This window comes from Procambarus clarkii, chromosome 5 (genome assembly GCF_040958095.1).
Source record: "Procambarus clarkii isolate CNS0578487 chromosome 5, FALCON_Pclarkii_2.0, whole genome shotgun sequence".
In the NCBI taxonomy this organism is placed as follows: domain Eukaryota; kingdom Metazoa; phylum Arthropoda; class Malacostraca; order Decapoda; family Cambaridae; genus Procambarus; species Procambarus clarkii.
This window is the reverse complement of record NC_091154.1, coordinates 6,587,570-6,705,069: the sequence shown is the minus strand read 5'-3', so window position 1 is coordinate 6,705,069 and position 117,500 is coordinate 6,587,570. Positions and strand designations below refer to the sequence as shown.

Genomic DNA, 117,500 nt, shown 5'->3' with positions numbered 1-117,500 from the left:
TTAACACAAGGGGCACACACACTAGGGGACACAGGTGGAAACTGAGTGCCCAAATGAGCCACAGAGATATTAGAAAGAACTTTTTTAGTGTCAGAGTGGTTGGCAAATGGAATGCATTAGGAAGTGATGTGGTGGAGTCTGACTCCATACACAGTTTCAAGTGTAGATATGATAGAGCCCAATAGGCTCAGGAACCTGTACACCTGTTGATTGACAGTTGAGAGGCGGGACCAAAGAGCCAGAGCTCAACCCCCGCAAGCACAACTAGGTGAGTACAACTAGGTGAGTACATGCACACACACACACACACACACACACACACACACACATGGTCAGTTCGGTCAGACAGCCGCAGAGGTCAGAAGGGTCTGGGAAGCTCTCGCGTAGCTAGTGAATTGGGGGGAATAATCAGTGTATATGCGTATATGAGTGTATATGAGTGATTGAATAACTAGTAAGCTCACTCAAACCACAAGAAAGTGAAGAAAAAGAGTAGAAACAGCACCACTGAAAATAAGTGTTGAGTGCATCGTGGTATTGTGAAATTGTGGAGCTGAAATTGTGGAGCCGGAGTGACCTCACCACTAGGGACCTCACCAGCTGTGACGCGGGATGCAGGGACCTCACATCTTGACCAGCCGCGTGGAGTACTTTCTCGCCTGTTTGTGCTGCAGATTGTGCAAGGTATTGAGGAGCGCCTTTTTGGCTAGGTTGTTACTGCAATGACAAGATCAGGAAGGAGTTCAAGGTCAATCACCAGCAGGGATGAGGAGGAGGACAGATTTATAGACAAATTAATAGGGAAATTTGTAGAGAGAAGGAGCGATTGGATGGAGGATCTAATCCAAGGGATTAAAAGTGAGTTATTTCAGCAAATACAGGATGGGGTAGAGAGGCAGAAACAAGAACTTATGCACTATATTCAGGAAGAGATTAGGAAGGGAAGAGAGGACTGGGAGAGGGAATGTGCTCGGATCACAAACGAATTGGGAAGGATTAACAGCATGGCTAAGGACAGAGGATTAGTGGGGGATGGGTTAGTGACTGCGGTTGGGATGAAGAATCCCCAGGGGACAGGCTACCAGCATGACAATGAATTACTGAGGAGACAGTCTATTATAATACATGGATTATTTGAATCTGGGGCACCAACAAGACAAGAGAGAATAGAGACGGAAAAATATGAATTGCATGAGATATTGAGATGTATTGGAGCAGGAATGGCTGAACACGAGGTGGATATCAGCTGTTGGACCTTACAATTGTACCAAGAATAGACCTGTTCTGGTGCAATTCTCCAATGAGGAGGCTGTGGAGTACATAATGAGGAACAAGCATTTACTCAGAGGAAGTGAAACCCATTACAATGTGTTTATAGAGAGGTTTATGACGAAAGATGAGCATATAGCCCACAAGAATAGATGGCAAGCATGACACCGAACTAGCCTCTCAGGTAGTCTCACCTCCCAGGTCACCTCCCAGGTCACCTCCCAGGCCACCTCCCAGGTCACCTCCCAGGTCGCATCCTCCCCAACTCAGCCCTCCTATACCTCCCCCCTGCCTCAGCCCCCCAAAACCCCCCTGCTTCATCCCCCCAAAACCCCCCTGCCCCTTCCACATTTGCACCTCCCCAATGATTCCCCTGCCCCTGCTACATCACACCTGTCAACGACCCCAGTGGGTCAAGCCATGCCCTCCCCAAACCCACCTTCCCATCCCCCCCTTCCCTACTACCCCTTCCTACTCCCCTGCCCCTTCTACCTCATTGCCTTCAATCCCGTCTACTCCATCCCAGCTTCCACTGCACCCCTCTTACACTCACCCCCAAACCCCACCCAACCCTCACCCCTCCTATGCACCTCCAGCCCACATTTAACCCCCTCACCTTGTGACCCCTTAACACCTTCCCCCATCTCCCTCTTCCCCTCTTCTACCCCAAAACCCCCCACCTACCCCTTATTCCCCCCTAACTAATACACCCTCTCTTCTACTCCCAGCACCCATGCTCCATTCTCATCTCAGCCCTCTGCCCACAATATCCCTCTCCCCCCCAACCTCTCAACCTCTATTTGACTCTCAGTCTCACTCTATTTCTCAACTCCCCTATGCTTTTCAGACCCATTATGCCCTTCCTACCCCCCCCTAGATGCCCAGACCCCATTCGCCTACCAGGCACTCCCAGACACCCCCCTAGCACCCCCCCATTCTCCCCCACAGCCCCCACTCGCCCCCCAGACATCCCCCAGTTCCCCCCAGACCCCCGGTGAAAGGGGGAACTCTGACACCCGAGTTTCCAAGAAGAGTCTCAAGGTTTGGTACACCAATGCTGATGGGGTAGCCAATAAAGCAGAAGAGATAAAAGAAAGAGTTAGTGAGGCAGACCCAGACATAGTGGCAATAGTGGAAACTAAAATAAATGGCATGATCTCGGATGCAATCTTTCCAGAGGGGTACCAGGTGATAAGAAAAGAAAGGACACAGAGACAGGGAGGAGGAGTGGCACTCCTAATAAAGCGGAAATGGAAGTTTGATGAGCTGGAAAATCCGGGTACCAATGAAAGCACGAGCTTCATACATGGAACTCTGACAGTGGATGGGAAGATGATTGTAATCTTGATACTCTACAATCCCTCACCAAACAGTAGAAGGCCCAGGCAGGAGTACGAGGACAGCAACAAGACATGTATAGATGAACTGCAGAGGGCAGCAACTATAGCACATAGAATGAGAGCGAAGCTGCTGGTCATGGGGGACCTAAATCACGGAGAGATAGATTGGGAAACGAGGAATCCCCATGGCGGGGAGGAGACCTGGGGGAGCGAAGCTGGTAGACGTTATTGACAGGAATTTCCTAACACAGCATGTGAAGGAAGATACTAGGGAAAGAGGAGGGGATACGCCCAGCCTATTAGATCTCATTTTCCCCCAGAATGTAGAAGACATCGAGCAGTTGGAACATGAAATACCACTAGGAGCCAGTGACCATTGTGTCCTAGTCTTTGACTACATGATGGAGCTTAAAATTGTGACCAAAGGACAAGAGGTCCGGGAAAGGAGACTTGATTACAGAAAAGGGGACTACAGAAGGATAAGGGACTACCTGGGAGAAGTGCAGTGGAAGGAAGAACTTAGAGGAAAAACAGTGCAAAGTATGATGAACCAAGTCATATTGAAATGCAAGGAGGCTGAAGAGAGATTTATTCCAACAATAAAGGAAAAAAGCAGGAGTGAATATAATAACCCATGGTTTAATAGACAGTGTCAGGAAGCAAAGGCGAGAAGCAGGAGGGAGTGGAGGAAGTACAGAAGACAAAGGACAGAGGACAACAGGATTAGATGTAACAGAGCTAGGAATGATTACATTAACATAAGACGAGTGTCGGAAAGAAATTATGAGAATGATATTGCAGTCAAAGCGAAAAAGCAACCTAAACTACTACATAGCCATATAAGAAGGAAGATGTCGGTAAATGACCAAGTGACAAGACTGAGGAAAACAGAAGGGGCATATACAGAAAGCGACAAGGAAATCTGCGAGGTACTGAATGCAAAATTCCATGGAGTGCTCACAACCGAGCCTGAGCAGCTCCCATTGTTAGAAGCGATTACCCTAGATGTAAGACTATCAGATATAGAGGTGACAGCAGAGGAGGTAATGAAACAGTTGACAACACTGGATGCAAATAAAGCTGTTGGACCAGACAAAGTATCACCGTGGATACTTAAAGAGGCAGCGCAGGCTCTCAGCGTGCCTCTGGCAATGATCTTTAATTGCCCAGTTGCTGGAAGGAGGCAAATGTCGTACAGATCTTCAAGAAAGGTGATAGGGAGGAGGCACTTAACTACAGACCCGTATCACTGACAAGCATCCCCTGCAAAATACTTGAAAGAATAATTAGGCTAAGACTTGTTGAGCACCTGGAGAGCATTGGGTTTGTAAACAAGCACCAACATGGGTTCTGGACAGGGAAATCATGCCTAACAAACCTTTTAGAATTCTATGATAAAGTAACAAGGATAAGGCAGGACAGAGAATGCTGGGCAGACTGCATATTTCTTGACTGCCAAAAGGCCTTTGATACAGTACCGCACATGAGACTGCTATACAAACTTGAGAGGCAGGCAGGAGTAAGCGGAAAGGCCCTAGTATGGGTGAAGAACTACCTAACAGGAAGGAGCCAGAGGGTAATGGTAAGGGGCGAGAAGTCGGACTGGCGAACAGTAACAAGTGGAGTACCTCAAGGATCGGTGCTGGGACCAATCCTCTTTCTAATTTACGTAAATGATATGTTTACAGGAGTGGAATCATACATGTCAATGTTTGTGGATGACGCAAAATTAATGAGAAGAGTTGTGACAGACGAGGATTGTAGGATCCTCCAAGAGGACTTAAACAGGTTGCAGAGATGGTCAGGGAAATAGCTACTGGAGTTTAACACCAGTAAATGTAAAGTTATGGAAATGGGATCAGGTGATAGGAGACCAAAGGGACAGTACACAATGAAGGGGAACAGCCTACCTGTAACGATTCGAGAAAGAGACCTGGGAGTGGATGTGACACCTAATCTAACTCCTGAGGCACATATAAATAGGATAACGACAGCAGCGTACTCTACACTGGCGAAAATTAGAACTTCATTCAGAAACCTAAATGAGGAGGCTTTTATGGCGCTTTACACTGCCTACGTGAGACCCGTCTTAGAGTATGCCGCGCCATCATGGAGTCCCCACCTGAAGAAACACATAAAGAAACTGGAGAAGGTCCAAAGGTTTGCGTCGAGGCTTGTCCCAGAGTTACGAGGGATGGGATATGAAGAGCGTCTGCAGGAACTGAACCTTACGACACTAGAGAAAAGAAGGGAGAGAGGAGATATGATAGGGACATATAAAATACTCAGAGGAATTGACAAAGTGGAAATAGATGAAATGTTCACACATAATAATAACAGAACGAGGGGACATGGGTGGAAACTGGAAACTCAGATGAGTCACAGAGATGTTAGGAAGTTTTCTTTTAGCGTGAGAGTAGTGGAAAAATGGAATGCACTTGGGGAACAGGTTGTGGAAGCAAATACTATTCATACTTTTAAAACTAGGTATGATAGGGAAATGGGACAGGAGTCATTGCTGTAAACAACCGATTGCTGGAAAGGCGGGATCCAAGAGTCAATGCTCGATCCTGCAAGCACAAATAGGTGAGTACACACACACACACACACAGAGGGATCTGACAAGGGAAGAGAGAAAGCAGGCAGCAGACGCGAGGAAGGCGCGCAGGGAGAGAGAAAGGAATCGGGGAGCCACAACCCCGATCCCTACAATCCCAGAGGGAAATGGGGAACCCTCCTCAAATAGTGCACTAGCCACAGGGAGTGCGGCACCACCCCCACATTCTACCCAACAGATAACCTACCTGCCCCAACCCCTGTCAGCCCCCCCACTAAGTACCCACCTAAGGCACCTTCCCCCCACCCACCCCTCTCCTCCCACTCACCCCCCTCCTCCCACTCCCCCCTCCCCCCAGGACCTCCCTTCTCCCCCATCCCCCAAGCCCTCCCTTCTCCCACATGCCCTCCCGTCTCTCCCACCCACAAGCCCTCCGTTCTCCCCCGCCCCCCTAAGCCCCCCACTCTCCCCCACCCCACCTAAGCCTTCCCCTCTCTACCACACCCCAAAACCCTTCCCTCTTCCTCACCCACCTCAGCCTTCCCTTTCCCCCACACCCCCCAAGCCCTCCCCCCTTTACTGCCCCCAAAACCCCCCTTCTCCCCCATCCCCCCAAACCTCCTCCTCTCACCCCCCTCAACCCTCCCCCTTTCACCCCCCCCCAACCCTCCCCCTCTCACCAATCCCCTCCAACCCTCCCCCTCTCACCCACTCCCCCTACCCTCCCCCTCCCCCCCACCCCCCAAGCCCTTCCTCCTCCACCAGTCCCTCCGTACCAGATCCTCCCAGCTCCTGCTCACCCCAGACCCCACAGGTCCCTCCCAGAGGAGAAGCAGAAGAGAGTCAGTTTCAGGGCGATAGATGGGATCACTAGCAAGGCAAGTGAACTAAGGGAAAGAGCACAAGAAGTAAACCCAGATGTAATCGGACTCACTGAAACAAAACTCTCTGGAATCATAACGAATGTCGTGTTTCCCCAGGAGTACACAGTAATAAGGAAAGAGAGGGAAGGTAGGGGAGGAGGCGGAGTGGCCCTACTCATGAGAAAGGAATGGAGTTTTAAGGAGATGGCCATCCCGGGCTGTGAGGAGTTCAGAGACTACATAGCAGGCACCATAACAATGGGAGGACCAAGAATAGTAGTAGCAGTAATATACAACCCTCCACCAAATGACAGGAGACCCAGTCAAGAGTACGAAAACAACAACATGGCAGTTAACACTATAATTGAGAGGGCAGCCTCTGCTGCCTGTAGAAATAGATCCCACCTGCTCATCATGGGGGACTTCAATCACGGAAGGATTGATTGGGAGAACAAGGAACCGCATGGAGGCGAGGATACATGGAGAGCCAAACTACTGGAGGTGGTGACTAGAAACTTCTTAACCCAGCATGTCAGAGAACTCACAAGGATGAGAGGAAATGACGAACCAGCGAGACTCGACCTGGTATTCATCCTGAACGACTCTGACATAAGAGAAATCGGTTTTGAGGCCCCAATAGGAATGTGCGACCACAGTGTACTGGTGTTTGAGTACCTGATTGAAGAAGGGTTATTGAACTCGAGGAGGGATACTGAAACCAAAAGGTTAGCATACCGAAAGGGAAACTATGAGGAGATAAGAAAATTCCTAACAGATATAGCATGGGAAACAGAGCTCAGGGAAAAGACGGCCCAAGATATGATGGACTACATCACGCAAAAATGCAAGGACGCAGCAAACAAGTTTGTTCCAGCCCAAAAGGAAAACAGTGAAATGAAGATGAGAAACCCATGGTTTAACAAGAGATGTACGCTAGCTAAACAGCAAAGTAAAAGGGCATGGAGAAACTATAGGAATATCAGGATACTGGAGAGCAGAGAAAGATACCAGAATGCCAGGAATGAATATGTCAGGATGAGAAGAGAGGCAGAAAGACAATACGAAAATGACATCGCAAGCAAGGCAAAGACTCAGCCTAAATTGTTGCATAGCCACATCAGGAGAAAAACAACAGTAAAGGAACAGGTTATGAAATTAAGGATAGGGGCGGAAGGATTCACTACAAATGACAAGGAAGTGTGTTAGAAACTGAATAAGAAATTCCAAGAGGTCTTCACTTTAGAGCAAGGAGAAATCCCAGAGATAAGAGAGGGAATAGCTAACCAGGAACCACTGGAAGAGTTTGAGATTACCAGTGGGGAAGTAAGGAAGTGTTTACTAGAGTTGGATGTGACAAAGGCTATAGGCCCAGTTGGAATTTCCCCTTGGATACTAAAGGAAGGAGCAGAAGAACTGTGCCTCCCACTCTCCATAGTGTATAACAAATCACTGGCAACAGGGGAACTGCCAGAAATTTGGAAAGCAGCTAACGTAGTCCCGATATACAAGAAAGGGGATAGACAGGAGGCACTGAATTACAGGCCAGTGTCCCTAACCTGCATACCATGCAAGCTGATGGAGAAGATTGTGCGAAGAAAGCTAGTGGAACATCTGGAGCGAAAGAACTTTGTAACACAGCATCAACATGGATTCAGGGATGGCAGGTCCTGCCTCACAGGGTTACTTGAATTCTACGACCAGGCAACAAAAATAAGGCAAGAAAGAGAAGGGTGGGCAGACTGCATATTTTTGGATTGTCAGAAAGCCTTTGATACAGTGCCACACAAGAGGCTAGTGAAAAAGCTGGAGATGCAGGCTGGAGTGAAAGGGAAGGTACTCCGTTGGATAAAGGAGTACCTAAGCAACAGGAGACAACGAGTCAGTGTGAGGGGTGAGGTCTCAGATTGGCGAGACGTTACGAGTGGAGTCCCGCAGGGGGTCAGTCCTTGGACCTATACTGTTTCTGATATATGTAAATGATCTCCCAGAGGGTATAGAATCGTTTCTCTCAATGTTTGCCGATGATGCAAAAATTATGAGGAGGATTGAAACTGAGGACGATAGTAAGAGGCTACAAGATGACCTAGACAGACTAAGTGAATGGTTCAAGAAATGGCTGTTGAAGTTCAACCCGAGTAAATGCAAAGTAATGAAACTAGGCAGTGGAAATAGGAGGCCAGACACAGGATACAGAATAGGAGATGAAGTACTTAATGAAACGAACAGAGAGAAAGATCTAGGAGTTGATATCACACCAAACCTGTCTCCTGAAGCCCACATAAAAAGAATAACGTCTGCGGCATATGCGAGGCTGGCTAACATCAGAACAGCGTTCAGGATCCTGTGTAAGGAATCATTCAGAATCTTGTACACCACATATGTAAGACCAATCCTGGAATATGCGGCCCCAGCATGGAGCCCGTACCTTGTCAAGCACAAGACGAAGCTGGAAAAAGTCCAAAGGTATGCCACTAGATTAGTCCCAGAACTAAGAGGCATGAGTTACGAGGAAAGGCTGCGGGTAATGCACCTTACAACACTGGAAGACAGAAGAGTAAGGGGAGACATGATCACAACCTACAAAATCCTCAGAGGAATCGACCGGGTAAACAAGGATAAACTATTCAACACTGGTGGGACGCGAACAAGGGGACACAGGTGGAAACTGAGTACCCACATGAGCCACAGAGACGTTAGAAGGAATTTTTTCAGTGTCAGAGTAGTTAACAAAGGGAATGCATTAGGCAGTAATGTGGTGGAGGCTGACTCCATACACAGTTTTAAATGTAGATATGATAGAGCCCAGTAGGCTCAGGAATCTGTACACCAGTTGATTGACAGTTGAGAGGCGGGACCAAAGAGCCAAAGCTCAACCCCCGCAAGCACAACTAGGTTAGTACACACACACACACACACACATCGCTAGGATGCACCATATATCAGCTGTCTAACTCCCAGGTACATATTTACTGCTAGGTGAACAGGCGCATTAAGGTGAAAGAAATTGCCGCAATGGTTTCTTTCTCTGCCGGGGATCGAACCCGAGCCCTTAGGACTATGACCCCAGAGTGCAGTCCACTCAGCCGCGAGACTCCGCCCCTGAATGTGTGTGTGTACTCACCTAGTTGTACTCACCCAGTTGTGGTTGCGAAGGTTAAGCTCTGGCTCTTTAGGCCCGCCTCTCAACTGTCAATCAACTGGTGTACAGATTCCTGAGCCTACTGGGCTCTATCATATCTACATTTGAAACTGTGTATGGAGTCAGCCTCCACCACATTACTGTCTAATGCATTCCCTTTGTTAACTACTCTGACACTGAAAAAATTCTTTCTAATGTCTCTGTGGATCATCTGGGTACTAAGTTTCCACCTGTGTCCCCTTGTTCGTGTCCCACCCGTGCTAAAGAGTTTGTCTTTGTCCACCCTGTTAATTCCCCTGAGAATTTTGTAGGTGGTTATCATGTCTCCCCTTACTCTTCTGTTTTCCAGGGATGGTAGGTTCAGCTCCCTTAGCCTTTCCTCGTAGCTCATTCCTCTCGGTTCCGGGACCAGTCTGGTGGCATTCCTCTGAATCTTCTCTAACTTCGTCTTGTGTTTAACTAGGTATGGACTCCAGGCTGGAGCTGCATTCTCCAGAATTGGTCTTACATAAGTGGTAAACAGGGTCCTGAACGATTCCTTACACAAGTTTCTAAAGGCAGTTCTTATATTGGCCAGTCTAGCATATGCCGCTGATGATATCCTTTTGATGTGGGCCTCTGGGGACAGGTTCGGTGTGATATCGACCCCCAGATCTTTCTCTCTATTTGACTCTTGCAGGATTTCACCTCCCAGATGATACCTTGTGTTCAGCCTCCTGCTCCCTGCGCCTAATTTCATTACTTTACACTTTCTTGAGTTGATCTTTAGCAGCCATTTTCTAGACCATTCCTCCAGTTTGTCCAGGTCATCCTGTAGTCTCTGTCTATCTTCATCTGTTTTGATTCTTCTCATAATTTTTACACCATCAGCAAACATTGAGAGGAATGAGTCTATACCCTCTGGAAGATCGTTTACATATATTAGAAACAGGATGGGTCCAAGTACTGAGCCCTGTGGAACCCCGCTGGTGACATCCCGCCACTCTGATGTCTCCCCCCTCACCGTTACTCGCTGTTTCCTGTTGCTTAAGTACTCCCTTATCCACTGGAGCACTTTCCCTTTTACTCCTGCCTGTTGCTCCAACTTATTTAACAGCCTTTTGTGAGGTACAAAAGGTACCTCAAAGGCTTTCTGACAGTCCAAGAAAATGCAGTCTGCCCACCCTTCTCTTTTCTGCCTAAATTGTGTTGCTTGGTCATAGAATTCTATTAGGCTTGTGAGGCACGATTTACCATCTCTGAACCCATGTTGGTGGTGTGTTACAAAGCTGTTTCCCTCCAGATGCTCTACGAGCCTTTTCCTCACAATCTTCTCCAGCACCTTGCATGGTATACAAGTTAGGGAAACTGGTCCGTAGTTCAGTTCCTCTTGCCTGTCACTCTTTTTGTATATTGGGACTACATTAGCTGTCTTCCAGCTTTCCAGAAGGTCTCCCGTTTCCAGTGACCTGTTATACACCATAGAGAGTGTCACACTTAGTGCTTCTACACTTTCTTTTAGAATCCATGGTGAGATTCTGTCAAGCCCAACAGCCTTCGACACATTCAGCTCCAACAGATTCCTTTTGACCTCATCACTGGTGAGGTAAATTTCCTCCAAGGTTGTTCGGTTTGCCTCCTCATTTAGTGCAGGGACCTCTCCTTGTTCTATTGTGAAGACCTCCTGGAATCTCTTGTTGAGTTCTTCACACACCTCTTTGTCGTTCTCTGTGTATCTGTTCTCCCCTTTTCTCAGTTTCATCACTTGTTCCTTCACTGCTATTTTCCTCCTGATGCGGCTGTGGAGCAGCTTTGGTTGGGTCTTGGCTTTACTCGCTATATCATTTTCAAACTGTCTCTCTGCTTCTCTCCTCACTCTGATGTACTCATTTCTGGCCCTCTGGTATCTCTCCCTGCTCTCTGGTGTTCTGTTCTTCCTGTACTTTCGCCATGTTCTTTTACTCAATTGATTTGCTGCTGCACATTCCTGGTTGAACCACGGGTTCTTCTCTTGCTGTTCATTTTTCTCCTTTTGGACCGGGATAAACCTGTCTGCAGCCTCCTGACACTTCTGGGTGACATAATCCATCATATCCTGCACAGTCTTTTCAGTGTACACTGTACAGTGTGTGTGTGTGTGTGTGTGTGTGTGTGTGTGTGTGTGTGTGTGTGTGTGTGTGTGTGTGTGTGTGTGTGTGTGTGTGTGTGTGTGTGTGTGTGTACGTGCACGCGCGCTCGACAAAAAGAGGCCCTCACACATGTGGGTGTTACATAAATGACTGTATTCTCTCACATGAACCTGAACACACATTATTTGCCTGAGTACACACATTAGGAAAATACTTCCGTTTGGCGTACTAGATGGTGTGATAGTGCGGGTGTTTAGGGACAGGAAGCCTGTATATATATATAATATAAATATATATATATATATATATATATATATATATATATATATATATATATATATATATATATATATATATATATATATATATATATATATATATATATATATTGTGTCTCTGGGAGCCTTCCTTATTATAGGTACTGGTGGCTCAGTAGGTAAGTTGCTGGGCTAGTAATCTGAGGTTTAAGGCTCTGATGGTCCAAGTGTAGGAGATGCAATCATCCACGACATGGTGGTTGGCTATATATATAAATATTTTAATTTATTCATTGATAATGTAGGATGCGCCCCGCTGGTGCATGATGAGAGGGCGGCCACCATTGTTGACGGGTAATATCGATCGAGAAAAACATCAACTGACAACCGCGTGGCGTCACGCGACCAATCATTGTTGAGATCAGCGGGGAGGGTGGCGGGGGCGCGAGAACTGCTGCTCTTCTCATATATCATCGTCCGACTGTGTCCGTGCTAGAGCACGGCGCGGCTGAACGCAAGTGAACGAAGCATTGTGAAGTTGATTGTTCCGGTAAAGTGTGGGAAAACCGATCCTTAGATGGTGTTGAGTGGAGGATTTTAAAGCCAGAACGATATATATATAAGCTCCATTACTTGTGCTCATTTCCCCAGTCAGTTATAACATGATTTCCGACCTTATAAAGCACCTACGGATACCACACTAATGCAGCGAATATTCAATATATCAATATAAACGAACAATAAAGACAATGGTACACCGCTTCTTGTGAGAACTTCGCCGTGAGTCTTTTGTTTCTTCAAAAGTGACGTCACGAATATTTAACCCTTAATTATCCTCTCCCCAGCCATTAACCACTATTTTATGCCTCCTAGTTTAATTATATACCAGGAGACACCAGCTCCAGTCATTACTTTGATGATTATATCAACTATTTTGTTTATATAGATAATAGACGTTATTGCATTCGAATTTATGGCAACTAAAATTCTTTCAAAATATTAACATTGTATTTTTGGTTTATTGATTTGTTTACTTATTATTGCTTATTATTACTTATTAAATCTTATTATTGATTTGTTTTGACTTTATTGATTTGTTTAGTTTGTAAATATTTGGACGGTTTTAAGATGTCAATCCTGCCAGCTTTCTGGTCGTCGTAGCGGTCCTGAGGTAGATATATCTACCTCTGACATCTCCTGTATAATAAGGTAGATATATATTTACCTCTGACATCTTCTGTATAATGAGGTAGATGTGTCTACCTCTGACATGTTTCACCTAATGAGGTAGACATGTCTATCCCTGACATGGCCTCTATACAGAGGTAGATATGTCTACCCTTGACATCTCGGCTATATTGAAGTAGATAGGTCTACCCCCATACGTGTCATGCCTCAAGACATAGACATATCTACTCTTAACGTGTTCACCATGTAAGGGCAAGACCGACCTTAACACACGAAACACCAGGAGTCGTCACAACTTGACGTTTCCGGTGACGAAACCTGTACATCTTAGTGTTTTAAAAGCTGTAAGAGCTCGGTATATCGGCAGGAGGGAGTTTACAACTTTAATAAGCAAAGGTTGTGTTTCTCTCCGGGTTGTGAGGTGTCTGGTTAATGCGAACTGAGCCGTCGGGATTAGGGAGAGATGAACTGGTTTCGTATATGGGGATGGTTGTGTGTGTATTTGGTGATGGTTGGATGGTAATGTTTCTTCAGTGAGGAAGGTGTACATTGTTATTGTGCTCCCACCCCTCTCTTACTCTCTCTCTCTCTCTCTCTCTCTCTCTCTCTCTCTCTCTCTCTCTCTCTCTCTCTCTCTCTCTCTCTCTCTCTCTCTCTCTCTCTCTCACTCTCTCTCTCTCTCTCTCTCTCTCTCTCTCTCTCTCTCTCTCTCTCTCTCTCTCTCTCTCTCTCTCTCTCTCTCTCTCTCTCTCTCTCTCTCTCTCACTCTCTCTCTCTCTCTCTCTCTCTCTCTCTCTCTCTCTCTCTCTCTCTCTCTCTCTCTCTCTCTCTCTCTCTCTCTCTCTCTCTCTCTCTCTCACTCTCTCTCACTCACTTTATCAACACCAATAAAACTTCAGCGCAAAATACACCATCCTTATCTCCTTATCCTCCTCCCTATCTTCACCCCATGATAAAAGTTGGAACATTATATATATATATATATATATATATATATATATATATATATATATATATATATATATATATATATATATATATATATATATATATATAGGGGCTGAGCTCTGGCTCTTTGGTCCCGCCTCTCAACCGTCAATCAACAGGTGTACAGGTTCCTGAGCCTATTGGGCTCTATCATATCTACATTGTAAACTGTGTACGGAGTCAGCCTCCACCACATCACTGCCTAATGCATTCCACCTGTTAACTACTCTGACACTGAAAAAGTTCTTTCTAACGTCCCTGTGGCTCATGTGGGTACTCAGTTTCCACCTGTGTCCCCTTGTTCGCGTACTGCCCGTGTTAAACAATCTGTTCTTGTCTACCCCTGTCAATCTCCCTGGAAATTTTGTATGTAGAGATCATGTCTCCACGAGGACTTCTGTCATCCAGCGACGTGAGGTGAAGTTCACGCAGCCTTTCCTCATAACTGATGCCTCTTAGTTCTGGGACTAGTCTAGAGGCATACTTTTGAACGTTTTTTAAACTTGACAAGGTACGGGCTCCATGCTGGGCCGCATACTGCAGGACTGGTCTTGAATACGTGCTATACAAGGTTCTGAATGATCCCCTACACAAGTTTCTGAGGGAAGTGTTAATGCCTTGCATACGCCGCTGATGTTATTGTTCTGATGGGGGTTTCAGGAGGTTTGGTCGCCAGGACGCGGTTGACATCACTCGCTGGTGTTTGTCACTGCTCCCGCATCAACACGTAAGTCTGTCTAAGCTTAACTTAGGGGGGAATTAAAAAAAATATTTAAATCCAAAATCTTAAATCCCCAACTTACCCTTACTTTTGATACTGATGCTTTGAAACCCTTTATTACTGTAGTACTGTAACACTGTAACACTGTAGTACTGTAACACTGTAGTACTGTAACACTGAAACACTGTAGTACTGTAACACTGAAACACTGTAGTACTGTAACGCTGAAACACTGTAGTACTGTAACACTGAAACACTGTAGTACTGTAACACTGTAACACTGTAGTACTGTAACACTGTAGTACTGTAACACTGAAACACTGTAGTACTGTAACACTGAAACACTGTAGTACTGTAACACTGAAACACTGTAGTACTGTAACACTGTAACACTGTAGTACTGTAACACTGTAGTACTGTAACACTGAAACACTGTAGTACTGTAACACTGAAACACTGTAGTACTGTAACACTGAAACACTGTAGTACTGTAGCACTGTAACACTGTAGTACTGTAACACTGTAGTACTGTAACACTGAAACACTGTAGTACTGTAACACTGAAACACTGTAGTACTGTAACACTGAAACACTGTAGTACTGTAACACTAAAACACTGTAGTACTGTAACACTGAAACACTGTAGTACTGTAACACTGAAACACTGTAGTACTGTAACACTGTAGTACTGTAACACTGAAACACTGTAGTACTGTAACACTGTAACACTGAAACACTGTAGTACTGTAGCACTGTAACACTGTAGTACTGTAACACTGTAGTACTGTAACACTGAAACACTGTAGTACTGTAACACTGTAGTACTGTAACACTGAAACACTGTAGTACTGTAACACTGTAGTACTGTAACACTGTAACACTGTAGTACTGTAACACTGTAGTACTGTAACACTGAAACACTGTAGTACTGTAACACTGTAGTACTGTAACACTGAAACACTGTAGTACTGTAACACTGTAGTACAGGAACATTGCAACACTGTAGTACTGTAACACTGTAGTACTGTAACACTGAAACACTGTAGTACTGTAACACTGTAACACTGAAACACTGTAGTACTGTAACACTGTAACACTGTAGTACTGTAACACTGTAGTACTGTAACACTGTAGTACTGTAACACTGAAACACTGTAGTACTGTAACACTGAAACACTGTAGTACTGTAACACTGTAGTACTGTAACACTGTAACACTGTAACACTGTAGTACTGTAACACTGTAGTACTGTAACACTGTAGTACTGTAACACTGAAACACTGTAGTACTGTAACACTGTAGTACTGTAACACTGTAACACTGTAACACTGTAGTACTGTAACACTGTAGTACTGTAACACTGAAACACTGTAGTACTGTAACACTGTAGTACTGTAACACTGAAACACTGTAGTACTGTAACACTGTAGTACAGGAACATTGCAACACTGTAGTACTGTAACACTGTAGTACTGTAACACTGAAACACTGTAGTACAGGAACACTGTAGTACCGGAACACTGTAGTACTGTAACACTGTAGTACAGGAACACTGTAACACTGTAGTACAGGAACACTGTAACACTGTAGTACAGGAACTCTGTAACACTGTAGTACTGTAACACTGTAGTACAGGAACACTGTAGTACTGTAACACTGTAGTACTGTAACACTGTAGTACTGTAACACTGTAGTACAGGAACATTGCAACACTGTAGTACTGTAACACTGTAGTACTGTAACACGGTAACACTGTAGTACTGTAACACTGTAGTACTGTAACACGGTAACACTGTAACACTGTAGTACTGTAACACTGTAGTACTGTAACACTGTAGTACTGTAACACTGTAGTACTGTAACACTGTAGTACCGGAACACTGTAACACTGTAGTACTGTAACACTGTAACACTGTAGTACTGTAACACTGAAACACTGTAACACTGTAGTACAGGAATACTGTAACACTGTAGTACTGTAACACTGTAACACTGTAGCACTGTAACACTGTAACACTGTAGTACTGTAACACTGTAACACTGTAGTACTGTAACACTGTAGTACTGTAACACTGTAGTACCGGAACACTGTAACACTGTAGTACTGTAACACTGTAACACTGTAACACTGTAGTACTGTAACACTGTAGTACTGTAACACTGAAACACTGTGACACTGTAATACTGAAACACTGTAACACTGTAGTACTGTAACACTGAAACACTGTAACGGTGTAGTACAGGAACACTGTAACACTGTAGTACTGTAACACTGTAGTACTGTAACACTGTAACACTGTAGTACTGTAACACTGTAGTACTCTAACACTGAAACACTGTAACACTGTAGTACAGGAACACTGTAACACTGTAGTACTGTAACACTGTAACACTGTAACACTGTAGTACTGTAACACTGTAGTACTCTAACACTGAAACACTGTAACACTGTAGTACAGGAACACTGTAACATTGTAGTACTGTAACACTGTAGTACTGTAACACTGTAGTGCAGGAACACTGTAACACTGTAGTACTGTAACACTGAAACACTGTAACACTGTAGTACTGTAACACTGAAACACTGTTACACTGTAGTACAGGAACACTGTAACACTGTAGTACTGTAACACTGTAGTACTGTAACACTGTAGAACTCTAACACTGAAACACTGTAGTACTGTAACACTGTAGTACAGGAACACTGTAACACTGTAACACTGTAGTACTGTAACACTGTAGTACTGTAACACTGTAGTACAGGAACACTGAAACACTGTAACACTGTAGTACTGTAACACTGTAACACTGTAGTACTGTAACACTGTAGTACTGTAACACTGTAGTACTGTAACACTGTAGAACTGTAACACTGAAACACTGTAACACTGTAGTACTCTAACACTGTAACACTGTAGTACTGTAACACTGTAGAACTGTAGCACTGTAACACTGTAACACTGTAGTACTGTAACACTGTAACACTGTAGAACAGGAACACTGAAACACTGTAACACTGTAGTACTGTAACACTGTAGTACTGTAACACTGAAACACTGTAACACTGAAACACTGTAACACTGTAGTACTGTAACACTGTAACACTGTAGTACTGTAACACTGTAGTACTGTAACACTGTAGTACTGTAACACTGTAGTACTGTAACACTGTAGTACTGTAACACTGAAACACTGTAACACTGTAGTACTGTAACACTGTAGTACTGTAACACTGTAGTACTGTAACACTGAAACACTGTAACACTGTTGTACTGTAACACTGAAACACTTTAACACTGTTACACTGAAACACTTTAACACTGTAGTACTGTAACACTGTAGTACTGTAACACTGTAACACTGTAGCACTGTAACACTGTAGTACTGTAACACTGTAACACTGTAGTACTGTAACACTAACACTGTAGTACTGTAACACTGTAACACTGTAGTACTGTAACACTGTAGTACTGTAACACTGAAGCACTGTAGTACTGTAACACTGAAACACTGTAGTACAAGAACACTGTAACACTGTAGTACTGTAACACTGTAGTACTGTAACACTGTAACACTGTAGTACTGTAACACTGTAGTACTGTAACACTGTAACACTGTAGTACTGTAACACTGTAGTACTGTAACACTGCAGTACTGTAACACTGAAGCACTGTAGTACTGTAACACTGAAACACTGTAGTACAGGAACACTGTAACACTGTAGTACAGGAACACTGTAACACTGTAGTACAGGAACACTGTAACACTGTAGTACATGAACACTGGGAGTACTGTAACACTGAAGTACTGTAACACTGTAGTACTGCAACACTGTAACACTGTAGTACTGTAACACTGTAACACTGTAGTACTGTAACACTGTAACACTGTAGTACTGTAACACTGTAACACTGTAGTACAGGAACACTGTAACACTGTAGTACTGTAACACTGTAGTACTGTAACACTGTAACACTGTAGTACAGGAACACTGTAACACTGTAGTACTGTAACACTGTAGTACTGTAACACTGTAGTACTGTAACACTGTAGTACAGGAACACTGTAGCACAGGAACACTGTAACACTGTAGTACCGGAACACTGTAACACTGTAGTACAGGAACACTGTAACACTGTAGTACTGTAACACTGTAGTACAGGAACACTGTAACACTGTAGTACAGGAACACTGTAGTACAGGAACACTGTAGTACAGGAACACTGTAACACTGTAGTACTGGAACACTGTAGTACAGGAACACTGTAACACTGTAGTACAGGAACACTGTAGTACTGGAACACTGTAATACAGGAACACTGTAACACTGTACTACTGTAACACTGTAGTACAGGAACACTGTAACACTGTAGTACTGGAACACTGTAGTACTGGAACACTGTAGTACAGGAACACTGTAACACTGTAGTACTGGAACACTGTAACACTGTAGTACAGGAACACTGTAACACTGTAGTACAGGAACACTGTAACACTAGTACAGGAACACTGTAACACTGTAGTACAGGAACACTGTAACACTGTAGTACAGGAACACTGTAACACTGTAGTACAGGAACACTGTAACACTGTTGTACTGGAACACTGTAGTACAGGAACACTGTAGTACTGGAACACTGTAGTACAGGAACACTGTAACACTGTAGTACAGGAACACTGTAACACTGTAGTACAGGAACACTGTAGTACAGGAACACTGTAGTACTGGAACACTGTAGTACAGGAACACTGTAACACTGTAGTACAGGAACACTGTAACACTGTAGTACAGGAACACTGTAGTACAGGAACACTGTAGTACTGGAACACTGTAGTACAGGAACACTGTAACACTGTAGTACAGGAACACTGTAACACTGTAGTACAGGAACACTGTAACACTGTAGTACTGGAACACTGTAGTACAGGAACACTGTAGCACTGGAACACTGTAGTACAGGAACACTGTAACACTGTAGTACTGGAACACTGTAGTACTGGAACACTGTAGTACAGGAACACTGTAACACTGTAGTACAGGAACACTGTAGTACAGGAACACTGTAGCACAGGAACACTGTAACACTGTAGTACCGGAACACTGTAACACTGTAGTACAGGAACACTGTAACACTGTAGTACAGGAACACTGTAACACTGTAGTACAGGAACACTGTAAAACTCTAGTACAGGAACACTGTAACACTGTAGTACAGGAACACTGTAACACTGTAGTACAGGAACACTGTAACAATGTAGTACAGGAACACTGTAATACTGTAGTACAGGAACACTGTAACACTGTAGTACAGGAACACTGTAACACTGTAGTACAGGAACACTGTAACACTGTAGTACAGGAACACTGTAACAATGTAGTACAGGAACACTGTAACACTGTAGTACAGGAACACTGTAACACTGTAGTACAGGAACACTGTAACACTGTAGTACAGGAACACTGTAACACTGTAGTACAGGAACACTGTAACAATGTAGTACAGGAACACTGTAACACTGTAGTACAAGAACACTGTAACACTGTAGTACAGGAACACTGTAACACTGTAGTACAGGAACACTGTAACACTGTAGTACAGGAACACTGTAACACTGTAGTACAGGAACACTTGCCAACCGTCGTAATATTTACGGAGAGTATTAAGAGTTTAATGCCACTGGAGAGAGATAGTGGCCGTCGGGTAAATTCTGGTAAATACTGTACACTGAGCGGGGATATTTTGAGGGACTGGGCCCACTCCCCCTCCCCCCCCCCCCACTCGGTTGGGGGGAGGGGGTGGGGGGGGGGGAGACGGTGACGGCAGAGACAGTGACGGATTGATAACTCCCACAGTAGACTCCGTGTAGTTGGGACGAAAGGATATCCTCCACACACACACTGCTCCTCCGGGGTAAGTCGATGGCTCTCTCGTGTCATCATTAAACACAGGCCTTATTAATAACAGAAAACTTCTCACCCAAGAGGGATTCGAACCTAAGACAGCCACGCAGGGGCTCCAGGTACCTTAGCGTGTCCGGTACTCTCACCACTAGGCCACAACGACTCTTAAAAGAACTTGGAAGTTGTAAGACTCTTAGGCTAATTTCCAACAGCACTCGCTCACCTTTTTGGCCAATATATATGTTATATATGTGTATATATATATATATATATATATATATATATATATATATATATATATATGTATATATATATATATATATATATATATATATATATATATATATATATATATATATATATATATATATATATATATATATATCAGAGCAAGAGTCAGCAAGAAAATAGAAGAAGGCAACACAATAGGGACGATCAGAGTCATCACCAGTGAAGACACAGTTGCCACCAGAGACGCCGATACAGCACAAGCCCTGAGGGAAAAACACTGACCCAGAGCTCCTCGTGACGACAGTGTTCCCCTAGTCAGTGTCACCAGAGCAGAACCCCTGTGTGTGCTCGAATCCGTGGTGCGTAAAGCAGCCTTTTCCTTCCCAACAGGATCAGCAGGCGGGTTCACAATACTAAGACCCAGCCACATGAAACAAATGCTCAACCCTGCACTAGGAGACATTGCACAGGGCCTCCTGGTGGAACTAACTAGATTCTCCAACACATGTCTAGCTGGCAACATACCAGAGACCATACGGCCTCTCTTTTGGCACTACCCTCTGTGCCCTGAGGAAAAAGGATAAAGGAGTCAAACCGTTACCTGTGACCAATTCACTCTAGTGCCTCGTCGCTAAGGCTGCTGCTAGAACAGTTAGCCAAGCAGCAGACATGCTGAAGCCAAAACAGCTTGGGTTTGGTATTCCCCAAGGGTGTGAGGCAGCGGCTCATGCAGCTTGAGCCTACATTACCAACATTACAAATAAAAAAGCCCTGATTAAACTGGATTTCAAAAATACTTCCAATCTGGTTAGAAGGGATGCAGTACTCAGTGCGGTTCATCGCCTTTTTCCTTCCCTCTACCCGTTTGTAAACTCATGCTACAGCAAGAATCTAACTCTGTTATTCGGGGAACATGAAATTGAGTCACAAGAAGGTGTCCAACAGGGTGACCCCCTTGCTCCTTTTCTTTTCTGCCTAGTCATCAAGGAAGTCGCCGATAACCTGTCCAGTGAGCTCAACATTTGGTTTTTGGACGATGGTACTCTAGCCGGCTCCCCAGCCTCACTCTTGGACGACATAAGAATAATACAGGAGCAAGGAGCAAGCCTTGGCCTCACCCTGAACTCTTCCAAGTGCGAAATAACCTCCACCAACCAGCACATAATAGAGCAAATAATGGTTGTTTTGCCTGACATTCATACAACCAACCCTGAGGACAGCACACGTCTAGGTGTTCGTCTTGGAGGGAATGCCATCGACGAGGTCCTGGGTAAGATCACTGACCTGAAGAGGATGAACGAGAGGATTGAAGACATCGATGCTCATGATGCACATTACCTCATCACCAGATGCTTGTCCCTCCCCAGGCTGACCTACTTTCTTAGATGTTCGCCATCTTTCAATAATATTAAATTAGAAGAGTACGACAGCTTGCTGAAATCAATGCTAGAAAAAGCCCTCAACCTTTCTCTCAGCGACACACAGTGGAAACAGGCCTCCCTTCCTGTCAGACTCGGGGCCTTGGCGTGCGCACAGCAACACAAATTGCTGTACCAGCGTTCCTGTCCTCTTCAGTGGGGTCTGACAACTTGGTGAAGGAAATCCTACCTGAGTACCTATGTCAACAGGCAGGGATACATGATCTCACCTTTGCGGTCTGCACCACCAAATGGGTCTCTCTCGCAGGACCAGCACCCCAACCACCACCTTCTGTAGCTCACAAGCAATCCAGCTGGGATCGCCCCATTGTCGACGAAGGAGCTGTGACATGCTAGAAGCTGCGGCAACACCACATGACACTGCCCGACTTAGCGCTGTAGCAGCTCCCCATGCAGGTGACTTCCTGTTAGCAACCTCAATGTCAGCAACCGGCACCCGTCTCACACTGCAGGCCCTTCGAATTGCCGTGGCTCTCCGCCTCACTTCCCCAATCCACACCGAATACAGGTGTATTTGCGGCGAGGTAATGGCTGACAGGTACGGACGGCATGGCCTTCTCTGCCAAAGGACAGGAAGATGGCATGGAAGAGGTTAACAACATTATTAAGAGAAGCCTTATCACAGCCGATTGTCCAGCAGAGAGAGAGAGAGACCCGTTACCTAATGACCTGCAAATCTCATTAGCCTGTCGGTCGCCCAGACAGGATCACAGTGAACCCCTGGAAGAATGGTAGACAGTTGGTGTGGGATTACACTTGCGTTTCAACTTTAGCTAACAACCTATGTTGACTTCAGTGCTGCACAGGCAGGCACAGCTGCTAATCACCGGGAAGCAGCCAAGTTGCTTAAATACAGAGATTTTGATCACCACTACAATTTTTTCCCCATTGCCTCAAAGACACTTGGTGCCTGGGGTAAAAGTGCTGCTATTTTTTTAATGAGCTGGGTTCTAAGCTAATAGAAACAACTAGAGACCCTAGAGCCACAAGTTTCCTCTTTCAGCGTCTTAGTGTGGCGATCCAGAGAGGAAATGCTCACTGCATCCATGGTTCCTGCCCGCCATCTGAGGAGCTGGAGGAGCTCTACAACCTGTGACAAGTAGCCTTGTACCCTGAATGTAACCAATGTTGTAACCCTTTTTGTGTTAAGAAATTTTAAATAAAATAAAGTAATATATATATATATATATATATATATATATATATATATATATATATATATATATATATATATATATTTTATTAAATATGACCGAAAAAGTAAGATTAATAATTCTAACACGAATTTTCTCAATCTTTCGTACATTATGCTTCACTGTTGGAGGTAAATCAAAAATCACTTCTCCAAAATTCATTTTTATTTCTAGTCTGACGCGACACGGGCGCGTTTCGTAAAACTTATTACATTTTCAAAGACTTCACAAATACACAACTGATTAGAACTTGCATTTCCCTGATTTTATATCTACTTTTGAGTGAGGTGGGAAGGGTGATGTGGCATTACATTTGAGTGAGGTGGGAAGGATGATGTGGCATTAGAGGATATTAATAGGGTATTAAAAGTATCAACACAAGACAGAACACGAAACAATGGATATTGAATAGAAGTGTTTGTAGAAAGCCTATTGGTCCATATTTCTTGATGCTTCTATATTGGAGCGGAGTCTTGAGGTGGGTAGAATATAGTTGTGCAATAATTGGCTGTTGATTGCTAGTGTTGACTTCTTGATGTGTAGTGCCTCGCAAACGTCAAGCCGCCTGCTATCGCTGTATCTATCGATGATTTCTGTGTTGTTTACTAGGATTTCTCTGGCGATGGTTTGGTTATGGGAAGAGATTATATGTTCCTTAATGGAGCCCTGTTGTTTATGCATCGTTAAACGCCTAGAAAGAGATGTTGTTGTCTTGCCTATATACTGGGTTTTTTGGAGCTTACAGTCCCCAAGTGGGCATTTGAAGGCATAGACGACGTTAGTCTCTTTTAAAGCGTTCTGTTTCGTGTCTGGAGAGTTTCTCATGAGTAGGCTGGCCGTTTTTCTGGTTTTATAGTAAATCGTCAGTTGTATCCTCTGATTTTTGTCTGTAGGGATAACGTTTCTATTAACAATATCTTTCAGGACCCTTTCCTCTGTTTTATGAGCTGTGGAAAAGAAGTTCCTGTAAAATAGTCTAATAGGGGGTATAGGTGTTGTGTTAGTTGTCTCTTCAGAGGTTGCATGGCTTTTCACTTTCCTTCTTATGATGTCTTCGATGAAACCATTGGAGAAGCCGTTATTGACTAGAACCTGCCTTACCCTACAGAGTTCTTCGTCGACTTGCTTCCATTCTGAGCTGTGGCTGAGAGCACGGTCGACGTATGCGTTAACAACACTCCTCTTGTACCTGTCAGGGCAGTCGCTGTTGGCATTTAGGCACATTCCTATGTTTGTTTCCTTTGTGTAGACTGCAGTGTGGAAACCTCCGCCCTTTTCCATGACTGTTACATCTAGAAAAGGCAGCTTCCCATCCTTTTCCGTCTCGTAAGTGAAACGCAGCACGGAACTCTGCTCAAATGCCTCCTTCAGCTCCTGCAGATGTCTGACATCAGGTACCTGTGTAAAAATGTCGTCAACATACCTGCAGTATATGGCCGGTTTCAAGTTCATGTCGACTAAGACTTTTTGCTCGATGGTACCCATGTAGAAGTTTGCAAACAGGACACCTAGGGGAGAACCCATAGGTGTCCTGAAACCAGAAAAACCAGAAAAACCAGAAAAACGGCCAGCCTACTCATGAGAAACTCTCCAGACACGAAACAGAACGCTTTAAAAGAGACTAACGTCGTCTATGCCTTCAAATGCCCACTTGGGGACTGTAAGCTCCAAAAAACCCAGTATATAGGCAAGACAACAACATCTCTTTCTAGGCGTTTAACGATGCATAAACAACAGGGCTCCATTAAGGAACATATAATCTCTTCCCATAACCAAACCATCGCCAGAGAAATCCTAGTAAACAACACAGAAATCATCGATAGATACAGCGATAGCAGGCGGCTTGACGTTTGCGAGGCACTACACATCAAGAAGTCAACACCAGCAATCAACAGCCAATTATTGCACAACTATATTCTACCCACCTCAAGACTCCGCTCCAATATAGAAGCATCAAGAAATATGGACCAATAGGCTTTCTACAAACACTTCTATTCAATATCCATTGTTTCGTGTTCTGTCTTGTGTTGATACTTTTAATACCCTATTAATATCCTCTAATGCCACATCATCCTTCCCACCTCACTCAAATGTAATGCCACATCACCCTTCCCACCTCACTCAAAAGTAGATATAAAATCAGGGAAATGCAAGTTCTAATCAGTTGTGTATTTGTGAAGTCTTTGAAAATGTAATAAGTTTTACGAAACGCGCCCGTGTCGCGTCAGACTAGAAATAAAAATGAATTTTGGAGAAGTGATTTTTGATTTACCTCCAACAGTGAAGCATAATGTACGAAAGATTGAGAAAATTCGTGTTAGAATTATTAATCTTACTTTTTCGGTCATATTTAATAAAATATGTCTACAGGAAAGACTGCTACCAAAATATACTAATATATATATATATATATATATATATATATATATATATATATATATATATATATATATATATATATATATATATATATATTCAGGCATGTTTGCATTTGTGTTCCTCACGTGTGCCCCAAAGAATGAGGTGATTTTATAAAATACTATAGCCAAGATTACTATCAGAGTGTTGGCGCGGGGATGGGGAATTAGCCTTGGCTACCGGTCGGCCGAGCGGACAGCACGCTAGACTTGTGATCCGGTGGTCCTGGGTTCGATCCCAGGCGCCGGCGAGAAACAATGGGCAGAGTTTTTTTCACCCCTATGCCCCTGTTACCTAGCAGTAAAATAGGTACCTGGGTGTTAGTCAGCTGTCATGGGCTGCTTCCTGAGGGTGGAGGCCTGGTCGAGGACCGGGCCGCGGGGACACTAAAAGCCCCGAAATCATCACAAGATAATCTCAAGAAACCATCATCTTTTGTCTGGTCGTAATGGTCGAGTGGTTAAGGTCTCCTGTTCACCAGTTGCAGAGTGCTCCTGGCAGTATGGGTTCGAGTCACTCCTGGGGTGTGAGTTTTCAGTTGTATATATGCCTGGGGACCATTCAGGCTTGTGCGCATATATATATATATATATATATATATATATATATATATATATATATATATATATATATATATATATATATATATATATATATATATATATATATATATATATTGTGACGGGAAGGTGTTGGAGTATAGATGTTCGGCAGTCTTCCAATGGCAGGTGTCAATGCCTGGTCACACTTCCAAAAAAAAAGATAGACTGCTTGCCTGTTGTCTGTGGTAAGTGAGAGGGAGGAACACGTAAAACACAAAGTATGAACAATGAAACTTTAATATTTACTTTAAACATAAATAAAAATAAAGACAAATCTCGGGGAAATGAATAGTGCAATTAAATAACAAAGATAAATGCAAAAACAATGTGAAACAAAATAGTAAATGGTGAAATGGTGCTGAGAATATTGGCTATGGCTGAGACCTCCCTTAGTATACAAAAGCCAGAGAGCTTAGTATGCCAGAGAGAGATGTCAGCTCTTAGAGCACAAAGAATATTCTGAAGTTGATGGCTGGTCCAGGCTCAGACATCGACTCAGGTAGATGGCGCTGAGGTGCAGTGTGCAGGTGTGCAGTCGGCGAGTCACCAATCAGGAGCAGGCAGGCTGGGATGGGTAGTTGGCTGGTTGACGACGAGCCGGCGTGGAGGGAGTGTGGAGTTGGGGGTTTAGGGTACGTTTTGCCTCCTGGTCAAAACGTTTCGTGCTACTGGTGGACGTATCTTGAATGTAGCATCTTATACTTGTAGACTGGACATAACTTTAGGTAGGGAAGAGCAGGCTCAATCTCTCTTGAAAGAGATTATCATCACAATATATATATATATATATATATATATATATATATATATATATATATATATATATATATATATATATAGGGGGGTACCACCTCTGGTGCAATTATAGGGACCCACAGCCTCAGAGAAGGGAACACAGAGCATTCAGGGAAAAACTTGCCATTTAGCTATGAATACGTAAGAGTTTTCGCTTCTCCTACCACCCCCCATATATCTCTCCTACCACCCCCCATATATATATATATATATATATATATATATATATATATATATATATATATATATATATATATATATATATATATATATATATATATATATATATATATATATATATGTGTGTGTGTGTGTGTGTGTGTTAGCATATTTTGGTAGCAGTCTTTCTTGTAAACACATTTTGTTGAATATGAGCGAAAATGTAAGATTAATAAGTCTAACACGAATCTTCTCAATATTTCTTATGTTTTTCTTCACTGTCGATGGTAATAAAAATAACAATTCTCCGAAATGCATTTTTTAATTGTCTGACGCCTGAGCGCGTTTCGTAATTCGTATTACATTTTCATATATACATACATACATACATATATATATATATATATATATATATATATATATATATATATATATATATATATATGCGAACAAGCCTGAATGGTCCCCAGGACAATATGCAACTGAAAACTCACACCCCAGAAGTGACTCGAACCCATACTCCCAGGAGCAACGCAACTGGTATGTACAAGACGCCTTAATCCACTTGACCATCACGACCGGACAAAATGAGGTGATAGCCGAGGCTATTTGAACCACCCCACCGCCGGCACTCGGATAGTAATCTTGGGCATAGCATTTTACCAAATCACCTCATTCTTTGGGGCACACGTGAGGAACACAAATGCGAACAAGCCTGAATGGTCCCCAGGACAATATGCAACTGAAAACTCACACCCCAGAAGTGACTCGAACCCATACTCCCAGGAGCAACGCAACTGGTATGTACAAGACGCCTTAATCCACTTGACCATCACGACCGGACAAAATGAGGTGATAGCCGAGGCTATTTGAACCACCCCACCGCCGGCACTCGGATAGTAATCTTGGGCATAGCATTTTACCAAATCACCTCATTCTTTGGGGCACACGTGAGGAACACAAATGCGAACAAGCCTGAATGGTCCCCAGGACAATATGCAACTGAAAACTCACCCCAGAAGTGACTCGAACCCATACTCCCAGGAGCAACGCAACTGGTATGTACAAGACGCCTTAATCCACTTGACCATCACGACCGGACAAAATGAGGTGATAGCCGAGGCTATTTGAACCACCCCACCGCCGGCACTCGGATAGTAATCTTGGGCATAGCATTTTACCAAATCACCTCATTCTTTGGGGCACACGTGAGGAACACAAATGCGAACAAGCCTGAATGGTCCCCAGGACAATATGCAACTGAAAACTCACCCCAGAAGTGACTCGAACCCATACTCCCAGGAGCAACGCAACTGGTATGTACAAGACGCCTTAATCCACTTGACCATCACGACCGGACAAAATGAGGTGATAGCCGAGGCTATTTGAACCACCCCACCGCCGGCACTCGGATAGTAATCTTGGGCATAGCATTTTACCAAATCACCTCATTCTTTGGGGCACACGTGAGGAACACAAATGCGAACAAGCCTGAATGGTCCCCAGGACAATATGCAACTGAAAACTCACCCCAGAAGTGACTCGAACCCATACTCCCAGGAGCAACGCAACTGGTATGTACAAGACGCCTTAATCCACTTGACCATCACGACCGGACAAAATGAGGTGATAGCCGAGGCTATTTGAACCACCCCACCGCCGGCGGTGGGGTGGTTCAAATAGCCTCGGCTATCACCTCATTTTGTCCGGTCGTGATGGTCAAGTGGATTAAGGCGTCTTGTACATACCAGTTGCGTTGCTCCTGGGAGTATGGGTTCGAGTCACTTCTGGGGTGTGAGTTTTCAGTTATATATATATATATATATATATATATATATAGAGAGAGAGAGAGAGAGAGAGAGAGAGAGAGAGAGAGAGAGAGAGAGAGAGAGAGAGAGAGAGAGAGAGAGAGAGAGAGAGAGAGAGAGAGAGAGAGAGAGAGAGAGAGAGAGAGAGAGAGAGAGAGAGAGAGAGAGAGATGTAAATAAATCTCTCGGTTGAATCTTGATGAATCAGTAAAATCTTGTCTTATGGATAAAATAGGCGAAGGTATAGATATTCATATTTTGTTTCATATTTCAGATATTGTGATGAGTGTGTTGTTGGAGGCGGCGGCCATCTTGGTTGTGTGGGCAGACGCTGCCGGCGGCGTGGGAAGCAGCACCTGCAACGCCTTGTTCCCCAGGGACCAGCAGAGCCAACCAGTTTACCTCCCAGCGATTATGCAGTTCGAGCAAGGCGCCTTCCGGAGCTGGGAGAGCCAGTGGGAGGTAGTGACGGCGGAGGGAGAAGAACCGCTGGCCTGCCTGGAGGTCGCTGGAGCTACTTTGTTGACATCCGTCCGGTTGGCTGCATCCGGCTGCGACGTCGTCAGCGGCTGGGAACAGACGGCAGAGTACCCGCCGTTTGTACCGGGAGAAGGACAGTGGCAAAATGTGTTCTCCCTATTTGTCACCTCCTCCGACGGATCCTTCAGCGTTGATCTTAACCGACGACCGGATTACGCCGTCATCCAGAGACTCGTGACACCAACCGAAAGCAACGACTTGCCACAAGACCAAGTTCCACCAACAGCTGTGGGCATCAGGAGAGTCAACATGACGCACGGCGGACCTAAAGTTAAATTTCCCGCCGTGTGGCGTCACGGGAAGTGTCTGGGCGTGGCCGACTGTTACAATGGCTGGGCTTACCTGAGCCTCCAGCCCACAGACACGGCCTCCCTGGCTCACATGCCAGGGGAAGACATCATAGAAGTCAAGATCTCGCTGTCGAACTGCTTCCCAGACTACCTGATTGGCGTCCACCGCATTCCGGCCGCCACTAACAGCACCTCCTGGAGCCTGGCGGTGCGGTACAGGCGGGAAGGTCGCTACCACAGCCTCACAGCCACACTGGACGGCGCCACGACGCTCTTCTCCACCACAGTGGAGCATCATGGCCGCGACTGTTCCGGCAGCTGGTTCCTGCTGGGGGTCAGAGGCGCCAAGATATTCCCAAACTGCTACAGCGACTCTGTCGTCCACCCCGTCATGCTCTTCTCCCGCTCCTCAGCCTCTATGCTCAATGGACTCTATGCTCTGTACGCCCTCATGCTGCTCTGTCTTATGCTCTAACATATGACAGTGAAACCCTGTCTCTGGATTTGCCACTCCGTAAAAAATGCAACTGTCTTCCCTAGCCGTAAACGTAAAAAATCAAAACAATCAATCCTATCTAACAATCAATCTATCCTAACCCAAGCATCTATCCTATCAACCTAACCAATCGAGGCCGATGAAGACACGTCAATATTAGCATGCTTTCATTTATATTATTATATGTCGCATGTCTAACGGACTGGTCGGTCGGTCTAAACAACGCCAATTGATGATAAAAAGATGAAATTTAGTGGGTTATACCTAGCCGCGGGTGATACTTTACCTGAATTTACCTGAGGGCTACTATATCTAGTAGCCCCGACGGGGACAGGCAGCCCTGAGGGCCACCATCTCTAGTGGCCTCGACGGGGACAGGCAGCCCTGAGGGCCACCACCACTAGTGACCCCCGGCGGGGGACAGGAAGCCCTGAGGGCCACCATCTCTAGTGGCCTCGACGGGGACAGGAAGCCTGCTAATATTGTCTTATCCAGTTAATTATCAGCAGAAGAAATGTCTCCGACATTTACGGCTTCAGCGGCAAAGTCTCACAGTAACTGACTGAATGTTCAACATTTTCTGCAAGTGTGAGTGTCCAAAAATTCTAGTCATATAATACATACATATATATAGACATAATTGGTATCATTAAAATCCTTACTATCTTGAGATGATTTCGGGGCTTTAGTGTCCCCGCGGCCCGGTCCTCGACCAGGCCTCCACCCCCAGGAAGCAGCCCGTGACAGCTGACTAACACCCAGGTACCTATTTACTGCTAGGTAACAGGGGCATTCAGGGTGAAAGAAACTTTCTGAGCTTGGAAAGGAATTTGTTTCTGCCTCGTGCGGGAATCGAACCCGCGCCACAGAATTACGAGTCCTGCGCGCTATCCACCAGACTACGAGGCCCCACAGTTACTAAGCAACACGTACAAAACAATGTCTGTCTGTTCAAAGCGGGAGGCTGCACAGTTTAAGACTAACCTCACCCAACTCCCCAGATGACTCATGTACGAGACACTGGTCAGTTGGGGTTAGCCCCAGTGCCATTTTTTATGAGATATCGCCATCAATAGCGACCGCCCCCCCCCCACACACCCGGGTCCTCAGCAGTTGTCATGAACTTTGAACTCAGTGCTTCGTAATATTTAATTTTCTGAGAGGGAAGGAGAAGGGGGAAAGTTGGGGAAGATGAGGGGTGTTGAGGGAAGATCATGATGAGTATGGGGAGCACAACACTCACAGGATGAGTATGGGGAGCACACACTCACAGGATGAGTATGGGGTACACAACACTCACAGGATGAGTATGGGGAGCACACACTCACAGGATGAGTATGGGGTACACAACACTCACAGGATGAGTATGGGGAGCACACACTCACAGGATGAGTATGGGGAGCACACACTCACAGGATGAGTATGGGGAGCACACACTCACAGGATGAGTATGGGGTACACAACACTCACAGGATGAGTATGGGGAGCACACACTCACAGGATGAGTATGGGGTACACAACACTCACAGGATGAGTATGGGGAGCACAACACTCACAGGATGAGTATGGGGAGCACACACTCACAGGATGAGTATGGGGTACACAACACTCACAGGATGAGTATGGGGAGCACACACTCACAGGATGAGTATGGGGAGCACAACACTCACAGGATGAGTATGGGGAGCACAACACTCACAGGATGAGTATGGGGAGCACACACTCACAGGATGAGTATGGGGAGCACACACTCACAGGATGAGTATGGGGAGCACACACTCACAGGATGAGTATGGGGTACACAACACTCACAGGATGAGTATGGGGAGCACACACTCACAGGATGAGTATGGGGTACACAACACTCACAGGATGAGTATGGGGAGCACAACACTCACAGGATGAGTATGGGGAGCACACACTCACAGGATGAGTATGGGGTACACAACACTCACAGGATGAGTATGGGGAGCACAACACTCACAGGATGAGTATGGGGAGCACACACTCACAGGATGAGTATGGGGTACACAACACTCACAGGATGAGTATGGGGAGCACACACTCACAGGATGAGTATGGGGAGCACAACACTCACAGGATGAGTATGGGGAGCACAACACTCACAGGATGAGTATGGGGAGCACACACTCACAGGATGAGTATGGGGAGCACACACTCACAGGATGAGTATGGGGTACACAACACTCACAGGATGAGTATGGGGTACACAACACTCACAGGATGAGTATGGGGAGCACACACTCACAGGATGAGTATGGGGTACACAACACTCACAGGATGAGTATGGGGTACACAACACTCACAGGATGAGTATGGGGTACACAACACTCACAGGATGAGTAAGGGGAGAAAACCTGGCATATGCTGCTGATTTTATTTTTTTTAATTTTGCCCCGAGGGGCGAGTTTATTGGACAGCGTCACTCATCCTGTGAGTGGACACACCGCCATAGTGACGGTATTGGGCAGCGCCACTCATCCTGTGAGTGGACACACCGCCATAGTGACAGTATTGGGCAGCGCCACTCATCCTGTGAGTAGACACACTGCCATAGTGACAGTATTGGGCAGCGCCACTCATCCTGTGAGTGGACAAACCGCCATAGTGACAGTATTGGACAGCACCACTCATCCTGTGAGTAGACACACTGCCATAGTGACAGTATTGGACAGCGCCACTCATCCTGTGAGTGGACAAACCGCCATAGTGACAGTATTGGGCAGCGTCACTCATCCTGTGAGTGGACACACCACCATAGTGACAGTATTGGGCAGTGCCACTCATCCTGTGAGTGGACACACCGCCATAGTGACAGTATTGGGCAGCGTCACTCATCCTGTGAGTGGACACACCGCCATAGTGACAGTATTGGGCAGCGTCCCTCATCTTGTGAGTGGACACACCGCCATAGCAGCATGTACAACACTCCCCAATAGGAAGAAAACCCGCTGGGTTGTTCATCCTGTCACTTGTACCCAGACACAGCTGGGACTTGATTAACTGTCTCAAGTGAACAGCTCCTCAAATAAGAAAATTAACATCTATCAACCCTTAAAAGCTTACGTTATCTTGCGGGTGCAAAATGGGGGAATCTTTTAAGAACAGTATCAATATTTGACAAAGAGTGTTTTTCTAACTCAAACAATGTGGGGTTTATTATTCTACACATATTTTTAATGTCTCTCAGGTGTTCACATTCACGTAGATAGTGGTCAAGGCGGTGTCCATCACTCTCACCACAGATTCTTCCATATCTCCATGGATATTTGTATCCAAGACAGATTCTCGCTATTACCGATTCTCTCCCTCGTCCTCCTCCTCTTCGGCCATACTGATTGGGATTGCCAGCTGCAACCATGTTGTACCATCGTACAGATTCACTGGTTTGTGCTTCTATCCTCCTTTCCTCAGTTACCTTGTCACGGTGATGTTGCCTGATAATACCTCTAATTTGTAGTAGAGTCTTGGGTATGAAGTATTCAATATGGTCTCCTTCAGCGCCTTCAGCAGCCAGCACATCTGCTCGTTCATTCACACATATTCCAACATGGGAGGGGATCCCCAACATGGGAGGGGAACCACAACATGGGAGGGGATCCCCAACATGGGAGGGGAACCACAACATGGGAGGGGATCCCCAACATGGGAGGGGATCCCCAACATGGGAGGGGATCCCCAACATGGGAGGGGATCCCCAACATGGGAGGGGATCCCCAACATGGGAGGGGATCCCCAACATGGGAGGGGATCCCCCCAATATGGGAGGAGATCCCCAACATGGGAGGGGATCCCCAACATGGGAGGGGATCCCCAACATGGGAGGGGATCCCCAACATGGGAGGGGATCCCCAACATGGGAGGGGATCCCCAACATGGGAGGGGATCCCCAACATGGGAGGGGATCCCCAACATGGGAGGGGATCCCCAACATGGGAGGGGATCCCCAACATGGGAGGGGATCCCCAACATGGGAGGGGATCCCCCCAACATGGGAGGGGATCCCCAACATGGGAGGGGATCCCCAACATGGGAGGGGATCCACAGAAACTTGACGACTCTTCCCTGATTGGTTAGTACCAATAGAGTCACATGGAGGAGTGGGTCTGTATATTAGGGAAGACCTTGTATGCTCGGAGCTCCTAAACGTTACAAATGAGGTGGTAGAGGTACTGGGATTAAAAATAGAGAAAATAAACTTAGTGATTATTCTAATATACAAACCGCCAGATGCAACGGCTGAGGAATTCACAGAACAGATAAACAAAATAGAGAATAGCCTTGATAATTTGGAGAACCCGATACCTGATATTATCTTCCCAGGCTTCAACTTGCCTAGTCTCAGGTGGAGAATAGCAAACAATAATATTATACCAGGAAATCTATCAGGACCTAACCAACCACAGATTAGAGAACTACTTAGATTCTGTGACAAATTTTCACTCAACCAGCAGATATCGGAGCCAACGAGAAATGATAATATTCTAGATCTGGTCTTTACGAACAATGAAGACATTATCAGAGACATTACGATATCAGATACCACATACTCAGATCACAAGCTCATTGAAGTGCAAACGACCATCAGTACTCAGAATAGACCTAAAACGTTGATAAAGCGAGACGTTTCGTGTCTGCATAAGCATTTCCGTTAAATTTTTTCCTTCTTGTATAATGTCGTCTGCGTTCTCTTTCTACGTTGGATCTCTCTCTGGCTTTCCTCAATCTATTGAGGAAAGAACCTCAATAGATCCTCGATCTATTCAGTAAATTCAATTTTAATAATAAAAAGATAAACTGTGAGAAAATAAACAGGGAACTTACAAACATGCCATGGGGAACTGTTCTAAGTAATACAAGTCCTACAGAAGGAATAGAAAAACTGACTTCAGAAGCGTATCAAGTCTGTCTGAAACATGTTCCTTTGAGGAAAGCCAGAAAGAGATCCAACGTAGAAAGAGAACGCAGACGACACTATAAAAGAAGGAAACAATTTAACGGAAATGCTTATGCAGACACGAATTTCCCGTCAAAGAAGGAATAATTTAAATATGGAGATTGAAGAAATCGAGCGGAAATTGAAACACTTGTATGAAACTGAAGAAAGGCAGTTAGAACAGAAAGCAATTCAGGAAATAAAGAAAAATCCAAAATATTTCTTCACATATGCGAAATCAAAAGCAAAAACCACTGCCAGTATTGCACCTATTCGTACAAGTGAAGGTTCATACACGGAGGATGACAAAGAAATTAGTGAAATCCTAAAAAAGTAGTATGAGGACATGTTTAGCACTCCAATAAACAACATGAAAGTGGAAGATCCAGACAATTTCTTTATGCGGGATATCCAAACCCCTGTAAATATAACTGATATCAACACGAGCGTACTAGGATTCGAAAGAGAAATTGAAAACATGCCCATGCACTCGGCCCCGGGTCCAGATTCATAGAATTCAATATTTATAAAGAAATGCAAAGTGCCGGTAGCACAGGCACTCAGTATAGTGTGGAGGAAGAGCTTGGACACGGGGGAGATACCAGATGCACTTAAAGTAGCAGACATAGCTCCTCTACACAAGGGAGGGAGCAAAGCATTGGCAAAGAATTATAGACCAGCTGCACTAACATCGCACATCATAAAAGTATTTGAGAGAGTGATTAGGAGTCAGGTCACCAATTTCATGGAAACCTTCACAACCCAGGCCAATATGGATTTCGAGCGGGAAGATTGTGCCTCTCACAGCTACTTGAGCACTACGACAAAGTCACTGAGGCATTAGAAGAAAAACAGAATGCTGATGTGATATACACGGACTTCGCAAAGGCTTTCGATAAATGTGACCATGGCGTGATAGCACACAAAATGAAGTCAATGGAAATAACCGGTAAAGTAGGACGCTGGATACTCAGTTTTCTGTCAAACAGGACTCGGCGAGTAACAGTCAACCATATAAAATCTAGTCCAAACACAGTTAAAAGCTCTGTACCTCAAGGTACAGTCCTTGCACCGCTGCTTTTCCTTATTCTCATATCAGATATAGACAAAAATACAAGTCACAGCTTCGTATCATCCTTTGCAGATGACACAAAAATCAGTATGAAAATTACCTCGGCTGAAGACATTGAAAAAATTCAAGCTGATATTAATAAAGTTTTCGACTGGGCATCAGAAAATAGCATGATGTTTAACAGTGATAAATTCCAGGTACTCAGGTACGGTAAAAATGAGGACCTTAAACATAATACAGAGTACAAAACACAATCAAATGTACCCATAGTAGGAAACAGCATGTAAAGGATTTGGGAATAATGATGTCTGACGACCTAACGTTTAGGGAGCATAACCAAGCAAATATTGCGTCAGCCAGAAAAATGACCGGATGGATTACGAGAACTTTCAAATCCAGGGATCCCATCACAATGGTTGTATTCTTCAAGTCACTTGTGTCGTCCCGTCTTGAGTACTGCTCAGTACTCACTTCCCCCTTCAGAGCGGGAGAAATTGCTGAAATAGAGGGAATACAGAGAACATATACGGCACGCATAGACGAGATAAAGCACCTAAATTATTGGATTCGTCTCAAAGCTCACCAAATGTACTCACTAGAAAGAAGACGAGAGAGATACCAAATAATATACACCTGGAAGATACTGGAGGGCCAAGTACCAAATCTACACCGTAAAATAACAATGTACTGGAGTGAACGATATGGAAGAAAATGCAGAATAGGACCAGTGAAGAGCAGAGGTGCCATAGGCACAATCAGAGAACACTGTATAAACATCAGAGGTCCGCGGTTGTTCAACATCCTCCCAGCGAGCATAAGAAATATTGCCGGAACAACCGTGGACATCTTCAAGAGGAAACTAGATTGTTTCCTCCAAGGAGTGCCGGACCATCCAGGCTGTGGTGGGTATGTGGGCCTGCGGGCCGCTCCAAGCAACAGCCTGGTGGACCAAACTCTCACAAGTCAAGCCTGGCCTCGGGTCGGGCTTGGGGAGTAGAACAACTCCCAGAACCCCATCAACCAGGCATCAACCAGGTACCCTTACAGCTCTCTTAATTTCAGCGACTATTGCAAAATTTTCTGCCCGATTTTTACTTAGGCTTTGCAGTGCTGCTTTTGAATCGGTGCAAATCACTGCACCATTAGTGTTCCGTTCAAGAAACCTTAACGCCATAACAATGGCAGTTAGCTCTGCTTGCGTTGAAGAGGCATAGTTCTCAATACGTGCTTTTTCTTTATTTCTGCGTTGGAAAGTATTATCCTTGATTACCGTGTATGCTGTACCAGCCCTGCCATTGACAGGATTAGATGACCCGTCAGTGTAGATTTGATCTAATTCATCTCCGGCTTCTTTATAAATTTCCTCGAGATACTTGTGCCTCATTTCTTGTGGTAACATGTTGGATTTTTTCGTTGCCATTTCATTGATGATGATCTTGCATGAGTCATCCTCCCAGGGAGGTAACCTCTCTACAGGCAGGAGCTCACGGGCTTGCTCAAGCAGGTGAAGCTCTTCGAGGAAACAGACTGATCTGTGATGACATTTTTTGCTTCTCCTGTTTCCTGCTGAAAGTAGCACAGAGCTCAGTTTTTTTCTTAGCAATATCATTGTAATGGGGATCTCTGGCTATCCTAATTGCAGGCTTAGCATTCAGCTCCTTAATTCTGCTTTTAACACTAGGGAGGAACAACTCCTCTCGTAGATTAGACGTTTTGGCAGTTCTTGGAACTCCAAGAATGACTGTCATGGTTTCATTTTGAATGTTTTCAAGCTTTTTCATATCGCTTTGGGAGTAGGTGCACAGAACTGGTGCGGCATAGTCTATGAGGGAGCGCACATAGGCTGTGTACATCATTTTAAGCACGGCAATAGAGGCTCCATGTCCATTCCAGGTCATAGCTTTCAGTGACCTGAGTCGACTTTTGCATGTTCCTATGAGCTGGTTGAGCTCCTCTTTCTTCCCCTTGTTAGAGCCGACAGTGACGCCAAGGTACCGATAGTGGTCAACCCATTCAAGTGTTACACCATTAATTTGCAGTTCTTCATTTGCTCTCCGCTTGTGATGGGAGTATGCCTTCGTCTTGTTTGTGGAGAGAGTGAAACCGAGCTCAATACATTTCCTTCCAAGGAGTTCAATGACTGTTCAATTTTTCCCAAGGTGGGGAAGTGGCGTGATATCAACCCCCAAGTATTTCATCTCCCAAATGATACCTTGTATCAGGTGTAGGGAGCAGGAGGGCAATCTTCATTACATTACATTTGCTTGGGTTAAACTCTAACAACCATTTGCTCGACCATTTCTTCAGTTTGTCCGTGTCTTCTTGAAGCCTCAAGCTGTCCTCCTCTGTCTTAATCCTTCTCATAATTTTGGCGTCGTCAGCAAACATTGAGAGGAATGAGTCTATACCCTCTGGGATACCATTTACGTATATCAGAAACAGGATAAGTCCGATTACAGAGCCCTGTGGGACTCCACTGGTGACTTCACGCCAATCTGAGGTCTCACCCCTCACTGTAACTGCTTCCTATTGCTTAGGTACTCTCTTATCCCCTGGAGAGCCCTACCAGTTACTCCTGCCTGTTTCTCCAACTTATGTACCAGCCTCTTATAGGGTACTGTGTCAAAGGCTTTCCGACAGTCCACGAAAATGCAGTCCGCTCAGCCTTCTCATTCTCTGTGCACACAAGAGAATGCATCTCATTCAGTATAATTTCCAATACTCAGGCAATTTGTGAAATATTCCTTGAAGGTGTTATTATATACATGCTGGAGTTTATTTTTTGGTATATAAATATAAACTCGAGAGAAAACTTATGAACAAATTCTTAAGGCTTGTTTTTTATACAAACCATTTTCCTCGAGAATCACAACACTGTTGTTATCTTGAGGTTATCTTGAGATGATTTCGGGGCTTTTAGTGTCCCCGCGGCCCGGTCCTCGACCAGGCCTCCACCCCCAGGAAGCAGCCCGTGACAGCTGACTAACTCCCAGGTACCTATTTACTGCTAGGTAACAGGGGCATTCAGGGAGAAAGAAACTTTGCCCATTTGTTTCTGCCTCGTGCGGGAATCGAACCCGCGCCACAGAATTACGAGTCCTGCGCGCTATCCACCAGGCTACGAGGCCCCTTTTAAACCGGCCTTTTAAACCGGCCTTTAAACCTTTTAAACAAAGGATGTAACAATCTCAAGACAACAACGATAAGGCAGGAAACTGACAGATTGTGTCTTCCTGGACTGTCATAAGCCACGTGAAAGTTCCACACCAAACACTCTCATATCAATTTGAGAATAAAGCTGAAATAACTGTGTGAGTGCTCTATTAGAATGGACTGTACCTTTCTGAAAGAAAACGGGGAGTTGTGATGAGGAAGGTCACAAGCTTTTAACATTCGGGTCCGGAATTAGGGTCTAAACTAGACTTTATATGCAAAATTAAAATGAATGAGGAAGTTGCTGTATTAATACCAATAATTTCAAAGTTATCGGAGAACCATATATCATAAAAAAGAATGCAGGACGCCCTAAATATGCCTTCAGACGTTGTCGGATATAGAGATCTTTGACGTCAACCCAGATAAATGCAAAGCGATGAGCATTAGTGAGGGAGCAAGAAGACCCATCACCCAATATGGACCGAAAGTGAGACAATTTCATAAAACAACAAAAGGTACCTCAACTGTGTCATTTTAGGGTAGTTAGCATTAATGAAAATATGGGAAGAAGAAGACTTCAGAGTACGACAAGTGAGAGGAGTATGCTGCCGTGGTGAAACTTTTCCCTACCACTGTCCACGTATTTTTTTAACAAATGTAATGAAAAAAACATGCATATGCCGTTTAGAGCAGTGTAAGGGTTAAAAAAATGTAAAAATAATATATAAAACACCTAGATTGACTTGAGTGTTGCCAGTCACAGGGAATTAGTCAATTGTCCTTAGAAGAGAGATCCAGGCTGTTCTCGCCAGCATCCCCAACGTCATGAAAAATCCGTACTAAGGTGCCTCATCCTAACCTACCAGAGAACCAATGAACAGAAAACATTACATTATGTCAATGTCATAAGTCGCTACCATTTTCTACTACGACAGTTTTTGGACTTGGGGTAAAGTATAAGTCAAATGTGACGTGCTGTTACGAGAACAGTTTACTGGATCACCACTACCATTTTGTGCCCATTGCTTCCGAGACACTTGGCGCCGGTGGTAACGATGTCAACAGTTTCTTGAAGGTACTATTGGTACTTGCCTCATTGAAACAAGATACCCTAGAGCTGCCAGCTTCCTTTTCCAGCGCCTCAGCGTGGCGATACAGAGGGAACCCCTCCCTCCGTCCCCACACACACACACACACACACCTCACCCAAGGATAGGGACCTAGCTCGAGCCTGAAGAACATTTAGGTGAGTACACACACACACATCCTTGGTAAATTCTCCCTCAATGTATTAGAAAAACCTTCGTTATCTCTCAGGAAGCAATGGCGGCCAGCCTCCGGTGACGTGACACTGTACACTGTACAGACGACACAGTGTACACTGTACAGACGACACAGTGTACACTGTACAGACGACAACACTGTACACTGTACAGACGACGACACTGTACAGACGACAGTACCAACAACAACAGAGAAACAGTATACAGGCAAACAGAAAATTATCACAAGTCCAAAAACCTGGCAACCCAAACCCAGGTATACCCTAGTGGTAGACCCACAACCCACTCCAGGTATACCTTAGTGGTAGACCCACAACCCACTCCAGGTATACCTTAGTGGTAGACCCACAACCCACTCCAGGTATACCTTAGTGGTAGACCCACAACCCACTCCAGGTATACCTTAGTGGTAGACCCACAACCCACTCCAGGTATACCTTAGTGGTAGACCCACAACCCACTCCAGGTATACCTTAGTGGTAGACCCACAACCCACTCCAGGTATACCTTAGTGGTAGACCCACAACCCACTCCAGGTATACCTTAGTGGTAGACCCACAACCCACTCCAGGAATACCTTAGTGGTAGACCCACAACCCACTCCAGGTATACCTTAGTGGTAGACCCACAACCCACTCCAGGTATACCTTAGTGGTAGACCCACAACCCACTCCAGGTATACCCTAGTGGGAGACCCACAACCCACTCCAGGTATACCTTAGTGGTAGACCCACAACCCACTCCAGGTATACCTTAGTGGTAGACCCACAACCCACTCCAGGTATACCCTAGTGGGAGACCCACAACCCACTCCAGGTATACCTTAGTGGTAGACCCACAACCCACTCCAGGTATACCTTAGTGGTAGACCCACAACCCACTCCAGGTATACCTTAGTGGTAGACCCACAACCCACTCCAGGTATACCTTAGTGGTAGACCCACAACCCACTCCAGGTATACCTTAGTGGTAGACCCACAACCCACTCCAGGTATACCTTAGTGGTAGACCCACAACCCACACCAGGTATACCTTAGTGGTAGATCCACAACCCACTCCAGGTATACCTTAGTGGTAGATCCACAACCCACTCCAGGTATACCTTAGTGGTAGACCCACAACCCACACCAGGTATACCTTAGTGGTAGATCCACAACCCACTCCAGGTATACCTTAGTGGTAGACCCACAACCCACACCAGGTATACCTTAGTGGTAGATCCACAACCCACTCCAGGTATACCTTAGTGGTAGATCCACAACCCACTCCAGGTATACCTTAGTGGTAGACCCACAACCCACACCAGGTATACCTTAGTGGTAGATCCACAACCCACTCCAGGTATACCTTAGTGGTAGACCCACAACCCACTCCAGGTATACCTTAGTGGTAGACCCACAACCCACTCCAGGTATACCTTAGTGGTAGACCCACAACCCACTCCAGGTATACCTTAGTGGTAGACCCACAACCCACTCCAGGTATACCTTAGTGGTAGACCCACAACCCACTCCAGGTATACCTTAGTGGTAGACCCACAACCCACTCCAGGTATACCTTAGTGGTAGACCCACAACCCACTCCAGGTATACCTTAGTGGTAGACCCACAACCCACTCCAGGTATACCTTAGTGGTAGACCCACAACCCAAACCCAGGTATACCTTAGTGGTAGACCCACAACCCACTCCAGGTATACCTTAGTGGTAGACCCACAACCCACTCCAGGTATACCTTAGTGAGAGACCCACAACCCACTCCAGGTATACCTTAGTGGTAGACCCACAACCCACTCCAGGTATACCTTAGTGGTAGACCCACAACCCACTCCAGGTATACCTTAGTGGTAGACCCACAACCCACTCCAGGTATACCTTAGTGGTAGACCCACAACCCACTCCAGGTATACCCTAGTGGTAGACCCACAACCCACTCCAGGTATACCTTAGTGGTAGACCCACAACCCACTCCAGGTATACCTTAGTGGTAGACCCACAACCCACTCCAGGTATACCTTAGTGGTAGACCCACAACCCACTCCAGGTATACCTTAGTGGTAGACCCACAACCCACTCCAGGTATACCTTAGTGGTAGACCCACAACCCACTCCAGGTATACCTTAGTGGTAGACCCACAACCCACTCCAGGTATACCTTAGTGGTAGACCCACAACCCACTCCAGGTATACCTTAGTGGTAGACCCACAACCCACTCCAGGTATACCTTAGTGGTAGACCCACAACCCACTCCAGGTATACCTTAGTGGTAGACCCACAACCCACTCCAGGTATACCTTAGTGGTAGACCCACAACCCACTCCAGGTATACCCTAGTGGGAGACCCACAACCCACTCCAGGTATACCTTAGTGGGAGACCCACAACCCACTCCAGGTATACCTTAGTGGTAGACCCACAACCCACTCCAGGTATACCTTAGTGGTAGACCCACAACCCACTCCAGGTATACCTTAGTGGTAGACCCACAACCCACTCCAGGTATACCTTAGTGGTAGACCCACAACCCACTCCAGGTATACCTTAGTGGTAGACCCACAACCCACTCCAGGTATACCTTAGTGGTAGACCCACAACCCACTCCAGGTATACCTTAGTGGTAGACCCACAACCCACTCCAGGTATACCTTAGTGGTAGACCCACAACCCACTCCAGGTATACCTTAGTGGTAGACCCACAACCCACTCCAGGTATACCTTAGTGGTAGACCCACAACCCACTCCAGGTATACCTTAGTGGTAGACCCACAACCCACTCCAGGTATACCTTAGTGGTAGACCCACAACCCACTCCAGGTATACCTTAGTGGTAGACCCACAACCCACTCCAGGTATACCTTAGTGGTAGACCCACAACCCACTCCAGGTATACCCTAGTGGGAGACCCACAACCCACTCCAGGTATACCTTAGTGGTAGACCCACAACCCACTCCAGGTATACCTTAGTGGTAGACCCACAACCCACTCCAGGTATACCTTAGTGGTAGAACCACAACCCACTCCAGGTATACCCTAGTGGGAGACCCACAACCCACTCCAGGTATACCCTAGTGGGAGACCCACAACCCACTCCAGGTATACCCTAGTGGGAGACCCACAACCCACTCCAGGTATACCTTAGTGGTAGACCCACAACCCACTCCAGGTATACCTTAGTGGTAGACCCACAACCCACTCCAGGTATACCTTAGTGGTAGACCCACAACCCACTCCAGGTATACCTTAGTGGTAGACCCACAACCCACTCCAGGTATACCTTAGTGGTAGACCCACAACCCACTCCAGGTATACCCTAGTGGTAGACCCACAACCCACTCCAGGTATACCCTAGTGGTAGACCCACAACCCACTCCAGGTATACCTTAGTGGTAGACCCACAACCCACTCCAGGTATACCTTAGTGGTAGACCCACAACCCACTCCAGGTATACCTTAGTGGTAGACCCACAACCCACTCCAGGTATACCTTAGTGGTAGACCCACAACCCACTCCAGGTATACCTTAGTGGTAGACCCACAACCCACTCCAGGTATACCTTAGTGGTAGACCCACAACCCACTCCAGGTATACCTTAGTGGTAGACCCACAACCCACTCCAGGTATACCCTAGTGGGAGACCCACAACCCACTCCAGGTATACCCTAGTGGGAGACCCACAACCCACTCCAGGTATACCCTAGTGGGAGACCCACAACCCACTCCAGGTATACCTTAGTGGTAGACCCACAACCCACTCCAGGTATACCTTAGTGGTAGACCCACAACCCACTCCAGGTATACCTTAGTGGTAGACCCACAACCCACTCCAGGTATACCTTAGTGGTAGACCCACAACCCACTCCAGGTATACCTTAGTGGTAGACCCACAACCCACTCCAGGTATACCCTAGTGGTAGACCCACAACCCACTCCAGGTATACCCTAGTGGTAGACCCACAACCCACTCCAGGTATACCTTAGTGGTAGACCCACAACCCACTCCAGGTATACCTTAGTGGTAGACCCACAACCCACTCCAGGTATACCTTAGTGGTAGACCCACAACCCACTCCAGGTATACCTTAGTGGTAGACCCACAACCCACTCCAGGTATACCTTAGTGGTAGACCCACAACCCACTCCAGGTATACCTTAGTGGTAGACCCCCAACCCACTCCAGGTATACCTTAGTGGTAGACCCACAACCCACTCCAGGTATACCTTAGTGGTAGACCCACAACCCACTCCAGGTATACCTTAGTGGTAGACCCACAACCCACTCCAGGTATACCCTAGTGGTAGACCACAACCCACTCCAGGTATACCCTAGTGGGAGACCCACAACCCACTCCAGGTATACCCTAGTGGGAGACCCACAACCCACTCCAGGTATACCCTAGTGGTAGACCCACAACCCACTCCAGGTATACCCTAGTGGGAGACCCACAACCCACTCCAGGTATACCCTAGTGGGAGACCGACAACCCACTCCAGGTATACCTTAGTGGTAGACCCACAACCCACTCCAGGTATACCCTAGTGGTAGACCCACAACCCACACCAGGTATACCTTAGTGGTAGACCCACAACCCACTCCAGGTATACCTTAGTGGTAGACCCACAACCCTCTCCAGGTATACCCTAGTGGTAGACCCACAACCCACTCCAGGCATACCCTAGTGGGAGACCCACAACCCACTCCAGGTATACCTTAGTGGTAGATCCACAACCCACTCCAGGTATACCCTAGGAGCAGACCCACAACCCACTTGTTACGGACCCGAGTCTAGCATCCGGGCACGGAGCGGTGACGACAACGCCATCTGTGGGTCAGCTCCCGAAACCCCCTCCAAATGGACGGCGCCATCTAGCAAGGACAGGATATACCGGCCACAGGGGCTGGTTTCCCGTGTTAATCAGCTCGTAACATAGCCACTGCTTACCTCTGGTGAGGTGGTGCTTAGACAGCAACGCCATCTATGGAGTGGATAGGTGGACGTTTGTGTCTAAGCCTGTAAGTAAGGTGCCCTAGAGTGTCTCTAGTACTAATGACGTGTCTGATTACAGAGTCGACCTGGGACTGCTGTATTGGACGATGGGGCAGTCTACCCAAGGCAGCCATAGTCTCTCCACGAGTTTGCTCTGAGGAAGCTGTGAGTCACCCCCGGACGGGCACTGTTGAGTGTGTTAGCCTGCCTGTGACGTGGCAGTACCAGGATTCGTCTTATCTGGGGGCTGGCTGGTGGAAGAGACTAGCCACTGTGGTGCGGAGAGAGGAGTGATCTGCGGAATCACACGAGGCTCCTGCCTAGGGCTCGCAACCCTAGTATCGGTCGTGGAGTGGCCTACACAGCGGAGCTGATCGGAACCTGCCAGCTACAGGCTGGATTTGTGGTTGAAGGCCTCCACGACGGTGCACCCAGTGGGACTGTAATTTGGCTGGCCTGTGGCTGGGGTAGATTCGCCGAGAGAATCAAAGGATTCATCGTGGGCCACGAAGAAGAGAACCAGGGCTACTCATCTTGAGCACCGTGGAGCATCCTGTGTCTTCAGAGGAAGACTAATTTGTATATAATAAGTGTAGTTATAGCAACCCCGCGTGTGACTGTGATATATTTTTGGTGGTGGTAGCAATATATATACAAAAGCAGTGCATTTGAATCCCTTCCCCTTTAATTTAACTTGCGTTACGGAACACACCCCTTGAAAGCCACTACTAACTTGGGGCCGGATACCCAAACTCTAATAACATCAGAGAAGAACCCAGTTGCGACCCAATAGGGCCGTAACACCACTCCAGGTATACCCTAGGAGCAGACCCACAACCCACTCCAGATACAGTATACCCTAGGAGGGGGGGGGGGGTCAATATGCTAGAGCAAAGTAGAATGAAGGCAAACACTTCATTCTACTTTGCTCTGATGAAGGCGAATTAGCCGAAAACGCATTAAGCATTTTCTATTTTTCACATGTGGTTATTCTGCATACTTGGATCAGTGTTTTTGTGATCATTATTGCATATACAGTATGTATGTATATATATGTGTATATATATATATATATATATATATATATATATACTTAACATTCTAATGAAACTACTCCAAGCTTGTACTAAAGAGGCACCCTTCTTGAGCCCGGATGGGCACATGTATCAGCAAGTAGATGGGGTCGCCATGGGTTCTCCCCTAGGTGTCCTGTTTGCGAACTTCTACATGGGTACCATCGAGCAAAAAGTCTTAGTCGACATGAACTTGAAACCGGCCATATACTGCAGGTATGTTGACGACATTTTTACACAGGTACCTGATGTCAGACATCTGCAGGAGCTGAAGGAGGCATTTGAGCAGAATTCTGTGTTGCGTTTCACTTACGAGATGGAGAAGGATGGAAAGCTGCCCTTTCTAGATGTAACAGTCATGGAAAGGAGCGGAGGTTCCACACTGCAGTCTACACTAAGGAAACGAACATAGGAATGTGCCTAAATGCGAACAGTGACTGCCCAGACAGGTACAAGAGGAGTGTTGTTAACGCTTATGTCGACTGTGCTCTCAGCCACAGCTCAGGATGGAAGCAAGTCGACGAAGAACTCTGTAGGGTAAGGAAGGTCCTAGTCAACAACGGCTTCTCCAATGGTTTCGTTGAAGACATCATAAGAAGGAAAGTGAAACGCCATGCAACCTCTGAAGAGACAACTAACACAACACCTATACCCCCTATTAGACTATTTTACAGGAACTTCTTTTCCACAGCTCATAAAACGGAGGAAAGGGTCCTGAAAGATATTGTTAATAGAAACGTTATCCCTACAGACAAAAATCAGGAGATACAACTGACGATTTACTATAAAACCAAAAATACGGCCAGCCTACTCATGAGAAACTCTCCAGACACAAAGCAGAACGCTTTAAAAGAGACCAACGTCGTCTATGCCTTCAAATGCCCTCTTGGGGACTGTAAGCCTCAAAAAACTCAGTATATGGGCAAGACAACATCTCTTTCCAGGCGTTTAACGATGCATAAGCAACAGGGCTCCATTAAGGAACATATAATCTCTTCCCACAACCAAACCATCACCAGAGAAATCTTAGTAAACAACACATAAATCATCGATAGATACAGTGATAGCAGGCGACTTGACATCTGTGAGGCACTACACATCAAGAAGTCAACACCAGCAATCAACAGCCAAATAATGCACAACTATATTCTACCCACTTCAAGACTCCGCTCCAATATAGAAGCATCAAGAAATATGGGCCAATAGGCCCTCTGCAATTACTTCCATTCTTACCTTCAATACCCATTATTTCGTGTTCTGTCTTGTGTTGAAAGTTTGTTTTCACCTCATCCAAAACTGTTGTAACATATCACCTCACCCAAATGCAGGTATAAAAAATCGAAGATGTTTAAGCTCTATTCAGTTATAGTTTAGTTATGTGTGTGTAAACTAAAGTCTTTGAAAATGTAATAAGTTTTACGAAACGCGCTCAAGTGTCGCGTCAGACTAGAAATAAAAATGAATTTTGGAGAATTGATTTTTCAATTACCATCAACAGTGAAAAGAAACATAAGAAAGATCGAGAAAATTCGTGTTAGAATTATTAATCTTACTTTTTCGGCCATATTTAATAATATTATATATAAATATATTATATATATATATATATATATATATATATATATATATATATATGCTTTGATCAACGTGGAAGCATTATGGTAATATGACACAAATAATGAGTATACTGTATACCACTTGAAGCTCTGATCATAATGTACACAATCCTGTACTAAAATTAAATCATCATTTTGTCATAAATTGATGGATTAAAATGAAAGACACACATGGCAGCTCACATTTCAAGTTTTTATTTTGTTATATCTGTAGAGGTTTTCTAATATTAGCCAATTGTTTGTCTCCAGAGTATTGTAACATGTTCACCTATCTCCAGAGTTCTGTAATGTGTTCACCTATCTCCAGAGTACTGTAATGTGTTCACCTATCTCCAGAGTTCTGTAATGTGTTCACCTATCTCCAGAGTTCTGTAATGTGTTCACCTATCTCCAGAGTTCTGTAATGTGTTCACCTATCTCCAGAGTACTGTAATGTGTTCACCTATCTTCAGAGTTCTGTAATGTGTTCACCTATCTCCAGAGTTCTGTAATGTGTTCACCTATCTCCAGAGTTCTGTAATGTGTTCACCTATCTCCAGAGTTCTGTAATGTGTTCACCTATCTCCAGAGTTCTGTAATGTGTTCACCTATCTCCAGAGTTCTGTAATGTGTTCACCTATCTCCAGAGTTCTGTAATGTGTTCACCTATCTCCAGAGTAATGTAACATATTATCTCCAGAGTACTGTAATGTGTTATCTCCAGAGTATTGTAACATGTTCACCTATCTCCAGAGTTCTGTAATGTGTTCACCTATCTCCAGAGTTCTGTAATGTGTTCAACTATCTCCAGAGTAATGTAACATATTATCTCCAGAGTACTGTAATGTGTTATCTTCAGAGTATTGTAACATGTTCACCTATCTTCAGAGTACTGTAATGTGTTCACCTATCTCCAGAGTACTGTAATGTGTTCACCTATCTCCAGAGTACTGCAATGTGTTCACCTATCTCCAGAGTACTGTAATGTGTTCACCTATCTTCAGAGTATTGTAATGTGTTCACCTATCTTCAGAGTACTGTAATGTGTTCACCTATCTTCAGAGTACTGTAATGTGTTCACCTATCTTCAGAGTACCGCAATGTGTTCACCTATCTCCAAAGTACTCTAACATGTTCACCTATCTCCAATACCCTCATCCACTGCTGCTTTCTTATCCCAGTTCATACTTAGGTCTGAAGGTGGAGTTTTGCCGCCTTTAAACTTTTCCAGACATTTGTCGAGGCGTTGGATGAAGAGTTCCACGTCATGTTTGGTCATGCCGATGCTGGCTGCTGCTGTCAGGTATGGCTGCGGGTAGCTCTTGGTATGACTGCCCCAGCCTTTAGGGTGAAATTAAGAGAGTTTAGTTACGTTTTTATTCACTTGTACTGTATATGCATCAGGAGACTTTGATTAATTTTAATATTTGTAAATACTTGAATAATGTTTTCCATTTGAGAAAAGTCCAAGAAAACTGATAGTGTAATATAGGCTATAACAGGATTTATTTGAAGATGAGGGGTGGGCACTTCTTTCATTGCCAAGGTTCCCCATACAAGCATGTACCCTCGAACCACTATCACAAACTTCCCACCTACGCGTAACAAAGACTAGCTAAAATATACACACATATAGAATGAAGGCAATTCCATACCCCTAACATGGACCTGGAAAATCACAACCAAAGAGGGAGCCAATATAGACCTTCTGCAGTTTCCAGTATGCTTATGTTCTTATGATAAATATATTCCATACCTTTAATCTTTTCTTATCCTACCACTTCCATTATTTCTAATATATATTTTGTTTAATTTTATTTTATTTTAGTGCAATGCTACAGTTTACAGAAGACACACACACATATATATAATAATATAACAATCAGTGTTCAAAGACCTCGTCCAGCTCTTCAGAGGTCTTCACACACACACACACACACACTTATAATATACACTTATAATAACACACTTATAATAGGAAGGATAAGAAATTTAGATGACTGTCATGCCCTTCAAGAAGACCTGGACAAAATAAGTATATGGAGCACCACTTGGCAAATGGAATTTAATGTTAATAAATGTCATGTTATGGAATGTGGAATAGGAGAACATAGACCCCACACAACCTATATATTATGTGAGAAATCTTTAAAGAATTCTGATAAAGAAAGAGATCTAGGAGTGGTTCTAGATAGAAAACTATCACCTGAGGACCACATAAAGAATATTGTGCAAGGAGCCTATGCTATGCTTTCTAACTTCAGAATTGCATTTAAATACATGGATGGCGATATACTAAGGAAATTGTTCATGACTTTTGTTAGGCCAAAGCTAGAATATGCAGCTGTTGTGTGGTGCCCATATCTTAAGAAGCACATCAACAAACTGGAAAAGGTGCAAAGACATGCTACTAAGTGGCTCCCAGAACTGAAGGGCAAGAGCTACGAGGAGAGGTTAGAAGCATTAAATATGCCAAAACTAGAAGACAGAAGAAAAAGAGGTGATATGATCACTACATACAAAATAGTAACAGGAATTGATAAAATCGACAGGGAAGACTTCCCGAGACCTGGAATTTCAAGAACAAGAGGTCATAGATTTAAACTAGCTAAACACAGATGCCGAAGAAATATAAGAAAATTCACCTTCGCAAATAGAGTGGTAGACGGTTGGAACAAGTTAAGTGAGAAGGTGGTGGAGGCCAAGACCGTCAGTAGTTTCAAAGCGTTATATGACAAAGAGTGCTGGGAAGACGGGACACCACGAGCGTAGCTCTCATCCTGTAACTACACTTAGGTAATTACACTTAGGTAATTACACACACACACACACACACACACACACACACACTTCCCTGTGTACAGGAATCGTAGCAGACGTGTGGAAACAGGCTAACATAGTTCCAATCTACAAAAGTGGCAGCAGGGAAGACCCTCTCAATTATAGACCTGTATCACTGACAAGTGTAATAGTGAAAGTATTGGAAAAACTAATCAAAACTAAATGGTAGAACACCTGGAGAGAAATGATATAATATCAGACAGACAGTATGGTTTTCGATCTGGAAGATCCTGTGTATCTAATTTACTCAGTTTCTATGATCGAGCCACAGAGAGTTTACAGGAAAGAGATGGTTGGGTTGACTGCATCTATCTGGACCTAAAAAGAGTCCCCATAAGAGGTTGTTCTGGAAACTGGAACATATTGGAAGGGTGACAGGTAAGCTTCTAACATGGATGAAAAATTTTCTGACTGATAGAAAAATGAGGGCAGTAATCAGAGGCAATGAATCGGACAGGAGAAATGTCACAAGTAGAGTACCACAGGGTTCAGTTCTTGCACCAGTGATGTTTATTGTGTACATAAATGATCTACCAGTTGGTATACAGAATTATATGAACATGTTTGCTGATGATGCGAAGATAATAGGAAGGATAAGAAACTTAGATGATTGTCATGCCCTTCAAGAAGACCTGGACAAAATAAGTATATGGAGCACCACTTAGCAAATGGAATTTAATGTTAATAAATGCCATATTATGGAATGTGGAATAGGAGAACATAGACCCCCACACAACCTATATATTATGTGAGAAATCTTTAAAGAATTCTGATAAAGAAAGAAATCTAGGGGTGGTTCTAGATAAAAAATTATCACCTGAGGACCACATAAAGAATGTTGTGCGAGGAGCCTATGCTACGCTTTCTAACTTCAGAATTGCTTTTAAATACATGGATGGCGATATACTAAAGAAATTGTTCATGACTTTTGTTAGGCTAAAGGTAGAATATGCAGCTGTTGTGTGGTGCCCATATCTTAAGAAGCACATCAACACACTGGAAAAGATGCAAAGACATGCTACTAAGTGGCTCCCAGAACTGAAGGGCAAGAGCTACGAGGAGAGGTTAGAGGCATTAAATATGCCAAAACTAGAAGACAAAAGAAAAAGAGGTGATATGATCACTACATACAAAATAGTAACAGGAATTGATAAAATCGATAGGGAAGATTTCCTGAGACCTGGAACTTAAAGAGGTCATAGATTTAAACTAACCAAACACTGATGTCGAAGAAATATAAGAAAATTCACTTTCGCAAACAGAGTGGTAGACGATTGGAACAAGTTAGGTGAGAAGGTGGTGGAGGCCAAGACCGTCAGTAGTTTCAAAGCGTTATATGACAAAGAGTGCTGGGAAGACGGGACACCACGAGCATAGCTCTCATCCTGTAACTACACTTAGGTAATTACACTTAGGTAATTACACACACACTCACTGTATACACGGTTTCTGACCAAGCACACTTGGAATAATAACCAATCCAATTCATATTACGGTTCCTCAGGGCCAGGGAAAGAAGGCATGTTAGGCTTATTCAGGCCTTCCCCCCCCCCCCCCCCCCCCAAGTCAACAACAGACCTTCCCCAGGGATACTACCCACAACAGTTGCCTAAATCCCAGGTACCTATTTGGAACAGGTGAGGTGAACAGAGGCATCAGCTGAAAGGAAACATGCCCACCCATCTCTGTCTCGCCAGATAATCAAATCTGGGATCCACAGTTGTGAGCCGAGGACGTAGACCACTACAGGACCCAATCTGTGGACGCTAAACAAGCTGGAACCAAACGGCAGGTTTTTAGACAAGATGCTGGATTCCAAGCCTCAAAAATGAAGATTTATCATGAATTACAATAACTATGGCCTCTTGAGGTTATCTTGAGACGATTTCGGGGCTTAGCGTCCCCTCGGCCCGGTCCTAGACCAGGCCTCCTTTTTGTTACACATCCCCAGGAAGTAGCCCATAGCAGCTGTCTAACTCCCAGGTACCTATTTACTGCTTGGTGAACAGGAAAATATCAGGGTGAAAGAAACTGCCCATTTGATTCCACCTCCGCCAGGAATCAAACTCAGAACCTTAGGACTACAAATCCAGAACACTGTCCACTCGGCTGTCAAGCCCCGACGGATGAATATCAGTCATAAAACAGAGGAAAAATCCATACTTTATCACCAGCAGTAGCCAGTGGGGGAGGAGAGAGGGGGGGGGGGTCACAAACACTTAAGGAGCAAAGCCCTAACTTGTACACAGGGAACAATCACGTTCAATCCCCGACCCTCCAAGTGGTTGGGCACTTCCTTTCCCCCGTCCCATCCCAAATCCTTATCCTGACCCCTTACAGGTGCTATATAGTCATAATGACTTGGCGCTTTCCCCTTGATAATTCCCTTCCCTACTTGAAGGCATGACCAACACCGGGATCCAGCAATACCAAACATCACGTGCCTGAGGATAATGTAAGTCCCGACCCCAACAGGAAGAGCAACTGGGTCACCAGGTCACTTTCATTGATACCTGCAGTATCAAAGAAAAATGAATCACATTCTGGAAAGCTGCAAAAGAATGGAAAAATAAATGCAATGGCAGAAGGACTATCGGCTCATATGAGACAGCTCTGAATTACATCCACACAAACTCATTCGTGTATGCTGTGTCTAATTGACACACACAGGTAGTATCTAGTACAGAAGGGCTATCCATCACTTCCCAACCCTTCAAAGACGTAAGCAAATCTTACGGAAGCACAGGTACCAGTTGTTCATAACCATTAAACAAATCAGCAAGAGTGCCAGAGGCAAGAGAAAACATTATCACCTATTGCACACCAAATGCAGTTAATCAGTCTACGCTGAAAGGTGTATGAAACCGAAGTACAGTACAATACATACATAAATAATAGAAGTGTCTTAACTCTACATACAGCCACATCCATTAATATACAAACCTGTCACAAAACACTAACAAAAACAGAGCCAGAGCAATGTGCAAACAAGGTAATAAATGTAATAAATATAATAAATTAGAGTCCCTGTTATAATTTGGCAGGAAGAGAAACTAATGCGTGATCTACATGGCGTTTATTCACAACCACAATGACATTACCGGGTATAGGTTACATGACTTACTATTTACAATGCTAATAAAATAAAAACACATCTGCTCAAAACATTACGCACCTAACCTATGTAGCACTTAATCGTACAAAATACCTTAATTCTAAGAGTCCCAGTAGTACAGTTGGATTCGTTCTTGACTCACAATTGTGAATTATGGATTCAAATCCCGGGCTGGCAGAAATGGTTGAGCATGTTTCCTAATACCCCTATGCACCTAGCAGTGAATAGATACTCAGGCAGTAATCAGCCAACTTCAACTTCTCATCAACAAGTCTTGCATTGGGGAATACCTGGAGTTTACCCGGAGAGGATTATGAGAGTTCTTGTACTCTTTGAGCCTGGCCTGGGGCCAGGCTTGACTTGTGATAACTAGGCTCAACAAGCCCTGTCTGGAACAGCAAGAACTATCAAGGAGGATGCCACAGAGGCCCCACTTAAGTCTTCTATATGTAAGATAGAGTAAATATAGACAACAAGCAGAGTGACGGAAAGTACTAAAGACACAATGCAGTTTGGTATAATCAGTTGTGAAAGTGGAAACATTAATAATGGCATCAAACGCCCTTATGCGGGATCATCGTTCCTGGAAAGCCAATAATACACTTAAGATATTAAAAGCCTCAAATTGAGCTTCAGCAGCGGCGTCATCACTATATAGCATCAGGTATAAAAGTAAGAACTCTACTGTTGTGAGACCCAACATAGCCCAAGCTGCTGCCACTTGCTGGTGACCTGCATAGGTTGTCCAAGGGTTGTTACCTGTATTCACCTAGTTGTGTTTGCGGGGGTTGTTAAAGAATGTTAAAATTATTAGGCATATTATTGTGAAGTTTGTAAGAGCCTTGCTTCCATTTATATTATTCATAAAATGGGAAGGATAACACGAAACTCTTCCATTCTCCTAAACATGTAAACACTCGTTACTTACCAACAAATTCCACACCAGCAATGGTCTTGACATCTGCGGTGTCAATAACTCGAGTACCCGAGATGCCACGCAGGAACATCATCGAGCCAAGTTCAGTTAGCGAAGAGCCGGCATCACTCGGCACCGTCATGGCTGCGTGAAGAGAGAGTTTCTTACAACCTCAATACAGTGTGTCCTACATTCCTGGGGTTAGATACACACTTAACCACTAGTGGGGAGACGACAGAGGTTATGTTAGTTGGGGAGAGGGAGGAGGGTGCCTTACTCCTTCCTGGGAACTCCATATCGGGGAGTAGCCACAGGAGTTTCTACTTTACCTTGCGATGATTTCAGGGCTCAATGTCCCTGCAGCCCTGTCCTAGACCAGGCCTCTTTGACCAGGACACTAGGTCTCGCCCTAGGCCTCTACCAGAGATTATCACCACACAAATCTGTTATCTTTTCCAGCTCTCTGACCCCTCCCCTGCTCTGTTTCACATATATGCCGTTTAAATTCCTCCCTTCCAGAGAGAACATATGACTCCTCTTCTGCATGCCATTGTGCCAGAAACCCCTTACGTTTGGTGTCAAAGGACACAATGACCCCCACTCATTCGGCTTCCATCTATACCTTACCAAACCAGAAACGGCATACTTTTTTGTGCAAAGGTGAGGAAACAATTTTTTAAATTAGCTGCATTGCAAAGGTTAAAGAAATTTCAGTGCTCAGTGGGAAAAAGGTAAACGCAGGTTTAACAGTGAGAAATGCAAATATCTTTACTTGGATAAATGCAGCACTGCAGTAATGCATGAAATAAAATTACCAAGGTGTTGGGATGTATATAAAATAATAAGCAGCAGAAACATGAATGTCATACTTCAGCAGAATGATATTCACACTATACTGTGATATACTGTGCAGTTCTGGACCAAGATTCACTAAGCATTTATCTATTTACTTACAAAACCTGAACATCTTTGTATTTATTAAACAGTTTATGAACTTCGAAGCAGCACGAGACTGTCTATAACAATAATCTCGGGTTGAAAATACCCTTGCTCCCCTTCCAAGCTCGTAAACTGTTCAATAAATACAAACTAACCAGCCACCATCGAGGAGAGATGTAAAGGTCTTGCAGGTACACACACACAAATGCTTGATGAACCCTGCCCCCGGTCATCGTACTATGCAATGGATATACGGAAAAATACAGAAAAGGATGACGACTAATGTCTGGTACTGGCGACCTTTCTTAGGAATATAATTTGAAGTCTCAATCTACTCTCTGGAGAGGCCCAAATGAGAGGCAACACAATAGTGGTTTTGAAGAGAATATTAAACAGAAACACGAAGGATATAAATAAGATTCTGAGAACCAGAATACGTCGGAAATTGTGTACGTGGGGGGAAATTGTTTTAGGAGAGATAGAGGGAAGCATCGCTTTGGGAACAGGATTGTGAGTGAGTGGAATGAGCCTGCTGACAAGCATTTCAGAGACAAATAAGTTTCAAGGAAGGGGGGGGGGGGTGGAAGACTGGCTATGTATACGGGTGCAAGGACCTGGATTTAAATTGGACAAGCCTAATTTGGATCAATGAATGTGTTGAGGTGCTCCCTAGCCTTTTATGATCTAATCACTACCCACGCATAAATCCAAAGAGAAGCGAGGTTCTTGACTAACTATAAGGTATCCTGGGTTTAATGTCTAGGCGGGACAGAAGGGCTCGGGCATGTTATCTTTCCCTTAAGGCTTCTTTTCACCTAGCAGTACATAGGTACCATGAAGTTAGACAACTGTTGTAGGGATTGCATCCTGGGAACGGTCCGTAGTTCAGCCTCGGGAGGACTTCGATACCATCCAAAAGTGATCCCAGACAATAGAAATTAATTATCATACACGAGTCGGGGCCGCCAAACCTGAACATTACAGTGAATTTTGACACAGCGAACCAATTCAGCTTTATTAAAAACAAAGTCTGACTTTGACGACCAACTCTCAAGCCCCAGCCTGCAACACTTGAGGGTTCAAACACCAGACAGGAAGAAACCTGAACCCTGCAGAAGAGTTAACTTTGGTTAAGAATTGGAAAAATGCAAAACACCACCAAGGAAGAGAACTCTGAAACAACGGCAGAGCAAACTAACTGGAAATGAAGATGCAGGGTGTATAGCACAAACACAATCACGAAGCATAATTAGGAATGTAAACTAGGTAAAGCCTCCCATATAGGACAAAGATATTTCAAGGAACAGAGCAACACTTGTGTGGTGAGCAGATGAGGAGGTCGCCCATAGATGTCATAGCACCATAGGTGTCATCAGTCATGCAAGTGATGGTGTTGGTCTGCTGGACCCCCCTGGGTGATAGTGTTGGTCTGCTGGACCCCCCTGGGTGATTGTGTTGGTCTGCTGGACCCCCCTGGGTGATTGTGTTGGTCTGCTGGACCCCCCTGGGTGATGGTGTTGGTCTGCTGGACCCCCCCTGGGTGATGGTGTTGGTCTGCTGGACCCCCCTGGGTGATGGTGTTGGTCTGCTGGACCCCCCTGGGTGATGGTGTTGGTCTGCTGGACCCCCCCTGGGTGATGGTGTTGGTCTGCTGAACCCCCCCCCCCCTGGGTGATGGTGTTGGTCTGCTGAACCCCCCCCCCCCCTGGGTGATGGTGTTGGTCTGCTGGACCCCCCCTGGGTGATTTTGTTGGTCTGCTGAACCCCCCTGGGTGATTTTGTTGGTCTGCTGAACCCCCCTGGGTGATGGTGTTGGTCTGCTTGACCCCCCTAGGTAATGGTGTTGGTCTGCTGGACCCCCCTGGGTGATGGTGTTGGTCTGCTGGACCCCCCTGGGTGATGGTGCTGGTCTGCTGGACCCCCCTGGGTGATAGTGTTGGTCTGCTGGACCCCCCTGGGTGATGGTGTTGGTCTGCTGGACCCCCCTGGGTGATGGTGTTGGTCTGCTGGACCCCCCCCTGGGTGATGGTGTTGGTCTGCTGGACACCCCCTGGGTGATGGTGTTGGTCTGCTGGACCCCCCTGGGTGATGGTGTTGGTCTGCTGGACCCCCCCCTGGGTGATTTTGTTGGTCTGCTGAACCCCCCTGGGTGATGGTGTTGGTCTGCTGGACCCCCCTGGGTGATGGTGCTGGTCTGCTGGACCCCCCTGGGTGATGGTGCTGGTCTGCTGGACCCTCCTGGGTGATGGTGTTGGTCTGCTGGACCCCTCCTGGGTGATGGTGTTGGTCTGCTGGACCCCCCTGGGTGATGGTCTGCTAGACCCCCCTGGGTGATGGTCTGCTAGACCCCCCTGGGTGTTGGTCTGCTGGACCCCTCCTGGGTGATGGTGTTGGTCTGCTGGACCCCCTGGGTGATGGTGTTGGTCTGCTGGACCCCCCTGGGTGATGGTGTTGGTCTGCTGGACCCCCCTGGGTGATGGTCTGCTAGACCCCCCTGGGTGTTGGTCTGCTGGACCCCCCTGGGTGATGGTGTTGGTCTGCTGGACCCCCCTGGGTGATGGTCTGCTAGACCCCCCTGGGTGTTGGTCTGCTGGACCCCCCATGGGTGATCCAAGATGCCATCTGGTGGTGTGTTGTGTATCAATTCAATGATTGTTTATTACAGGCAAACTAATATTTGTTTTTTTTTGTTTCTCTTTCTATTCGAGATTCGGTGATTATTTAGCTTCATCTGTGCTTTCTGGTCGATTTTTATTGGTTAGGAGTTGATCTCTGATCTTGAGTGCCCCAGATTCTGAAGAGCCTAGAGTGCAAGTTCTGCTCGATGCTTTTGTTACTAGAGCTGAGGAATGTGGCCTCCTTATCTCTGTACAAAAAACTCGTGCCCTCATTTCATGTGGTCTTCAACCACCCAATTATCATATAGATGGGCGAGCACTTGAGAACTGCGAGTCTTACAGATACCTTGGTGCCCCCATTAACGACCCTGGTTACCTTTCTTCTTTCAAGAGGAGACTGGAAGAGATTAAAGCCCTTGCGGGTCCTTGTTGGTGTCAATCATGGAATTAACCTGAGACTTACTATAATGTTTTATGTATCATTTATACGCTCTGTGATTGACTACAATGTTTTACATCTCACACTGTATACAGAGAAAGAGCTGAAATCTCTTGAAACCTTGCAAAATGAAGCTATGCGTCTCATCCTTGGGGCTCCAAAGTCCACGAAAATAATTAATATGAGAGCAGAGTTAAAATTACCTACCATAAGTGAGAGAATTTTGTCTATTAGCACAGTTTTCGGCATGAAGGCATTGAGTAGATCTCGGCAACACATGAAGTTTCAATCTAAACTTTCTAATATGCTACACTCACCTAACGTCTATAGAAGAGTGAAATCTGATTATGCATTTTAGTTCTACAAGGAAGCCAACTCCATCAAAATATTAAATATGTACCCAACTCAATTAATGATTAATTAACCAATTACTCCATGAGATAACTGGGATCAGTTGATTTTGTAAATGCACCCAAGATAGATAGTGTACAGTACACTCTACATTATTAAAGGAGTTAATACTGAAAAGTATCACTGAGAGTACTCAGGGTATGGGTAACGATATGTATCAGTGCTATACCGACGGTTCTGTAGAAGGTGGACGATGTACCAGATGCGCATGTAATATATTTGAACACTCTTCTCTCGTACATACAGCAATGAAGCGCGTCAATGATTGGGCAAGTACAAGTCAAACCAAACTTGCAGGCATATACCTTGCCACTGAATTTTTAAAAGACAAAGGTAGTGGACTTATATAGTGTGACTCGCAGAGTGCACTCCTGGCATTGAACGCACATAGTAGTGACACCCAGAAAATAGTCAGTGATATTCGAATGAATGTTTTAGCTGCTAAAGAAAACAGATTTTAAATTAAATTCCTATAGATACCATCACATGTTGGCATCTCAAGGCATGACACTGTTGATATGCTTGCAAATCATATGCAGATATGCCTGTAGAAAACCAGTGGTAGAAATTGATATGGGTGTTTCATTAGCAGTGACAAAGAGAATACTTAAACATATATCGAATGAAGATCTCACCGACCTAACAAATTCCCAAAACCTGAAAGTTGTAGCATTAAATATTAGGATAGATATCGTGAGGAGACATTCACATATGGGACTAATAGAACAAGAACCCGGCAATGTGATGTTATAGTGGCCAGAATACGCCTGGGATATAGACGTATCTGGCAACTTTCTCAAAACCCAAATGTCGAGTACACAATGTGTCAACTTTGTGAAAGAGAAAACATGCACTCTCTTGAACATTATATTGTAGAATGTCCCATATTGACTGACTTTTGCCCTCCTGGGCTGAGGTATGCTGAACTGTGTAATTACTATATGAGTACTGGAACACTTGATGATATATTGTACTTGTACCCAAGATTGACCATATAATGTATCAATTATACAATATATGTATGTGATGTAACTATATAACCTGAGCTTGTAAAAGTACCTTCATCACCTTCAGTGATTAAGTGCTTAATTGCACACTAGTTTCTCTATCAGCTATCTCACCCTGTCAGAGTAAAAGAGACAAATGTATGTGAATGCATGTGTGTGTACTCACCTAATTGTACTCACCTAATTGTGCTTGCGGGGGTTGAGCTTTGGCTCTTTGGTCCCGCCTCTCAACTGTCATATATGTATATATGTACGTATATGTGTGTGTGTTTATGTATATGTATGTGTATAAAGTATATATGGAAGCTGATCAGAATTACATTTCACCTTTGTAAATGCACATTAATGACACTATGTAAAAGACACATCGAACACTTTATGTAGGGCATACATAAATCTGTGTATCTATGTATTTACGTATGTAGGTTAGCTTAGCATTTTAAAAGCACCGAATCACCGTCTGTGGTTGAGTGTTCAATAAACCCCTGAACTATATGTTTAACACTTCTCTAACCCTGTCCATGGAGGACAGAAGAAAATGTATATATGCTGGTTAGCATTGTAAATGTGTGGCCACGTCTGTGGTAGTGGTAGTAGTAGTAGTAGTAGTAGAAGAAGAAGAAGAACAGATTCTGGTGTTCAGTAGGTCTCCACAAATCCAGAGGCTAGGTAGCATTGTGTTTCTGGAGTACCAGACCAATTCCCTAGTGAGCTACTGAAAGGCCAGGCCACAAATATCCCGGCCCGTTCTCACAAACGTTCCTAACATCAACAAACTGTCGTACTAAAGTGCCCTTATTCTAACTTACCAGAGGACCCAAAACAGAAAATGGGACAGTATGCCAATTTTGCGAGACACTATCATTTTCTAATACGGCAATTTTTGGCCTTGGGTAAAGAACTATATACAGTATGTCAAAATGCGGTGTACTATTAGAAAGACGAGTTGAATATCCAGTGCATCTCGATGTTGGGTACATTTTAAAACATATGAAAAAAGCGTCCAGCTCAGCTGGCAATTCAAGAGAATGAGTTCCAATTAAGCAGGAGCACACGGTACTGTACTGAATCAGAACAAAAATGTACACCACATACCAGAAAATTTGCAAAACTGATGAAATTTAATTCCAAAATGAAAGAAAATGTGATAAATAAATGCTGCTGCTTGTATTCTAACAAATTAAATCAACCTTACCAACAGATATGGGGTTATTCTTGGTACTGAGAACACGCAGTCCATGTTTCTGTGCCACCATCTCCATCTGTGTCGTGAGCAGCATCTTCAGTTCCTTTCTTTCCGTCAGAAGTTGCTTGTAGCCCTTCATGCCCATTGAGAGCAGAGTTATGAACAGGTCTACGATAGGACTGCTGGATGCCCGGCCTGCTCGTGGCAGAATGAAAAGGCCAGGTTTTTATTTCATTCATTTAAAAACCAAAGTGCATATTTTCTATTTTGCATGTCGACAGTAATGTATTTGCTTCAAAACTTTGCACTCATTATATCTTATCTACCTCTACATCAGTCTCTCTTTCTATATCATACATATACAAAAAATGTACATTGTACATACTGTACACAAAACTGCCGGCAGTTTCAAAGCTCCATATGACAGTACTGGGAAGACAGGACACCAAGAGTGAAGCTCTCATCCTATAGCTACATTTAGGTAATTACACACACACACACACACACTTGAATAGATACACTCACATGCATACATACATACATACACACTTGGTGGTGGAGGCCAAGACCGTCAGTAGTTTCAAAGCGTTATATGACAAAGAGTGCTGGGGAGACGGGACACCACGAGCGTAGCTCTCATCCTGTAACTACACTTAGGTAATTACACTTAGGTAATTACTTACTGCACCACACCAATCACACTTGACAGTATGGAAGAGTGGTGGTGGTGGTGGGTGTCAGTACGGAGGATGGTGCCAACTTGTGTAAGGCTGACAATGTGTATGACCGCGGCAATATACAGTGACACCTCTCTTATCCAGACCTCTATATAATGAATCCCACAAATCAAGTGACTAAATTCACCTACGAAATATCTCCATCTGAAATAAACATTTCTATACAGCAAAGAAAATTGGATTCAGGAAATGGATGTTATGAAATCAAGCATGATAATCATGCAAGGAAACTTCAATCAAATCATATTTTCTTACTTTTTATTTGTATATACTGTATATATTATTACAAATACTCTACAGTAATATTTGTATATTTTAAAAATGTTTGGCTAAGCTTGTACTATACACTATAAATTATACAAATGGGTTTCCTTATGACATTTATTTTGAAGCATCTAGGCCTTTTTCCCAAAAATGCTGTGCATATTAGTGGCTTTAGGTGTAGTATGTACTAGCTCTATCTAGAAATCCAACGTTATGTTTGTAACTCATCTTTAATGTATGTACTTTTACCTGAATTAACATTATCTTATCTATTGTGAGGGCGCACACACACACACACACACACTAATTAAAACTAAATGGGTAGAACACCTGGAGAGAAATGATATAATATCAGACAGACAGTATGGTTTTCGATCTGGAAGATCCTGTGTATCGAATTTACTCAGTTTCTATGATCGAGCCACAGAAATATTACAGGAAAGAGATGGTTGGGTTGACTGCATCTATCTGAACCTAAAAAAGGCTTTCAACTGAGTTCCACATAAGAGATTGTTCTGGAAACTGGAAAATATTGGAGGAGTGACAGGTAAGCTTCTAACATGGATGAAAAATTTTCTGATAGAAAAATGAGGGCAGAAATCAGAGGCAATGTATCGGAATTGAGAAATGCCACAAGTGGAGTACCACAGGGTTCAGTTCTTGCACCAGTGATGTTTATTGTCTACATAAATGATCTACCAGTTGGTATACAGAATTATATGAACATGTTTGCTGATGATGCTAAGATAATAGGAAGAATAAGAAATTTAGATGATTGTCATGTCCTTCAAGAAGACCTGGACAAAATAAGTATATGAAGCACCACTTGGCAAATGGAATTTAATGTTAATAAATGTCATGTTATGGAATGTGGAATAGAACATAGACCCCACACAAACTATATATTATGTGAGAAATCTTTAAAGAATTCTGATAAAGAAAGAGATCTAGGGGTGGTTCTAGATAGAAAACTATCACCTGAGGACCACATAAAGAATATTGTGCAAGGAGCCTATGCTATGCTTTCTAACTTCAGAATTGCTTTTAAATACATGGATGGCGATATACTAAAGAAATTGTTCATGACTTTTGTTAGGCCAAAGCTAGAATATGCAGCGGTTGTGTGGTGCCCATATCTTAAGAAGCACATCAACAAACTGGAAAAGGTGCAAAGACATGCTACGAAGTGGCTCCCAGAACTGAAGGGCAAGAGCTACGAGGAGAGTTAGAAGCATTAAATATGCCAAAACTAGAAGACTAGAATGATCACTACATACAAAATAGTAACAGGAATTGATAAAATTGACAGGGAAGACTTCCTGAGACCTGGAACTTCAAGAACAAGAGGTCATAGATTTAAATTAGCTAAACACAGATGCCGAAGAAATATAAGAAAATTCACCTTCGCAAATAGAGTGGTAGACGGTTGGAACAAGTTAAGTGAGAAGGTGGTGGAGGCCAAGACCGTCAGTAGTTTCAAAGCATTATATGACAAAGAGTGCTGGGAAGACGGGACACCACGAGCGTAGCTCTCATCCTGTAACTACACTTACGTAATTACACTTAGGTAATTACACACATACACCGTGTTTTCCTTTTGGGTTAGTGCGGTCTGACCTCTCATTACTCAAGCCTTTACGCTAGTTTTTCATTTGATATATCATTATTGTGAGTTGAGGCTACATCATGAGGCAAGAGTGGTGTGGATACGTGGGACAATGTTTAGAGGAACACACGAACAGACATTGGACACCCCTGGACGTGAACCGCCAGGAGAGCCAAACCCTGAGAACTCAGCAGATGAGTCACCCGAAGCGACCTGCCCCAAAGAGCCAAGGACCGCATCGAACCACCACGGTTCAGGCAACGAACCATCGGGGAGCAGTCTGATTGGAGCTGGATCGTCGTTCCGCAATGATCCAGCTCCAATCGGCGATCCCCCCAGAGCAAGCACATGTGGGACTGCAGCCGAAGGAGAGACTCCGGAGGAAGAGACAAGGAAGCGGTCCAAGAGTCCCACACAAGGCCCAGCCAGGACCAAACCTGGGAGGGAACCAGATGTGACTTCTGCCAGTTCACCAGGAACTCGAACCCGACTAGCTGGGAAAGCACCACACCCCTACCGAGCAGACACATTGACCAACTGGGAGCCCAAACCAGCCAGCTGTCGAGGTAAGCCAACACCCGAACACTTAACAGATGCAGACAGGCCACAATGACCCATTGAGACGTTTGAACACGCGAGGTTCCCGGTTCAACCTGAATGGGAGACAACGAAAGCGGTAACTCTAACGCCCCACCACAAAACCGAACAAGTCCCTGAACCTCAGATGAACCGGGACGTGCCAATACACGTCCTTGAGGCTCAGGGACACCATCCAAGCGCCCGGCTCCAAAAGAAGCCGGACCTGGCACAGAGTAGTCATCCGAAAGGAGGAGGGGGGCAAAAAACCCAGGGGTTCAGATGGGACAAGTCCAGAATGAACCGCAGGTCTGCACAGTCCCATTTTGGAACTGGAAATAGGTGGGAAACCCACCTGAGGGACGTTGTCGTTTCGCCCATGCCCAAGCGCACTCACTCCAAGACGGCCCAACAGAGCGCAGGAGAAGAGGCCTGTCCCGCCAGCCCCGAACTCCCCCGAAGGAGGAGGAGCCACCCAACACCACTGCAGGTGGCGAGAAACGACCCGAAAAGCCCACAAATCGTGGGACCAGGAGTGAGTGAACAGAGCAAGCCAACCCCCCATCGCCCCATCAATGGGGCGAACTGCAAAAGGGCCGATGCCCCGTATGAAAACCCGACCTGCGCACAGAGCGAGCACTGCGCCAACCAGATGTAGCCAGGACTGAAGGCTGCACTGGCTCCGAAACTGGCATCTGTGTCCCACCTTGATGGGTAGAACCACAGGCCCTGGCGCGACCTCCAGGAGGAACCTACCCTGGATCCCCGAAGAACCAAAAGGTCAGACATTGGGCGGCAGCTGGAGGAAGCTGCCTGCATGTACTGTTCGACAGTGGAAGCAGCAAATAGCAAAGGACAAAAGGGCAAAGACAATCTACGAGCCAGGGGCCCAAGCGGATTCCAAGAAGGAAGTGAGCACCACCTGCCACCATGCGAGGCGTGCAGTGAAAATCCGCAACTGAGCATCCCGCAGGATCGGTGCAAACAGTTTCAAAAGGGCAGGTGATTCACGAGCAGCCAAGGCCAAGGCGCTAGACCCAGGAACGGCCCCAAGGACCTCTATATCCTCCGTAAGCCAATCTGACGACAGCTCAAGGAAGGAAAAGAAGTGCAAGACCGAAGCCAATGAGCCCCGTGCGTGCAAGTCCTCAGCCACAAGCGCTGCCGACAAGGAGGAAACCTGCACGTGAAGCTGAACCGCACCAACATCCCACAGAAGAGCTGGAGCGAAAAGGCACTCATTAAGATGCGCAAAGTCAAGCCCTAGGTAAATCTGGACTACAGTCAACGCCTCACGTCACTCCAGCATGCAGATACAACAAAAGGTGTCCCACATATCCAGCGAAAACAAAGGGCAGTCTGCTAGCCAGGACAACTCCAGAACCTCATGATGAATCAAGTATGGAGGCGAAGACCCAAACCTGAAGGAAGACAGATTCATTATAGAGGCATAATCAGGTCATACAGGAGGTAAGCCACAATGGCCGCCCGCACCTCAGGCGGAGAGATGCGAGAAGACGAAAACCTCCAAAAGGACGGAACCAAAGGACCCGCAGGGACACAGAACCGAACCCTGGGAGGAGCCGAACCCAAATTCAAGTCGTACGCAGAGGGGGGGGGGTGAAACAATACTCCTTGTAACAGCAAGCCCCACTCGGAGGGTCGGAAAACCCAGGTGGGGTCCAACGGGGCCCAAGGCCCCCCAAGTCAGCTCCTCCCCAACCCCAGGAACCTCCACGTCAGGCTCTGGGGCCGAGTCGTCCTCCAAAGCCCCGGCCTCATGAGAAAAAGTCGGGGCAGCCGGAATAGCAGGAAGAGGATGGGCCCACTGGTCGGACCCCGGTGCTACGGCAGGAGGTACCAACTCTCATGTCACCAGCCCCCCCCCTCCTGGAAGAGGCAACCCCACAAACTGCCCGAGTCTCATTAACCTCTAAACCCTGCCCCGACCCCCAAAGCCCTCAGATGCTTAGGAGCCAGAAGCAGGGCGGGGGGGTGCCAAACTGAATGAACCACAGCAGGGTAAGAACGAGGAGGCACGGATGGAACCAAGGCCAAAGCAACCAACACCCCCAAGTTCAGGTCCCCATAAACATAACGAGGCAGCCTCGGGCATCCGGGGAAGCAACCAAAACCTATCCTGCAACGAGTGAGCTGTCTGCACCTGAATAATAATATCATCAGATTGGGTGAACTGAGTCACATACAAGCAACAAAGCTCGTAGGACTCTAGGTCGAATGTATCACCGGCCCAACAGGCAGCACGACAGAGGCAAAATCAATGAGCGTCACCTTGAGACAAGGAGACAAAGCAACCCTCAAACTCGCAAAAAGCGAGAGGAGACTCAAGGGTCACATCTATTGGACCCGAGCGCCCCGCGGGATTTCCCAGGCCCCTAAACCGGGTCTGCTAGGGTTAACCCAGGCAGGGTACGGCTAACCGGCGCCTAAGCTACCAACCAACACTGCTAAAGCTGAACCCTCGGGACATGTCCACTCACGAGGGTGAAGCAGGGGGTACCACCAAACACAAACAACCTTAATATAAAGGGGGAGGGACACCAAGGCAGGCCCTTCTTCCCCGCCAGGCAAAAACAAAAGAAAAACCTCGCAAGAGGACAGCGCACCCAGAGGGAACAGAGCCGACCGTTGTTATAGGTGAAAACTAGCTACGCAGTACCCCGCCCCACACCAGTGCAATAACTACCACTTACCCCAAGGTAAACAAGAGAGAAATCCCCCAAACACTCGGGGTGGTCAATTGCCAAGCAGCGATAGACCAACAGAGGTAGATCCAAGGTGACTTGTGGAAGGTAACCCCAAGCCCAAAGGGTAGTGCTTACAGGGCGCATAGGGAAGTTAGCCCTAAGCGCATGCAGCCCGAGTACCCTGGAATATGTCTCCCAGCTCGCACACACCCGAAGAGAAGTACTGAACCCAGGCACAGCACAAAGAGAATCTGGAGTTGGAGTCACGACAACTAAGCCTTATCCCATCACCCGAGGAACTGGAGGTGTGGATCGCCGGCAAGGAGATCTGGGGCTACCCCTTTCCCCTCCTGGGAAGGGGAGAGCTGTGCAGACATGCAGTGTGGCTCGTGTGACATGTTTTTCCTTGGGGGAGTTGTGTCCACTTGTTTCATTATTTTCGTTGGTTTTCACCAGAATAGGGGTTTGTTTTGAGGCACTTACCTTTCTGGGTGCCTGTCCCGGTCGATGGCAGATATAGAATGCTCCAAAATCACATGTGCATTTCTATAAACCATTGCTCCTCGTGGTTTTCTGAGGGGCCAAGTTCTGGCCGTGGTCACCAGTAGGCCTAGAACTCCACCCACGTCGACTGATGCCAAAAGTTAGGATTATCCCTATCAGCTTGAATAGCTCCGGGGTGCTGTAGGGGCTCCCCCCAGAAAACATTGAAATCTTCTAAGCCTGAGGAGTTAGAGGATGTTGTTTACAATGAGTTATGCAGCATAGTAGCCTGGGGTAAATAGTCTGTAGCCAAGAGGCCTGCATTAAGCAGGGACATTGAGGACATCGAAGCCAGTTTAGGGTAACTGCAGAAGTTTAACAGATGTCATGCCGGAGTGGAAGCCGGTCGGCCGAGCGGACAGCACACTGGACTTGTGATCCTGTGGTCCTGGGTTCGATCCCAGGCGCCGGCGAGAAACCATGAGCAGGGTTTCTTTCACCTTATGCCCCTGTTACCTAGCAGTAAAATAGGTACCTGGGTGTTAGTCAGCTGTCACGGGCTGCTTCCTGGGGGTGGAGGCCTGGTCGAGGACCGGGCCGCGGGGACACTAAAGCCCTGAAATGGTTATCTTGAGGTTATCTTGAGATGATTTCAGGACTTTTTTTTTAGTGTCCCCGCGGCCCGGTCCTCGACCAGGCCTGCACCCCCAGGAAGCAGCCTGTGACAGCTGACTAGCACCCAGGTACCTATTTTACTGCTAGGTAACAGGGGCATAGGGTGAAAGAAACTCTGCCCATTGTTTCTCGCCGGTGCCTGGGATCGAACCCAGGACCACAGGATCACAAGTCCAGCGTGCTGTCCGCTCGGCCGACCAGCTCCCTTTAGACTAGAACACGGTTCGGCTAGAACCGTGTTTTCACGCATCTCTCTTATCAAAGTAATTGTATAATTACTATTTATATCTACAGGGGTACGTCTGTTTAAGACTTTAATCCGTTCATTAAAATGGTTCGTAACCCGAAAATTCGTAAACTGAAGCGAATTTCTCCATAAGAAATAATGGGAAATGAACTAATCCGTTCCCGACTCGGATTATAACATCAGGCAGTGAAGACTTCTCTGGAGTGCACTCTCTGGCATGATTTGCCTACATACCACTAGGTCCTGGTTGTGGCTCACTGCATGATTTTCTCACAACAAAATGATCCATTGAAGATTGTTTTTCCCTTCTTTGCAACACTTGTCTGTAGTGAGGCATCACATTGTCATTGAAAAGACTAATGCAACGGCCTACTACTGCTTTTTCTGGATGAGTCTTTTCAATAAAAGTTTGCATTTCTTCCAACATCTTACACCACTTCCTAATTGTTGCTGAAGGGACATTCTCTACTGCCTCATTCTCCTCAGAAGAAATATTGTCAGCTGCCTCTTGTTGCTGCTCATTTTGAAGGGCTTGGAGTTCTTCGGTGGTCAGTTCTTCGCTGTGTTCTTCCACCAACTCCTCCACATCAGCACCATCCAATTTCAAGTCAATTTTCCGACCCAGAGTAACAATTTCCTCAATAATAGACACTTCATTTACAGGCTCAAACCCCTCAAAGTCTAGTTTTCAAAAACATTCAGGCTACAATTTTCTCCAGCATTGTGACTTCAAAAGATCAGGGTTCTTTGAGTCACTTCTTGCCAGGCTTTGTCAACGAGCTTTAAAGCATTACAAATGTTAAAATGGTTTTTCCAGAACTCTTTGAGGGTGAGTTTTGTGGCATCAGTCACTTCAAGACACTTCTGGAGAAGTGCCTTTTCATAAAGTTTCTTAAAATTTGTTATGATTTTCTGGTCCATATGCTGAATTAGAGGAGTGGTGTTAGGCGAAAGGAACTTTATTGTGACAAAATTAAATTTGTTCAGCAATTCATCAGGAGCATTGTCAAGGAGAAGCAGGGCCTTCAGTGGCAAACTTTTCTCCTGCAGATATTTTTGTATGGCAGGGCACACCACATCATTCACCCACTCTGTAAAAAAAATCCTAGTCACCCATGCCTTATTATTAGCCCTCCACATCACACACATTTGGTTTTTCTGTATACCATACTTTTTGAAAACCCTTGGATTTTCAGAATTATACACAAGCAAGGGTTTAATTTTCAAATTGCCACTCGCATTTCCACACAGCACAAGTGTAAACCTATCTTTCATAGGCTTGTGTTCGGGCAATGATTTTTCCTCCTTGGTAATGTATGTCCTCTTAGGCAATCTTTTCCAGAACAGTCCTGTTTCATCACAAACACTTGTTGTGGTTGGTATCCCTCAGCCTCTACAAAATCTTTAAATTCTTCAATAAATCTTTCAGCGGCTGGTTTGTCTGAGCTGGCAGCCTCCCCATGCCTTGTAACACTATGAATACCACTTCTTTTTTTAAATTTTTCACACATCCCCTGCTTGCCTTAAAGTCTTTCGTATCTGCACTCATTCCTGGGATTTTCTTTACAAGGTCTTCGTGCAATACCCTGGCTTTCTCACAAATGATGGCCTCTGAAACGCTATCACCTGCTAACTCCTTGTTGTGTATCCAAATTAAAAATAACTTTTCCACATCTTCAATTATGTGTGTTCTTTACCATTTTAGCACTCAAAATGTCTTCTTTCTTGGCAAGTGCAGTGCATATTGTTGACATGGATTTGTTGTACTGCCTAGCTAATTCAACAATGCGAGTACCATTTTAATGCTTACGAATGATCTCTTTTTTTTTTTTATTTTCCTCTCTGGTCATTCTCACATGTGATTTCTTGCCTTGAACCTTATCTTCCCGAGGCATTCTTGGGACCCATGACAAGATATATAATAATTTTTATGGTCAAATAGCCAAAAATCTGAAAAGAAACTAAATCCTTGCAAAGAATTCAGGCGGGACAATCACTAGGTGCAAGGCCCCCTGGTAAACTGAGGCGCGATCGCCATGCCACCACGCGCTAGGTCGGCCGTACGCGTGTCAACAAACTCGTATCCCAAGGTAAAGTTCGTATCTCGATTCAAATTTTCCGAACAAATCGGGCTCGTAACCAGAAAAGTTCGTATACAGGGGCGTTCATAAACCGAGGTACCACTGTATGTACAAAATCATTATTGTTATATAATTTGTTTGTTTAAATATGGATAAACATGTATCATTTGTTACAAGAAATAGCAGACCAATTCTGTAATAAATGGCCAAAAGAGGAATTTTTTCAGAAATCTGGATTTCACCGAAATCCATATGGAGACCACAGTGAAACAATCCATATTTTAGATGTACCAGTAAACTGTAAATAAATAAAGACAGAACTTGATATATATAACATAATAATGATACACAAGTAAAACATGCGTGAGGTCTTGACCAAACCACACACTAGAAGATGAAGAGACGACGACGTTTCAGTCCGTTCTGGACCATAAACAAATCGATTGTGCTAATGGTCCAGGATGGACCGAAACGTCGTCGTCTCCATCTTCTAGTGTGTGGTTTGGTCAACATTTCTTCAGCCACGTTATTGTGACTTATTGTCTGCATGCATGAGGTCTCTCACCAGGATACAAGCAACATCATAACGATACACAAGTAAAACATGCGTGAGGTCTCTCACCAGGATACAAGCAACATCATAACGATACACAAGTAAAACATGCGTGAGGTCTCTCACCAGGATACAAGCAACATCATAATGATACACAAGTAAAACATGCGTGAGGTCTCTCACCAGGATACAAGCAACATCATAACGATACACAAGTAAAACATGCGTGAGGTCTCTCACCAGGATACAAGCAACATCATAACGATACACAAGTAAAACATGCGTGAGGTCTCTCACCAGGATACAAGCAACATCATAACGATACACAAGTAAAACATGCGTGAGGTCTCTCACCAGGATACATCTTGCCAACTTGCTCAATGAACTTGGCATCGAAGCCGGCGATCACTGCACCGCCAACAGGCACCATGAAGTTCTTGTCTGTGCTCTGCACAAATGCATCAACTCGGCCCACTCTGATGGGAAAATAACATCAGTTCACAGGAAATAGATTTTAAAGTAATAACAATTGGAATGCATTGTTATGATCTTTAAGGTTCATATACAACAAAGGAAAGGAACTGTACAACCTATTACAATCTAAACTACGGTATGTAATACATTGGAGAATGTGAGCTCTCTTCACTACAATTTAATAACACTAATTTAATTAATTAAAGTTTAATAACACTATGAAATAATATATTTGTGTCACAGTTATAGATAAGGAGTCAACAGCCTTCAAGAAACTTTCATGACATCTTCCCTAAGTTGTCTAAGGCAAAGGTCAAAGCAAAGTTGAAGGGAAATATTAGCCATTTTCTATACTTTTTAAGCAATAGCAAATTATAAAATAACACTCACTAACCATAGACAAGAATTGTGTTCCCATGCACATGTGCTAGTGATTAGACCATGACATCATAAAAGGATTGCAACCTGGAGTTCTACCGAGCTCACAAGGGTTTCCCGAGGCTTCCACTAAAGCCGAACCAGGCTTTTCACACAATCCCCTCATGCACTCTGGCTTTGTCATCTAGGCATATTCTACCTCTGATGCTCCTCTTTCAATAACCCTTGTGAGCTCAGTAGAACTCAATCCGTTCACCACGTCGTGGTCTAGTCGCTAGCACATGTCCGTAGGAACCCCCACCTCATAGGTTCAAACCCTCATCATGGCTCCTACAGATTTCCTCATTGAGGCAGTCACGTTAGTGTGCTTATTCTGTGTATTATTATTATAATCCAAGTTTTAATTCAATTAAAGTGGTACCTCCACTTACGAATTTAATCCGTTCCCAGAGACGGGATCATAACTCCAAAATTTGTAACTGAAAACAAATTTCCCATAAGAAATAATGTAAATTGAATTAATCTGTTCCACACCACCAAAAATATTAACTTGAAAATACATTTTATACCAAGTACCACTCTTTTTGTACTAGCTACAATACAGTATGTATATCATATATACACTCATACACAAACATTGAGAACTCTTGAAGGTATATGGAAGACAGTGAGAAGGGGGAAAGGGGAGGAGGAGGAGAGGTGTTACTGTTTGGAAGGGGAGTCCCCTTCTATTATAACATCAGGCAGTGATGACTTCTCTGGGGTACTCTCTCCTATGTTTTGCCTGCATACCATTAGGACCTGGTTGTGGTTCACTGTGTTATGGTGCCCTCTCCTATATCTTCCCTTATCCAGCAAGAAGAGTCATATCTATACACCCTGCAGATTCCCCAAGTTGCAGGGATCCGTTTGACATAGGTGAAAGCTAGCAAGAGTACTTATTTGGGTATAAAATTATTATTTTATTTTGGGCTTGTAAGGGGGTTTACACCCCTAGTGCATACAAAATGACGATGGCCTCGTCAAAAATGCGCCAAAAACGTGAAGACGCCAGCAGGCTGGCGATTGGCTGGCTGTGGTCACGTGATGAGTGACTAATTAGAGCCTGCCCTTGGGGGGCTGTTGTAATAAGAACATAAGAACAAAGGCAACTGCAGAGGGCCTATTGGCCCATACGAGGCAGCTCCTATCTATAACCACCCAATCCCACTCATATACTTGTCCAACCCATGCTTGAAACAATCGAGGGACCCCACCTCCACCATGTTACACGGTAATTGGTTCCACAAATCAACGACCCGGTTACCGAACCAGTATTTACCCAAGTCTTTCCTAAATCTATATTTATCCAATTTATACCCATTGTTTCGTGTTCTGTCTTGTGTTGATACTTTTAATACCCTATTAATATCCCCTTTGTTGTGTCCATTTATCCACTTGTAAACCTCTATCATGTCACCCCTAACTCTTCGCCTTTGCAGTGAATGCAATTTAAGCTTTGTTAAACACTTTTCTGGATTTTCGACTTGGAATTACGGGCGTTTTGCTTAACTGCTTGTCGGATCACGACGTAAATTTACGGACCGTGTTTTATATTGGGTATTTACTACTCGATCGACTTGGGGTTTGTATGAATATGTTTGCCATTAAATTTTCGTTTTCTCTAATAGGCACAGTGCCTATTTGAGAAAACGGCAATGTATTGTAACTTAGAGGAGAGACTATTGAGTTGGTGACACAACGAGGGTACGCCCACTCCACACACTCTTGTGTTGGCCGCGATCATGATTCTACATTTATATGCATATGTCTGTGTAGAGAATTTTATTCCGAACACTATACAAACAAAAAAAACGGTGTGAATCAAATATAAACTTGAAAAAACATGAGCAAAGTAAAAACTTTTTACTCTCACGGGTACAAACACACGTAAGATTTTATTCGCCGCAAATTTATTTGACGCTCTGTTGGCCAATTCTACCCATGTTCTTATAGAACTTTCTATTGCGAACACATTGCTATAAAAATGAAATATGTAGCTCGAGAAATAATGTCAGAACAGTGAAATAAGTATAAACTTTCAAAGCGCTGCATCACAACAGTGTCGTCGCTGCTGAAATCACGGCTAACGCTTCGCCCAGTTCCCACACTCGTGCGGAACATAATTAGACAGTGATAGGCATATGTCTGGGTGGGGAATTTTATTGCGAGTTCAGTGATATCAAAATAAGCGCTGTAGGATGACTGTGAGGCTGGCAACAAACGAAAGAGTATGAACATTTACTTCCTGTTTGGGTGTCACGGCGAGTCATCTTCGTGTTTATTTACTTCGTGGTGGGATAGCAAATGCTTGGGTGACATTTTATGCATATGATCTTGTAGAGAATTTTATTGCCAACGCATTGATACCAAAATGAAAAACGTAGCTCGAGAATTGATGTTAGGAGCGTGAAAAGATTATAAACTTTTTTGTGTTTACGCTTGAGAGCCCAGAACGCCGCGGGCACAACCCGCTTTTTTTTTCAGCGAGTGCCGCGCGCACTAAAGTGTTAATCTTTCTTCATATGAAAGATTTCTAATTTGAGGAATTAACTTAGTCATCCTACGCTGGACACGTTCAAGTGAATTTATATCCATTCTATAGTACGGCGACCAAAACTGAACTGCATAATCTAAATGGGGCCTAACCAGAGCAAGATATAGCTGAAGAACCACACCAGGTGTCTTGTTACTAACGCTTCGATTAATAAATCCCAGTGTCCTATTTGCCTTATTACGAACATTCATGCACTGATCGTTTAGTTTTAAATTCTTACTAATCATAACTCCCAGATCCCTTTTGCAATCTGACTTCGCAATCTCAACACCATCTAGCTCGTATCTTGTAACTCTATCATCATTACCTAGCCTCAGAACTTTACATTTATCAGCATTAAACTGCATCTGCCAATCCTTTGACCATTTCAAAACCCTATTTAGATCAACTTGAAGAGATAGTGAGTCTTCTTCCGTATTAATTTCCCTACCGATTTTTGTATCATCGGCAAATTTGCAAATGTTGCTACTCAAACCTGACTCTAAATCATGTATATATATTATAAACAACAGAGGTCCCAGGCCAGAGCCTTGAGGAACTCCACTTACAACATTTTCCCACACTGACTTGACTCCATTTATACTAACTCTGTTTCCTTCGGTATAGGCATGCCCTAATCCAGCTTAATATAGCACTCCCAATACCATGAGCCTCTGTCTTTTTAATCAATCTTTCATGTGGCACTGTATCAAAAGCTTTGCTAAAGTCTGGTGCTCAGTTCATGGCTCTCCCTCTCCCCTTTTCCCCTCTCCCTTTTCTCCCCTCCCCTTTCCCCCCCTCTCCCCTTGCCGTCATTCGTCTCTCCCCTCCCATTTGTCACGGTCCACCTTCACTGGTCATATCCCCGAGTCAAGAGGTTCGCTCTTGGCCCTCTCCGTTTCTCTCTCTACCCCCCCACTCAATTCCCTCTCTACCCCCACTCGTTCCCCTCTCCTCCTGCTTTCACCACTAACCATTTGACAGTTTTAAGAACAGTGACGAATTACCGTAATTCTCAAGTTTCGAATGAGGGAGCTGGGAGCCATATACGGCTGTGGTTTCCTGTATAGCGTGGGATCGGTTCATGAGTCTACGGGAGTAAAACATAACGTTCAGGACAGGCCTTGTCACCAAGAGGCGGGGCTAAGTCAGAGGTTTTGGCTGGCATAAGAGTGACACTCTGTAGTCATTGGTTGAGCTTTGATAGGCGGAGTTAATTGGGCCTAGGAACTAAGTGGGTGGAGCCTGTTCCACTGGTAGGAGTTTTAGAAAATATTAGAGTCAGTGTGTCTTGAGGCTTAGTGGGGTACAGGTCTCCTTGACCTGTGGGAGGCAAGCCATCAACAGCTGGGCCGGTTGCAGTAGTATGGTATAGTGCACTTGAGTTTCATGTATATTTCAGTATTGCCTTCATTTGCCTCTTAGGATGTGTTAGGACCTTTCAAATTTGATTTTAATTTACGTGCTTAATTTAATAAAGTGAATATATTTGTCCCAGTGGTATTCAGTTAATTCCCCTTTTTAATCTATTTTTTCTACTTTGTCATTTTTATGTGTGGTTGATGTGTTGGCTTGGTAAGTTCCTGTGTTCTCCTCCATCTTATGAATATTAAAGTCGCTCTGGAATCCCCCTTCAGTTCAGTAAAGATTACAGTATTAATCCTCAAGATTTATTTACTTGCCCCTTTGAGTTCCATGATTATCGAGTCCCTTCCTTCCTGGGGAAACAATAATTTAGACACATTCATTTATGGTTGGGAAGGTGGTGGAAGTGGTTAATGATTTTAATTAGTAGTTATAAATTAATAACCCCTATTCTTGTTGTGTCCTCCTCATTTAATATTCAGCTTATATTTCGTGGCAAGTCAGTGAGGGGTCATACTGAACTGTAACAGTGTTAAGCTGGGGTATTGAATGAAGGGTAGAGAGCGAGAGAGAGAGAGAAGGAAGAAAAGGGTTATTACAATGGTAGTTTTCAGCACCATTACATTGTGATGTCACCGGGAGGCCTGGCTCAGAGCTTGCAGAGTGCTCAGATTCACGGTGCATTGTTAAAAGCGGACGTGCGCTGGTTGAACTTTGAGTTCGGAGGTCCAGGAGCCTTATTCAGTGGAGTAACGCAGCCTGACACCTTCACAGTGACTACAGAAGACTACAACACTTCAGAGAAGTGCAAGGAAGCCGAGTTCTAACGGTGTAAGGACGCCGAGGGCTGTGAGCAGATAGTCTTGGAGGACTCGAGGGAGTGGTGACGGCAGGAGTAGTGAGTGGCTCACCGTCAGTGGAACTCCGAGGTGCTGTGGTTGGATCATGCCCACTGGGAACTCAGAAGGGAGAAGTCGCATCCTGATCAATGAGTATTTGGTCTCAGTGAAGGGGCGATTAAGGGAGACGACGTGAGCAGTGACAACTGGATGAGCCAGCGATCAGAAACTGCAATCACGTGCAGCTACATGAAGCCTATGGACTGGTAACTCATCCAGAACACCGAGGAATGACGTGAGGGACCAAGAACCACGAGGACCATTGGAGTCTAGGCGTCTGAGGGCAGAACATGTTAAGGTAGATCATTATTCCCTCCCATTTTCCCCTTGGTATTAGGCAAGATAGGCCTAGTGATATATGTAGGTACTTGTTAAGCGTGTTTCTAGATATTATAGGAGTAGATTAGGTTATAGGTCAGCATGTATATGTTATTTACTGCCTGGTGAAGACAGCGAGTGGAGGAGTCAGAAGGACTGTGGATCTATGCTGATGGAATTGCTCCCCCCCTGTGAGGGGCCAAAGATTCCTTTAAACTCTCCCAGCTGATGTTAGTTGCCGGCGACCACCAGAGGAGTGCTGCTCTCACCATCATATATTTACATTAATATTCATGCATATTATATATCTCATGTGTTTGTAGTTTGCTCTTAAGTAAACTTTATTATTTTATCATTGCTTTTGTGTGTCTCCTCCATCTCGTTGAGCATTGTGAAGAAATGATGTTTGATTGCACCACACTTGAACTGACTGGCATTATATAGAAAAAGAGACCACTGGCTGGCAACACGGTATTACAATTGAAATAAAAGCGTTGCTTAGATGCAGAGAAGATTACCCAGCTGGCGACCAGGAAACCAAGGTGAGAACTGAGGTAATGGCCAGAGGTCCGGCAAACTTTGCACATGTAAGTGGACAGGCCCAGTGGGGGCGTTGCACATTGCAGGATCAAGCTCAAGCAGTGTGCGCTGGGCCTCCTCTCCCCCTTGGGTCCAAGGTCAAGTAGTGGCGACCAGACTTGAGGCATGACTTGGAGAAGACCCGGGAGCGAAGACCCGCGGCGTGGGGTTACAGGATCAGTAGCATGATACCCCGCTGTTTAACCGTAACCCCTGTAACACAAGGCCAAGGTGAGCGATGTGTGACAACTGCTTGTTTGTCTTACTAACAACCTTTCCACAGAGTCTTGATTTTCTCTACGTTTTAACTTTTATATGTAGTGAAACATTACATTCATTTACTATGAACGATCTCTTGTTTTTCCTCTATGGTCATCCTCACATGGGTTTTCTTAGGATGAACCTTACCACTGACTTCCTTGGCACGATATATAATACTGTAATTACGTTTATGTTCAAGAAACAAAAAAGCACAAAAACAATGAAATTCTTTACAAGCGCGATCATCACTAAGTGGGCGGCTCTAGTAAACTGAGGCGGGGTCACCCGTGCCACCAGAGACCATGCGCTCGGTCGACCCATACGTGTATCAACAAAGGCGCAAGTCTAGGCCAAGGTCGTAAGTCGAGTCAACACCAATTTAACACCAATTTGGGAAATTTTATTATAGCAATAATTATCAATGCCATTTGAACTGATCTTGTAAAACACATATTAATACAAAATTTACAACATGGCTTTACAAATTGATGATCCTGCATAATAAATTACTGTACTCTGATTTTTTTATAACTGAATCAAATTAGGAAACAGTTATAAACGCTGCAATATTGTACACAGTACGTAGACATTCATAAGAATTTTGACATAACCCACACATTAGTGATTAGTAAGAAAGATAAGAATTGAATATTATCATAATGGAGATGACATTTTAAACTGCATCAGAGCATGGTTATGGGACACGATACCGTGGGTAACATAAATGGAACAGAGTTGGGAAGTCAACCGTCAGAAAAGAACGACTAAGTTGATACTGTGCATTAGGAATCTCTCACAACGGAGAAAGACAAATACCAAGTTCCCATTCGCTAGAAAAGTGAAGAATATGGCGGGACATGAAACATGTGGATCAAAGGGTTTTTGTGACATTGTCACATAAAACAAGAATGAAAATTAGACACCCAACCCACAAATGTGAAAACTAAAGAATTGAAAGATGTTTTGGTCTGTCCTGGACAATTATTGAGCTGACTTGACCATTATTTACACGAGTTAATAATGATCCATAAGAGACAAATGTCTTCAATTCTTTTATTTTCAGATTTGTGGCATCTGGTTTAATAAGGACGATGTATATAGGATTTAACAAATCAAAATACCAGAGAGAACACAAAATAATGGCTCCATCTCCTGGTGTGTGGTTTGGTCATCATATCTTCAGCCACGTTATTGTGACTCATCGTCTGCAATAGCTCATACAGTAATTAGATAAGTACAGTGTTACCTCAATTTACGAATTTAATCCGTTCCCAGAGACGGGGTCATAACTCGAAAATTCATAACTCGAAACAATTTTCCCATGAGAAATAATGTAAACTGAATTAATCATTCCATTCTCACAAAAATATTTACTTCAAAATGCATTTCATATATAATACACACAAATATTTTGTACTATAGTATGTACAAGTTATAGCTTACCTTTATTGATAACTTGTTGGCATATGCAAGATGGTGAGGAGGAGGAGAGGTGTTACTGTTTGGAAGGGGAGTCCCCTTCCATTATAACATCAGGCAGTGAGGACTTCTCTGGGGTGTACTCTCTCCTACATTTTGCCTGCATACCACTAGGACTTGCTTGTGGCTCACTGCTTGCTTGTCTTACTAAGTATCTGTCTAAAGACACTTGTTTTTCCCTACATTTTAGCACTTGTCTGTAGTAAGACATCACATTGTCATTTAAAAGGTTAATGCAACGGCCTGCTACAGCTTTATCTGGGTGAGTTTTTTCAACAAAACTTTGCAGTTCTTCCCATACTTCACACATTTTCTTAATGAGGAAGGGACATCCCTACTGCCTCTACTCAACTATTTTTTTAGGTTGAACCTTATCACTGAATTTCTTGGGACTCATCGTGTGATATATAATAATCACTTTTATGTTCAAAAACAAAAAAGCACAAAAACAATAAAACTCTTTACAAGCTCGATCGTCACTAAGCGAGCGGCTCTGGTAAACTAAAGCGGGGTCGCCCGTACCACCAGGAACCATGCACTTGGTCGACCTATACGTGTATAAACAAAGTCGCAAGTCGAGGTAGAGGTATTAACACTTTCGCTCGGGGATGACGCAGCATTGCGTCATCCGTTTACTGGCGGTAATGCCGGGGATGACGCAGCATTGCGTCATCCACTTTAAAAATTCGCCAAAAATCAGGTTTTTATCCGATTTTTTTGGGACTGGTTTTAAAATGTGCGCCGATGTCTTCCCATTTTCTTTGTTGAGCCTCGTGGCCCTCAGGCGGCTTGGCACATGCCGTGGGCCCATTGTCTTTGCTCCACTGTTGTGACCAATGTCGCCTCCCCTCGCATCTCAAACGTGTGAACATTTCGGCTATTTCCCGTGGCTATATTTCATACTGCGGCTTTAGAAACTATCTACGCTTACTCCATGATGGATAGTAATCATGAACAAGGCCCTTCCAGGAAGAAAATTGCGAAAGAAAGGCTTGAAAAGGGTGGGAATTGGGAGTGTAGCAGGAAGGCCTCTGAGCACTCACTCACGGCTAACGCGTGGCCCGTCTGTAACTCGTCGGCGGTTGGAGCGTGACCAGGTTTTTTTTTTTATATGCTATTGTTCCTCTAGAGAATTTTATTACGAACCCATTGAGACCAAAATGAAAGACCTAGGACAAAAATTGAGGTGACCAGAGTGAAAATAGTGAAAACATTTTATCCCGTTTGCGCGCTCCCGGGTAACTCGTTCGCACTTTCTCTGTTTGCTGCGGGTAATTAGCCGGGCTTTTGGAGTTTATATGCATTTAGTGCTGTAGAGAATTTTATTGCGAACACAATGATACCAAATTTAATCTCGTAGAAGGAGAATTGAGGTGACAAAGTTGAAGAGAGTATACACTTTTTGGAATTAACGCGCGCTTCCGTGACACGCTGGGGCCCATATCGCCCTGTCGAGGGGTGGCGCGCGGGGTGAGCGAAAGTGTTAAGTCAAGTCGAATTTTCCGACGAAATTGGGGTCGTGACTCGAAAAATTTGTAAGGGCATTCGTAAGTCGACGTTGCACTGTATAGATTTATTTAAACAAATGAAATAAAAAGTAAACAGTTGTTTTGAAATAGGATTGCAAATTTATTGAACAAATTATTCCAAGTTAAAATAAAATAGCAAACTCACTGGAACATTTCTGACTTAGGTTGAATAATTAAACGTGTGGGAATGATTGGATATAAATAGGAGATATCTCGCATTGGGTTAATCAGCCTCCTGCAGGAGATGACAGTTAGCCTTATTGAGGTTCTCCAAGGGCCAACGACTCACCTTCTTCAGGATACAACACTTCTTGAGGTTATCTTGAGATGATTTCGGGGCTTAGCGTCCTCGAAATCCCCAGGAAGCAGCCCGTAGCAGCTGTCTAACTCCCAGGTACCTACTTACTGCTAGGTAACAGGAGCATCAGGGTGAAAGAAACATTTTGCCCATTTGTCTCTGCCTCCACCGGGGATCGAACCCGGAACCTCAGGACTACGAATCCGAAACGCTGTCAACCCAGCTGTCAGGCACCCTTAACACTTCCGCGCACCCCGCGCGCCACCCCTCAACTATGCGATGTGGGTCCCAGCGTTTCACGGGAGCGCGCGGTAATTCTGAAAAGTGTATACTCTCTTCAACTTAATCACCTTAATTCTCGTCCTACGAGATTAAATTTGGTATCATTGTGTTCACAATAGAATTCTCTACAGCACTAAATGCATATAAACTCCAAAAGCCCAGCTAATTACCCACAGCAAACAGAGAAAGTGCGAACGAGTTACTCAGGAGCGCGCAAACGGGATAAAATGTTTTCACTATTTTCACTCTGGTCACCTCAATTTTCGTCCTAGGTCTTTCATTTTGGTCTCAATGGGTTCACAATAGAATTCTCTAGAGGAATATTAGCATATAAAATAAAAAACCTGATCACGCTCCAATCACCGACGCGTTGAAGACGGACCACGCGTTAGCGGTGAGTGAGCGCCCAGACGCCTTTCAGCTACACTCCCAAATCCTGCCCACAAATGTTTAGTATTATTACTTGTTGCTAATCTCAATTTTCATGTTACAGCACTCATTTAGGTATGAAATTGTTCTTAATAGAATGCTTTAGATGGATATGTGCATATAAGGGCCAATTGAAGAACAATATTGCCAGTACAATACGCGAAAGTATGAAAAAAAAATATACAAAATAATACAACTTTTTGTACTTACCACCTCAGTGTTGTGTGTTGAACATGACATAGGCGTGTAGGGAAGACATAGGCGCGCATTTTAAGACCAGTCCCAAAAATATCAGAAAAAACCCTGATTTTTGGTGATTATTTTAGTGGACGACGCAGCATTGCATCATCCCCGAGATTACCGACAGTAAACTGACGATGCAGCATTGCGTCATGCCCGGATGAAAGTGTTAATCTTGCCTAAATCTCAGGTGTCAATATTTATGTCTTTACACAAGTGGGTTTGAGAACAGATGACTTCAGACTCTTGTTAGCAGAGAGCTCGTTTTCCCTTCCCATGGTTTATGGTAAGCCTTACCCACTAGTTTTCCTCGGAACACGACCACCCAGTCGGTTAAAAATCAGGTATTTGCTCCTGTTCACTCAGCAGTAATAAATCAGTTAAAAGATTGGAACCCAGACAATCCTCCACTAGCCCGGACTATAACCCAGATCAAATTGCTTGCAAGGCATCAGGGGGCGAGCATGTTACCACTACACCAGCAGGGACAGCTAAAATGTTACAAAAATGCACAAACCTCTCTTGAGGTTATCTTGAGGTTATCTTGAGGTTATCTTGAGTTGATTTCAGGTCTTTAGTGTCCCCGCAGCCCGGTCCTCGACCAGGCCTCCACCCCCCCCAGGAAGCAGCCCGTGACAGCTGACTAACTCCCAGGTACTTATTTACTGCTAGGTAACAGGAGCATCAGGGTGAAAGAAACTCTGCCCATTGTTTTTCGCCGGTGCCCGGGATCGAACCCAGGACCACAGGATCACGTGTCCAAGGTGCTGTCCGCTCGGCTGGCCGGCCCCCCTAACTGGATATCAAACCCTTCTCCTTAGTCAGTTGTGCTAAAGACTATAGTGTGGTGGGAAATGTTTAACATTCCCCAACCCTTCACCCTTTTGTTCAAAACACTAAATGTAGTCCTTCCATTCACCTGGGCTTTAGGAGACTTGAACCATGGACCCTACACGTGTGTGGGGGCCAAAGCTTTATCGACCAAGCTATTGAGTAATAGCTCATAGTTGAGTTCAGGTAGGTCGGCATTCAATACCTGACCATCCAAGTGGTTGGGCACCATTCCTTCCCTCCCCCTTTCACTCCCGTCCCATCCCAAATCCTTATCCTGACCACTTCCAAGTGCTATATAGTCATAACGGCTTGGCACTTTCCCCTGAAAATTCCCTCCCTCTGCTCATCTCATACCTGCCAGCTTCCTGAATGTGATGGATGCATTTGGATGACTGCAAACCATAGGCATTGTTGATCAAGTGAGGCACCCCAAACTCTTCACATAATCTGGCCACCTGTATGGGATTATAGAGTTAATAACAGTATAATACGAGGCGAGTAATCTTAAACTATCTTGACACAGACAGCTAGGCCTGTCTAATGATGATGATGACATCTTTACTGCCATTATAATTATGAAGTACAAGACAATACATACAATATTTGTTCTTAGTGCCATACACTATTTGGTCTCGGTACCTCTGATATGGATCTCGGTACCTCTGATATGCTGACCTTGGTCATCATATCTTCAGCCACATTATTGTGACTCATCACCTGCATATAAAATATTTATTTACATGGCAAATCTATGCATAACGAAACCCACCTCCGTAGTGGGTTGATCTTTGAGCACTTATATGTACCCCGTGCCCCATAGACGGATTGGGGGGAAAAGGGGGGTGGGGCAAGATGTTGGTCCGCAATCATGGCAGATAGATACTGTAGTGGCATAAATCCCCCATATAAATTTTGGCCCCTAAGTACCAGTGGCATAAGCTCCAGGATAATGGTTGGACGACTATGTATAGTGGTCAAGATAAAATATCGGCACCGAGATAGCTAGTGAAAATGGCACGCAAGAAATCTGAACAACTGTCGACATCTTCAAGAGAAAACAGGATAGTTTTCTTCAAGAAGTGCCACACCAACTGGGCTCTGGTGGATGTGGGGACTGCGGGCCACTCCATGCAACAGCCTGTTCGACCAAACTCTCAAGTCAAGCCTGGCCTCGGGCGAGGCTCGGGGAGTATAAGAACTCCCAGGAACCCCCATCAGACAGGTATCAAGCAGGTAAACCATACTACTAACGAAATAAAGAACTCGAGAAAACGGCGAACATGTATGGAGTTTGTCAATTTCTGTTCAAAGCTCCAAGTGTTTTCATCCCATGCAAGAAGCAGTGTGTATGCACAAGGTAATGGTGTAACGAGAAGGTGTAACCCTAGTGCAAGGTAATGGAGTAAACAAAATTGTTTGTATGCATATGATATATTTATTTATTAAAGCAGAAAATTAAAGATTTATATGCAAATATAAAATTTTTAATCAAGTGCAAGACAAGATTACTAGCAGCGACTGTCGCTGAAAAAGATGGTGATAGTGGTTGGGGCCGGTGTTAACAAATGTTAGAAGCTGTTGATCAACTCTGGTACCATGATGTGTGGTTGATCAGTGCCCAGCTTTAGTACCAGGATGTATGGTTGATCAGTGCCCAGCTTTAGTACCAGGATGTGTGGTTGATCAGTGCCCAGCTTTAGTACCATGATGTGTGGTTGATCAGTGCCCAGCTTTAGTACCATGATGTGTGGTTGATCAGTGCCCAGCTTTAGTACCAGGATGTATGGTTGATCAGTGCCCAGCTTTAGTACCAGGATGTATGGTTGATCAGTGCCCAGCTTTAGTACCAGGATGTGTGGTTGATCAGTGTCCAGCTTTAGTACTAGGATGTGGTTGATCAGTTTTAATCTTTAGTACCAGGATGTGTGGTTGATCAATGTCCAGCATTAGTACCAGGATGTGGTTGATCAGTGTCCACCTTTAATACCAGGATATGTGGTTGATCAGTGTTAATCTTTAGTACCAGGATGTGTGGTTGATCAGTGTACAGCTTTAGTACCAGGATGTGTGGTTGATCAGTGTCCACCTTTAATACCAGGATATGTGGTTGATCAGTGTTAATCTTTAGTACCAGGATGTGTGGTTGATCAGTGTTAATCTTTAGTACCAGGGTGTGTGGTTGATCAGTGTCCAGCTTTAGTACCAAGATGTGTGGTTGATCAGTGCTCAGCTTTAGAACCAAGATGTGTGGTTGATCAGTGTCCCACTTTAGTACCAGGATGTGGTTGATCAGTTTTAATGTTTAGTACCAGGATGTGTGGTTAACCAGTGTCCAGCTTTAGTACCAGGATGTGGTTGATCAGTTTTAATCTTTAGTACCAGGATGTGTGGTTGACCAGTGTTAATCTTTAGTACCAGGTGTGGTTGATCAGAGTCCACCTTTAATACCAGGATGTGTGGTTGATCAGTGCCCAGCTTTAGTACCAGGATGTGTGGTTGATCAGTGTCCAGCTTTAGTACCAAGATGTGTGGTTGATCAGTGTTAATCTTTAGTACCAGGATGTGTGGTTGATCAGTGCCCAGCTTTAGTACCAGGATGTGTGGTTGATCAGTGTCCAGCTTTGGTACCAAGATGTGTGGTTGATCAGTGTTAATCTTTAGTACCAGGATGTGTGGTTGATCAGTGTCCAGCTTTAGTACCAAGATGTGTGGTTGATCAGTGTTAATCTTTAGTACCAGGATGTGTGGTTGATCAGTGCCCAGCTTTAGTACCAGGATGTGTGGTTGATCAGTGCCCAGCTTTAGTACCAGGGTGTGTGGATGATCAGTGCCCAGCTTTAGTACCAGGGTGTGTGGTTGATCAGTGCCCAGCTTTAGTACCAGGGTGTGTGGTTGATCAGTGCCCAGCTTTAGTACCAGGATGTGTGGTTGATCAGTTTTAATCATTAGTACCAGGATGTGGTTGATCAGTGTCCAGCTTTAGTACCAGGATGTGGTTGATCAGTTTTAATCTTTAGTACCAGGATGTGGGGTTGATCAGTGTCCAGCTTTAGTACTAATGTGTGTGGTTGATCAGTGCTCAGCTTTAGTACCAGGTGTGGTTGATCAGTGCTCAGCTTTAGTACCAGGATGTGTGGTTGATCAGTGCCCAGCTTTAGTACCAGGATGTGTGGTTGATCAGTACCCAGCTTTAGTACCAGGATGTGGTTGATCAGTGCCCAGCATTAGTACCAGGATGTGTGGTTGATCAGTGCTCAGCTTTAGTACCAGGATGTGTAGTTGATCAGTGCTCAGCTTTAGTACAATGATGTGTGGTTGATCAGTGCCCAGCTTTAGTACCATGATGTGTGCTTGATCAGTGCTCAGCTTTAGTACCAGGATGTGTGGTTGATCAGTGTCCAGCTTTAGTACCAGGATGTGTGGTTGATCAGTCCCCCAGCTTTAGTACCAGGATGTGTGGTTGATCAGTTAATCTTTAGTACCAGGATGTGTGGTTGATCAGTGTCCAGTTTTAGTACCAGCATGTGTGGTTGATCAGTGCCCAGCTTTAGTACCAGGATGTGTGGTTGATCAGTGTCCAGTTTTAGTACCAGCATGTGTGGTTGATCAGTGCCCAGCTTTAGTACCAGGATGTGTGGTTGATCAGTGCTCAGCTTTAGTACCAGGATGTGTGGTTGATCAGTGCTCAGCTTTAGTACCAGGATGTGTGGTTGATCAGTGTCCAGCTTTAGTACCAGCATGTGTGGTTGATCAGTCCCCCAGCTTTAGTACCAGGATGTGTGGTTGATCAGTTAATCTTTAGTACCAGGATGTGTGGTTGATCAGTGCCCAGCTTTAGTACCAGGATGTGTGGTTGATCAGTGCTCAGCTTTAGTACCATGATGTGTGGTTGATCAGTGTCCAGCTTTAGTACCAGGATGTGTGGTTGATCAGTGTCCAGCTTTAGTACCAGCATGTGTGGTTGATCAGTGCCCAGCTTTAGTACCAGGATGTGTGGTTGATCAGTGCTCAGCTTTAGTACCATGATGTGTGGTTGATCAGTGCTCAGCTTTAGTACCAGGATGTGTGGTTGATCAGTGCTCAGCTTTAGTACCATGATGTGTGGTTGATCAGTGCTCAGCTTTAGTACCATGATGTGTGGTTGATCAGTGCTCAGCTTTAGTACCAGCATGTGTGGTTGATCAGTGTCCAGCTTTAGTACCAGCATGTGTGGTTGATCAGTGCCCAGCTTTAGTACCAGGATGTGTGGTTGATCAGTGCTCAGCTTTAGTACCAGGATGTGGTTGATCAGTGCCCAGCTTTAGTACCAGGATGTGTGGTTGATCAGTGCTCAGCTTTAGTACCAGGATGTGTGGTTGATCAGTGTCCAGCTTTAGTACCAGCATGTGTGGTTGATCAGTGCCCAGCTTTAGTACCAGGATGTGTGGTTGATCAGTGCTCAGCTTTAGTACCAGGATGTGTGGTTGATCAGTGTTAATCTTTAGTACCAGGATGTGTGGTTGATCAGTGCTCAGCTTTAGTACCAGGATGTGTGGTTGATCAGTGCCCAGCTTTAGTACCAGGATGTGTGGTTGATCAGTGTTAATCTTTAGTACCAGGATGTGTGGTTGATCAGTGCCCAGCTTTAGTACCAGGATGTGTGGTTGATCAGTGCCCAGCTTTAGTACCAGGATGTGTGGTTGATCAGTGCTCAGCTTTAGTACCAGGATGTGTGGTTGATCAGTGCTCAGCTTTAGTACCAGGATGTGTGGTTGATCAGTGCCCAGCTTTAGTACCAGGGTGTGTGGTTGATCAGTGTTAATCTTTACTACCAGGATGTGTGGTTGATCAGTGCCCAGCTTTAGTACCACGATGTGTGGTTGATCAGTGCTCAGCTTTAGTACCAGGATGTGTGGTTGATCAATGCCCAGCTTTAGTACCAGGATGTGTGGTTGATCAGTGCCCAGCTTTAGTACCAGGGTGTGTGGTTGATCAGTGTTAATCTTTAGTACCAGGATGTGGTTGATCAGTGTTAATCTTTAGTACCAGGATGTGTGGTTGATCTGTGCCCAGCTTTAGTACCAGGATGTGGTTGATCAGTGTCCAGCTTTAGTACCAGGATGTGTGGTTGATCAGTGTTAATCTTTAGTACCAGGATGTGTGGTTGATCAGTGCCCAGCTTTAGTACCATGATGTGTGGTTGATCAGTCCCCAGCTTTAGTACCAGGATGTGTGGTTGATCAGTGCTCAGCTTTAGTACCAGGATGTGTGATTGATCAGTGCTCAGCTTTAGTACCAGGATGTGTGGTTGATCAGTGTCCAGCTTTAGTACCAGGATGTGGTTGATCAGTCCCCAGCTTTAGTACCATGTGTGGTTGATCAGTCCCCCAGCTTTAGTACCAGGATGTGTGGTTGATCAGTCCCCAGCTTTAGTACCAGGATGTGTGGTTGATCAGTGCTCAGCTTTAGTACCAGGATGTGTGGTTGATCAGTGCTCAGCTTTAGTACCAGGATGTGTGGTTGATCAGTGCTCAGCTTTAGTACCAGGATGTGTGGTTGATCAGTGCCCAGCTTTAGTACCAGGATGTGTGGTTGATCAGTGCTCAGCTTTAGTACCAGGATGTGTGGTTGATCAGTGCCCAGGCTTTAGTACCAGGATGTGTGGTTGATCAGTGCCCAGCTTTAGTACCAGGATGTGTGGTTGATCAGTGCTCAGCTTTAGTACCAGGGTGTGTGGTTGATCAGTGCCCAGCTTTAGTACCAGGATGTGTGGTTGATCAGTGTTAATCTTTAGTACCAGGATAAGTGGTTGATCAGTGCTCAGCTTTAGTACCAAGATGTGGTTGATCAGTGCCCAGCTTTAGTACCAGGATGTGTGGTTGATCAGTGTTAATCTTTGGTACCAGGGTGTGTGGTTGATCAGTAACCAGCTTCAGTACCAGGATGTGGCTGATCAGTTTTAATCTTTAGTACCAGGATGTGTGGTTGATCAGTCCCCCAGCTTTAGTACCAGGATGTGTGGTTGATCAGTGCCCAGCTTTAGTACCAGGATGTGTGGTTGATCAGTGCCCAGCTTTAGTACCAGGATGTGTGGTTGATCAGTGTTAATCTTTAGTACCAGGATGTGTGGTTGATCAGTTAATCTTTAGTACCAGGATGTGTGGTTGATCAGTGTTAATCTTTAGTACCAGGATGTGTGGTTGATCAGTTAATCTTTAGTACCAGGATGTGTGGTTGGTCAGTGCTCAGCTTTAGTACCAGGATGTGTGGTTGATCAGTGCTCAGCTTTTGTACCAGGATGTGTGGTTGATCAGTGCTCAGCTTTTGTACCAGGATGTGTGGTTGATCAGTGCTCAGCTTTTGTACCAGGATGTGTGGTTGATCAGTGCTCAGCTTTTGTACCAGGATGTGTGGTTGATCAGTGCCCAGCTTTAGTACCAGGATGTGTGGTTGATCAGTGTCCAGCTTTAGTACCAGGATGTGTGGTTGATCAGTAACCAGCTTCAGTACCAGGATGTGTGGTTGATCAGTGCCCAGCTTTAGTACCAGGATGTGTGGTTGATCAGTAACTAGCTTCAATACCAGGATGTGTGGTTGATCAGTGTCCAGCTTTAGTACCAGCATGTGTGGTTGATCAGTGCCCAGCTTTAGTACCAGGATGTGTGGTTGATCAGTGTCCAGCTTTAGTACCAGCATGTGTGGTTGATCAGTGTCCAGCTTTAGTACCAGCATGTGTGGTTGATCAGTGTCCAGCTTTAGTACCAGCATGTGTGGTTGATCAGTGCCCAGCTTTAGCACCAGGATGTTTGGTTGATCAGTGCCCAGCTTTAGTACCAGGATGTGTGGTTGATCAGTGCCCAGCTTTAGCACCAGGATGTGTGGTTGGCAGGTGAGGAATTTGCTTAACATAAGTCAAGAGCAGTGCAAGTAGGGAGGAAAGTTGTTTAACACATCTTTCTAAATAACGACAAGAGAAGATGTCAGAGGAACTGCACGACGTCACTGGCATTTATCCTTGACAAGAGAAGAAGAGATATTGTCAGAGGAACTGCACGACGTCACTGGCATTTATCCTTGACAAGAGAAGAAGAGATATTGTCAGAGGAACTGCACGACGTCACTGGCATTTATCCTTGACAAGAGAAGAAGAGATATTGTCAGAGGAACTGCACGACGTCACTGGCATTTATCCTTGACAAGAGAAGAAGAGATATTGTCAGAGGAACTGCACGACGTCACTGGCATTTATCCTAGATGTACATCATTATCTGATATAACCATGAACCTGAACATTAATCAATTTCCACAGCAGAAATGAGTGATTCAAGAAGCATGTGTGATGAAGGGTGAATAAACAGAGAAAGCAATGAAAAGTCATAGAAAGATAAAAAGTTACAAAGTCAGAAAAAATGGCATGATTGAAGAAACTGTACCATAGCTAAATTTGATCATCTTGAAGAGACTATAGCAGATTTGCAAAGAGGTTATTTTTTAGCGAGTTAAACCCTTGAATGGTAGTAATTGTACGTATACGATTTTGGTCTAACTTTCAGCACAGCGCACATTACATACAGTGGTACCTTGATTGTCAAATGCCCCTCTTCCCAAATTTTTTGTTTTGGAGGTTAATTTCTTTGTAAAATTCGACTCAGTATTCAAAGTTTCCCTCACTTCTCGAGTTTGTTGATACACATATGGGTCGACCAAGCATGTGGCGAGCCTCAGTTTACAAGTGAGTCCCGCCTAGTGATGATCATGCTTAAATTCTTTGTCAAGAATTTCAATGTTTTCACGCTTTTTTTTTTTTTAGGTTTCTGAACATAAAAGTAATGATTATATATCATGCCATGAGTCTCAAGAAAGTCAGTAGTAAAGTTCAACCTAAGAAAATAGTTGTGAGTAGAGGCAGTAGAGGATGTCCCTTCCTCATTAAGAAAATGTGTTAAGTATGGGAAGAACTGCAAAGTTTTGCTGAAAAAACTCGGCCAGATAAAAGTTGTAGCAGGCCATTGTGTTAACCTTTTTAATGACAATGTGATGTCTCGCTTCAGACAAGCGTTAAAACGTAGGGAAAAACAAGTGTCGACAGACACATTCTTAGCGAGACAAACAAGCAGTGAGCCACAAGCAGGTCCTAGTGGTATGCAGGCAAAACATGCCAGAGAGTGTATCCCAGAAAAGTCATCACTGCCTCATGTTATAATGGAAGGGGACTCCCCTTCCAAACAGTAACACCTCTCCTCCTCCCTCCTCCTCACCATCTTCCATACGCCATCAAGAGTCCTCCATAGAGGTAAGATAAACATATGTACTGTATTGTAGTTAGAGAACAAAATTGTATTCAGTATAAAATGTATTTTAAGTTAATATTTTGGAGGTTGGGGAATGGATTAATTCAATTCCCTTTATTTTTATGGGAAAAATCGCTTCAACTTACGATATTTCGACTTACGATCTGTCTCTGGGAACAGATTACCATTGTAAGTTGAGGTCCCCACTGTAACTGGTAATAACATTGGGCTAAGTATTTATATGATATATAACAAATTAGAGCAAAATAACATAGTTACTCATTATTATTTGCGTTATTATGTATTACTCGCCAACAAACCGAGGAGAAGAGAGAAAAGAGAGCACTCTGTCCAATGACCAGGACGGCTCAGGCGGTGCATGAGCAGGCCGGAGGTGAAACAACGCACGAGACAGCTTACAAAACGGTGCAGAAGTTACAGCAATACCAAAAGCAAGCTGAAGTGGCTCCCCATAGCGGCAATCCAGAACACCCCCAGTAGCTACTGGGCACGGACTGGAGAATTGAGAGGAACGAGAGGCGAAGCACCTGAGAGAAAAAAGGTTGCAGAACACCAGCACTTGTGCACACCTCCCATACCAAAACAAACTCCCACGGCACATACGCAGGACACGAGGTCCAAACCGCACAACTCGTCCGGTGGGAAGGCGCCAGCTTGGAATATTGAAAGAAAACGATCAGTTAGTTAACGAGTTAACGTTAGTTAGAAAACTAACGTTAGTTAGTTAGCAGTTAATGAGTTAGTATTAGTTAGTTAGAAAGAAAACTAACTATAGTTAGTGTCAGCACAAAAATCTGCAAAAATATGTCTGACAGGAAAAATATGTGCTGATATCTTAATCAAACCTTATCCTAAGTGGAGGAATAGGTATGTCACCATCCACGCCACCATTGGGTACTGAACCAGTTTGTTACCTCATTGCCACAACAGACAAACTATGGTGTACTAAAAACCTGAACCTAGCCGAGCTACCGATATATGGAAAACACGAATGCTTGCGAGTTGCTATGATCAATATTACATCAAATTTTCTTCGTTGGGGATTTTGATATAATGTATTATTTGCGAGGACAGGTTGACTGAACAGACCAGTCATGTAATGGGGCTCTTGGGAGGCTTTATTCTGTCATGGATACCTCCTAAGAGGGGTAGATACAATGCCTCATTTACTTTGAAAAAGGGGGGGGGGTAAAGATGGGAAAATTAGAAAAAGGGAAGTAATGCAAAAAGCGTACCTCTTCTAGCTTGTCAATACCACGTGGGGCAAAACAGCTAGTTGTTGTCATCACGGCAGCAATGGTCTCTGGTCCCAGGAAGACTATCTGCCGCCTGATCTCTGCTAAGTCAGTTCTCAGCTCATCTCCCACTAGGGAGTTCTCCACAACAATTGGTTGAAATCCTGCAATTTTGTTCAGAGAGTACATTAGTTGTAAATATGCAAAGTGGGGAAACTAATGGCAATGATAATTAACCGATATTGGACCTGGAGAACCATAGTCCACCGAGACCACTCGCTTAAAGAAATGGAATGAGTAGATTCCGCCTTGTGCAAACAAATCCACGTGATAAGCAGGCCAGTAGTAACCAAAGACTTAACTCCATTAGAAATAGATACACAGAGGATATAACCCAACGTTATTCATCTCCGCAGTGAGCTGTGCAGAGTGAATATAATGTGCACCTTTTGCAACCGAGATGAACCACACACGTAATTGGCTAGACAAAACTGAAGATCAAGCTCCAATCCAAAACACAAGTATCCATAAGCAACTCAAGTGATGGTGGGGGTGAGCAAAAATATTCTTTTCTTGTCAAGCCAAACTCACCCCTGACCTAGTTCAAAGCTGTGCCGATATGAACTATGGCTTCTGAAAGTTGACCAGGAAGCCACTTATCTCCTGGTGTTACCATAAGAGTCCTTGGCCAGAAGACAGGCACTGACACCAGGAGGCCCCAAAAATTACAATGGCTTGAGAAAGGCGTGAGATTTGGGCATTACAAATGTGAAGCTGTGAAGAACCATCCAAGGAAACCCGGCGTAAACTAACTTGTAAAGGGCTTCCCGCAGACGTCAAGTCCTGATGAGGAACCGACACGAAAACAATCCAACTGCCCCACATATATTACCCCACAGGTCAATCGACCTGAAGCGGATACAGGAGAACAAGCCATACGGACTAGAAAAACAGCCCCAGCTCCAGCAGCGAAGGGACACGAGCATAGAAGTAAGATGAGGAACGAGGAAGACAGGCAGCAACGGGAACGAAAGGGACAGGATCAACAACACAAAGGCCATGTCTATGTCAGGCGAATGACAGCCAAGAGGCGGGACCAAAGAGCCAGAGCTCAACCCCCGCAAGCATAGCTAGGTAAGGACAACTAGGTAAGCACAGATAATCCAATGTATATGGAAGGGCTAAAGCCAGGCACTGCAAGACGGGCAAGAAAAGAGTGACCCAGATAAGACCATGAAAAATGGGGCCGTGACCCACCGTGTAACAAACAACACAGACGAACAAGGAAGGCCCCAGGAAGAAGCACGTCAGGGCCAAACAAAACGCCACAACCAAACCCCAACACGGATCCCCAGTATCAAAGCCACAGCAAAATGTCACCACATAACATCCTGACCCAGTGTAACAGGTACCCCATAACATTTACTTCATAACATGGCAAAGGTGGGGCCCCCTGGATTGACTCAAGCATGTGATGGACATGTATATGAGTGGGACCGGATGGGCATAAATAGGAACTGCCTCGTATGGGCCAATAGGCCCACTGCAGTCCCTTTGCACTTATATTCTTATATTCGTATCCACAAACCAGTGCCTGGCCAAAAGAGATGCCAGACCGCATAAACTCACCTGCATAATAGGCATGAACGTGTCATGACAACGTAGCCGAGAGGATTCAGGGAGCACCGCCAGAGTAAGGAGGCCAGAGCCGCACCTGTAGGAGAAGAGTAGGGTAGAGGCGAATGAGACGCCCCACACCCAGATGCAAGGGAAAACCCAGCATCCTCCCCATAGCGGCAATCCAGAACACACCCAGCATCTACGGGGCATTGGAATGGAGAGACAAGAAGAGCGAGAGACAAAGCACCTGAGAAAAAAAGGATGTGGAACACCAGCACTTGTGTGCACCGTCTACAACAAAAACTCCCATAGTGCATGCGCAGGACGCATGAGGTCCAAACCACACAACCCCGCCCAGCGGGGAGGGTGCCAACAAGGAGTATTGCAAAAATATTAGCATTGCCTAGACAGAGCAGGGAGAGAAAACAATGATAAAAAAGGAGACAGGATCGAAAACCAAGAAGAAGCATGGAAGAGGACCAACGGGTCCAAAAAAGGACTGGAGGTAAGCCTCACCGGAAGACGACAGACATTCCAATAATGCGGGCAGAATTGAAAACCTTCCTGAACCCCCGAGATCTCACAGAAGCAGAAAAAATCCCGAAGGCTCATAAATGCAGTCGCACCCGAGACCAAATTTCATGCAGAACCCCGATAATAGGGGAACATGACCTCGACATGACGGAGAAGTCCCGCCCCAGAGAAAAGGGGGAAGAAACTGAGGAAAGTACCCACCGATAGGACGGGACGGAACTGAACAGACCCAAAGGGACAAGGATCCGAACCCGGGGAGGGGCCGATGCCCAACAACTCGTACGCAGAGGGTGGAAGGAAAAACCCCACTCCCCGTAACCGCAAGCACCGAGCTGAGGGTGGAAAACCCCGGCGGGGTCCAACGGGGCCCGAGGCCCCCTAAGTCAGCCCGTCCTAAACTCCGGGAATCTCCACGGCAGGCCCCGGGGCCAAGCCGTCCCCTCAAAGCCCCAGCCTCACAAGATAAAGCCGGGGCAGCCAGAAACATACGAAGGAAGGGAGCCCACTGGCAGACTTATACAACTCGGCAGGAGGAACATGCTTGAATGCCTCCGTCACTACCCTGGAAGGGGAAACACCCCGAGACTGCCCGAGTCTCAAGACCATCGAATCCCCACCCCGCCCCCCAACCCACAGAGGGAAAGGATCCGGATGCAGGGAGGAAGGGAAGGGGGGTACCAGACGAAACCACAACAGGGGGAAAGACAAGGGGGCAAGGAAGGAACAAAACCGAAGCAACCAACACCCCCAAGCCCCGTCACAACAACCAAAACGGGGCAGCCTCGGGGCTTCCAGGGAGCAAAAAAACAAACGCGTTGCAACCACCTGAATCCAACGTGCAACGCCCGTGCTGCCTGCACCCGCATAGTCAGCATAAGACTGGGTAACCGAGTCACAAACTAGCAACGAAACTCATAGGACTCCAGGTCGAAGGTGCCACCGAACCCACAGGTAGCAGATCGAGGCAAAAAACCAGTGCTGAATGTAATGAAACGCCTTTTTCTGGGTGAGACCTGGAGGCTCCCTGGAGTTCACTAGGCCGATATGCTAATGTCAGACTTTGTCATCAGTCATGTGTATGTAGTTCTGTGGGCCTACCGGGGACCACGAGCCAGAACCTGGCCCCGTCAAAAGAGGCAAGGGGAAGCAATGGCCTATAGAAAGCCCCGTGTGGTTGGAAGCATTCTATGTCTACCATCGACCGGGTCAGGCACCCAGAAAGGTAAGCATCCCAAAACAAACCTCTATTCTGTTGAAAATATTGCTACCAAAAGCCGAACAAGTGGATAGAACTCCCCTAAAAAAAACGAGCAACGATCATGACGTCACACGTTGCCGCGCCGCTGTCTGTGCAGCTCTCCCCTACCTGGGAGGGGGGAAGGGGGAGCCTCAGACCCCTCACACCGGCTCTCCACTCTTCAGTTCATAACCTGGATGGCAAAACACGCGAAAAACCGCCAACCGGAAGGAGGGAGGGATGTCGGGGAGCCTCCGGGTCTCACTCAGAAAATAGCGTTTCATTACATTCAACGCTGGTTTTCTGGGGAGAGCCCTTTCGACTCCCCGGAGCTAACTACCCACAGAGGAGAAACTTTGGGACTTATCCGGGAGGCAGTCGCTGCTCACTCCTCAACTCGAAGTCTAGACAACTGGCTGCAGCCACCAACCCACAGTGACACAGGCCCGACTAGGCCCAGGAACGTTCATTAGGTAACGAGCAGCCAGGACCCTGTTCGACCGCCAAAAGCCCTGTGCCCGAATGTCAGCTCAGGACATGTTGTCAGGACATGTTGCCAAAGACAGCAGCAAGAGCAGCGAACTGCTCTCAACCACAGGCTGGCAAGCCTTAACTCTGCAACGACCTAGGAGACCCACACCCGCGAACAGGGAAGAAGGGAAACCGGATCAACCCAAAACGCGTCCCCGGACACAGAAGCCGTGACGCGCAAATAATGGCAAAGAGCCGCAACCAGACACAAAACATGATGCACCCCAGCCTGAGCAACCAAGCATCAACAACCCAGGAACCCCTCCGGAAAGCAGCAGTCTCATTCTTTGCCAGAAAAGAAGGAGTCGGCTGCAAACGAACAAAACCCTCACGAAGACCGAAGGAGCAGAAACCCCTGCGCCGGAGGAGAGTATGAAGCTCCCCAACCTGACCCCCAAAGGCCAACGCCAACAGAAAAAGAGCCTTGGAGAAACAATCCTGAACCGAAGGGGCCACAACAGACCGAAAGAAAGGAAAAGAAAGAAGAGAGAGCACTTTGTCCAAAGACCAGGACGGCACAGGCGGCGCATGAGCAGGCCGGAGGTGAAACAATGCACGAAACAGCTTGCAAAACGGCGCAAAAGTAACATCAGTACCAAAAGCGAGCTGAAGAGGCTCCGTCAGCGCCGCATGATACAAGGTGACAGTGTTAGACATAAGGTGAGGGTCCTGGAACAATCAAGAGAGAAAGGACACCACCACCCGAACAGAAAGCGAAGTACAATGACGAAGACGCAAGAAGAAACAGAAGGACCACCAGGAAACTTCATACTGCCACCAAGACGAAGCCCACAGGTGGGACACTAACAAGGAAGCCACCTGATCACCATAAAGATGATGATAAACTCGAGTAAAAAACACCATACGTGAAGACTCGAGGAGAAGATCGAACCAGCCACGTGATGTTCCGGTCCAATCTGCTGGAAGAGGCGGAGCCGTGGGAAAACCTCCGGGTTCGGACACCAAGCAAGCAGCACCTGAAACCACAGCTGGGCCGGCCACCATGGGGTCAAGAGGACAACTCTCCCCTGGTAAGTCTCCAAGCGAGTCAGAACCTGGAGCAACAGCTGAACCAGGCAAAAAAGGTACAGGAACCCCCAACCCGGTCAGTCCTGCTGAAAGGCATCAACCTCGACGGCCTCGCAGTCGGGGAAGGGCGCCACATACAGGGGAAGACGCCGTGACAGGGCATTGGCCAAGACGTTGGACACTCCCCGCATGTAAACTGCCAGGAGAGCCAAACCCTGAGAACTCCGCAAACGAGTCACCTGAAGCGATATGATCACTACATACAAAATAGTAACAGGAATCGATAAAATTGATAGGGAAGAATTCATGAGACCCGGAACTTCAAGAACAAGAGGTCATAGGTTTAAACTAACTAAACAAAGCTGCGGAAGAAATATAAGAAATTTTACTTTTACAGAGTGGTAGACGGTTGGAACAAGTTAGGCGAGAAGGTGGTGGAGGCCAAAACAACTCAGTAGTTTCAAAGCATTATATAACAAAGAGTCCTGGAAAGACGGGACACCATGAGCATAGCTCTCAACCTGTAACTACATGTAACACTTGTTCGTTAACAACGCAGTATGGCGTCGAAAATTTAAATATTTGGCCTGCTTTTGCACTTGACTGCGAGAGGGGCACGCCACAGTTTTGGACATTATACGCGTTTGCTCCTGTGGGGAATTTCATTGCGAATACATTGATACTAAAATGAAAGGTCTAGGACGAGAATTAAGATAACAAGGTTGAAAGGAGTATAAACATTTTATTGCTCTTGATGAGCACTCACAGGGGTAACGTGCTGTCACTTTCTCTGTTCGCTGTGGGTGGTACGCTGGGCTTTTTGATTTTATATAAGCATATACTCCTGTAGGGAAGTCTATTGCTAACACATTGATACCAAAATGAAAGACCTAGGACGAGAATTGAGGTGACCAGAGTGAAAAGAGTGTACACATTTTATGGCTCTTGCGCGCTCCCGGGAAACACGCTCTCACTTTCTCCATTTGTTGCGGATGATACGCTGGGCTTTTGTTCTTTATATGCCTTTAGTCTTATAGAGAATTCTATTGCAAACACATTGATATCAAATTGAAAAACCTAGGACAAGAATTGAGATGACAAAGTTGAAAAGAGTATACACTTTTCAGTATTACCGGGCTCTCCCGTGAAATGCCAGGTGCACCTTGGGGGTGGCGCGGTGCTATCTCGCCCAGAGCGCGAAAGTGTTAAGTAATAACACTTGGGTAATCACACTTACGTAATTACCACACAAGAAGCACAAAGAAATAACTTGATAATGAAGACCCTAACACACAGGTCTTGATGAACAAGCTAACACACAGATCTTGATGAACGACCTAACACACAGGTCTTGATGAACGACCTAACACACAGGTCTTGATGAACGACCTAACACACAGGTCTTGATGAACGACCTAACACACAGGTCTTGATGAACGACCTAACACACAGGTCTTGATGAACGACCTAACACACAGGTCTTGATGAACGACCTAACACACAGGTCTTGATGAACGACCTAACACACAGGTCTTGATGAACAGCCTAACACATAGGTCTTGATGAACGACCTAACACACAGGTCTTGATGAACGACCTAACACACAGGTCTTGATGAACAGCCTAACACACAGGTCTTGATGAACGACCTAACACACAGGTCTTGATGAACGACCTAACACACAGGTCTTGATGAACAGCCTAACACACAGGTCTTGATGAACGACCTAACACACAGGTCTTGATGAACAGCCTAACACACAGGTCTTGATGAACGACCTAACACACAGGTCTTGATGAACAGCCTAACACACAGGTCTTGATGAACGACCTAACACACAGGTCTTGATGAACGACCTAACACACAGGTCTTGATGAACGACCTAACACACAGGTCTTGATGAACAGCCTAACACACAGGTCTTGATGAACGACCTAACACACAGGTCTTGATGAACGACCTAACACACAGGTCTTGATGAACGACCTAACACACAGGTCTTGATGAACAACCTAACACACAGGTCTTGATGAACGACCTAACACACAGGTCTTGATGAACGACCTAACACACAGGTCTTGATGAACGACCTAACACACAGGTCTTGATGAACGACCTAACACACAGGTCTTGATGAACAGCCTAACACACAGGTCTGAATGAATAACCTAATACATAGGCCATAGTGAAAACATAACACTAACTAGATAAATTAATAAACCCCATAAATTAATAAAGTAAAATTTTCTGCACAAGGACCTCAAATAAAAAATTCCGCAAAATTCCGAAACAATTAAAACATTCTTTACAATAAAGTTATACTTTACCGAACTGATTGTTGTTAGGATTATTACAAATTTATTTCAAAACAAATTATGTTGCAACATCATAAAACAACAATATTCTTATCAGTAATGGAAATGGGGGATACGTGGGTATAGGGCATTTACCTACTTTCTAGTTTCCAGGATTTTTTGATGTTCAGTTTCTGTGCTAATAGAAACATTTAGAATCTATACACTGTCAAGTTTAAACCAACTAAAAGTATTTATCTGTTAAAATTGTGGATGGACTCTATAGTCCAACCTATAGACTCTATAGTATATAGACTCTATAGACTCTATAGTATAGGACCCCAAGCATGAATCCTGATACAGCATTAGCATACATTTAGCTATAAAGTCAGTGTATTATTACGTCCAAAAAAACAAAAAACAATTTCCATGACTGATTCTTTACCTGCTGTGATAATGGACTTGAAGCAAGACTTTTGGTCGATGCGTGGCCATATGACGTACTTGGCCCCAGGCCTTTCTTGCCTCAGCGTCAGGAGACAGAGCACCATACTCATGCCGGTGGCTAGCGGAACCACCAAGCAACCCGCCGTCTTCTTTACACCTAGAAAGGGTTCAGTATCATTCCATCATAATTGCGCTTAGTAGTTTCTGGGTTCAGAAAGAATTCAAAATAGCATCTGCCTAGCTAAACACGACCCCTCCTCCCTCTCCTGAATCCTCACGTTTGGCTCATCCCTTCCCTCCTGCCTCACTCCTCCCTCACCTGCACCCCCATCAGGTTCCTTCTCCCCCCATCCCTCACCTGAAATGAAGCCCAATGAACAGTTTCATCCCAAAGAATGCAAGAATATGGACATTCTTAAAACAAGAGGATAGGTCCGAGGAGACATTGCCCTTACCAATAGTCCTAATGACGTCCAGTACTAGAGCATTGGTGAGCTTATTTAAGAGACTGGAGCCGGCTGCTTTGGGCTGAACCTCGGCAATGTCACCGGAGCGACCCACACCGTGGCCCAGGCCATAGTGACGTCGAGCCACCAACCCTGCAGAGAAAACATATTATCATCCGAGTGCTCTATCATATAAAAGCAATGTAATAATCCTACTCCTCATGACCCTCCTCATCTCATTTTAATGAGATGAGGAGGGCGCACAAGTCCTCCGCAACGAGCGCCGCCGAAAGGGTGGGAACCTGCACATGGAGCTGAATAACGCCCACATCGCGGGGAAGGGCAGGGGCAAACAAGCACTCATTCAGGTACTCAAGCTCGCCCCCCAGGAAAACCTGAAGCACCATGGAAGCTTCCCGCCACTCCAGCGTGCGGGAACGACAGAAGGAATGCCAGGAATCCAGAACAAACAAGGGGAAGTCTGCTAGCCAGGACGACTCCGGAACCTCGTAACAGAGCCAGAAAGGGAACGAAGTCCCAAACCTGAATGCGGACGGATCCATTTCCGAGGCATAATCCGGGTCACGCAGGAGGTAAGCTGCAAAGGCCACTCGCACCACACCAGGTTGGATGCGATAAGCCGAAAACCTCCGGAAGGACAGAACCGACGTACCCGGGGGAACACGGAACCGAACCCGGGGAGGGGCCGACACCAAATCCAACTCGTACGCAGAGGGGGGAAAAGAAAACCCCACTCCTTGTAACAATAAGCCCCGCTCAGAGGGAAGAAAAACCCAGGCGGGGTCCAGCGGGGCCCAAGGCCCCCAAGTCAGCCCCTCCCCAGCCTCGAGGTCCTTCACCACAGGACCCGAGGCCGAGTCCTCTCCCCAAGCCCCGACCCCACAAGACAAGGACGGAGCAGCCGGAAAAGCTGGAGGAAGGGGGGCCCACTGGTCAGACCCAGAAGCTTCGGCCGGGAGACAAGACTCGAATGCCTCTGCCGCCCCCCCGGAAGGGGCACCCCCCAAAGCTGCCCGAGTCTCAAGATCAAGTAACCCCTGCTCCGACCCCGAAACCCTCAGACACTTCGGGGCCGGAAGCAGGGGGGGGGGGAACCAGAATGAACAGAAGGGGAAGGACGAGGAGGTGCGGACTGAACCAGGATCGAAGCGACCCCCACCCCCAAGTCCGGGTCTCGAAAAGCAAAGTGGGGCAGCCCCGGGGCATCCGGGTGAGCAACCAACCGAGCGCGTTGCAACAGACGAAACCTAGACTGCAACGCACGCGCCGCCTGTACCCGAAGAGAATCATCAGAGGATTGGGTAAATTGAGTCACAAGCAAGCAGCAACACTCACAGGACTCAGGGTCGAAAGTATCACCGACCCAACAGGTAGCGTGGCAGAGGCAAAAACAATGAGGGTCACCCTGAGACAAGGGGGCCGAGCAACCCTCAAACTCGCACACAGCGAGTGGGGACTCCGGGGTCACATCCAACGGACCCACGCGCCCCCTTGGGGATTCCCAGGGTCCTGAGCGTTTACTTTAAGAGGACTCGCGCTCAGGTAGTCCCAGGCAGGGTGCTGCAAACCGGTGCCCAAAACTACCAAGCGAACTTCTATAGCTGAACCCCAGGGACGTGTACACTCACGGGGACCTAGCAGGGGGCACCACCGAGGAGAACAGTGGAAGGGCAAAAACAAACTGAATAAAATGACAGAACCCCCCACCAGGAAAAAAGAAAAAGAAAAACAAAACCCCGCAAGAGGACAGCGAACCCCAAGGAACAGAGCCGGCCGCTATGTCGGGAATACAAGCTGTGCAGCACCCTGCACCCCTACCAGTGCAAACTGCCTCTTACCTGTCGGTAACAAGGGAGAACAGAACACCCAAGAGCCCAACAGGCGGCCGAAAAACCGAAAGGTAAAACGGACCAGCAGAGGCAGACCCCGAGGAGCCTGTGGAAGGTGGCCCCAAGCCCCAAGGGCAGTACTTACAGGGCACCTAGGGAAGGCAGCCCTAGGCGCATGCAGCCCGAGTACTGAAGATAACTCCTGGCTCTCGCACCCACAAAACAAACACAACACGCAAAGCACAGTGCTGTAGCGACACCGGAGCCAGAGCACACGACCATCACCTATAGCATCAGCCTCAAGAACTGAGGTGTGGGTAGCCGCCGTGGAGGGTCTGGGGCTCCCCCTTCCCCCTCCCGGGGAGGGGGGAGCTGCGCAGACAACGGCGCGGCGGTGTGTGACGTCACACTAGTTTGCTTGTTTTCTGTTGGGGGAGTTCTATCCACTAGTTCGGCTTTTGGTAGCAATTTTAACCAAAATAGGGGTTTGTTTTGAGGCGCTTACCTTTCTGGGTGCCTGTTCCGGTCGATGGCAGATATAGAATGCTTCCAACCACACGGGGGCTTCTATAGGCCATTGCTCCCCTTGCCTCTCTGAGGGGGCCCGGTTCTGGCCGTGGTCCCCGGTAGGCCTAAGAACTCCATACACATGACTGATGCCAAAGTCTGACATTAGCATATCAGCCTGGGATAGCTCCGGGGAGCCGACGGGGCTCCCCCCAGAAAAGTAATTAGGAGGTTGCCCGGTACCTTGGAAATAATCTCCGCCCAACCACACCTCAGAGAAGGACAGTAACCAGGTGGTGTCAGGTGCTATACTGTGGGAATACTCTCTGCCCAACCACACCACGAAAGGAAAATCAGAACACACTGTTACAGTTTATCAACTTCCAGACCAATAGATACACCCACAAATCTCCCAAATTTCAATTCAATTTTTTTTTCCATGTGATTTCTTGCATTTTGATTTGTACTAAACTTTATAAAATTTAACACTATTTTGACATTTTCATCCTTGTTTACTCAGCATACTACCTCTTAGACATCATTGGAACCCAGAAGATGTGCAAGCAGCAGTGGGCCCACTGGTCCATGTGACAACACCTCATTCTCAGTTATATATTCGGCTGCTACACCCAAATAGTGTATTCACTTCTACTCTGACTGTGAAAATGTTGACAGAATCAATTAAACACATCTCTTAGCATCAGGCCATAATAAAACTGTAAGATGATTTTTACAGAGATAATTTTTCAACTACCTCCTCAAGTGAAAAAGATTGTAAGAAACAAAGTAGTTTCATGCTAGAATCATTGATCTCATCTTTTCTCTCATATTCAATAATATATTATTGGTCACCATGTTCCCACCTGAAAATATTCTGGCCTCTCTCTCGCCAACACCACAGTTATGGTGGAAGTTGTTGCTGTCCATTAGAGCCAAGTCATTTACCAGCAGCTCAATGGTGGCATCATCCCAGCCCTCGTCGGGGCACTTCCGCTGTGTTAATAGAAAATAAAAATTAGCAGTCATTGCAGTTTTGTTGACAGATCTGCAAGAAAGGACTAGGGAAAGAGTGTATATAGTAGCGGTAGGGTGTGTGTAGAGGGTAGGAGGACGGGGGAAAGAGGGAAGGAGGGCGGGGCGGAGGGAGGGAAGGAGGACGGGGCGGAGGGAGGGAAGGAGGACGGGGCGGAGGGAGGGAAGGAGGACGGGGCGGAGGGAGGGAAGGAGGACGGGGCGGAGGGAGAGAAGGAGGACGGGGCGGAGGGAGGGAAGGAGGACGGGGCGGAGGGAGGGAAGGAGGATGGGGCAGAGGAAAGGAAGGAGAACGGGGCAGAGAGAGAGAGAGGGAGAGGGAAGGAGAATGGGGTGGAGAGAGAAAGAGGGAAGGAGGAGGGGGGTGGAGAGAGAGAGGGAAGGAGGACGGGGTGGAAAGAGGGGAGGAGGACAGGGTGGAGAGAGGAAGAAGGATGGGGAAGAATGAGAGGAGAAGAAGATTTACCAAGAAGGTTGGGGAAAAGGATAGATCCGCAAGCAAGGACCGGGAAGCGAGCGAGCACGTGCTCACGTAGAGAGGATGTAGAGGGATGGATGATATGATGGTGAGAGGGAGGAGTGGAAAATTTAGTGTGCTAGATGGCAAACTTAACGAATAAAATGTCAGAGTACATGATAGGAAGAACAATGACAGCCAGGAAATGGGTGAGAGATAAGAAAATAAAGTAAAAAAAAAAAAGAAAAAATTGGAACTTGTGGAAGCCCCTTTATCAGTAAGAATATTCTACCATTCCCAGTAAAATATTAATTCACTGCACCTCATATTGGATGTTTCAACAGTCAGGCTAGAACAACATGCAACAGTAAAGTGTCCCTCAAGTTCTATATTGAGTACCATGTTAACGACACTGGGAAGGGGTCTGTTCACATGTCCCAAGCTACGTCACTATGACCAGTGATGTCACATTCAAACACACAGCAAAAACCCTCTGACTAACTCGACATCCAATCAGGTTAACCGCTGCACTGCGCAATGCGCCTTAAGGCTCTCGACAGGTGGTGTGCAATGCGCTTCAGGGATCTTATAGGTATAGCGTATCATTCGAAACTCCCGCGGCTACACGGGGTTCACATCAGCTTCCTCAAGGGTCTTGTAAATAGACGCTATTTAAAAAAAAAAAAAGTGTGTAACATTTCCGGGTGTGACGGCCTCAGTACTGAGTGAGTAACCAAGGCTAGCGCACGCAGCATTGCTGTTCAGCTCCTGACCACAGCATCGCCTAAAAATGTCCAAATACATATTTGTATCTGGTATTATTTAGCCATGATAGTATTACAAAAGAGCCTGACTGTGATAAAGACTGTACAATGTTCAGATATCAGTGAATAAAGGCTGTTCAATATGTTCACAGCACTAGCCACAACACACTGCCATTATTTCATCCATCTAAAATTCTTCAAACGACTTCTCATGTTTCATTACAAAATAAATATGTGAAAAAATATTAATTTATATGATTTAGTGACCAGGATTGTGATAATAGCAGGATTGTGGCGAGAATGAGGGATGTGGGAGGAGGAGAATTGTTGGTGAGGGAGGGAGAGAGCGTTGTCTGCTGGCTGGTGTGTGTAATTACCTAAGTGTAGTTACAGGATGAGAGCTACGCTCGTGGTGTCCCGTCTTCCCAGCACTCTTTGTCATATAACGCTTTGAAACTACTGACGGTCTTGGCCTCCACCACCACCTCCTCCCCTAACTTGTTCCAACCGTCTACCACTCTGTTTGCAAAAGTGAATTTTCTTATATTTCTTCGGCATCTGTGTTTAGCTAGTTTATATCTATGACCTCTTGTTCTTAAAGTTCCAGGTCTCAGGAAATCTTCCCTATCGATTTTATCAATTCCTGTTACTATTTTGTATGTAGTGATCATATCACCTCTTTTTCTTCTGTCTTCTAGTTTTGGCATATTTAATGCCTCTAACCTCTCCTCGTAGCTCTTGCCCTTCAGTTCTGGGAGCCACTTAGTAGCATGTCTTTGTACCTTTTCCAGTTTGTTGATGTGCTTCTTAAGATATGGGCACCACACAACTGCTGCTTATTCTAGCTTTGGCCTAACAAAAGTCGTGAACAATTTCTTTAGTATATCGCCATCCATGTATTTAAAAGCAATTCTGAAGTTAGAAAGCGTGGCATAGGCTCCTTGCACAATATTCTTTATGTGGTCCTCAGGTGATAGTTTTCTATCTAGAACCACCCCTAGATCTCTTTCTTTATCAGAATTCTTTAAAGATTTCTCACATAATATATAGGTTGTGTGGGGTCTATGTTCTCCTATTCCACATTCCATAACATGGCATTTATTAACATTAAATTCCATTTGCCAAGTGGCGCTCCATGTACTTATTTTGTCCAGGTCTTCTTGAAGGGCATGACAATCATCTAAGTTTCTTATCCTTCCTATTATCTTAGCATCATCAGCAAACATGTTCATATAATTCTGTACCAACCACAACCAACATACCAACTGGTAGATCATTTATGTAGACAATAAACATCACTGGTGCAAGAACTGAACCCTGTGGTACTCCACTTGTGACATTTCTCCAGCCCGATACATTGCCTCTGATCACAGCCCTCATTTTTCTATCAATCAGAAAATTTTTCATCCATGTTAGAAGCGTACCTGTCACCCCTCCAATATTTTCCAGTTTCCAGAACAACCTCTTATGTGGAACTCTGTCGAAAGTTCCGAAAATAATGGTCTGGAATCACGATACCAGCTTAGTGGTTTGCTATGATGAACACAAATATAGATACTTATATATAATGTGTGTATAGAGTGTAACAACAGCAAAAGGAGTTTGTTGGGAGGAACCATTTTGGCGAGGGAGTGGGTGAGGCTGCTACCAGCTGTGTGACTTGTCATGTAGTGGCCACTATGCTGTTTGGACATCATACAAGCTTAATTGTACAGTTATGGTGAACAAAACATGTAGATACTTATATATAATGTGTGTATATAGTGTAATAACACTACAAACAGTATGGTTGAGGGAGGAATGTTTGTGTGTCTGGCTTTGAACCAGAGAGGGAGGCAGCCATCAGCTGTGTGCGTGGTGCAATCTCTCTTATTGCCTGATCTCGTAATACCAGCCTAGCTGTACAGTTATGATGAATAAAACATGTAGATTCTTATATATAACATGTGTAAATACAGTAGTGTAATAAAAACAATAACAGTATGGTAGGAGGCGGAATGTTGGTCAGTGGGTGTTGAAGGTGTGAGGAAGTCAGCCGGCAGACTGCTGTGTCGTGGCCAATCTTCTTGTTTTGGGCTCACTATACCAACTTAGTGGTTTGTTATGGTGAACACATATGTAGCATAAGTAGATAGGTATATACAATATGTGCATGTAGTGTAATAACAGCAATAACATTGTTTGATTGATCATAGAATATAATATACATGTCACATATATGAGCTCCATAATTTTCTGCATTGCGATATTCCAGGCATTGAACTATATAAATTACACAAATTACACACTTTTGAATAATATTACAGCAAAAAACCAGAGAAGAAACAAATGAGAAACATCAAAATAATTGTGAAACATTATATTCGCGGCAACTGCCACAGCATGGGGTGGTGGGGCCTAGTGACCTTAAGCACTCCATCACTCTGCGCCCATAATTTGCTAAACTTCTCAGCTCCATCGCGGCTAAAGTACGTCACACACAATTTTTTTTTTTAGTTTCCCCATGACCAGCGACTGTATTTGGCGCACGACAGTGTTAAGGATTGGCGTCTAGTAAATCCTCCCCAGCCAGGATACGAACCCAGGAGAAAGCGCTCGCGAAACGCCGGGTGAGTATCTTATCACTTCACCACGGGGAATGTTGAGTGAATTTTGTAGCGAATATCAATAACTTTTGAGGTGCATGTTAACTTTTTGTTTTTTATACATACACGAGTTGTTACATTCTTCTAAAGTCATTAGCACGCATAGGGTTTCGGGCAGTACCTGATTTTTACCGTATCTACAAGAAAAACAGTGAATAGACTAAATATTTATGATCCCTTTCTGGACCAAATAAACTGGCACGACATAAATATGGAGAAGATGGAAGAAATTAATTGTTTATACACATGAGAATTTATGGAAAAAAAATTAACTGGGAAAAAATTACATATTTTTCACTCTTTAGTGTTAGTTAATGGAGGGGTGCTTGAAGCTGCCTAGATGCCAGCCTTACTTCACCTCTTCGCTCCTTACACGGAAAATACTTGATTATACGTGGAATGGTTGATTATCACAAGATATACAAGAAAATACCCAATTTTGCAACTATAAATAGAATAAAAATGTTCATCGTATAACAAGTAAAGGAGTGTGAAGGAGGCTCTCTCTCTGAGAACGGGAAGACAACACCTCACCACTACAGAGGTACAGGGAGGCAACACCTCACCACTACAGAGCTACAGGGAGGCAACACCTCACCACTACAGAGCTACAGGGAGGCAACACCTCACCACTACAGAGGTACAGGGAGGCAACACCTCACCATTACAGAGCTACAGGGAGACAACACCTCACCACTACAGAGGTACAGGGAGACAACACCTCACCACTACAGAACTACAGGGAGACAACACCTCACCACTACAGAGCTACAGGGAGGCAACACCTCACCACTACAGAGGTACAGGGAGACAACACCTCACCACTACAGAGGTACAGGGAGACAACACCTCACCACTACAGAGCTACAGGGAGACAACACCTCACCACTACAGAGCTACAGGGAGGCAACACCTCACCACTACAGAGCTACAGGGAGGCAACACCTCACCACTACAGAGGTACAGAGAGACAACACCTCACCACTACAGAGCTACAGGGAGGCAACACCTCACCACTACAGAGGTACAGGGAGGCAACACCTCACCACTACAGAGCTACAGGGAGGCAACACCTCACCACTACAGAGGTACAGAGAGACAACACCTCACCACTACAGAGCTACAGGGAGGCAACACCTCACCACTACAGAGGTACAGGGAGGCAACACCTCACCACTACAGAGCTACAGGGAGGCAACACCTCACCACTACAGAGGTACAGGGAGGCAACACCTCACCACTACAGAGGTACAGGGAGACAACACCTCACCACTACAGAGGTACAGGGAGACAACACCTCACCACTACAGAGCTACAGGGAGACAACACCTCACCACTACAGAGCTACAGGGAGGCAACACCTCACCACTACAGAGGTACAGGGAGACAACACCTCACCACTACAGAGGTACAGGGAGACAACACCTCACCACTACAGAGCTACAGGGAGACAACACCTCACCACTACAGAGGTACAGGGAGACAACACCTCACCACTACAGAGCTACAGGGAGACAATACCTCACCACTACAGAGGTACAGGGAGACAACACCTCACCACTACAGAGGTACAGGGAAGCAACACCTCACCACTACAGAGCTACAGGGAGACAACACCTCACCACTACAGAGGTACAGGGAGACAGCACCTCACCACTACAGAGGTACAGGGAGACAACACCTCACCACTACAGAGCTACAGGGAGACAACACCTCACCACTACAGAGCTATGAACAAATTTCACTTTTTACATATTTCTTTGATTTACATGAACAAGTATTAGACATTTTTTATCTTTCAATCAACACACATGTGCATTAAAATACATACAGTACATACAAAATAAATATATTATTTTAACTATTGAGTCGACATCCTTTAACCAGATTAGTGCCTATAAAGGACAGTCCTTTAGCCAATTTTGACTGCATAAAGCAGCTCACACTGTATATAAGAAGCCTAAGCATATTCCTGATGCATCTCTGCATGTACAGCCACTCTGATTAAGCCATCTTTGCTGACAACTTGCCTTATATCAACTCTAGTTGATATAAGCTTTTAAACTCTAGTCTCTGTCTGAATTCTTCCTCTGTTATACAAGTTATACTATCCCACACCCAGAATACTCTGCCAGGAACTGCACATTACTGTCAAGGGGCAGAACCTGCAGGCTGCTGACAACTTTACCCATCTTGGCACCATACTCTCAACAGCGGTGAACATAGGCACAGAAGCCAACAACAGGATCGCCAAGGCCAGCGCTGCCTTTGGAAGATTTCAAGAAAATGTCTATGAGCGGACAGGTCACAGCCTTACCACCAAACTGAAGGTCTACCATGCAGTGGTACTCACCAGCCTTCTCCATGCCAGCGTGACCTGGACTGTCTACAGCAGACATACCAAACAGCTAAATAACTTCCACTTGAGCTGTCTCTATAGACTCTTCCACATCAGATGGCAAGACTAAATCCCAGACACGGAGGTCCTGGAAGGGGCCGGTATTGCCAGCGTCTACACTCACCTACAGGAAACTCGGGCCAGATGGGCAGGCCACATTGTCAGAATGCCTGACAGTCGACTGCTTAAACAGCTACAGTATGGAGAATTATACCAGAGCAAGTGTTCTGTTGTGGGGCAGAAGAAACTGTTCAAGGACTGCCTCAAGGTGACCCTCAGAGACTTGGATATCAACACCAATACCTGGGAGTCGCTTGCTCAAGACCGTCCAACTTGGAGAAGTAAAGTCACCAAAGGGGCCCGTGCAGCAGAAAATAAACAGATTGCCGAGGCCCAGAGGAAATGCTCCATGCGCAAAGCTAGAACAACATTTACCTCCACACTAGCACAGCCCCACAAATGTCCCGTGTACGGGCGAGCCTTCCGACCCAGATTAGTCTTATCCTCCATCATCTGACACACAGCCACCAACCTTCGACCTAATATAATGAAGTCATGTTCATCTTCAAATATGAAAGACAAACATCACTCCCCTATGTAGGATCTGAGTTCAATTTGCACCTATATACAAGATCTACCCAATAGTGCACCCAAAACAAGAAAGTACTGAAAACTCATAAGGATCAACCATATATAGAGATTCATGCACAAGAGGAAATCACAGATAGCAACTGGAGCTTTGTAAGGATTGAGTCTTAATCTTAGAATGCATTTCCCCTTCAAACGCACCTGTTCAATCAGGACCCTGATCCGTTTTTCCCGAGTTGCTTTTGCCTCTGCCGCTTGATGCATGTAAGTTGCTGGAACCAAACGTTCAGCCAGCTTCATCGATACTTCATTCATTTTGGTACTATTCTTTGGTAACTGTTGCCTGAAAGCAATTGCATGCATGTTGGTTAAATTCTAAGTTCCATAAGCTACATCAATTTTAAAGATAACATATGAATACGTTTAAGTGTTTCAAATATTGCCATAAATTTAGTGTTCCAAATACAGTACTGTAATAAATTTAGTGTTCCAAATACAATGGCACCTCGACTTATGATAATTTAGAGTTATGATGTAAATTTGATCGAAAAATGCGACTCGACTTACGATAGTGTCGTCGACTAACAATATTTGTTGGTACACATTTGGGTCGACCGAGCGTGTGGGTCCCGGTCACGCGGGCTGACCTGTCTCAGTTTACTAGAGCTGCCCACTTAGTGACGATCATGCCTATAAGAAGTTCCGTTTTTTAGGTGATTTTTTGCTTTTTGAACATAAAACTGATTATTATATATCATGCCATGGGCCCCAAGAAAGTCAGCGGTAAGGTTCAACCTAAGAAAATAGTTATGAGTAGAGGCAGTAGAGGATGTCCCTTCCTCATTAAGAAAATGTGTGAAGTATGGGAAGAACTGCAAAGTTTTGTTGAAAAAACTCACCCAGATAAAGCTGTAGCAGGCCGTTGCATTGAGCTTTAAATGACAATGTGATGTCTTACTACAGACAAGTGTTAAAATGTAGGGAAAAACAAGTGTCTTTAGACAGATTCTTAGTAAAACAAGCAAGCAGAGAGCCACAAGCAGGTCTTTGTTGTATGCAGGCAAAACATGCCAGAGTGTATATCCCAGAAAAGTCATCACTGCCTGATGTTATAATGGAAGGGGACTTCCCTTCCAAACAATAACACCTCTCCTCCTCCCACCTCATCACCATTTTCCATATGCCATCAAGAGTCCTCCATAGAGGTAAGATAAACATATGTACTGTATTGTAGTTAGAGAAAAAATTTATTCAGTATAAAATGTATTTGTAAGTTAATATTTTGGAGGGTGGGGAATGGATTAATTCAATTCTCTTTATTTCTTATGGGAAAAATCGCTTTGACTTACGATACTGTACTTCAACTTACGATACATCTCTGGGAACGGATTACCATTGTAAATTGAGGCCCCACTGTACTGTCATAAATTTAGTGTTCCAAATACTGTCGTAAATTTAGTGTTCCAAATACTGTCGTAAATTTAGTGTTCCAAATACTGTCGTAAATTTTGTGTTCCAAATACTCTAATAAATTTAATGTTTCAAATGCTGGAGTGTAATTTAAACCTATGAAATACACACATGTATCATAATATATTTAATCTAAAGAATTATTTATGGGCAAGTCAAAGCTTTGATATAATTTTGTGATGCAGAAATGGCAGCGGTATGAAGGGAGATTCACAGATAATGAGACAATATAGAATTGAGAGAGAAACCCGAGGTATAGGTTAAGCATCAAGTTACAATAATTAGCTTCTGCACTTGTCAACAAAGTAAAGCAGATTACGGTCACGTAGTACACAGCTGTTTTAATTAGGATGTATTAGCTAACCTTAGGCTGTGTTAGGCTCAGTTAGGTTTGGATATATTTGGGGTACTTCAGGTTAGGATTGGTAAGGTTAGATTGGTTTTAAAATCTACTGGCGTGCCATCTTGTGTACAATGTAACTAGTATCCAACTAAGCTGAGGCCATATGGGCCGTCCCAAGCAACAGCCTGTTGGACCAAGCCCTCACAAGTCGCCAAGCATGGGGGGGGAGTAGAACAACTCCCAGAACCCCATCAAGCAGGTATCAAGCAAGTTAATGGCTACCACACATGAATCATGAGCCTAAAGAGATATATTGTCCCACTTGAACAGCCATGGGCGTGCCAAGAGGTTAAAATCTCTTGACATCACTTTTTTTTAAACTACCAAGAGGTTGAGTAATGAAACAACCAACTACCATTCTGCTATCAAATTATCAAATTTCTTATACAATGTACTTTTGAATACTATCTTACAATGTATTTTTTAATACTATCTTACAATGTATTTTTTAATACTATCTTACAATGTATTTTTGTACTTTCTTACACTGTACCTGTAAATTTTTTTATAGTTTTGCTAGAAATTACCTTCTTAAAATTATATGTTTGATTAAGGATCTGCCCAAAATGTTATTAGTGGCTTTACTAAAATGTCAAATCTCTGTACTCTCTCTCATAAACCCAATGTACCTCCTTGTATATAAATAAATATAATAAAATAAAAATAACTAACTTTGGTTAAATGTTTAATGTTAGTTTTTGTTAGATTAAGGTTAGAAAAGTTTTATACTTTTAGCACAAATGCTGTCACTGGCGGGCCATACGTCGTCACTGGCGGGCCATACGTCGTCACTGGCGGGTCATACGTCGTCACTGGCGGGCCATACGTCGTCACTGGCGGGTCATACGTCGTCACTGGCGGGCCATACGTCGTCACTGGCGGGTCATACGTCGTCACTGGCGGGCCATACGTAGTCACTGGCGGGCCATACGTCGTCACTGGCGGGCTATACGTCGTCACTGGCGGGCCATACGTCGTCACTGGCGGGCCATACGTCGTCACTGGCGGGCCATACGTCGTCACTGGCGGGCCATACGTCGTCACTGGTGGGCCATACGTCGTCACTGGCGGGCCATACGTCGTCACTGCAGACCGTGAAATAGCAACTGGCTGGCCAAATCAGCAACTCCCACGACGCGACTTGTTGACACTAGCCAGCTGACGGCCGCCAGGGACCCTCCATGTAACACTCCACCAAAACACACCTCTACCCGCTCATATGTTTATCTCTCAGAATGTTCGGTAATATGTTTATTCAAATCAAAACAAAAAATCAAATCAAATGTTTATTTAGGTAAGGTACATACATACAAGAGATTTTACAAAGAGTGATGGATTTATAGTTAGGGCTAGTACATACAATGCCTAAAGCCACTATTACGCAAAGCGTTTCGGGCATGAAAAACTTAAATGACTAAAGCTTAATACTAATTGAGCATAAAGAGTAAAATGAAAACATGGAATTAAAACATAGCTGAAAAAGCAGCACAAATACAATTCTGTCGACAAACAGCGCTCTTTAATAAAAACAGACATTGGTTGACAATAGAGGGGTAAGGTAGGCTACAGGGAATTTATTAGGTATAGCTTCGTTTTTATCTTAAACTGGTTGAGAGAGGTACAGTCTTTAACATGGTTGGGAAGGTCATTCCACATTCTGGGCCCCTTGATTTGTAGAGCATTTCTAGTTTGATTAAGTCGTACTCTAGGAATATCAAAACTGTATTTATTTCTGGTGTGGTGCTCATGGGTTCTGTTACAACCTTCAATGAAGCTTTTAAGGTCAGGATTGGCATTATAGTTTAGCGTTTTATATATGTATAATACACAAGAGAGAATGTGCAGTGACTTAATGTCTAACATATTCAGAGATTTGAGTAGGGGTACCGAGTGATGTCTGGGCCAGAGTTGGTTATTGTCCTAATAGCAGCTTTGTGTTGAGTAATTAGAGGACGTAAATGATTTTGGGTAGTAGAGCCCCAAGCACAAATACCATAGTTGAGATAAGGATAGATGAGGGAGTAATAGAGAGTCACCAGGGCAGGGCCCTGGTGACTTTATTTATTCATTTATTTATTTATTTATTTATGCATATACAAGAATGTACATAAGGAATGTGAGGATACATAATATGGTAATTACAGTCTTGTAAAGCCACTAGCACGCGCAGCGTTTCGGGCAGGTCCTTAATCTAAGAAAATTTTAAGTAGGTAAATACTTGCAAAATTTATAGACAAAAAAAAATGATAACAGTTACATGGAATGAAAAAAAAAAGATGAGAGAAAATTGTAGGTACAGTATATTAAAGCACATAGGTAGCTAAGATTGATTGCAATGACAGCTTAAAATGGTAATTGACAAAAATTGGTAGACACAATACAGCATATGGCTAGCACATAAAAGAAGACAGCAATGAACACAATGATAAGGTTGTTTGATATTACATAAAAATTAGGAGATTGGGTAACACTAGGTACAGAGCAAATTTAAAGCTCAGTGTAGGAAACTAAGAAGATGAAATTAGGTACTTTTTGGTTTTGCTTTTAAATAAGGCAAAAGTTTTACAGTTTTTCAATTCACTAGGGAGTGAGTTCCATAGACTAGGTCCCTTAATTTGCATAGAGTGTTTACACAGATTAAGTTTGACCCTGGGGATATCAAAGAGATATTTATTTCTGGTGTGGTGATAATGGGTCCTATTACATCTGTCCAGGGAGAGTTTCAGAGCATGGTTTGCATTTAAGAACAGGGTTTTGTAAATGTAGTTGACACAAGAGAATGTGTGGAGGGAGTTAATATTTAGCAAGTTTAGGGATTTAAACAAGGGAGCTGAGTGTTGTCTGAAAGCAGAGTTAGTTATAATTCTGATAGCAGATTTTTGCTGTGTGATGATGGGCTTAAGGTGGTTTGCAGTGGTAGACCCCCATGCACAGATACCATAATTAAGATAGGGGTAGATTAGTGCATAATATAGTGAGAGGAGAGCAGAGTTAGGAACATAATATCTGATTTTGGAGAGTATACCAACGGTCTTAGAGACTTTCTTAGTTATGTGTTGAATGTGGGTGCTGAAGTTGAGTCTCTTGTCTAGGAATAGGCCAAGAAACTTGCCATCATTTTTATTACTGATGTTAATGTTGTCTATCTGTAGCTGAATTGCATTTGATGATTTGCTTCCAAATAAGATGTAGTAAGTCTTTTCGATGTTTAATGTTAGTTTGTTCGTTGACATCCATAAGTGGACTTTTTTTTAATTCATTATTCACAACATTATTTAGTGTATGTGGGTTGAGGTCTGAATAGATAAGGGTAGTATCGTCAGCAAACAATATAGGTTTGAGAATATTAGAGACATTAGGCAGATCGTTTATATATATATATAAGAAATAGAAGAGGTCCTAAGATACTGCCCTGTGGCACTCCAACGGTAATTGATAGAGTGGAAGAAGTTGTATCATTGATGGTTACATATTGGTGTCTGTCACTAAGATAGGATCGGATGTAGTCAAGGGCAAGGCCTCGGGAAAGGAAACAAATGGGCAGAGTTTCTTTCACTGATGCATCTGCTCACCTAGCAGTAAATAGGAACCTGGAAGTTAGACTACTGCTACGGGCTGCTTCCTGGGGAGGGGGGTGTAACAAAAAGGAGGCCTGGTCGAGGACTGGGCCGTGGGGATGCTAAGCCCCGAAATCATCTCAAGATAGCCTCCTTAGATAATATGGATATAGTGAATGGAATTTTCGACATCTTCCAGAGGGGAAGAACTGGCACCGAGTCCAATAGTTAGGATCACCTGTGTCCATGTATGTTCCTGTACTCTGACTCACATTGATAATACGAGTGATGTTTGTGCTTGTACTTTTGGTCTGATGTTCGTTGTGGACGGATGTGACTGGTGTCTGTTGGTCATCTGGAGTCACTCTGGGGGTCTACCTGGATCTGTCTGTAACTGAC

The 117,500-nt window shown here is 44.8% G+C and overlaps 2 protein-coding genes across 7 annotated transcripts in view; one reads left to right on the top strand and one right to left on the bottom strand.

Annotated features, from left to right (window-relative positions):
* Positions 1 to 30,942, top strand: part of LOC123764132 (uncharacterized) — a 70,183-nt gene extending 39,241 nt beyond the window's left edge. The window contains exons 1-2 of one of the 2 annotated variants that reach the window (XM_045751697.2): positions 20,243 to 20,341; positions 29,251 to 30,942. In XM_045751697.2, the coding sequence (XP_045607653.1) occupies positions 29,259 to 30,281 (1,023 nt within the window). In that variant the 5' untranslated portion in view covers positions 20,243 to 20,341; positions 29,251 to 29,258 and the 3' untranslated portion in view covers positions 30,282 to 30,942. Of the gene's footprint in view, positions 1 to 20,242; positions 20,342 to 29,250 lie in introns of those variants that run through there. The other variant, XM_045751690.2, reaches the window with a different exon arrangement.
* Positions 30,943 to 48,616: 17,674 nt separating this feature from the next.
* Positions 48,617 to 114,725, bottom strand: SecS (Sec synthetase). Of its 5 annotated transcripts, none has more exons than XM_045751705.2 (12): positions 114,274 to 114,725; positions 112,239 to 112,361; positions 111,873 to 112,014; positions 104,651 to 104,780; positions 101,440 to 101,583; positions 100,983 to 101,141; positions 93,292 to 93,455; positions 84,120 to 84,220; positions 72,180 to 72,301; positions 61,905 to 62,090; positions 55,308 to 55,439; positions 48,617 to 49,764 (listed from the first exon to the last, which is right to left on the bottom strand). In XM_045751705.2, the coding sequence occupies exons 3-12, from the start codon at positions 111,984 to 111,986 to the stop codon at positions 49,559 to 49,561; spliced, it is 1,458 nt and encodes a 485-aa protein (XP_045607661.1). In that variant the 5' UTR covers positions 111,987 to 112,014; positions 112,239 to 112,361; positions 114,274 to 114,725; the 3' UTR covers positions 48,617 to 49,558. The 5 variants fall into 5 exon arrangements, with proteins under 5 accessions (XP_045607661.1, XP_069195138.1, XP_045607666.1 ...); XM_069339037.1 differs by having other exon boundaries at positions 114,308 to 114,437; XM_045751710.2 differs by lacking the exon at positions 112,239 to 112,361 and having other exon boundaries at positions 114,274 to 114,716.
* Positions 114,726 to 117,500: the final 2,775 nt, after the last annotated feature.

What these genes read in the sequence shown, in the direction of transcription:
- SecS (XM_045751705.2), bottom strand. Translation starts at nt 111,986, where the DNA reads ATGAATGAAGTATCGATGAAGCTGGCTGAACGTTTGGTTCCAGCAACT. An exon ending in GTATTGACAAGCTAGAAGAG is followed by an intron (nt 84,221 to 93,291) that starts GTACGCTTTTTG and finishes AATCCCATACAG; the next exon opens with GTGGCCAGATTATGTGAAGA. An exon ending in TGCTGGTGTGGAATTTGTTG is followed by an intron (nt 49,765 to 55,307) that starts GTAAGTAACGAG and finishes TTCACCCTAAAG; the next exon opens with GCTGGGGCAGTCATACCAAG.